Consider the following 144,179-nt stretch of genomic DNA (forward strand, 5'->3'; position numbering starts at 1 on the left):
CCTAGAGATAGATCTGTTCTCAAAGTCGGGCAAAAGATCAGGACCCCCAGCCAAGACGACCTGGTACAATGCTACTTGCAGGGAATCTAAGACCAAACTGCTACTTGCCATCAAGAGTGGCACCAATAGGGAGGAAATCCAAGCCAGGAGAAGATCTTACTGGAAGCTCTTGGTAGATGCAAGGGCCGAATGGGACCAGGAATACTGGGAAAATCTCTCGAGGTCACTAACCACTCGAGACTCGCGTAAATTCTGGGGCCTGGTCTCAAACGGCACAGAGGATTTACCCTCAGCTATCGAGCCTAACATCGCCCCCAGCTTATGGCAGAGCCATTTCAAGGCACTGTACTCAGCAGAAGAAAGGTCTCCCAGCATCGCAAACAGTACGCCAGGCCTAGGCACATGTAGCGACCGTTTTACAGAAAAAGAGGTGAGGGCGGCCATAGCTGGGCTTTCCGCTGGAAAAGCCCCCGGTCTTGATGGGGTACCTGGGGACTTATTCAAGCAAGAACCAGGGATATGGGCCCCATACCTCACATTGATATTCAACGCCATCCTGGCGGGTATGGAGGTTCCGGATACTTGGCTGGGCGCAGAGGTAGTCCCAATTTACAAAAAGGGATCCCCTCTGCTCCCAGCCAACTACCGGCCAATTAGTCTTATTGACATATCCCAGAAGCTCTTTGGGAGACTGGTTCTGAATTGACTACAGGACTGGGTAGACGAGATGGGCATTCTGACTCCCTATCAGGCTGGATTCAGACAGGGAGTGTCCACAACAGACCAAATTTTTAGGTTGAACCTGCTATACTGGAGGACAGCTATAATTGAGGGCGGCACCCTATATACAGTCTTCGTAGACTTGCGTGCCGCCTTTGATTTGGTACCAAGACTGAAGTTGTGGAAGGTCTTGGAGGAGTTGAATGTCCCTGGAGATATTTTGGGTATCCTGATGAGATTGCACCACAACAACTATGCCCGCGTTAGGTGTGGCAGAGGAGGCAACCTAACCGAAAGGTTTCCCGTTCGCAGAGGGGTACGACAGGGTTGCGTGCTCGCACCGACCCTGTTTTGCCTCTTTGTGAACGGGATAGTGGACCAGCTATCCAGGATTCCCAACACCGATGCCCCAAAGCTGACTGGCAGCAGGGTGCCTGCAATCATGTTTGCAGATGACACCCTGCTGCTGTCCAAATCCCCTATGGGCATTCAACGTGTCTTGGACGGGTTCCTACAGTTCTGTTTAGATCGAGGACTTGAAATCAACCCTCAAAAGACTAAATACATGATCCTTAATCCGAAGCCGCATAATCGCTCCCCACCAAGGTTGGGAGAAGTCCAACTGGAACGGGTGTACACTATCGAATACTTGGGGATCACTCTTAATGAAAACCTAACGTGGTCATCCCACCAGTCGAAAGTGAACATCAAACTGGCACCGTTGGCGGGAGGCACTATGAGACTGGTGAACAAATCCCCCTTCCGTCCACTTAGCCCCATAATTCACATCTATAAAGTACAAGCCCGGGGTGGTGTCACGTATGGGGGTGAGCTGTGGGGGCACATTCCATCGTCCAAATTATTAACAACTGAAAACAAATTCTTGAGACAGATTGTTGCTCTCCCACAGAGTACACCATTACTCCCGCTCAGACTGGACTTGGACATTCGTCCCATAACGGAGGAGCTGGGCCTAAAGCCCCTGACATTCTGGCGGCGTCTATGGAGTAGTCCAGACCTCTTAAATTACAGAGCTGAGCTGCAGGAATTTCTAGAGCTACCCAATGCCAAAACAATGCCATGGCTGATTTACATCAGGAGAACGCTGGAGGCAATTGGACTCTATGAACTATGGACAGACCCACTAAATATGTGCTCAAGGACCCCAAAAAAGGCACTGACGAGAGCTTATTACGATCATATGCTCCTTAGAGCCATGGACGGTGCACGGGAGGGGTCGCTGTCCAACAAGTTCATTCAAGCTAAAGATTCCTACCATCTCGAAAGTGTCCTAGATGCCATTTCTCCACAACTAACCAGGAAACTATTTCTCCAATGGAGATATGGAACCCTTCCCCTAGCATCGTTCACAGCATCCTGGTCTACGCGTTCCTCTTCAGAAATTTGCCCGGCTTGTGGACATTCAAAGGAGAATGACGTTCATGTTGTCTTTTTTTGCAGGGGGTATGAAAGGAGTAGGAAATATTGGCTAGTCCCCTTGCTCAGGAACTTGGGATTCAGAATTTTTCTACCCGCATATAGAGTCCTAAAGACAGACCTATCCCCCACTTTAGTATTTGCTCTATCTAAATTTTTAACCTCCATGTGGTATGCTCGTTGTCGCCGTGTAAAAATGATGTGTTAGAAAACCTGAAGTCTTGAGACAGTCCCAAAATTGTGCTACATTTTTTAAACTCCAGTTTTTATCTTGATCACTAATGTTGTTTAATATGCTTTTTAAATTTTGTATAAGATTGAATGTATATCTTTTATGATCTTGTGATCGAAATAAAGATTAATTAAGTAAGAATATCACTTATAAGATATAATAAGGTAACCCCAATGTTAACCTATGGGAGCGATAGGGCTTGCAGTCGTAAGTAACAAACAAAGTTTTTCACTATCAGGACATGTAAAACTGCACCCTGCCCTTAGTCTGTCCCAGGCCTATCTAAGGGGTGATTTATATGCTTTCAAATGTAAGGTTTGGGCCTGGGATGAGGATAAACTTGTCAGGTTGCCATGGCAGTTAAAAACTGCACACACAGGCTCTCAGTGGCAGGCCTGAAACATGTTTAAAGGACTACTAAAGTGGGTGGCACAGCCAGTACTGGTAGCATTTAATGTACAGCCCCTGGAGAAATGTAGTGCACTGTACTGGGGACTTAGTAAATGTAATATGCCAATTGGGAATGAGCAAGTGAGTAGGGGAGAGAGCACAAGACTTTAGCACTAGTTAGCAGTAGTAAAGTGTCCAACGTCCTAAAGCCACTAAAAATGAAGACAGCAAAACAGGTCAGAGGACAATCAAGTCGGGGGAAATCACGCCCAGGATGCGAGGTCTGACAGTCTCTAAAATAGACAATTGTATTGTGTTGCTATATGAACCTTATATTTAATATGGCACTTCAGTAATGTCAGTTATTGTAATATCATCATGGTTATTGTCATGAGACATCACTTCCTAGGAAGATGTCGACATATAATGACACTATCAGTGATTTAATTGCAGTCAATTGGGTGTGCGATATCACTTTTACCTCCCCGGGCATTTTGTTGAATTGACATCTATTAATCCAGCTTTGAGTAATATGCTTTCATTGTCCCAGGGAGAAAAAACATAAAATAAATAATTTGAATGTTTAAAAAGTGTGTTAACAAATATTTTTTTTAAGAAGTGTTGCTTGAAAAAAATATGCTTTCTGATTTCACTCCCTCTGTTGTGTAAGCAACTATTAATAAATGTAAGCTTTAAAATTCACTCACTTTGCAATTACTCATTTGTAAACACATGGCTGGGTAGCAATTTGTAATAAAATCCGAGTTTTCTTGACTTAATTACATTCACATTCTTAAAGCAGACACCAAACAGCTCCAGGAGAAAAGAAATAAATAGTCCGGTAATTCCTCATCTTGCCTCATTCTCTCTCAAAATCTATTTTTTTTAGGTTATGACATGTTGTCACGCGCGGAGCTGAGCCCAGCACTTCTGCTTTTCAAGCTCGCTCTGAGGGTCTGTGAAGCCCCGGTCACGAGGTGAGCGAGACACACACGCATTGGACAGCTGCAGTGCTGACCCCGTGAGTCTGACTGGCTTGGAACAGCTTGTTTACTGCATTCCTGAGGCAGTCAGCGGGGACAGAGAGAGAGAGTGCCTTTCGTTGCTGAAGAGGGAAGCTGTTAATTCTCGCGAGTGGACAAACATGGCTGCTTCGTGGATGATACCGGCGTTGGTCTTCGCTGCTGTTTGCTCTGCCGTACTGGCGGACGCCGAACGAAAACCGAAGCTACTTGGGGGTCCCGAGTCTGTGAGCGTCGATGAGAGCGGTGTGCAGAAGGCGCTGAGCTTCGCCATGAAAGAGTACAACAAAGCCAGCAATGACAAGTTCGCCTTCAAAGTCTCCGAAGTGGTCGAGGTCAAGAGGCAGGTCAGTGGGTCCAACAATTCGGGCAGAGAATGTAGCCTTAGGGCTAGAGCTGCCGACTTTGATGTTGGGGAACCGGGCTCGTACCTCGGCTCAGCATCCTGTGATTCTTTAATCTCCCTGTGCTTACCAAAGATTAATGTGTCCTTGTGTAACTTAACTGGTGCCCATGTAAAGCCCTCCACTTCGGGTCTAGTTCGCGCTATATAAATCTGCCCAAAAAAATCGATTTAGGAGGAGCAGGGGGTGTTCTTAGCTCATAGCTCTTTGACTTCACAGCCCGTGAGAGCATTGTGAAAATGCAAATCGTAAGTTTTTTAAAAAGTTACAGAGAAGGATAGACCGCTGAATTAAAAAAAAATTGTATGATAGATATGTAAACAAATTGTTTTCGAGTGCTTAAAAGGTATATTTTTAGTAAAGGAATTTTGACTGTACCAGCGCTTACCTTTTTTCGAAAAAAATAGATCCTAATTTAAAGGGCGCATTGCAGAACTCGCAACACTTACAATACCTCTCGAAAAGTAACTTTCTCGCTATGAAGTTACAAATGACTTTATCAATTAAAGCCTACACTGGCCCCCAAGCTAGATGACCAAATGCACACATTGCGACTTTTCTCTAAAGTAGTAAGGTACCCTGGAGAGTAGGCTGTTTCTTTAGCTGTCTCTCCCTCTTCTCTCCTCCCTGTACGGCGACCCCCTCCTTTCTTTTCATCGTGAGGAAAATTAAGACAGCAGTAACCGTTTAGGACCAGTTGCTTTTTAGCTACAAGCAATGACATAGTGAACAAGACTTACCTTTTGGACCAATTGTTTTTGGCTTTGCTCAGTGCTGTGCAACATTGTCAAAATGCGTTTTTGTCAATGTTATGCAGCATGTGCTAAACAAGCATTTGCAAAGCAATAGGTCTTCGCATTAGGAAAGTGTGAGCTATTGGTATTGTAAATAACATTTTTTTTTGCTATGTGTTGGCTTTGAAAATATATAAATTAATAGCATTGTTATGATGTGGTGGTGTCCCCGATTGATGTGGTGGTGTCCCCGATTGATGTGGTGGTGTCCCCGAGTGATGTGGTGGTGCCCCCGAGTGCTGTGGTGGTGTTCCCGAGTGATGTGGTGGTGTCCCCGAGTGATGTGGTGGTGTCCCCGAGTGATGTGGTGGTGTCCCCGAGTGATGTGGTGGTGTCCCCGAGTGATGTGGTGGTGTCCCCGAGTGATGTGGTGGTGTCCCCGAGTGATGTGGTGGTGTCCCCGAGTGATGTGGTGGTACCCTAGAGTGGTGCCCCTGAGTGATGTGGAGGTGTCCTAGAGTGATGTGGCGGTGTCCTAGAGTGATGTGGCGGTGTCCTAGAGTGATGTGGCGGTGTCCTAGAGTGATGTGGCGGTGTCCTAGAGTGATGTGGCGGTGTCCTAGAGTGATATGGTGGTGTTGTGTGGCGTGCAGCAGTGTGTGGCGTGCGGCAGTGTGCAGCAGTGTGAGGCGTGCAGCGTGCAGCAGTGTGAGGCGTGCAGCAGTGTGTGGCGTGCAGCAGTGTGTGGCGTGCAGCAGTGTGTGGCGTGCAGCAGTGTGTGGCGTGCAGCAGTGTGTGGCATGCAGCAGTGTGCGGCATGCAGCAGTGTGCAGCATGCAGCCGTGTGAGTAATGCCAGCCGCTGCCGGTAGTGGGAGTACCATCCGGGCTGTGACGTGGGGAGGGGCATGGTGGGGGGTTGTAATGTATGGATTACGGACTTTAAAAGGTAAGTAAACATTAAAATTATAAAACGAATTTCGTTGCACACACTGCATCACCAAATGCGATGAAGTGTGTGTAACAAAATTAGTTTTATTTATTTTTATGTTTACTTACCGTTTAAAGTCCGTAATCCATACATTACTACCCCCCACCCTGCCCCTCCCCCCTCCCCACGTCACCCCCTGGCCGGTACTCCCACTACTGGCCGCGGCTGAGTAATGCAGCAGTGTGCAGCAGTGTGAGGCGTGCAGCAGTGTGAGGCGTGCAGCAGTGTGAGGCGTGCAGCAGTGTGAGGCGTGCAGCAGTGTGAGGCGTGCAGCAGTGGGTTGTGCAGCAGTGTGCAGCATGCAGCAGTGTGAGGGGTGCAGCAGTGTGAGGGGTGCAGCAGTGTGAGGCGTGCAGCAGTGTGAGGCGTGCAGCAGTGTGAGGCGTGCAGCAGTGTGAGGCGTGCAGCAGTGTGAGGCGTGCAGCAGTGTGAGGCGTGCAGCAGTGTGAGGCGTGCAGCAGTGTGAGGCGTGCAGCAGTGTGAGGCGTGCAGCAGTGTGAGGCGTGCAGCAGTGTACGGCGTGCAGCAGTATGAGTAATGCAGCATTGTGAGGCGTGCAGCAGTGTGTGGCGTGTAGCAGTATGTGGCATGCAGCAGTGTGTGGCGTGCAGCAGTGTGCGGCGTGCAGCAGTGTGCGGCGTGCAGCAGTGTGCGGCGTGCAGCAGTGTGAGGCGTGCAGCAGCATGTGGCGTGCAGCAGTGTGAGTAATGCAGCAGTGTGAGTAATGCAGCAGTGTGAGGTGTGCTGCATGCATCAGTGTGAGGCGTGCAGCAGTGTGCAGCCTGCAGCAGTGTGCAGCCTGCAGCAGTGTGCAGCCTGCAGCAGTGTGAGGCGTTTAGCAGTGTGAGGCGTTTAGCAGTGTGAGGCGTTTAGCAGTGTGAGGCGTTTAGCAGTGTGAGGCGTTTAGCAGTGTGAGTCGTGCAGCAGTGTGAGTCGTGCAGCAGTGTGAGTCGTGCAGCAGTGTGAGTCGTGCAGCAGTGTGAGTCGTGCAGCAGTGTGAGTCGTGCAGCAGTGTGAGTCGTGCAGCAGTGTGAGTCGTGCAGCAGTGTGAGTCGTGCAGCAGTGTGAGTCGTGCGGCAGTGTGCAGCATGCAGCAGTGTGCGGCATGCAGCAGTGTGCGGCGTGCAGCAGTGTGCGGCGTGCAGCAGTGTGAAGCAATACAGCAGTGTAAGGCGTGCAGCAGTGTGAGGCGTGCAGCAGTGTGAGGCGTGCAGCAGTGTGAGGGGTGCAGCAGTGTGAGGGGTGCAGCAGTGTGAGGCATGCAGCAGTGTGAGGCGTGCAGCAGTGTAGCAATGTGAGGCATGCAGTAGTGTGCGGCATGCAGTAGTGTGCGGCGTGCAGCAGTGTGCGGCGTGCAGCAGTGTGCGGCGTGCAGCAGTTTGCGGCGTGCAGCAGTTTGCGGCGTGCAGCAGTGTGCGGCTTGCAGCAGTGTGAGGCATGCAGCAGTGTGTGGAGTGCAGCAGGCAGTGTGTGGCGTGTGGCGTGCAGCAGGCAGTGTGTGGCGTGCAGCAGGCAGTGTGTGGCGTGCGGCAGTGTGTGGCGTGCGGCAGTGTGTGGCGTGCAGCAGTGTGTGGCGTGCAGCAGTGTGTGGCGTGCAGCAGTGTATTGCGTGCAGCAGTGTGTGCCGTGCAGCAGCCTGTGGCGTGCAGCAGCGTGAGGCTTGCACCACACACAGTATGAATGAATGAATGATGAAAACAGGAAGAAGGGTTTCTTCCTGTTTTCATCATTCATTCATCGGAAATTGTGAGCGAGTGTACCAACGCAATGGTTTGTAAACAACAAGAAAAGCGGACATCAAAGGAAAGGTGGGAGGGAACAAGCATATGGGGTGTGAGCGATAACGAAAGTTAATTGCTGTAAGAGGGGGAGCAGGAAGTGAGGCCGAGCGTGGCTGGCGAAAGCAGTCTGCTGCTTTCAAGTCCGATGCCAGCTTCGGGCTTGAATGCCTCACATGCACTGGCCATAAACCGCATTCCAAAGGTCTTTGGGAGCATTTTCTGGTGCCCCTTCTAAATCTCTCGCATAGCAATTGCTTACACAATAGCTAGGCGAGACCTAAAACAAACTCTATGATGCGGCTGCGTCATTTCCCGCGCGTCACCATACACACCTGCACCCATGAAATGAAACTCATTTAAAAAAATGTATTTGCCGATGCAAGACGGGGAGTAGATGAGGTGTGAAGGTTAAAGCAGCACAGCTGGAAGGGGTCAAATCTTGGGCGGGGGATGCATAGCACATGACAGAGAGAGCAACATGGAAAGAGTAGGATAACACATGCAGTCTCATGGGATGCTTAAATGATTAGAAAAATTAGTTCCCTAAACTTGAGTTGATGAAGGATACAAATCAGCCAGTCACAAGTATGGCAAAGAGGCTCTGCTCCACTGACTAAGAAGTAACCAAATCAGAATGGCAATAAAGGCAACCAATGGGAAGAAATGGATGGGCATAATAAGCGCAATATAATATTGGGTGAACCCACAAAAGAAAGGCCTTTCATAACAATGCTGCTTGCTCTGTCTGATAGACAAGACCTAAAATGCAGGGGTAGTATTTTGTAAAAAAATAAATAAATAAATGGGAACGTTATTCTTCATGGATCCTGCCTGCTTCGACCTATGATTATTAGACCGATTGATAACCAAACTGAGGCAAGCGATCTTTGTAAAATAAAGGTTCGTTCACACATTAAGGGTTCTTAGCTGGGCGCCTGGCTTAAAGTTAAGTTAAGTTAAAATTAAGCTAATAGTACTTTATTGGAATTTTAGTTGAGAACCCGACTGCCTGTATAGTAATCTTAGAGATGTCAAGTTATGTACACTACTAATTTTGTGTGTGCATTATGTAAATTGTAGATTTCTTTTACAGTATAAATGAAGGACTACAAATTCCAGACCGCTTCCTGAGATACCCATACTCTTGACAAAGGGAAACCCTCAGGCTTTGCCCCGTTTGATTCTCGGTGGCTGTATAGCGTTTGTAGGGGAACATAAATGCTCCCTTTCTGTAGGTGAAGAAAAGTAGGCTACGATTTTTCCCACAAACTGTTGATATTACCTGTCACTTGATTTCCTTCTTTCCCTACACATTTTACCTTTATCATAAAATCTCTGCCTCTTTTGGTACAAGAAGCTGACAGGTACAGAGTAGCTGTAGAAGGCCTTACCGGGTAAGATAAAGTTAACCTCTTGGGATTAGTATATGAGTTTTTGTTTGTTAAGCTTAGGAGCTTAGCACCATGAGCGAAAAACTACTGGAGTTCAGCTTTCAAGAAATGGACATTTCACCAGAACATGTTTGTATCCATTTCATATCTTACCTTCCTCAAACAAGTGCTTCCATTGCTCTCTAAGAAATTCACTGAAACTTCCATCTCAATGTTTTGAGATGTGTAGATCTGCTTTGTGCAAGTACTGCTTGCGGTCTTTGAAGGATGATCTCCACACAAGTATTCGGTGGACTGCTACCAACTCCAACAAGCATTGAAAATGCAATAGGTCTCGCCTTTGATTAAGTTAAAGCCATTTGCTTTGCTAATGGTATTGTATAGCAAAGCAAATGGCTTTAACTTAATGAAAGGTGAGACCTAATACAGTAATAAGCAACAGAAAAAGGACTATTCAACTTTTGCAAAGAGCCTTGTACTGCGCTGCAACTAATTGTTGCTGCATTTTTAGCAACTTTGATTCGTTTGAGCTAGAAACTATTTTTTTGATCAAACCTGCAGATTATACAGTAGAGATGATGGATTGTGTTGAAAATTAAAAACCCCATAGCCACACAATTGCAATATTCCTGTGGCATGGTCTTGATCATTAACAAACATGGCAGGCTTGCTTCAAAATCTTTGACTAATGCAGAGCCCTGAAACAGCATGGGACCTGAAAAATAATGTCCACTCTGACCCCATCCAACCACCCCGTTCCCTCTTCTGTCAGCCTTGAAGATATTTAAAAGGTCGAAAGACTCAGGGCATCGCTGAATAATGCTCAACCCTCTGGATCCAGTAAACCCTTGTGACTGAAGAGAGGAAGTGTGAATGTGTAAGTAAGGTCTTTACAATTTCAGAGGGCTCAGCGATGTCAGAGCTCATCGTGGGGGCCAGTGGCTCAGTGGATCATCCTGATCGATGGCTCAGAGGTGACACAGAGCCAGCAGTCTGCAGTGTGCCCCTCTCTTCTCTGCTGATTCCTTCCCAGGGTTTGCTGTGGGTGATCTGTATCCAATTTCCTCTATTTCCGTAATGGGGAAACTGTAGTTACTCTTTTATCTGAGCCACAACTGATTTATTCGCTACTAGTAAAGTAGCTGGTAATTACATGCTTTGGAGGTCTGCATTAAAGTAGTAAGTAACTGGGGTGTTAGGGTGACCAGATTTTAAAAACCAAAAACCGTCACATGTAGCAAACATAGAAAAAGGACTGACATTTTACGTCTGCCAGTGACTCAGAATGACTTAAATGACAACGCTCATCAACTTGAAAATACAGAGGGACAAACGGACTCAATGAAATGCAGCCTTAAAACCTAGTATCATGCCTGTTAATTACATTTTTAAATGCTTTCTGATAAATACTGCTAACTGAATCCCTTTGTTTTTAGTCGATCCTCACTTAAAACCCGTAAATCCAGGACGCCTGGTCCCCTAGCGAGTGTTCGAAGTCCGGTGGGCTGACAAAGCCCTTCATCCTTCCTAGAACAATGCAAGGCACCCCTGGGAGCTTGCAGGCAGAGTAATCTCTTTGAAAGCACGCTTGGTTGTTCTAGTCAAACACATCTGGCCAGCAATCAAAATTGAAGCTTTTATTTCCCCCTTTATATTCAGGTATACAAATACTATAAGCACATATGCGAAAATGACTTATAGTATTTAATTAAGTTTCAACGCCTCGTCAGGTGTAGCGCTTTATAAATGCCATTTAAGTTACGAGTCACAGAGTCCTCTTCCGGTCCAGTTTTGTGCCATTCAGTCCCCCTCTTTAACTCGTTCATGCAAGACCGGCTCACTCCTCTCTAGGACACGCACACCAGCCCCTCCCCCATTCCCTGGAGATCACGTCCACATATACATATCCGGTCACCCCCTATCGTGCAGGAGCAGTTTAAGGCTGTGAGTATAGATATCAGATGGACCTGTTTGTGGGTAGGGGATACTGCCTGCATTGGGCAAGTGATTGGAGAAAGGTACTTCTTACTTGCCTGTATCGGGCTCAGCCCGGGGGTAAAGTGGCAGGGCGCTGCATGCCTGTTACCTGGCTCAGCAATGGGACAGGAGGTTTCTGTCTGTGTCTACAGTCAAGTGAGAGTGCGGGGGAAAGACCTGTATGCATGCATCTTCGCCTGTGCTGGTCGGTGAGGGGTGGGACTTTGACTTCTTCAGCTGTTAGGGTCGGGGAGGGACTGTATGCTTGTTATTGTTTTGCCCAAAGGATTTACAGCACTTCATGTGAGTACCAGGATATGCTAAAAAAGGCCAGATGTTTTAGCCGGGGGAAGATTAGGTGATTCCCCTAGAATCACAGGATGTTGAGCGCAAGACTGAAATGGAACGTGGAGGATCCCCAGTCCAAGCTTCGGTCATTAGGCCACACCCTCTCTCGGCCTCTGGGCGCAGCACCATCAGACTGATTGCCGAGCTATCTCCACTCACAAGACGTCTGCGGCCAACTCCATGCACCTGGGCTTTCACTGGGTACCGAAGAGGGGGTAACACTGGGTACAGAAGAGGGGGTAGTGGCAGTTATCTGCCCACATCCCTGCCCAGTACTGGGAGAGGAGGGCGTGACATAAAATGATGAGCCGCCCCCTACCAACACTGCAAATGCGAAGAGGGGCCCGGAGCCTCACGTATCTCATAGATATTCACTAGCCTGGGGTTGAAGTGGGCCCATGAAGTATTGCATTTCCCCCCCCCCCCCCAAATCCCCCGAAGAGGCTGCAAGGGCCTGCGCTACTTCCCTGTGTGGTAGTGTTACACTATGTGCCTGTGGCTACATACAGGGAGGTTGCTTCCTACATCTGTGAACCTCAGTGCGGCGGGTGAGATGCCCTGCCCCTGCCTGCACTCAGCACTGCCTGTACCTGTACTCGCCCCTGCCTGTACCTGTAGTCACGCCTGCCTGTACCTGTAGTCCTCCCTGCCTGTACCTGTACTCACGCCTGCCTGTACCTGTACTCACACCTGCCTGGTCCTACGCCTGCCTGTACCTGTACTCACACCTGCCTGTACCTACACTCGGCACTGCCTGTAAGCGGATTTGGCTCTCTGGGCGTGGGCTGCGGGCGATAGTCTAGCTGCCAAAAACGTTTCCTTGTCGATAAGGTTAGTTTCTGCCTTTTAACATTGCCGACACTTGTGCCCCTACCGTTACAATTAGAACAATTGAATAATGTGCCTGGTGTGCCTCGTGTTATGGAATCCATTGGAAGCACTAGATGTGCTATCCACCTGTACATCTACTCAGCGCTGCAGGGTGGTGTGTGTGTTTGTGTGTGTGTGGGGGGGGGGCAGTGTGTGTCGTTATCCATGATGCGACTGGGGCTGGGACGAGGAGAGCACACAACCTGCACCTGAGCTCAGAGCGCCGGGGCGAGGAAGGGTGAAGCACTTCCAGGGAGGGAAGTGGTTAGAGGCTCTGGGGAATGGGTGAGGGCAGAGGCTCACATCTGCATCTGCAACTTCACCGAATGAGGGGTGGTAGGGGACGCAAACAAGCTTATGGAGTCCAAAAATAGCCCTCCCGCAGAGCCAGACAAAAACCTAATAAATGAAAGATAAAAGCATTGACTCTTGAAATGATGAGTCTGCGGGGCTGCTGCTCGGGTCTCCCAGGTCATGTCACCGCAATAATCCAGTATACATACCTTTTACCATAAGACCCGCCGCTGCCCTGCTTCTATATATAAAGCACTCTCGTCCATGAAGAAATGGAGCGCTAGACACATCCACCACATCTGTCATGTCAATAAACAATTTACTGTACAGATAAGCACATAGCAACCTAAAAGACAAGCGCTTGTCATGACTTGGTCATTTTCTCTTTTTCTGCCGTCCCACTTGGACGGACTGCCCTGACTTCCTGCTCGCGTAAAAGGTTTATTATCTTCTTTATGGGGCCATCTGTTTCTCCCCATAAAGATAACCAACCTTTTACACCAGCAGTAAGTTAGGGCAGTCGGTCACCAAGTGCTCTTTCCCAATGGCTGGCCACCATTTAGCATAAACGGAGACGCCAGCAAATGGGAAAGAGGGGCAGGTCTTAAAACATCCCCATGATCATTAAATCTCGCCAGCGAGACTGCGCATGTACCCAGTCTTACGCTAGGCTTGACCTAAAAAGGAATGGCAACAGGCCGCTCTGAGCGCGGTACTAATAGGAGGCAGCGGATTGGCAAGGTTATCTCCTGGGACCCCATGGAAATCCGTTTATTGTGCACCATTGAACGGTTCCTCAGGATGTATTGCTAGACCCCAAGTGGGAATCTTGATGAAAGCAGACTTTGGAAACCTAGAAAGACGTGGTTGTGCATCCCAGAGTCTCATGCACAAATGCTCTTCCTTTCGACTGCCTTTCCCCTTGCCCTCTTTTACCACCCCAGTCCCTCCCTCGTGTCTTATGATATTCTCCACACCCCCCACACACACACTGTTGCAGGCAGAATAGATACTTCAAGCAACACATTCGGGGAATTGCTAACCGGCTTCCAAAGTGCAGCTGCAAGATCAGACAGCAAAACAGTGAGGTCACCGCTCAAAACTCCACAACTATCTCTCCATTCTGACTCATATAAAAAATAACACTTTGAACACCACCTATAATGAACATCGAGAATACGAAAACCCTGAACTTGGCCCTCCCTAGAAGAGTTCCATTCATCCCTCCTTCCAGCCATGTATCGTCTTTCCATAAATCCTCCAATATATTCACCCTTAAATTCGCCCTTTCTTGCCTCATCCATTCAAGCACCCATCCTTTCGCCCATTGGTTCTTTAACCATTTTGTCCATCCTGTTTTCCTCCTATCTATTCTGTTACCCTTTCTTGCACTCTTCGGTCTGCCCATTCATTCCCCTTCATCTGTCCTTCCATTCGTCCTTTTCTGCCCTTCCTTCATTTCATCTTCTTTCCATCCACGTTTCTTCCTTTTCTCTTTTTCTTTATCTTTCAGTGTAATGTTCACTCTATTTGTCTTTTTTTTAAAAAACTTTCCATCATCTGTTTCCTTCACTGCACTTAGCTCATTTGGCAGGATTTTTTTGACGCCCCTTGTTCAGTTCAGCTACTTATGTGCTATTATCTGCAGACAGAAGAGGGCCATACATTACTAACCGATGTTTCATTGGCCCGTTTACAAACTGCACTGCAGCTGCTAAAGTGGAGAGGAGTGTCTTGAGGCCACTGATCACCTTTGGAGTCACCCAATCTTTGCTTCCAGTCTCCTGAGTGTTATGGCATTTCCCGCTCCACTCTTTTTCCCACCACTCGCTGTTTAAATTGTATTCTCTGCCCTCTGAGTCATCTATTTTTGATTGTTTTAATGTTGAAAACAACATGTGAGGAAAATTCGAAGTGGAAAGTAAAGCATGGGGTAAACGGGTAATGAAGAGGAGGGCGTGTAGTCGTTCCTGTACGTCTCAGTAGGCCAGGGGATCTTCTTTTTGGTGTCTGTTGGTGCGGCTGGAGTCACTTTGAGTCAATTGTTATGTATCTTTGTTTTTCTTCCTTTTTTAAAATAAATCCTATTAGTTTTTTTAGGCAAAAAACATAACATATTACACACTTATGAAGAATAAAAGACAATATTTTATAATACAACATAATAAAATGTATTTTAAATTCATAAAATGTGAGCTAATTCTGCCATTGCAGCCAGAAATTCAGTTTTAACCCCTTCCATGCTCATGACGGAACGGTTCCGTCATGAGCGTCGGTTGAGCTGTGCTCATGACGGAACCGTTCCGTCATGAGCCTATCGGCTCATTAGAACCTTCAGCACAGCGCGAAAATTTGCGCCGCGCTGAAGGGGTTAACTAATAATTCTATGGCTGCTAGACAGTTTAATATGCTTTAATTAAAAAATAAATGCCATAGATAGTTGGACCTGTTGCCAAAAAGGTTGGGCAATCTCGCAGTGAATGGTAGGGAATTTCACATTCATTTGGCAAATACATCTTCTTTCATTACCTTTTTAGTTTTTTTCTTGGAGGTCGTTCTGTGCTATCTGGGTGTTTATCTTCTGTAAACTTTTGAAAATTGGTGCCTGTAATTTGAAATCTGACATCCTCATTACATTGCAAACACAAGATGATGATGGACGGAGCCATGATGGATGGGTTGAATCCATCATCGCTCTTTAGCTCACTTGTCCACCTCAGTTCACACCCAGCTATATACCATATCAGTCTTGACCCTGTGCCTCATGGCAACAGTCCAGCCCGAACTGCCAAGCTATTTCTTCCCTGGACTGGAAACAAGCATCCTGGGACCGGTTTTGGACTAACAGCCCGGCTAGCTTGAATCCAGTGGCAAAGTGAGCAAGGGACCCACGTCTGGGCATACCCTGCCAACTTTGGGCGAACAAAGGAAACACAAGGAGATGATGGACGGAGCGTTGAAACAGGGGCGGCTCTAGGCTCATGGTGGCCCTGGGCAGGGAGAGTAGGAAGGGGGCCCCGGAAGAGGGGGTCCGGGCGGGGCGGAGCGCGGAGGCCAGTGAAGAGGGGGGGGAGTGGGGGGGGGCAGGGTGTTTGGAAGTGGAAAGAGCTGGAGACCACCAAATCGATGCCGGGGCCCACCACGCAAATATGTATCCATCCTCAGAGGATTATTATATTAAGGATATATATTGGCATGGTGGCCCCTGGGGTTTGGTGGCCCTGTGCAGGTGCACAGCTTGCACATGCCTAAGGCCGCCCCTGGTTGAAACTTTTTAGACACTCACCCCAGACACAGATCTGGGTTGAATCCATCATCGTTCTTTAGCTCACTTTGCTACCCCAGTTCAGACACAGCTATATGCAAAACAATCTTGACCCTGTGCCTGATGGGAACAGTCCAGTGCTGAAACTTTTCAGACCATGAGTTCGGACTGGACTGTTCCCATCTCCACTCTAGCCCCGCCACTGTCTTTACTTGCACCCAGCACTCCATTTCAGTGCATGTGTGTGATTGCAGGCTGCCTTACTTACAGCCCCCACCCCTGCATGTTATTGCACCCGGACCCCCGTCATCGTTGCTTTCTCACGTTCTCCTTGCACAGCTCCCTTGTGGTTCTACTTTAGTGTGTGTATTTTTACAGGCCGTCTCTCCCTCCCTCCCCCTAAACCCTCTGTTGTTCCATGCTCTTGGCCCCCTCTCCGATCATTGCTTCCGCCTTGTATGTGCACACCTCCTCCTTGTCCTACAGTGTGGTGATGTTTTTGTACATAAAGTCTACTAATGGATGCCTGGCATGAAATCCTATACTTATATTTCAAGTTTATTCAATGAAAGAAACTCCAATCACCGCCATCAACTGCTACACATAACATACCTTCAAAGTTCCCTTAACAACAAGAACAGTACCATTCTAAATTAGAAATCTTCTCCCATGTAGGAAAGGTTTGTCATGGAGACTGGGATACCATGGATCCACATATTCCAGTCCATATGAGACACGCATATAAAAATATACATTACCACATACCTTCCCTCTTAGCAAAATAAACATCAGCGGAATCATTTCTTCTCAACTACAATATGATTATATGCGTCCATCCTCCAACTTGGCTGCCCCTTCAAACACTTTTGTTCCCTTGTAGGTCCTACTAAAATGAGATGAATCGCTGATTCTTTCAGACAGCTTCACCTTGACAAGATTCCCCACATTTCTGAGCATTGGCTTAGCTGCCTTGTGACTATCGTACTTCACTTTTCTTTCATTCTATTTTTGCACTTCCCTCTCTTTGCTTTTCTCCATCATCTCCCGATTCCTCACCTCATCTGTAGTGTAAATTCTCACCCAAGGAGGGTCCACCACGATATAAGGTCTTCTGTTCTTGAGCATCACAAATGGATTTACTCCTGTGGTAGAATGAGGCGTAAATCTGTACTCTTCCACACTTTTTTACCACCTGAACCCAAAATATGCTATTATTTGTAGCGATTTGAACAGCTTCTATCAATGTTCCATTGCATTTTACAATCATCCCATTTATTTCTAGATGATATACGGCACACCTTCAATGTGATATACCCCTTTCACCCAGAAACAACTCCATGTCTTTTGAAATCAGTTGCAGCTCGTTATCAGTAAGAATTGTCCTAGGATTCCCTTCCCTTGCAACACCTCAGTTAAAAATATAATGACTGCAGAGGAATTACTCTCATTGGTCACCCCCACCTCCAGCCATCCAGACTGCATGTTCATAATCACAAATATTTGGAGACACACCCACAATAATGATACCAACAATGTCCTATGCAACGTTTTACCAAGCATCATTGGGAATGTCAGGACAACCCATGGGAGAACATCCAACCTTCACATTCTTGCCACTCAACCTGCATTCGCCACACTCTCTCACAATTCTCTCCACTACAATTTCAATGCCAGGCCACTAATACACACACCTAAGAATCTCTTTCATCCTACTGATTCTCTGGTGCACTTGATGAGCAAGCTGTCTCAGATGTTCTCTAACTCGTGGAGGGCAAACTAATTTATACCCTCTCATAAGAATATCGTCACTCACCCACAGTTCATCAAAAACCTTCACAAACCCGAAAAATCTTAATTTTTTTCCAAGTGTGATCTCTAGCCAGTACAAACTGCTTTACATTTTTGACAACTTCGTCTTTCTCTATTTGTTGCTCCCACTCCTTCTCTGTTACACATCTCATTGTCACACTGCATACTTTGACCTCATCGTCTTTCCACCAATTTTCCTCCTCATTACCATCTACCCTGGAGCCCACAGCCAGCCTCGACAAACCAACCACAACGTTGTTGTGAAAGCCTGGCAAATATGAAACCCCAAATTGGAACTCTTGAAGGGCCACCAGCCACTTACATATTCTGGATGAAATGCAGTCCAAACTTTTTTTTCTCAAACACCTCCTGTAACGGCTTGTGATCCATCCACACTTGAAAGTTTGTGCTAATCCATTGCGCTTTGTAATCATGGATATGTATCTTTCCTCGTCGCCAGTGTGAAATGTTATACTCAGGAAGGCAGGATACAGACGCTCCATGTAAAAGTGAGATTAAAACTTCAAGTTTATTCCATGAAAGAAACTCCAGCCACCACCATCAACTGCCACACATAACTGATCCTCACAGTTCCCTTAACAAAATTACCATTCTAAATCAGAACTCTTCTCCCATGGAGGGAGAGTTTGTCATGGAGACGGGGATACATTGAATACACAAACCCCAGTCCATATAAGACACACACATAAATATACACATTGCCACACCTGACTTAGAATCCAGACATAAATCAATCATAGCAAAAGCCAATAGTTCTCCCCCACAAGATGAGATCTGTTGGCTTTGTCAATGAGTGGGCATGTTGTACAGCAGCGCATATGCTGTGTAGCAACATGACTGAAAGTAATTTAAAAAAAAGCGTGCCATAACCGCTTTTCATTTTATTTTTAAACTTTCTGCCTTGCTGCTATACAACATGGCTAAAACACTTTGACAAAGCCAATAGATCTCATATAGGCTCTTGGTGTCCCTTATTTCCCCTTGTTGTCAGTTTCTCCTCATTGTTGCTTGGTCTTGTTCCCTGTAATGTGGCAGGCCATTCACGGGTGTTCGCCTTCGCACCCCAACCTGTAGTGAGCTGTTTGGTTGCGCCTGTAGTTATGTGACCGTGGGCATAAATAAATAGGCGGGTCTGCACGGAGGCAGCACCTGAACCACATTAGAGTGAGTGTGAGTGTCACTTTGCTGTCGCTGCGCCCAGCACAAAGCAAAAGGTTGCAAATGTTCCGCACGCTGCAAAATGAACCACTACGCTAAAGTCTGCTGATCAATGCCAGCAGCAAAATTCTCCAAGACGACGGAAAACCAGATAGACACAGATTCAGGGCTTGGGGAAGATGAAGAGTCAGAAGGCACAATCCATGTCATCCACATAGTAGATCTGAGCCCTGGCCGGATCCGTCATGCTCCCAAGTGCCAAATACAGCTCGACAGACAACCATTGGTGGCATTCATGGACACCGGAGACTGAATCAACATTTTACCACTGTTGCTTTATAAACGGATGGTATCACCACCAGTATTACGCCTCACCACCACCAGGGTATACACCTATGGCACCTCCATGTGCCTCCCACTTGTGGGTGTCTTCGCCACTACCGTCAGCCACCAAGGGCAAGCCACCAAAATAAAGGTCAATGTCACAGAAGGAGGGGTGGGAATGTTGCTGAGGTACCACATGTCAGACTGGCTCAAATTGGTCCAGTTCGCATTTGAGTACATATCAACACCATTGACTGTCTCCTGGACGAGTTTGAGCAGCTGTTCCACTGCATTGGTTGCCTCAAAGCCCGCCTAGTTCACCTCCACATCAACCATTTGGTGCAACCTGTAGTCCTGCGACGCAGGCAAGTGGCATTCCACATTCGACGCAAAGTGAAAGCCAATGATGTGGTGTCTGTCACTCCACTAGTCAGTCTAGTAATTTACGTATGTAGTCACAAAATACACCTTTCCCAGGCATTTCATGAGAAAACGTAGCTTTCCGGGCCTCACAAGTCTGTCAATGGTAAGAAAATATACAGTGTAATAGGCAATGGCATCGGATGAGAGGTGACGTTCCCACCAAGCCATTCCACCATGAACTTCGAAAGAAAGTTGTTTGTATGTTTATGGAAACATACACAGAACAAATAAAGCAACATTTGCAAAAATGTCAGTGAATTATTATGCTTGTAAAGAGAAAAATGCATGTCAAGTAAAAACACGTTTAAAGATTAAAATACATACATCAGGCTCTACATTAATTGAACTTAATTGGAATCAAATATAATGTATCAAATCATTATTTCATAATAAAACCATATTAATAAATCTTTCACCAATGTATTGTTACACAAAGTTGACTAGCTTTAGCTACGGTCTACTGCCTCAAATGTTTCATTATTTCATTATCCATACACATAAATTATTCTAAAAAACGTTTTACCAAAATCGTTTTTACATTTTTAATACCATGAATCATTAAGGTCTCTACTATCACCTCTGTAAGTTTCTACTTCCTACCTAATTTTATCACATAATTGAACGACAATCTAATTACAATGCATTTGCAATGAAAGGAAATGGAACTGTTAGGCCTCATCTTTAGATTCATTAGTTTTCAACCATACGTGAATAATAAAACATCATTTTATAAGGAATCTTGTTATGAAAATGTATTAATAAGTGCTATAACTATTTAGCAATCTAATTTCTCTTTTTCAAAGTCTCCCAAGCACAATTTTACAGTGCTGTTACTTCACTTGTCTCTATTATTGTATTACTTTGTGTATTTTGTTCAATGTGCACATCCAGGTTTTCGTGTCTAAATCTGTAAAGTGTCATGTTATGTGTTTTTGAAATATTTGCTCTATCGCAATCGTTATGGAGCTAAACGACGCCGTACCAAGTCAAAGCAGAAAAGTGATGTTCTATAGCTTAGTATGGATGAAATGTTGAGGGTGTACTTGAGGCGCAAAGACAACTTGAAATGTAGCTGGGCACAAGTGAAAGAGGAAGGGTAGTGGTTGTTAGTTGCGTGTGCAAGAGGCACCAAGACAACATGGGAGTACTTTGGGACAAGGGAAAGAGAGTGATTGGTGGTAGTTACTGAGAATTTCCCCATTAAAAAAAATAAGTGGAGTGAAACCAATATGGCCGTGTCAACCCATTGAAGTCTAGGCTGGAGCACTGAACATGTGGAGAGCTGTTTTGCTGGATTAGGAACATGGGACAAGTGGGCTCATAGAGCCACATTTGGACCATGATGTGGTCAAAGCCACGGCTAGTCAGTTACTGATGTCTGTGTGGTGGGCATATACTGCAGTGGGAATAAAAGGAATCATGAAACCGATGGGGATGATATTTTGGCAGGCCTGCGCTTTGAGTCACTTCATGATCTAGAGGCAAGAATAAAGCTTCAGACTCAGTATATTGGCAGGTGGCATACGTACCAGTGGGATATATTGGTTCTGTGATAGTCTGTACTATGTCCCAGAAAGAAAACCGGAACAATACAGGTTAGAACGTAGTTTTTGAAGCTGCGCTAACAGGTTACCAAGGAGACAATAAAGAATATAAACTCTGGGGAACATGCAAAAGAGCATGAATATTCTAAAGGTAAACGACTGTTGACGCACTCTATAAATGTGGTGCAAACAGATCTTCTTTCTAAAACTAGTGAAGTCACCGATGCATTAAGGCAAAGAAATCCAAGATGGAGGCAAAGTGCTGTAAGTAAAGCACCCTAGAGTGCCACTTCACCACATTGGAGTACTCTAGTCAAGGAATTAGTGACTTCAAAGACTGCCCCGTATGCAAGCTGATTAGTATGTAATGGCACATTGAGGCCCCATGAAAGTGCAGCACTTTCAACAGCATGTAGATGGTGCTAGTGGCATGGTGTCTACTCTACCGAATAACTCGTTGGAAGGGCATGTAAATGCCAGTACAAATCCTCACTATGCCTTCCTCACGGGACGGTGCAGTAATTGGGCACGAGGTTCCCATTAATACAATTCCACCTCCTCCAGGGTAAAGAACAGGGCACTCACAGGCTGCTCCTGCACATAGTTATTCATTGTGATCAGAAACATGAGTAATAAAATCAATCAAGTTTGTCATAATAAGTTGTCCCGAATTGCATATGCACGCCTTAAATTACAGCACAAAGGCAAGACACATGTTTGCCCAAGATAACCCTGCCCTGCCTTCTTGGATGGAATCGGAAAGTCTGTGATTTGACTGGTTCTGTCCTGTCTGTTTGTTCTTTCTTCTGGTTTGACGCCCTGCCCAAGGAGCTGCTAGGACTTGCTCAGACCTGAATTGTCAAACTCACTGGGGTTTAATTTGCTTGTTTATAATGCTGAATAATGTATTTAAAGTGCTATATTTACTTGACCATATTTTTTGTACTCCGCTTTCCTCTGAGTTTTGTTCCTTGTAAAGTTTACCAATATTTCGGTTAGAGTATTAAAATATAGGTAATGTAGCTGAATTCTATTATTAAAGTACATTTGTAAAGTGGGTAGCATATCTTGATGATCTTCATGGATGAGAGGCGTTTTCATCGGGATTGCTTTGTACTGATTTACCTTATTGTGGGATTGGTCTTTAATTGCTTGAAGATTTGAAATGAAATACAAATGAGGAATGTATATATGTAGATGGTCTTTTTAAACTTGTGAATATAAATTTGCATGTAAATATTTAAGTCTATAAATAGATATGAACACATTTACAAAGCCGGGTATAAACCTTTAAGCATGAAACACTGCTTTGCAGTGAAAGACGTTTGAGCAAAATAATTTGTGTGCCAAGGGCAGTGTCTGTTTATTTTTTTCCGTCGCCTCCTGGTAAATATTTATGTATAACCTTTAAAATGATTTAGTCCGTTTCTTACTATTTCAATCGTTCAATTCAGTCTGTATCAATATATCTGTTATTGAGTTTTGACCTTTAATCCTGATGCTTAGAACGCATTTTGATTTAAAACCTGAACGACCATGATCATGTAGGAAAGTGCAGAGTCTGGCTTGTTTTATTAGTTCATCCGCGTTTGAGATCAGCATGGGCGTGGCAACCAATGAAGATCTGCCAAACCCTTCTTGACTGGGCATGCGACTGAGTTTTGTTAGGGCTCTATCCTTTGTTTCCACTACTCTGTGCACTATTCAGGGTGTGATCGGTGTCTCAGGCCGATAGCTGGCTTCCCTTCGAGGCTAGAGCTATCTACAAGACCGCTTGTATCACCCACAAAGCCTTGCACTCCTCCTCTCCTCGCTACCTGGCGAATAAACTGAAACTCTCTGGAGGCTCTAGACCTTCACGCAATGCGGAGAATCTACTACTTGAACCTCCCACTTTCAAGAAGGAGAGAACAATGGCCCAATCCTTTTCAGGCAACGCAATGAGAATCTGGAACTCCCTTCCGCCTCAGCTCCGGACCTCCGCCTCCTCCCAGGCCTTCAAAAGGGACCTCAAAGTTCTCCTCTAGAGACACCTCCAAAAGTACTTCACGTCCTCTTGTTATTTGGAGGAAGACTTCCCACTACTGATAATTTCCACGACCATGGAAGTGCCTCCCAGTGTATTCCTGGGGTTGGAGTGTCTGCCTCTTTGGAGTATTTTCCATGTACTTGTGTTTGGTGCCCTTGTGTAACATGCACACACCACTTTGCCCTTGTAACACACAGTTTGCTACCTTTCACATGTTTTTACCTTTGATACTGGCACAAGTGCCACCTTTGCCTACATAACGCTTGTTCTTGTGCCTGAGTGTCTAGCACCTTTTGCAGTATTATACTTCAAATGATACTTTGTTTTCTCTTGTAACTGCACACTTGTCACTTTTTCCTTCTGTGCACTTTTTACTACCTCATGTATTTTTGGCTGCTCACAATTTTTACTACCTCCATGTATTTTGTTTGCTCACAATTGTCACTATTACCTTTACTACCTCATGTATTTTTGGTTGCTCACAATTTTTACTACCTCATGTATTTTGTTTGCTCACAAATGTCACTATTACCTTATGTAACGTAACGTTTGCTTTTGTAATCTGTTCTTTTGTAATGTTTCTCATTATATTTCATTTCTGTTCCTTTTGTGAAGCGCTCTGACACCTTCGGGTAAAGTCCGCGCTATATAAAAATGCATAAATAAATAAATAAATAAAAAATAAAAGATCGGAAGAAGGATGTCTGTGAATCTAGTGAGAAACACTTAAGTAGCAGACGTTGGTGGGTGGCGGCATGGAGACGACACTGTGCCCGTGTAGGGAAGGAGCTGCTGTGCTGTGCCAAACACAAACCTGTTTGTGTGTGCCATGTATAGGGCCATTTAGGAGTCTGACGGTGACGAGATGTCACAGTTACTGAAAAGCAAGGAGTGACTATTGAGGGCTTCTTTTAAGAGGCAGGTGGTGCACCTTGGTCCAGCACAACTGAAGGATTAAAAGGTTGCGAGTGATGGAAAGTGGAAAACACCTGTGAAAGTGAAAACATTATAGAAAAGTTGGTCACTATATTTGAGTGAGGCAGCATGGTAAAGAACAATATAATGCTGTCACTTGCGTCACGATTGCACATTGGGAAACTACTTCTCCGGCCTGGAGAAAGAACCCTAAATGAGGAAGCAAATAGAACTGTTCTTCTGGCCAGGGATGTTGTGCTCTCGTTTCATTCTCCCATCCTATGGTATCGCTCCAGGCTAGCTATTGCTATTCTGAAAATGCTTCAGAAAATTAAACAAGCATTGTCATAGCCAATAGGTCCCGCCTTTAGGACCTTATAAGTGTTTAGCCATGCAACAGTTGATGTTGTTGCAGGAAGGATATTGTGCTGCTTAACTAAATACTTATAAGGCCCCAAAGGCGAGAACTATTGGCTATGCCAATGCTTGTTTTTTTGTCTTCTGAGGCCACAGGCGTTGTCTGCCAGCAGTGGAAAGCCATCTCTGCCTGCTTGGCGCCGAAAGCAGCAATGGCGCAGTAGAGAGTTTATTTTCATGGTATTTGGAAAAGCATCTGGAGACGGGGTTTCAACTCACCTGGCTGCAAAGAAAATTAACAGTGTGTTATAACCTGGCAGAATGAATGGAATCATTTATTAGGAAGTGAGCAGCCTGGTTGCTCACTTGTTCATGTTGGAAAGTCTTTTCAACAAACCCAGTTTTGAGATGCAGTGGAACTTATAGTTCATTGTTGATTGTAGAATAATGGAAGCCAAAGGGATCAGTCATGGTCGCAGTGAAGGCACCTCGTTGAGTTTGGAAGGGAAGGAGGCGCTTTCTCCCCATAGGACTGCATGCAGTACCCTGAGCGCAGAAAGTGGTGCCTATTTTGGTAACTCTCGGGAGGTGTTTTGCAAGTTTCTACTTGTCAAAGTGTGAAGGAGTGGATCCCTGGAGGGCAGCGGAGCCCAAGAATGGGCGTCGTAAGCCATAGCCCCACTGGGGTGTCCGAAAAGACGCCCCCGCGGTGAACAATGGAGTGTGCCGGTTGCCCAGCTCCAGCATCCTCATCGCCACCTTGCTCTTTTGTGGGGAGTTCGTTGCCTCTTGTGTGCTGGTCGCCGACTACAGCCACTCCGAGGACTCCTTCTGGATGGGGCTGACTCTGCTCTTCATGATGGTGCCGTCGGTCATGGTCCAGCTGACGCTCTCCTTTATTCACCGAGACCTGGGGCGGGACTGGCCGCTGGTGCTGCTGCTCATGCTACTCATGCACCTCCTGCAACTGGGGCCGCTCATCAGGTAAGGTGAGAGAAGCTTGCACTCACTGATGCGCCCTCCGGACGCAGGTGCCAATAGCTCACGCAGATCTGAGTTTCTTTGCATTCTGGTAGCTGTGGTTAAGCTTTGTTATTTTTAATGCAACGCTGCAAGAACGATTTATCGGAGCATACATACTCAAGATTGCATAATTTGGCATGTATACAAACCAGACGACGTGGAGTCATTCATTCATAATTTATATTTAACTATATTCTGGCAGAACTGCATATTCATGGTGACAGTTACAACAAGTAGTTCAGTAATAGTTTCAAATACTGCTCCAGAACAGCGCAGAATACTTTTACAGCAGGTCATACTATATTATGGCAGAACTGCATATTCATGGTGGCCGTTACAACAAGAAGTTCAGTAGTAGTTTCAAATACTGCTCCAGAACAGCGCTGAATACTTTACTAAAAGTAAAAAAAATAATAATAATAAATATCGGCAGAAGTGAAAGCATTTACTTTGCGGGAGCGAGCAGCGCCAGGAGCGATAATTGCTAACACATGGCGACAAAGCTCCCTCCCGCTTGGGAATCGCCAAACGTGCATGAGTTGCCATTGAAAGCAATGCAACGCGTGCACGTTTTTAGGGCTAAAAGCGAACCGATCCCAAAAGGTCTTTTTCCTATACAGCGTATGCGCGCTGTGCAGGCAAGACCTAAAAATGATATTAAGGACCAATATGAGGACAAGGTAAATGGAGCAATGCTAAACTAAAGCTTGGATGAATTTAACCAAGCACATGGACATTGACCTATCCTATAACAGCACACAAAATGCGTGATGTTGTTAAGGAAATTTAAGGTATCTGTTCAGAATCATTTGGGGAAAATTAAGTCTTTATTGCTTGGGCATTAAAGTAGGAAGATCAACATAGAACAAGAGGGTTGCTATTGTGCATGCTTTTGACAAGGTTCCCCCAGTTGCGTGTTGTTGGAGCTTACTGCGTTTAAAACAAACCTTTGTAATGCAATAGGTCTCACACTTACGTGAGTTATGCCATTGGCATTGTAAATCACACAAGATGATGGACGGAATGTTGCACAATGGCAAAACATTCACTCCCAGTCACAGATCTGGGTTTAATCCATCGTTATTTTGCTCACCAAGCCACCCCAGTTCAGACATTGCCATATGCAAATCAGTCTTGGCCCTGTGCCTCATGGGAACAGTCCAGCCCGAACTGCCAAGCCATGTCTTTCCTGGACCGGAATCAAGCATCCTAGGACCGGTTTATGGCTATCAGCCGTTTTCAGCCAGGATAGCTTGACTCCAGTGGCTTAGTGAGCAAGGGACCCATGCCTGGGCATACCCTTCCCACATAGGGTGAACAGCAAAACACACAAGATGATGGACGGAATGTTGCACAATGGCAATACATTCACCCCCAGTCACAGATCTGGTTTTAATCCATCGTTATTTTGCTCACAAAGCCAACCCAGTTCAGACATGGCCATATGCAAATCAGACTTAACCCTGTGCCTCATGGGTTTTAAAAACCAAAACATAAATAAAAGGCATTGTCATTTACCAGGCGAGGAGCGGAGGTGCGCTGACCTAGGCATAGAGGAGGAGACCACGTTGAGTGACACATTGGACCTAAGGCATCTCCTGCCCTCTTCCTCCTATAGGGCCATTCTGACCTCATTTAGAGATTTAGAATTCAACCATTTCACAGTGGAGTGTGATCCTCATCACCCCACTGATTGGAAATACTCTCCCCATAGTGTGGTTAGAGTGAAGCTCGTTCTTCTTTTTTGTTGTAACGGTCCTGATGAATGCCGCGGACCCGACTAGGCCTACAGGCAGATACATGTTGACCTCATTGACAGCGATGGGGGGACAATAATATCCCCATTACACCGATCACCTTATTTTAAACTAACATATAGATGCCAGCACTATTAAATTTAAGCTGACACCTTTAATGGCCTTTTAACTCACTATTTTCTCCCATGGTCCCCCACTTAGTTTAGAAGTGCATCCCTGTCGTCTGGTGTATGCCCGCCCTCTATCAAACCAATGCCAATAGCTCAAACTCTTGTTAATGCGAGACCTCTCGCATGGCAAATGCTTGTGTACGACTGATGACAGGGAGGAGCTGCCTCAGGGGCTGGGCTGTGAAGGAGTCTGTTTTGTGACTGGGCTAGTGCAAATATTAACCAAGGATTACAGCCTTTCTCTCTCCCAGTCATACAGGTGTATAGATGATTTCTCCTAAAATGCGCAGCTCTAGCCTCTTGAAATACAACCTATTATGTCAATAAACCGCTCCAATTTGTATGCGCTAAAATCTATCTTGCTTACTTTTATTTCATGCTCGATTTCAATGCTTGTTTTTGTTTGCTGTATGTTTGTATAGCGCACACCGCATTGCTTCTAGGCACTTGTGAAATCCATATTTTGTTATAGAGGAACAACCATCTCGGAGCACATCTTAAATGCTTTTTTGCTTCCATAGTTGGGGGCAGCACCAAAATTCCTTTATGTCAAGAGATCTTTGAAATTTAAATTAATTCAGCATGCAATACAAGAAGGACACATCGCAAGCTTGCTACACATAGCACAAGTAACACGCTACTAAGCTGCAGAGCGCGCCACTGTTGAATATTTTTATTTATTTATTTATTTATTTAGTGTATTTTGATATCGCGCACAGATACCCCAACGGGGTGTCCCGGCGCTCCTGTGTGATCTCATGCTGGCTAAGATGTTATTAAGAAGACAAACAGGTGAGTTTTTAGGGCTCTCCGGAAAGGTTGTTCGTCCTGAATCAACCGAATGGCATTTGGTAGCCTGTTCCAGAGGGCCGAGGTCAACACTTGGAAAGTTTTCCCGCGTGAGCGAGTTTTCCTAAATCTGGGAACAGTGAGGAGATTTTTTGAGGAGGAACGAAGAGTCCTAATGTTGTTATAAGGAATCAAACCGGTGGAAAGATAGGCAGAGCCCTTGCCTCTCAATGCACGGTGAGCCAGTACCAGAGCCTTGAATTCTGCCCTTTTATGTATCGGCAGCCAATGAAGTCTACGACGGTGGGGCGAAATGTGCTCCCGTAAGGGGATACCACCAACCAGTCGGACTGCAGCATTCTGGACTGTCTAGAGGCGATGACAGAGACCCACAGACAGGCCAGTATACAGGCCGTTGGCGTAGTCCAGGTGCGAAGTAATCAACGCCTGGACTACAATCTTTCTGGTGTTGCTGGGCAAGAAGTGGATAAACTATTTTACCATTCTGATCTTGGCGAAGCATGCAGTGGAGACTGTGTGGGCTTGATGGTGGAGTGTGAGGTTGGAGTCCCATCTAACCCCTAAATTTTTCACAGAGTCTTAAGGCAGAGGGGGAGCACTCAAATCAATAGGCCACCAGATGTTGGGGTCAAGTGGAGACGGCTGGTGGAAGAAGAGTACCTCTGTTTTTCCTGCGTTTAGCCTTAAAAAATTGTTGTCCATCCACTGAGCGATTGTGCGGAGGCAGTTTTTTAGGGGATCAAAGGTTGTGGGGGTAATGCTATTGAATGAAAACAAAAGTTGAATATCATCGGCGTAAGAGGTGGCCTTTATTCCAGTTTGGGCGATATCGAAAAGGGGTGAAAAATAAACATTAAATAGAAGGCGGCTCAGCGAGGAGCCTTGAGGGACTCCCCACCGAAGCGGGCGGCTATCTGAGGTGAATGGGGGAGTTAACACTTCCTGCGTACGGTTGGACAAAAAAGATGAGATCCATTTTAAGGCCGTGCCCTGGATACCCTTAGATTGGAGGCGGTCTAGGAGGAGGGGGTGGGAGACGGTGTCGAATGCTGCTGACCGGTCCAGCAGCACCAACACCGCTCTTGATCCCTCGTCCAACCTCCATCGTACTGCATCTGCCATTTCGATTAGTGCAGACTCAGTGCTGTATCCTGGCCTAAAACCGTGCTGAGAGTCATGGTAGGCACCTGATGTTTCTAAAAAACCCTCTAATTGTTGCTGAGCGAGTCTTTCGAGCACTTTAGCGGGGGCTGGTAAAAGAGAAATTGGCCTGTAGTTGGAGGGTTCGCTCGGGTCGGCGTTGGCTTTCTTGATTATGGGGACTAGTCGCGCATGCTTCCAGGAATCTGGGAATAATACCATCTGTAGCGAGTCATTCCAGATCCCATTCAAGGTGTGATTAAGAATGGGTGCTAAGGACTTGTATTGCTTAGCAGGCCAAGGGTCAAGAGGAGAGCCGGATTTGCTTTTTAGAAGTTCCATAAGAGATTGTTCCAGAGTAATTTCTGAAAAGTTGGAGAAGGTACATCCAGGACCAGAGATAGGAGAGTTAATGGAACTTTTGTTTACCTGGGTGTTACTGGGAAAGGAATCGTAAATGGTGACTACTTTATTCTAAAAAAAATCAGAAAGGCTATCGCAAAGAGTCTGCGACACCACTGGAGGGAGTTTTAAAGCCAAGGGATCCGTAAAAGATCTGACTGTATCAAATATTTCCCTAGATGAGCCTTGTGAACGGTTGATTTTTTCTTCAAGAAAAATTATTTTATGTTCAATGATCTTTTTCCTATAATTTTTCAAGGCAGACTTATAGAGAGATTTGCGATTAGGTGAATAGGTTATTCTCCAACGTCTCTCGAGGCGTTTACCTTCTGATTTGAGTTTTCGGAGGTCATTGGAGTACCATGGGGCAGATGGAGCGGAGCGGTAGGTTTTAATGGGCCTGGTTGGGGCAAGAAGGTCGATTTACGGAGGAGATCCGACCGTTAAAGTTGGTCAAGCGAGTATCTAGATCAGAACTCGTATCTAAGAGGTCAGTAGGTTGGAGATGAGACGCAAGGCTGTCAGGGGAGATCTTGCTCCAATTTCTGCCCTGTAGTTTGACCGATGCCAAGAAAACGAAAAAGGGACAAGAAGGTGATCCGACCAGATCACTGGAACAGGATCACAAATGGCCAGACCGTCCAAGTTGGTGCAGATCAGATCGAGGGTGTGGCCCGCTTTATGTGTAGGGCAACTAATAAGTTGGTTTAGTCCTCCATCTGAAAAGGTGGACAGAAAATTAAGGGAGGTAGAATCCAAGGTATTGTCAACGTGGAGATTAAAGTCCCCAAGGAGAGTGAAACTGGCGTATCGCAGTGTGGCTTGTAGAACATAGTCTAGGAATGCAGGGAGATGAGATATTTTAGAATTGGGGGGACGGTAAACCAAAAGACCAGAGAAGGTAAAGTTAGGCGCTGTTTTGATACAAAAAGGGAGTGCTTCAATGCGTTCCAATTGATTGTAGGGGAAAGAGGAAATGGTCCAGTGGGATCTGTTTATGATGGCAACACCGCCCCCAGGATGTGAGCACTGTCTATTAGCACACAATATACTATAGCAGGAGGGGATGGCTAAGTGTAACGCAGGATTAGTATCATCTCCTAACCAAGTCTTGGTAAGAAACAACAGATCCCATTTGTCCTCTTCCAAAGTGTGGGCAATATCATGGGAATGTTTTACTAGGGAACGGCAATTTAACAAACCAGCTTTTAATCGTGCCAAGTTCGGGGTTGTTTGCAGGAAAAGGCAGTTATGCTTTAGGTCGTCAGGGTGTTCTGAGGAACATTTTATAAGAGGTAAAAGGGGGCTAACATCCGTGGGTGTGATCGAAGGTAGAATACAATGTCGGGGCTTCAGGGACTTGAGCGTGGCACTGTCATAGGCGGGGGGGGGATTACTGAGAGTAAGAATACCTGCGTCTGTGGTCGCAGTCTGGTCGCTGACGGGCGCAGACGGGCAGGACTCTGGCACGACTCCAGCACAGTTCCGGCGCGTCCGCTGATCGTGTCCGCTGCGCGGAGGCATAGCCTTCCGTTTTTATACTGGCCAATTGGGTGTCTTCGAAGGCTACCCCAATCAAAGATGGCCGCAGGAGTAATTCCGCCCACCCAAGACAGCGCTAACTCAGCGTTAGGATCGGCTAAGGTAGGTGAGAGTCTTGGGGACGGAGGAAACAATTTTCAAACAAGCGAGCAGCAAGGGGGGCGAGGGGAGGATATAACCACCGCTTTTTAGTCAAGCGGAGGAAATCACATTAAATGCAGAATCAGAACAGTGGATGAGCTTCGTATTCAAGCAAAAACATGTGAGATTAAAAAGCTGGATGAACAGCTAATAAAAGCGTGCAAAGTAAAGTAAATCAGAACACAAAATACAGCAACCTCCCGGCTCACGCCTCAGGAGGGGATGTCAATCACAAAAGGTTAGAGAACCAATCCAGTAATGTCCTTTTATACTGGCCAATCGGGTGCCTTCGAAGGCTACCCCAATCAAAGATGGTCGCGGGAGTAATTCCGGCCACCCAAGACAGCGCTAACTCAGCGTTAAGATCGGCTGAGGTAGGTGAGAGTCTTGGGGACGGAGGAAACGATTTTCAAACAAGCGAGCAGCAAGGGGGGCGAAGGGAGGATATAACCACCGCTTTTCAGTCAAGCCGAGGAAATCACATTAAATGTAGAATCAGAACAGTGGATGAGCTTCGTATTCAAGCTAAAACAAGTGAGATTAAAAAGCCGGATGAACAGCTAATAAAAGCATGCAAAGTAAAGTAAATCAGAACACAAAATACAGCAACTTCCCGGCTCACGCCTCAGGAGGAGATGTCAATCACAACAGGTCCACAAACTATGGTAGCAAACATCTTCGTAGTAGAAATAGAGTAGGAATATACATCTATGAGTGTGTCTTATCAATTTGTTTTTGCCATCAGCACTAAGCATGCTGGGATTCATAGGCCCGTAATTATAATAGAGTAACTGTAAAGGCAAATGCCAGCATTTTTAATTCTTTCACTGAAAAGTCAGCACTGACTTTTTACTGCCATCCAATTGACACCAGTCCATTGCATGGCTACGAAGTGGCCCGAATTATGCGAGGCACCTGCATTCTGGGATATTTGTTTTTATTTTAAAATTAGATCGTTTTAAAATCCCATCATGCACATTGTTGATTTAAAAAAAAAAACTGGACTAGCTAAAGGTGCTTGTTCATTTACTGATCCCATAGCCGCACTCATGCTTTAAATGTAAACATCGTAAGCTAAAGCGCGGGTGCGGCAATGGCTTAAAAAGTCAAGAAATGGAGAAAGATATATTTTTTCTTTCTTTAGTGTTTAAGCAACCGCAGCACCCGCGCTTTAGCTTACAATGTTTACAGCAAAGCTCGAGTGCGGCTACGGGACCAGTAAATAAACAACAAGCGCGGCGTTGTGTGCATAAAATGTATGCGCGTGGCCCATGAACTGTGCGCCAGGTTAAACCAGTGGCGTGCACGCACTAAAAGTAAATAATACAATCAATAAAGTTAACATTTGTTAAGAACCAGCCATGGCTCTTCGCCGAGCAGCAGGCCATCCCCATGACGGAGGGAAATATATCCCGGGGCATGTGGGGAAGAGGTCCCGACTAACCTCATAACAACTTGGCTCTATTACGGACCCGACGACCGAGACGATGACAGCAGAACCTGAACCAACAGTAAAACGCATGACAAAAGACCGCGTGTTCACAGGTTGAACAGCACAACGTTTGAACAACCTAACAAGACTGCGAGCCGGGTCAAGTATGGTGGAGAAGAGTACGTACGGACCAGTTAAAGGAGACCGTATCACGCCGCACGTAAAAGATCCAGTCCGGGTGGGCGGGCCAAAAGTGGACAGGGCGGTAACCAGGAGGGACTAAGAAGCCTCCTTTACAATGAGAAGCCTGCGCTTACAATGCACTATGACGCAAGCCAATAGGAATCAAGGGCGGGGCTTCAAGTCCCCTTCTAAAATTGTATTGATCACCCTTTTAAAACTGTATAAGCCTAAGGTTAACATATGTGCAGGTTATATTGGTAGACAGAGCCCATCTTTCCTGATTAGCTAATACAGTGAAGGCCCCAACACATCAATGGAAGGGAGCCTGAAGTAATCAGACTGAGGAAAGAGTAAACCTCAATTGTGGGTAATTTTAAAAAAACATTGTGGTGAATCCTATAACAATTGAGGTGCCGTGTTTTGGGAAGTTCTAGTCTAAATTTGACTGTTAATTTATATTAGATTTTTTCAACCCAACTGTTTCTGGTGCATTTCAGTACATATAACTTTACATTGATGCATATGCTTTGCCTTCAACACTTGGCTCATCAAGCTAACCTGAAATGCCAACCATCCAAACTAAAATACCTAGGCATATGCTTTGCCTTCAACACTTGGCTCATCAAGCTAACCTGAAATGCCAACCATCCAAACTAAAATACCTAGGTATTGAATTCATGAATTTTATTAAGGAAAACTCATATTAAAAGTAGTACCCTACTGTCTTAAAGAAAAAGTAGTAGACTTGTGGGCACTCATTGTGGAGGGTATCAAGATGGTTAAAATGATGATTGCTCCTCAAATTAATTTAATTTTGAGTATGTTCTCTGTGAAGCTCACAGACTGTTTCCACAAATCCATTAACGTTTTAGTTTCTGAATTTATATGGAAAGGCAAACATGCTAGAATATCTTTATGGAAACTACGGGATTCATACATATAAAGGAGGTTTTGGTTTGCCAAACTTTACCTACTACCAAATTACTTGAATCTGTGGAAAATAAGCCCCATCCTACTTCTATAATAATATAAACCCAACAGCCCAAACAAAGAAATTGTTCAAAATAAATGGGTGGAATCTTGCTCTTTCCATTCTATCAGTTCTACCCTCGGCTTCTACTTGGGATTAAATCTGGTACTTTCTAATTCACTCAAAAATTCAACCCATACTTTACCAATGTAAATACTGGACCGTCAATAGAGCTTTTTGGTCTCCTGCTGAGACTTGGACTAAAAGACTCCTATTCCTGCTGGCACTGCGATCAATCCCCTAGTAATTTAGACTGTTGGACTTGGCCCTTTTTGGGTAAAGTTCCTTAAAAAATTTGCCTTCCTCCTAGACCTTTTTCTGACATTATGTTGCCGATTTAGATGCTTTGAGCTCTTTGCCACTACTGACAATTGTCAAAGTGCAAGTGCTCCCTGTATAAAGTGTTATGGTAATTGGTTTTCCATAATTGGTATGTTTGCCTTACTAGTAATGTGCTCTATGTGTGCCAGGGCTGGTAATGCAAATGCTACTAGTGGGCCTGCAGTACTAATTGTGCCACCCACACTAGTAGCCCTAAGAAGAGATCTCAGGCCTGACATTGCAGTGCCTGCGCACAGTTTATTAACTGCCTTGTTGTCCTGGCAAGTGTACCCAATTGCCAGACCTTGCCTTCCCTTTTCATGCCCATCAGACATCCCTATAGTGTATATGTGTGTTTAGTAACCACGCTTTTGGAAGTGGCTGGTTTCTTGTCTTAAACCATCCTCTGTACCGCTGCCTGGTTGTGTATTGCCTGTCTGGGTTTGGATATGACAGGGTCTGGGAAGTGTCATGACCCCAGGGAGGAGTAGGTGAGACCGCAACAGGCTGGCCTGCGTTTGATGTGGATGTGAAGAGGGCTGTGTTGCTGCCCCGGAGGATGGCTCCACCTCCTGCTGAGCGTCCGGGCCCCTGACCCTGAATATCAAAGGAAGAGGGGGTGCACTGGCAGGAAGACGCCCACCCCTGGTTTGGACCGGGGTCAGAGCCCCCTGAACACAAAAACCTCAGAGACATTTAGGGGTATAAATGTAAGAGCTAAAACCCCTGAACTCAAGACTGAAATCCATACTGAAAAAAAAGAAACTACTTTGTGATCAAGAGAAACCTCTGCCAAAGAAAAACAGCTGAAGAGACTGAAGAGAAGGACTGCCCTTGCTGTGTGTTCTGGGGCGGTCCTGCAGTTTGCTGATTTGACTGAGGAGAGGACAAGGGACTTTGCTGTGTGCTGTGTCCCCCTGCTTGAGATGACTGTGCTGTGTGCTGTTTCCTGAAGTAACTTGTCTCCAAGGGCCTGACCAGAGCTTGTCCCCTGTTGTGGAAACTCAGGAACATAAAAGTTTTCTAGTGTGTCTCAGCTGCGCTGTGTGCATGGGCTTTTTGCATGCCTGAGACTGCTGTGCGGTCTGTAGTGCTGTTTACGAGGTGCCCCGGGACCATATTGCCCCGCAGCGTGAAACAACGTCCATGCTGCTGCATTGCTGTTTGTGGCCCGAGCCGTCATCATAACTGAGGCTGTGAGTAGAGATCGCAGCTGCCGACCCGAGCCGCAACATGCTAAAGGCTTACTTGAAACTAAATACTTTGTCTCAGCCACGCTGTGTGCGTGTGCTTTTTGCACGCCTGAGACTGCTGTGTGGTCAGTGGTGCTGCTTACGAAGTATCCTGTGACTATATTGCCCCGCAGCGTGAAACGTTGTCCACGCTGCTGCATTACTGTTTGGCGCCCGAGCCTTCATCATAACTGAGGCTGCGAGTAAAGATCGTCGCCGCCGGCCTGAGCTGCAACGTGCTAAAGGATTTCTTGATGCTACGGAAGCTACAAGGTGAAAGGGATCATGATCGATGTTCGTCGAAAGGATTCTGCCCAAGAAAGTCAACGAAGGAGAAGGCAGTGCTGTAATCCGTCTGGCTACAGCCTCGCCTAGCAACAGAGCTGCAAAGTGATCAGGATCGCCCAGCAGGACGTCCGCCGAGCAGAAAGAGAGAGCTAGGAAGCGCCGCCCCCCCCCCCCCCCCCAGGTAAGGCTTTGACTGCAGTCGGAAGCCGCAAGCGTGTGTGGCCTGGGGAGGAGTGTAGGAGGAGTACAGGGGTGCTCCGATCTCTCTTCCGCTGCAGCGCGTTAGACACGCCAAGTTCCCGAGTGGCCCGTACCTGCCCAGCAGTTCCGGGCCACCCCTTTAAGATTACGACAGTTTTCTCTGCTGTTGGGGCCTAGTGGTGCCCGAGTTGACCGCGCAGATTGGCTTACCACGTTATTCTTGCATTACGAACCCCCTGATTCCTGCATTGTGAACCCCCTGATTCCTGCATTGTGAACCCCCTGATTCCTGCATTGCGAACCCCCTGATTCCTGCATTGCGAACCCCCTGATTCCTGCATTGCGAACCCCCTGATTCCTGCATTGCGAACTGCCTGATTCTTGCATTAAGGACGTTTTTATTACTACATTACGAACTGCATTGCTTTGCATTAGGACGGCATTAGAGATCTTGGATTGCTCATTAATACTTCAAGAACCTACAAGTGATTGTTTGCCTAATTACCGGCAAAGCAAAATATTACAAATACGCATATGTTGGATTTCTATCATTTGGTGTCATCGTATTCCTTTTTATAAAAATACCGTTAGTTTTATGAAACCAGTGTGGTGTCCATTTGTGGTGATATAACTGTGTTACTGTAAGTGTGGTTGCAAATACTTTACACATTGCCTTGGAGATATGCCTGGCTGCTCATGCCAAGCTACCAGGGGGTGTGCAGGGGTTATTTTGGACTAAGGTACCTACCTCAGCCAAATAGAGACCCCCAGTTCTAACATAGACCATCTACTCTTCTGCTGCGAACATATTAAGCCTGGCTGGAAGAAACTTGAAGAGACCATACATTACATTTATACCTCTTGCTTTGAACCATATAATAATCTCCCTAGTGTAGTAACCTGCTGGTCACTGTTCTAGTTGTTCTGTCGCCAGCCACTCCCTGTGGGATGGCTCACGCCCAACCCCTCACCCATCCAGCACAGGCGTCACAGGACATATGCCCCTGATAATAAAAGGGCTGGGCACACGGAGCCCTGTTCTACTAAGTAACCAACTGTGTCTGTGTGGTCACTCGATATGCATGGGCTCCATGACATTACACCTAGGTCCATTGACAATTACACTTAATCGCAATCTTGACATTTGGGACCTTTGTCCCCTAGATTCGTTACTCACTATCTGCATTAAAACCATCCTTACAAATTGGAAAAACCACAACATCTCATATCATTCCCGGTGGGCCTGCATATGTTTAACCAAAAGTGCGGACAACATTACACACAACAGTAAATTCAGTACCAAATCGTCCCGTCTATTTTAGTCAAAATTAGAGTTTTACCTAAATAAAAATCAACCCTCAGTAAAAATTATCCCACACCAGTAACAGGCCCTGCTTCTTTTTGAGTGTGATTTATTCCTTCCTTCCTTGTTCCCTCCCCTTATCCGGTTTTCTTTCTCGGGTTTTGCTTTCTTTTCTCGTCCCATTATTTTGTATTATCTGTATAAACTCACCTTCATTATTGTCACAGGTGCTACTCTAATTGCCTTACTACATTGTGTGATACTTTTTTCTCAGAACCTCTGTATTATAAATTGTGACTACTTCTGTTTTGATAGGTATTGACATCTATTGACGTGTATTGCCAGGAATTGAAATATATAGATTTTCTGTTGTCTCTCCAATAAAAAACAACTTTAGCATTTAAAAATCAACTTTACATTGATGGAAAGTCCTCAGTTAATTGCAATTGTATGTTTAATATGTGTGAGCCCTTGCCAGTTAAATTCGGCTATTCATTCTTGCAGTTCTTATGCACCTTGAAATCTTAAAACGCTTTCTTCGCTTTAACATCTTCAAAAGCCTCAACGTGTACAATCCACAGGAAACAATCTCACTTCTCTGTGTGGTCTGAGATACGATTTATACTGCTGCTTTCTTCTTCTTTTAATTAAACAAGTATGTTGAATATTTGTGTAACGTATTTTCATGTGAGTAGCAATGCAGTTGCATACATGTCATTAGCCCTGCTGGATAGATGAACATTTCTAACCGTTTTTGTGCCATTAAATGTATACATATCGGCTTCTCTCCTCAGCGAGACAGTCTTCGTGATTATTTTTTTTCTTCTTTTTAAGATTGTGGGTGGGCTCAAATACTTCATCACAGTTAAGATGGCCCGGACTACTTGCAAAAACGCCTTTGTAGTGGTTGAAAATTGTGCGCTTCACAATGCACCGGAGATGTTAAAGGTACTGTGCATACTTCTATTTTGATACCTTGGTTATGCATTAAAGAAACCCGCTGTTCTCAGAAGCTAAGAATGACCTTCTGATGAAACCGTAGCCTATTTTTTGAAAGCCATAATTGTTATTCTCTGCCATCTTGCCTGCTGTCATTTACAACTTGCATTAGATCTTTAGGATCACTAAAATGAGTACTATTTAGAATCGTGTAATTTCTGATTATGCCTATTAAACAGACAAATGCAAAGGTGGAAGGTGATCCTTTTATAAATAAGTCGTGCGCTCAGTGTCAAGTATTTTTTTGTACTGAAATACAGCCTTTTGAAGCCATTATTTTATATACGTGCTGGATACATAGGAAATGTGGTCTGAAGTTCTTCACAAACAAAATTCGGCTATTTTCCGCTTTTATGTTACACAAATATATTATTGGAATACAAAGATCAAACTTCAGCTCTATATCCCATAATGCACTTTAATGAACAATTCTTGTATTAAGTGGAATATTTAATTTAGCACGTATTGGAAGGCACCTGAAAAGAATCTAGTTGTGTGTGTGTGTATGTAGGCTATCAATGAAGTCATGTGACCTTGATAAAGCCCATGTATTTACCAGAAACAGTTGCATGTGAGTGGTTTCCACTGGCTCCTTTAAATCTACTTCTGAACACTTTGCTCCTTTTTAGGTCTTGCCTGAGCCAGCGCGCATGCGCCGCTCTGCGACGCTTCTAGTAAGGACTTCCATCTCGCACATCTTTTCCTCATGTTTTTATTTTTCGGCCACACATTTGATTGGACATTTGCGTAAGGCTTCCACAAAAGAAAGCTCGCAAATGACCAAAGGCTCGGCTATGTCCTGCCTTATCTTTAAATGTTCCCTCCCATAGCCTATGTGTCTCAGGGGTGAGCAGCGGCGCCATCTGTTTTCAATTATCGTGCCCGCGTCTCTCTGTCGTGGTAATTGGAAACAGATGGTGGTTGCACTGGCCCTGGTGCACTTTTCCTCCAAACGCAGCGCTTTCACTTTCACTCAGGACACACCGTGGACGGGCTACATGTGAGACACACAAAAATAACGAATAGGAACCCAAAAAATCAAAGTCTGGGGCTGGGAAACTGCTGAATATTTGATAACGGTTAAACAGTACACGCTATGGCGACTCGTTATACGGAAGGGGCAGGTGTGCTTACCTTGAACATGTATGGACTCCACGCGCTGTGTTTGGACACTTCATGCATAATTAATGAATACACACTACACAGTAAAATGAGGCACACCAGGGGTTTATTGAAACCTGCGTACAAAATGAAGGCCAAAAGTTGGAGGGCTGGAGGGTACAACTCAGCCATTCATCCTTCATTCGACAGCCTATCGCCTGGGGAGTGACAGACCTCTTTCGTGGAGATGACAAAATGCGTGTGTTTTTACACTTTGAATGAACACCGCTTATCGCCAGATGTAGATAATTAAGTGGCATTTACTGGGGGTGGAGGGAAAACAACAAACATCGCTGGGTGCAATTACTGCCCAGTAATGGTCCGCCAGCCGTCACCTCTGTGTGTTCCTTGGACGGCCCGCGCTGCTTTTATTGCCCATTTCCTCTCGACTGCACCTTCTGGACGCTCTGGATACCGAGCACCAGCAGCCTGCTACCAGCAGTGAACTAATACAACATGCAATATACATGTATGTACAGGTGCGCAACGCCCATTGGGCTCAAAAGGCTTCAGCCCCTCCCCCTGTGAAAAGCGCCAGAACCCCGAGAATACATTACTGGGCCATAATACGCAAGCGTATGTAATGTTAATTTCACAGCTGGGCCCGTGCAAGCCCTCCACCCTAGATACAGTCAACAGAGCCTCTAGGATAAGCTTCCTTATCCCCCTCCAGTATGGATGTGCCCCCCTGCCTGAAGCTTTAAGTGTTAACAAATAGTGAGGATTCTTCGAAATGTTCTGTGGCGCCGCCCAAGGGAGGGGTGAAGGGGTAGTTACTGCCATAAGGGTGCCACGATGCACATAGAAGGCAGAGTTAGCAGTGTTTCGGGGAGAGGGAGGGGAGTATCCTTCAGCATCGTTTCACTATAGCGCTTTATATGTTTTCTTGTAGCACTTTAAATCACAGTGCAGACTTCTAAGTGCTGTGGACTGTAGCGGCCATTACATATGCGCCTGGCGAAGGGCCAAGTGGTGCCCAGTTCTCTGTGCTTCCAGCACACAGATGGCAGGGGTGGGGTATGGTGCTATCCAGTGGAGTCAACAGACAACTGTACCCCCACAGGGTTCCCTTTGACGCATGTGTGTCCCCCAGCGGGGGCTCAGGAGGCGGAAAAATAACACTTCAGAAGGCACATGATGTTTGTCCTTCTCACCCCTCAAGACCCTCAGCCTCCCAGTTCAACCATTAGTCCCATAAAAGGGGGCCACCCGGAGGGACTGGCTGCCCCTCTCTCCTTGTGAAGACCAGCATTGACATAGCCAATAGGTCTCGCCTTTGGGACCTTATAAGTGTTTAGCCATGCAAGAGTTGATTTTGTTGCACCGAGGATATTGTGCTGGATAACTAAACACTTATAAGGTCCCAAAGGCGAAACCTATTGACTATGCCAATGCTTGTTTTCTTTGGAGCAATATAAAAGACATATGAAAGAAATGGAATAGCATTTTTAATACCTTGGACGCTGAGGGGCATAGCAAGATGTGAGCAGTAACCATGAGTTTTGAGCACTCTGCAGCTTTGTTTGTCTGTTGTTAAATTAAGCCCTTAAGTCAGGCAACGTGACATTTACATCCTCTACAATACCTATGTATGACGGAGAACATTACATCTTCACACTAAGGGCAGGAAACCCCCCTGGTACTTGCACCAGATGGATTCCCATTTGGGCTGCAAAGAGCAGCCCGAGATATAAAGCACAACATGCAGTGGGAGCTGAAAATTCAAAGAAAAGCAGCAGGACCTTAAAGCCTCCGGCTGCTTTCAGTTTGATTGGCACTCTGGGTTACAGTTCAGCTCCCTGAGCACCGATATGCTCATGGGAGGCACAGTTGGAAAGGGAGAGTGTCCCCTTTCCAGTAGTACCTCTCTCTAGAGCAGAGGTCTTCACTTTTTTTGATGCCGAGACCCTCTTATCAAACTTTTTAGGCATAAGGACTCCTTCTGACAACATTTTCTAGAAACTGGTTCTCCTCACTATCGACAACCATAAATGCCTCCGTTAGACCTGGAGTCTTTTGGCATGTTTCCCTGTTTTTTTCCTTTCTTACCTCCTAGTTTTGACCCTGTTTTACTGGTTTAGTGTCTCTGCGCACTTTCTCACTGCTGTTCAGTGTTAAAGTGGAAGTGCTCCTATTGTAAATTGTATTATGGATTGGTGTTTCCATGATTGGCATGTTTGATTTACTAGTAAGTAAAGTGCACTGGGGGTGCCAGGGCCTATAAATCAAATGCTGCTGGTGGGCCTGCAGTACTGATTGTGCCACTCACCCAAGCTGCCCTAAAAAGGGTTTCAGATCTGCCACTGCGGTGTCTGCATGCAGTTTGTAACTGCCATGTCGACCTGGCAAGTGCACCAACTTCCCAGGCCCTAATCTTTACTTCTCTTACATGCAAGTCACCCCTAAGGTAAGCCCAAGGTACCCCTGTGGGCAGGGTACCGTGTATATTAAAGGTAGGACATGTACTGGTGTGTGTGACATGTCCTGCTAGTGAATTACAGTGTGTTTAATTTTCCACTATGGAAAGGCTATCTGTCCCATAGGATAGCATGGGAGTTTACTTATAAGCAATACCTCCCATTAGGACAAGATGCTTAGAATGCTCGGATGACCAAATGTCAGCAGATACAATGGGAAAAGCAACTACCAAGAACCTAAGCAATGGGCATAGTGGAGAATGCACAGGAAACAAAGCTAGGTCAAATTGGGATTCACGGCTCACAGAGGGGAAACAGGCCGCATCGCCCATAGACCGCTCCAGTTGGAGGAAGACAGCCAAGGAGGTACAGAACTGCGTGTAAGTCACAAAACAGGCACCTTCTGGGCCAATAACAGCCAACGCAAACCCATGGAATACAACGCTAAGAGTAACAAGCAAACAAGCGGAAACCCATCCAAAAGAAGCAATTAGCCTCACATACCCATCTGAAACAATGGCCATACCTATTGATCATCCGCCGGTATTGCAACAACCAAGAAACACGCACAAGGAACACAGGCCATGCTTTTCCACCCCTTGTACACTTCTAAAGGTCATCAGGACACTCTAAATAGAAGTAACATCATAAGGCAATCCCAATCCTTGCTTGACTGAGTTCAACTGACTACTCTCCATAGAGTTCATCCACACTGCAAACACTTTAAGGCATGAGGCCACAAAGGCAACATGGAAATCAACGAAAATCGCGGAGAAAATTCTAGCAAAGTAGGGCACTTTCCAAGCCTGGGGCATTGACATCGCTCTATACCAAATACCAGGGTACCCATTACCCCTCTTATCACGCAACCCAAATCCTGCACCAACAATACAACACACATGCACAAACTCCGTGCTCAGAGGGGCCCTGGGAAGCTCTCCACACAGAAGGCCAAAGGATCAGTGGACCCACAAGAAAGATTCTGGATAGCACCAGCTTCTCAAAGTCAACCATCGTATAAGGAGCCAATTACCCGAACTATAACTACATGCTTAGAGGGGTACTTACACTATTCACACGTCGAAGGTGGCAGAAGAGCAAAGGAGACCCCCCACAGTCTATGCTCATGGAACATTAACAGTTTAGCCACAAAAATTGAGGACCCAGACTTCCTGCGATATGTCAATGCCTTCGATATAATCATGCTGCAGGAAACTTGGCTCACTGACCCACATCACATCCAGGGTGTCATGTGCTTTGCCACATCTGCCATAAGGGGTGGCATGGATCTGGGGGGCTCGCTGCTTACGTACCTACGATGAGTATACCATCAGCAGCGTTCGTGGGCCCGACTTCAGCAGCTACTATAGCAGTCAAAATCACCATCTCCCTCCAGGGCGAAGAAATAGAGGTGGGTTTAATTAACACATACATTCACACAAAATAAAAAGCGAAAGACTCAAAAAAGCTAATCGACCAAGTAACAAAGTACGCAATAGAAATGGAAATCTCAAAGTTTATCTTGTCTGGGGACCTAAATCAATACCTTTTAGTCACATCCGGGGAGAGGAGGTTTGCATACAAACTGTAATTTATAATATCCCAATCCAATGCACCTCAACATATGGAAGTAGGAACCACAAGAAAAGCCGCCTCCTGGAAGTTTTAGAACACCTAAACTTCCGAGCGCTATTGGCTGATTCCCCGATGACTCACCTCCTGTTCAATCATACTACTATTCAACAACAAGCTCCATATTGGACTATACTTTGCAAGCCTTTCACTGTTCCAACATATCCTGGGGTTCAAAATGGGGGACAAGGGGGAGAGCGACCACTGTCCACAAGAACTGCAGCTAACAGCCACTGCACCTAGCTTTACTAAGTAAGATCTAACCCTAGGGCCCATCTACACCTCCAACCTAAGGAGGATCAAATGCTCAGTAATCAACGCAGAACCTTAGGCAGAAGCTGCAATCGAACTCTTTAAATCACAAGCAATAAGCTCAAAAGATCAAATAGCCCAATGGGAACGGTTCACAGCTACAGTTTTAGAACACCAGACTGCCACCTCAATCAAAAAAGACCACTCCCAGGCCTCACGTCTGAGAAACAAAATCCCGAAAGGACAAAGAGACTGCCTTAAGCTCCTCAAAAAATCTATAAACAGCACACTGAGCATGCTGAGAAGACACCCAGGGGAGGCAAGCACACGCTCACTTCTGAGGGACCAAAGGACAGCACTCAAAAAACTGAAATGGGACATCAACAAAGACCAAGATAATGCAATATGGGCAGAACTTCTACATGACCTAAATTATAATGATAGTACCTGGTTCTGGAAAACCGTTAATGACATAATCCACCCTCATCATGATGGAATTTCGTCACATATTTCGGAGGAACTCTGGGTGGAATTCTTAACCGAGCACTTTAACAACCAAACGGGACGTGTCGGAAAACAAGATACTAATAGTTGGCCAATAGAAGAACACTTAGGAGCGAGCCATAATGAGACGTTGGAGTCGAACATGCCAGACATAGAAGTTATACTATCCTGCGAAGCCAGTAGCTCACTACCACTTCTAATAAAAAAGCAGATCGCAAAAGGGAGGAAAGAAGGGGCACCGGGACAAAACGGTATTCCGCCTGCACTGTTCAAAGCCAAGTCAGGTGATTGGACAGACATCCTGCAACCTCATTTTCCTGGAGATTAGGCTTTTAAACAGACTACCAGAATCATGGAAGGGCTCGCCAATTGTGCCGATCTACAAAAAAGGCGATAAGGCCGCGCCAAGTAACTATCGGCTGGTAGCACTGACTGACAAGGAAGCAAAATACTTTGTGGGTACTGTCCTAGAGGTTCTCAACACCTGGGCAGAGGAAAATTAGATCATACCGTTAAAGCAGACAGGCTTCTGAAAAATGGCTGGCACATCTACAAACATTCTTCCAATTTCCTTATTGATTGATGCAGCAAAAACAACTAACCTTCCAGTACACCTATGCTTAATCGACTTCATCGCTGCATTTGATAACATGGAGAGGGGACTGTGGGGAAAACTGGCGCGCTGGGGAATCCCACAGTCCATCTTAAGCATCTTGTCACTTCATCATACAGATACCTGGGTGCAGGTGAAACTGGGCGGTGGAACTTCCCTTCTCCTCAAAAGTCCCCACAACCAAACGATTGAAGCAGAGTTGTGTGCTTGCACCCACACTGTTCAACCTATTTATGGCTGATGTTCCAAAGGCACTCGACATCTGCAACTCACATGCACCTAAGCTAGGAGGCAAAACATTGACCAATCATATGTACGCGGATGAAGTAGTTCTTCTCAGCTACACTTATGTGGGTCTCTAACATCTAATGCAAAACTACGCCACAGAAAACAACTTAAAAAATTAACCTTAGCAAGACCTGGTCAATGACGATAAACAACAACAGAAATCAGCAGAGGAAATGGTACGTGGGAGGCACACAACTTGAACCATCACATGAATACAGGTAGCTATGAGTTATAATTGACAAGGAAGGGACATTCACTTGTCAAAAAGACCAAATAAAAAGGAGAGGGTTTTTAATAGCACTCACTATCAATGAAAAATCTCACAAACAAGCTGACAGGGCCAACACGGAGACTGCTCCTGAAGGTAGCAAAAGCCAAACTACTCCCCACAATCACTTATGGCAGTTAAGCAATGCGGGGAGAGATGCCAATGTACTAGATAGCACGCTGGTCAAAGCTTATAGACCATTTTTTGCCTCCTGCGCTACATTCCATCAGCTCAATTAAGGCTGGAGTTCAGCCTTTTTCATTAATCCCTGGCCAGGCACAGATCTTAAATTATCTGTTGGCACAAGATCACAAGTGCCACCTCAAACACCTTAAATCAACTGCTATGGCATGAACTCCAGCACAGGGAAACCTCCAAAGCAAGAAGCCACCTACAGACATCTATGGAAACTACCAGGCTCCCGGAACTTTGGAATACACAACTTGGTCATTTAACTTTCAATAAATGGTTTGGAAATGCATGAAACAACTAAGGCAACCTTCTCAGTCAGATGTCATGCCTGGATGACCCTAAATTCCTACAAAACACTTGCACCTCAAAAGTTCTTTAATCAGAGCTATCCCAAATCAATAAAAATAACATTTCTAAGGCACAGACTGGGCATTCTCCCATGCACTCAGCACCTCCCACCTTAGCTGAGGGCAACAACCCCAAGACTTGCAGGCTGTACGACACCAATCAAGGAGACTTTCTACACTTATTCTGCACATGCAAGGAACGGCCGCAAGAACGGTCACAGTTGTTAAAAGCCCCCTTTAAGCAGAAAGGCATCCTCACCAGGAGGCAAGCGGTGCTGGCATGCTTCAATCCGGGGGACACACAACTGAACTGCAGAATGGTAACATTTCTTATTGTGGCCGAACAAAAAAATGCCAAAATAACAACCTAACTTCAGCCACACAAGCAATAAGTTGCCTATGGAGCAATCGGCCCGCAAACTGGAAAGAGCCCCTTTTTTTTTGTATAAACTCTGAGCAGGCTCTAACAACCGAACAATATGCACTATACTGCACCTCACCACGCACACGTCTGGCATTAGTAACGTTTTAACAACCGCACTGCACTTTATTTTGTGAACCAATGATTCTTGCTAACGCTCGCACTGACAATTTTAACCACTGTACAGAATTTATTAGCACGTGTTTCATTGATTTTAATGGTGTACAATACTTCTTGAAACCATTGGGACAAGATAGAGAAATGGGGTTTAGTGTGCCTGAACTCAGAGTGTAAAAATGCATCTTTTAGTAAAGATGATTTTTATGTTCGGTGTTTGAAATACCACTTTTAGAAAGAAGGTATTTTCTTGCTTAGCCATCCCGTGTGCCTCTGCTGGGCTGGTAGATTGACTGTCTGGCTTTGAGGTGACAGGGGCTGGGGATGTGCGTTCTCATCAGACAGCCCCTGGGGGTGTCAAAGTGAGTCCTGCTTTTCCTGGATGAGTCAGAGCTGGGCTGAATAGACCTGCACTGTATTTATAGTAGTGGGATGAGATGGCCTGACCTCCTGCCCAGCGCCAAAGAGGATGGAACAGGTTTGGGCTAGGTACAGACACTCTCTGCCCAATAGCACAAAGATAAACCAAGCTAAATATTTGTGCCCAGACCCCAGAAATTTAGAACTCGCTGGAATCAAGGAACCTGCCAAGAAGAAGAGCTGGAAGAACTGCCAAGAGGAGTACTGCTCCTTTGCTGTTTTGTTGCTTTGTTGGGTTGGCCTGCAATTCCTGCTTCGGCCTTGGGCAGTGAAAATACTGGATCGAACGTTCTTTACTTGTTGCTGAGTATCTCCATGGGCTTGAAGTAGAGCTTGCCTCCTGTTCTGAAGTCTCATAAACCTCAAAGACTTCACCGACCTCTGAGTACCGCCTCTGGAACTGTAGTCTTAGTTGCCACAGAGAGGGAAAAGCAATCGACTCAGTCACAGACTCCGTCGCTGGCACCACCGCATCTCGCACCGCGACCCTGTCCTCACTGATGACGACCGCTGCCGCTGAGCTGCTGCTTACCCCGTGGGCACCACACTCTGCACCGCCTTGCTTCACTTCGCCACCCTGGTCTCACCCACGCATTAACTGACTTCAACAACCAGACCGTGGCTTGGGGCCACTGCTCGCAAGTCTTGTAACACCCTGCCCCGTCCGAGACCGCAGTCCGGGCCGACCGACGCCAGCCCCCCGCAACCAGCACTGTCACCTGGACAGTGATCTATCCACACCTCAACGAGCACCGCCATCACTTCGTACCGCAGACCTGGTCTCACCGAGGCCGCTGGATAACAGTCACTGAGCCGCTGCCTGCCCTGCGACTTGAGGGCGCCACACCACTCCACTCAATCCGCAACTGCGACCATGGCCACAACCGGCCAGCACCAATGTCATCGGCAGCAATGAAAGGTACTGTTTGGGTCTGCGGACTCCCCGACCGACACGGTCAGATGGAACTGTTGGATTCTATTGTTCTCAGCACCACAGTATCACCGGACGGAGCTACCAACTTCAAGGAACTGCATTTTTAAGGTTATTCTTGTAAAGTGCATATTTTTAAGTACTGTATGTTGGATTTGTATCATTTTGGTTTTGTTTTGAATATATAAAGTATTGGATATTTTTCTAAACTGGTGTGGTGTTCTTTTGTAGTGTTTTAACTGTATTACTGTTGGTTATGTGCAACTCCTTTACACATTGCCTCTGAAATAAGCCTAACTGCTCATGCCAAGCTACCAAGGGGGTGAGAAGGGGTTATTTCAGTAGTGTATCCCTCTTACCCTGACTAGAAGGAGGGGTCCTTACTTGGACAAAGGTGCAAACCATTAACAACTAGAGACCCCCATTTCTAACGTCCCCCAATTACCACAGCAAATCATTTTTACAGTGGGGGAAATTATATTAAACGGTGTTTAGCAAACCAAATGTCATTGAACATAGTGGTATAGCCAAAGGTGTAGCTCAAAACAAAGGGCCTCATTTATGAGGAATTGGCTTAGGGCTTAGCTGCAAGCCTTCTTGTGGCGCTGCCCTATGCCAATTTGAAAGGGCAGGAATGCACCGATTTATGAAATCCAGTGCATTACAGTCCTTTCCCCTTGATTTGGCACACAAAGTACTGCCTAGCCCCAATATAGGCAGGATTGTTTTTGTACGGGAAGAGGCACCTTCCTTCACCAAAATAACCCAGAGGGGCGTTTTCCTATTTCTATGTGTGCTGCAGGCTGCAGCACACATGAAAAGAGGACAAAATTAGGAGAAATTAAAACATTTCTCCTCGTTACGCCTCCACTGGGAGGGCATCCGTTTTTGGAGCTGCCCCAGGTTTGCGTGATTTTAATATGGGGCAGTATCAAAATCCATGAGCTTTGTATTTGAATCCCACGCAAAGCCCATGGAACACCTCCTTGACGCAGAGTATGGCTGCGCACTGACTTGCGCTGCTATGACTTACTCCATATCTATGAGGCCATGCAGGGTGACTTTGCACTGCCACATAGGTATGGTTGAGATGCTTGCGCCACCTGAGCATTAAAAAAAAAGTGATGCTCTGACAATGCAAGCTTCTCATAAATAAGCCCAAAATATTCTGTACATATTTTAGGTCTTTCACCATCAGGTATCTACATATAAAATATTGGGCAGCGTAAATGAAAAATAAATAAAATACGTTATTGCTCATTGGGAAATGCACTGTAGGCACATTTGCCTTTCATTCAGTCAAGCAGATGATAACTATCTAAATTAGCTCTCCCATGATGTCTGTCTTTTTGCAGGGACAAGTGAAGCTGGAGAATCTGCAACCCTCCCTTTCCCAGGACTCCACGACCCCCCTGGCGGTTGCACCCCATAGATTGAAGACCTCTGCTCTATAGGCTATGTGGATTTTGGCACCCATTAGTTATGCCGATGAACATTTCTCTCCTGCACTGAATTGCATAAACCACACAGCAATTGTAGGTGGCAAAATGCCTGTGGGCAGGGTAGTGGAGGCAAGCGGTGGGGCACCACCCTATAAAGCAACAAAAAGACATATGGCAATCACCATGAGGCAAACATCGGTGTCAAGTGTGTGTCAGTGTTTATCCCGTGGAGAAATGAAGTGGCTGCTCCTCCTCTAAGGCGGAGGAGTGTTGCGCCACTGCGACACAGCAGTAAAATAAAGGAAACCTAAAATGATAATAACTCCACTGTTCATGGTCAGAACACTATTAGTGAGTTGGCCAAGAATGTTTGCTTATGCTTTTCCTCTGCTACCTCTCATAAAATATGCAGGGAGGAAATTCCGGCAAACATCCCTTTCATCCTCAGTGCTCCAAAGTGGGAAAAGCAGCCATGGTATACGATGCTACTGGGAAGGTCTGTTCAGCCACATGATAAACTTCCCATCAGATCACATCTCCTCTCTTAGCATCAGGTAAAGATCAGACACCCTGACCTCTGGGAGATGCTTCCAGCAATTTGGCAGCAGAGGTCTTAGAGTCTTGATATCTCAAATTTCCTGAGCAGTGTATGCAAATCCTGCAATAGGCCTTTAAGACAACCATACTTATGTGCTACACAGCAAAATGGAAGGTATGCGTCCATCATTGTATAAGCAAGTAAATGTAACCAAATGCAACCTCTTAAAGCATCAGTGCAGGTTATTATGTGTGATATAGCTTTATTTCATACCCATTTCCAATTTATTAGATTTTACCTTATAAATGTATACATTGTCACTGCACGGTCAAATATCTTTATAAGCTTCAGCTCAGTTGATGGCTTGGGGTAATGTGTATGCTTGTGCAACCAACAAACACCGTCTATCTCTGTGCCCAGGATGGTATAACAGACAATACTGTATAGTACTTTTGTAGGTCAGCCATTGGGGCAAAAAAATTACATTAAAAAATCATTATCACCTATTTCTACTTTTGCCTACTTTAGTGCGAACTGCCTCCACAATTAAAATAAAATAAAAGGGCTTACATTAGGATGGAGGAGGAAGAGCTTTACCATTTAAAGGGTTAACCAATCTGATTGTGTAGGGCCACAAAGCCACAAAATACATGTTGGTATGTACGCCATGTTTGTAAAGTGTATTTACACCCTTGAGGGTTTCATGGTACTTTAAACCCAGAACAGGGCAGGTAGTCCTGTCTTTGAACTGAACACATAAATAGCCATTTCACTAAGGTTTTCCCGACCGTTAGAAGACTTTGCTCACCACTTAGAGAGAGTGGAATGTCAACCCAGAGGCTTACAGCCTGGATACGATTGAGTCGAGGATGAACCCCAGGTTGCGTGCATGGTCGGTGGGTGTCGGTGCTGCACCTAGTGCGATCGGCCATAGGGAGTCGTCCCAGGCTGAGGGGGTGGAGCCGAGGATGAGGACCTCCGTCTTGTCCGAGTTCAGCTTCAGTTCTTCATCCACTCGGCAACGGCCTTCATTCCTTCGTGAAAGTTGGTTTTGACAGAGAGAGGGTCCATGGTGAGGGAAGAGGATCAGATGGGTGTATTCGGTGTAAGAATGATGTTGAGGTTGTGCAGTCGGGCGACATGGGTGAGCGGTGCCATGTAGACGTTGAACAATGTCAGGCTGAGGGATGATCCTTGGGGTACGCCATAGATTATCTCTGAGGCTATGGACCGTAAAAGGGGGAGGCGGACGCTCTGGGTTCTGCCAGAGAGGAAGGAGGTGGTCCATTCCAGAGCCTTGTCTCGGATCCGTGCGTTGTGGAGGCGTGCGCATAGGGTGCGGTGACAGACATTGTCGAAAGGGGCTGATAGTTCCAGGAGGATGACGGCCGCAGTTTCGCCGTTGTCCAGCAGGGCCCTGATGTCATTGGTGGTGGCGATGAGAGCAGTTTCCGTAATGTGGTTGCTGCTGCAGAATCCGGACTGGGACGTGTCCAGGATGTTGTTCTCCTCGAGGTAGCAGGTCAGTTGTCTGTTGACGGTCTTCTTGATGACCTTCGCCAGGGACGGGAGCAGGGAGATGGGCCGGAAGTTCTTGAGGTCCTTCGGATCCGCCTTGGGTTTCTTGAGTAAGGCGTTGATCTTGGCGTGCTTCCGGCTCCCTGGGAAAGTCGCGGTCTCGAAGGAGATGTTGATGGGCTTGCGGAGATGGGGTGCAATGGTGGCGCTAGCTTTGTTGAAGATATGGTGTGGGCATGGGTCTGATGGAGAGCGGGAGTGGATGGTGTTCATGATTTTGATGGTGTTGTTGTCATTTATGTTGGTCCAGGTGAACAGGGGATCGCTGTGGGTGGCTGACATTCTGGGCTCGGGTACAGGCTTTCCAGGCAGGCAGTGCTTTATTTGATGAGATTCTGGTGATTTTGAAGGTATTTTGGAGGTTGCCTGACTTCAAAATGGCCGCCGGTTAACTGCCAATGTATTCTATGTATGGCGCCTGACTTCAAGATGGCCGCCAAAAGGGACATGATTCTCTGTCTTTACAGTGACTCCAGTTCCTTATTAGCCTATTTCTTCGAGGGTAGTCAATACTTTAGACTTGGACTCACTCTCGGGCAGCTCCAGTCTTCCTGGGATGGCGCTCACACAGCGCTCGCCTCTCGTGATTTCAATCGCGTTTTCGCGCTCTTTTTCGTTTCGGCGCTCTGAGGAGGTTATTCTCTGGCTGCACGATCACAGCAGGGGGGGGCAGCAGCAGTGGGTGGACAGGACCCCACTCTCGTCGCCAGTGTACAGGCCCCGTTAACCCCCAGTGAAGACTCGGACTCCGAAGCTGCTTTCTTGTGCTTCTTTTATTCTATCTCTCCACAACTCTACTGCTCTTTTCTTATTTCCCCTTGTCCCCGCCTCTTCCGCCTCCGCCTGCCCTGTCTAAACATCAGGGTCAGGCAAGGCGATAGGAGAAAGATCTATAAATTAATATATGTGGCTCCACTCAGCCGCCATTTAGCCCATGTACTAAATGGTTCATGTACTTTAATGATAAGGATATAACTCAGCAATCGGGAGACACTTGGGGAAGAATCGGATCTTCCCTGCTTCAAGGCAAACTTTTTCCCTTGCTGCTACAAACGATATTCTTTCTCATGCCCTTGCTGTATTGAACACCTAGTAAACTTTTTAAACAAATTGAAGGATAGTGATATTTGCTTGTCCTGTGGAACACAATGTGGGGACATGGAACACATGTTCTTTTCATGCCCTAATCTTACTCCTTATTGGAAGGATATAGCGGTCTGATTAAGTAAAAAATTCAAAATTACTATCTCGTTTAATCTATTCAACGAATCGCACTTGGTCTTCATGCGGCATGGAAATCCCTCATACTTACAGACATAAACCTAATTCTCTTTGACTTGTTGGCCACTGTTGCTCTTAAAGTTATTCTACTTGATTGGAAAGATTTCAAACATGTCTGTTACCACACCTGGTGGGTGTGGGTCACATATCTTAAAAGCTCACACTCTGCCCAATTCTATTACACTAGGAACCCAGTTCTGCTTATGCGTGTTTGGGGAACCTTAGATTCTTTTATAAAAAAAACTAGAGTACAGCTCCGATTCCCCTGGTAAGATGTTGGCCTGTGTGTGGCCCTAGCTACTTACTGTTCGGCTTTCTTTCCCCTTTCCTTTGCCTCTTCTGTATCTCCCTCCCTGATTCTCTTTTATTCTATCTTCCTCTGTTTATATTTCACACCCTCCGAACCCAGATGCATATTTTTCTTCTTCTCTCCAAGTACAGTTTAGCTTTTTCTTCTCTCCAAGTACAGTTTAGTGTTTAGAAACACTCACCAAGATCTTGATCCCTAGAAGAAGAATAAAAGATGCATGTATTCCCTCATCTCCACTCAACCAAATCATATAGGGTGAATTTACAATTTATTGCAAGATATGTGTACCCAGATCTCACTATCTCAGTGCCTCTAGATAACAATGTGATTGCTCTCGTAATTTTGCTCCTGAACACTGATCAGCAAACTGTCTTCTTGTAATTTGTTTGGAGAGATCTTTCATTTTTGTATTGCGCTAAAAATCAATAAAACTTTTGGAACCCCCAAAAATATGATTCTCGTATCACAATGGCTCATCTGCCCTATTTCAGAATTTGTAACATTCAATAGTTAATTTGAAACCTGACATGGCTTATCACAGCTGTTTACTTCTACTGCCACCCACTTCTGGTGTTATACACTCATTCTAACAGATGTTACAATACTAAGGTATGTATACTTTAAGGGACTTACGACCAGCTCTCTTCATTCACTTGTCTCTTATATAACTCACATCACATTTTTCTTACGTCCACTACAGCATGCAACATGGAGCAGGGAGTCGGCCTACTTCTGCCACTGGCTAGCTTCACTGTGAGTGACCGTATTCTGCTCTGTCACAAGGAGCACAGCCATAGACAAAGTAATTCCTTTCAGTTCCAGGAACTATAGTCGCAGAGTGTGCTATTGAGACAAAAAAATGTTTGCTATTGACAGTCATTTTAATTATTTATTTTTATATTGGTAAGTCCTGGCAGTTTCTCCAGAAATGAAAGTTTACAAAAACCGCGAAAAAACAAACCTTGACAAAGCCAACACCACACAGACAATGCCAAGCCTATTGACTTTGTCACTGTTTGTTTAATTTCCTATTGGAGTATGTGCTGTTATCGAATGAACGTGGAATATAATTCAACTTGTTATAGTGTTTATTTTCTAGTAAACAGAGTACTAAACTGCATATTCTAACCATGTTTCTTGTTTTCTTCACCAGACCGTAGAGTGTAAATTTGAAATTTTCACTGTCCCTTGGCGAAGAACGACTGAACTGATGAAACGGGATTGCAAGCAGTAGACGCCTTCTTTCGGGAGTCGGACTGCAATAAACAAGCTCCTAGAGCTCAATAACATTTAAAAAATAGCAATACTTTTTTTCATAACCTTTTACAAAATTACTTGTTTCTCTGCAAATAACTCATAAAGGAGCCTCCTTTGTTTTAAGCATAATAAAAAATTTAAACAAAATAGGTTTGTTTCTGCAGTCAGTGTAATGTACCTCGTGAAAAACCCTTCAAGACTCACTAGTTTGTTTTTTCTTGTCATTTTCAGTTGTTTGTGATAAATGTAATGATTCTTTAAGAACATAGTATTCAGGGGCGGCCGGCACGGCTCGCGGGTGGGGGCAGGTGCGCAAGGAGGGTGCAGGCTGCTTTTTATTTTAATAAAACTTACCTTTCCGCCCCCAGGTCCAGCGTCTTCTCTCCTACTTGCCTGTGTCCGACTCCAGGTCAGAACAGGAAGCAGGCAGCCAGGTTGACCCCGCTAAGCCAATCACAACCCTCTAATGTAGCATTGTGATTGGCCTGAGCGCTGTGACACAGTCCTCAGCCAGGAGGCGAGGGGTGGGCATGCTGTCCATGCAGGCTGTAATGCAACCTGCATGAAGAACAGGGAAGTGTGCATGACTGGTTTGGGCGGCCCAAGAGGGCTGACCAAACAGTCATTGCGCACAGGAGTGTTCCACCACTCCTCTGCTGCTCCCGAACTAATGAAACCTGATGGGGACACCTGCAAAGTAAATGGAGGCCCCCCTCTCCCACACCACCCACAACTTTGTCCCATTGTCACAAAATCTTGTATATTTTGAAATCTCCAAAAATGAATAAAATGCCTGAAGATTTTCTGTTCTTGTCCATTAAATAAACAAGAAAATATATTAAGTTTCAACACAAAGATGAGAAGTACATTTAATATATAAACTATTTCACTTGTAACCTTCTTGTCAAGAGGTGATTTTTAAACTAAAGCAGCAATCGGATCAATTCCAAAAAGTGTGTTTGTGGGCTCAGGAACTTACTATCACTGATGAACAACTAAAGAAATTAAGGGTCTGAACTAGAACTGGGATTGATGGAAAGTAAACTGAGTGCATAAATTCTACATAAAACCAACAGCGCTCATGCCACTGAGTCCCACTGAAACTCAAAGGAATCAAAAATCTCTGTGCTGCACCAGCGTAACATGTAAGTACTGCATAGGTGCTACTGGACTAGCTAGTCTTCTAAAAGGACAACTGAATACAGTCATATGATTTTGAAGTGTGTTCTTGGACTGCTTTACAGGTTGTGCTTTAGTGCTGATTCTTTAATTTTTTTGACACATTTAAATTAAATTACAGCCAGTGGTGTAAGATTCAATTAACGTGGCCCATTAGTAAAATGATTAATATGCTTTCAACCCACCTGAACTGAAATTTACATCATCTTCAGCTGTATGCGTACTGAACTTTTCTTAGGCTGACTCAAATTTAAATGGGTTTTCATGTTGACTGAAGTACTGAAAATTATTTACCACCTCCCAATTATAGGTATATTCACAACCAATCCCTTTCCCATTACCAATAATCAGTCGGTTGGCAGTGTAGAAGGTCCAAGCATTTATTATGACAAACAAAACTCTGCCAGAGGAGCTCCTTGAGACCTAACCCCACGAGGTTCGCCAAGAAAACTGCTGGCACACTGTCAGGACATCACATATATACAGTTGCATTTGCAGAAACATGGCCCAAGATGGAAAAATACAAGCTGGTACAGTTTGGTACAGAAAGGAAAGGCCATATATGGCACACAAAGGACTCTTGGTTTAGCTCATCCTAGATTAGCAAGGTCGAACGGGTGACTCCCTTCTGCCAGCTCTGAGACAGCCCGCCCCGCACCCCTTCTGGAATGTGCTTATCCGGCCTTCTCCTGCTACCTACAACCTTGACAGGCCTAACGAGCTGAAACCGCAGTTCTGCAACAGTTGGACTATTTCTCAGGAGAACAACTTTGGTGCAAGGAAAGAATGGGGCCTGCTAATGTACGACTTGGGCTAGGCCACAAAATGGCGTCGGTCGAGTCAAGCGAGAGAAAAATGCAGAAAGTGGTACAAGCTAGAAATATAGAATACTGCAATACGGATTTATGCTAATGTGTGCGTGCATATGCTAAATCGTTTAGATACATCAAGCTAATCTTAAGGTATCGATTATATGTGTTATATAACCGAAAATAGATTCCGGTTCCTCATGGTGTAGAGAGGACTAGTGGCATAAAATGCATGCCAAGGTCTAATCGCTTTACCACCAACCAGATATGACTGTACCTGAGGTCACACGTATGTATATTATTCTACTTAAAGCTCACTTGACTGAAAAAGGCTATGCTTTCTCTTATTGATGTAAACAACTCAAACGGCATAACATGATTTTTATAAGACTATTCTTATAGCACAAACCAGTGTGAAGGTTCATTTGTTCTAAACTTTACATTATGTAATCCATTTGAAGCTCTTGTGAATTGGTGTGTGTTCTTGAACTGCCCTTGTTTGTTTAAACAGTGCAAATGATCCATATCGATCTGATCAATCTTGGGTACGCACATCAAGATTCACTTGAAATCAATACATTATCCTGTGTCCATGTCTGTGTGAACATCAATACTGTCATCAATGTCCTCTCCTGCTGTACTGCTGCAGTAATCTGTTAAATTGTACCTGAATTGACTAGAATATGTTTAATTACATATGTTTGGGTCACAAGATCCACCTGAGTGCTGGATAATCTGCATTGTTCCTGGGTGTGCCAAACTACCCTTTTAAGCTTCCAGGTCGTGGGTAGAGGCAGTAAATCCATATCATCCTTAAAACCCTCATGTGCAACCCAAGGCTAATCCTGACAATGAATAGCATTGCTAGATGTGTAATGTCCATTACTACAGATCAGTCTATGCTGCATCACCCAGAATGAATCCTCAAACTATATAATTTTGCCAAGATGTACGCACTAGAGACGCTTTAGAGCAACTGTAATAATGTGTCATAAACCCGTTGTTCATTGGCTTGAACTGTGTCTCACACATGGTAGGTACACACATCCCTTCCTGCCTCTCATGTCACTCTTTTTCCAGCTTTTATGCATAGTTACAGCTAATGATTGTGGCAACATGGACAGAGGAGTCTCTGCCAAACACGCCCGACAGCTAAAAGCTTCTCTTATAGGCTACAATGTACTTGCATAGTTCCATCCATCTCTAAACATGCAGTCTAAAACACACATTTTAAGACCACAGCTCTGGTTCCTGCACTCAATATTATACACTAACCTTTTAGCTGACGTGACATAAACAGATTTTTCCATCCATAGTAGTCCAGTGGAGCTGCATGACACCCATAGTGAAATATGCGTTGGCGCATCATCAGCAATATGCATTGATATGTAAATACTATTATAATGCAGTATAATATATAGAGCTACATAACGCGCTTAAATTAATGACAAATGCCTCCTGCCAGAGATCATAATGACAACAGACACACCTTTGGATGTCTAAATCCAAAGGCCATATAAAATCTGAAATATCGTCCCATCATTTATTAACAAGGTTTGAGTAACACTGTGAATGTGCGAAAAACATTGGTGTGTGAGAATAAGTTGTTGCCCCAGCGTAATTTAGGCACCAATTAGTATGAATGTGAATATCATTGGGTGTGAGTAAACTTGGGGGTGATATTTATCCAGAAGTGTTTTCTTCTGTGTCCTCTTTACCACAAATGCATATTATAATTGTCAAATACACTTGTGGTGCCTCATTTGTACCAGGTCTTTTGTTTATTGAAAAACAAGTTCGAATGAGATTTAATATGCTGGTCAAGTCAAAGCGGTACAAAAGGGGGTGGTGATCTGAACCAATCAAACACTCACACCCAGTCAACAGATCTGGGTTTAATCCATCACCGTTCTTTAGCCCACTCTGCCACCCCAGTTCAGACATGGCCATATACAAATCAGTCTGACCCTGTGCCTCATGGGAACAGTCCATCCCGAACTGCCAAGCCATGCCTTCCCTGGACAGGAAACAAGCTTCCTAGGACCGGTTTCTGGCATTACAGCCGTCTTCAGCCAGGCTTGCTTGAATCCAGTGGCAAAGTGAGCTAGGGACTCATGTCTGAGCATACCCTGCCAACTTTTGATTAACAAAGCGGTACAAAAGGGGGTGGTGATGGACAGAGCATCTGAACCAATCAAACACTCACACCCAGTCAACAGATCTGGGTTTAATCCATCACTGTTCTTTAGCTCACTCTGCCACCCCAGTTCAGACATGGCCATATGCAAATCAGTCTGACCCTGTGCCTCATAGGAACAGTCCACCCCGAACTGCCAAGCCATGCCTTCCCTGGAACGGAAACAAGCTTCCTAGGACCGGTTTCTGGCATTACAGCAGTCTTCAAGTCAAATCAAAAGCCTCAAAGGAAAACAATGTATTGAAGGTCTGGCTAGAGAGGCTGCAGGTGGTGTAATATTGCTCTTACACCGACATCTGCAGACTGATCATAGTGGGATAATGCAGGCAGGGTTTTTATATGGGACGAACGTGTGAAGGTACTGGAGCACTTTACATGAACGCCAGTTACATTACACAAGGCCATATTCTTTATTAGAGTCACAGAGAGATTAAGTGACTTGCCTAGAATCACACGATGCTTAACCTACGCCAAGACTTGAAGGGAGTGAATCCCGTTCCCCCAGTTCTTAAGTAGACCGTGCTACCCTAACGCCAGATCCTCCCACCAGGGAGAAGCAGCCTGCGCTTTAATCACCAGTAGATGTTAGACTGATGAAGTATATTGAGGGAGGATGGTGTAGAAGGAAAGGCTGAAAGTTCTAGGAGCAGTGCATCAATTGGGCGGACATTTTGTTCTCTTGAAGGCGAAGGTCGGATGTGAAAGCAGCAAGAGGAGCCTGCCAGTGGTGGAGGAGCAGATAAATGGCATGTGGAGAGTTGTGCTGGAATTACAATTTCTTTTCTATGATATGCTGCGTTGTGGACATCATGAAGGTGTTCATTTTACATTTATTGTTTTCGATTTTAAGTGTCTTCGAGCTCTGCGGTGGAGACTGCAATGTTGACCTTTATGCTCAAAGCTAATAGTCCCTTCAGTGGTCTAGAAATAAGACAGGTGAAGTGCTCTGCAAGGCGCGTGCCTCCTGGAGCTGTGCAATGTGCGCGTGAAAGGAATGCAGATTTGAATCTGCATACTTCTGACGCTGCTTTATGTTCTGCAGTGCTAGTTTAAATGGCAGCGTTCCAGTACTTTAAACCCAGTGAATCAAACAATCGGCACATGTCCAAATAGCCAGGCACCATATTTGCGCAGCTCCATAAAGAACAAGTTGATCAACCATTTAAATGCAAATCAAATAAAGTAAGGCAGATGGAGTGAAACCACGATTCCTTGTAAACAAGTAACCCTTTGCTCATTAGGTGTAAACATGAAATGCATTTAATGGTAGTCTGCAAAATTGTCAAACTGCACTCTTGTGTGATGCTGCCCGATGGACTCTCACTGGCAGTGCGAGTGACGGCCAAAGAACAGAGGGGGAAGAGCCAACACGAGTGCCCCCACCCATAGGCACTACAGAAAAAAAGGCAATGTGAAATTTTGTGGACAGAGATTGGCAGGCGTGCTGCATAGATAGCATGGTCTGTCGATTGTCTGAATCCGTCTACATCTGCATCCACCACACAGTGGAAAACATTTTTTAAAAGGTCCTCCTTTGAACTTCAATTTATGTACTACGTTGAAGCGATTCTCCGTGTCCTGTTTAAAAAAGTAATAACCTTTTTAGGCCGATCCTGGGCAGCACATGCACTGCTCTACGAGGCATACTGTATTTGAGTATGGACTTGAAGCTCCACCCATTCTCCGCCCATATTTTTCATTGGCTTGTCATTGTTCTTTGTAAATGCTGGATCTGATTTGTTAATAGTTAGTCCCTCCTTAGTACCGCCTTGTCTTCATTTTTAACCTCCCATGAGGACTGGCCCTTTTATTTCTGTTGTGACACAGTACGTCTTATTTAGTCTGTAAGCACTATTTTCTTTAATGAGTTTCACCCACTGCACGCACGACATGCTCTCCTGCAACATTCAGCGCACCATGTACGCTTTCACTTTCCAAGCAGCCCACGACAACGGGGGCCACATCTATGAAATTAAATAGGTCTCACATTTACAAGAGTTAGAGCTATTGGAATTGGAGTTGACAATTCCTTTTATTTATGCGCAAATTATCAAACTAGATAAATAAAAGTCATTGTCATTTACAATGCCAGTAGCTTAAACTCTCACAAATGCGAAACTTATTGCATTGCAAATGCTTGTTTGAATTTTGCCGCCCGCTGTGGTCACTAAAGGAGACACGGCCCAAGTGGGAAAAAAGGAACAGCTAACTTGAGGGCGCGGGGCCCTAAACTGTTAACCCAGAGGGCGCAGCATGCAGTATCCACAAAATGGTCTTAAAAATTCATATGTACTAATTTGTTGCAATTCCACATGTAAAGTTAAAACCCTTCACTGCCCAGCCGCCCCCCTCCTCCCCGACAAGCCTTTTTTGGGCTATTTGGGGTTCTTCGTTCTTAGACCCCCATAAGGTTATGTCCATATAAGGTATCAACGCCAGATGTGACCTTTCCCCCTTCCCCCACCCCTCCCCCCCTTCCCCCCTCCCCCCTTTCTCCCCCCTTCCCAAGGAATCTAAAGATACCCAGGGTTTGTGGATTGCTGGAGGGACAAAGAAATCAGCTACGTTTTGAGGTTGGGAAAAATGGGAAAAAAAAGTCTGCAGAAAAAAACGTCTGTTATTTTTCCCCTGCAAATGTTATCAGCGAAGGGTTTTCAGTGCTAAAATCATCCTCTTCCCAGCTTTTGAGAAAAGGCAGACATTTGTCAGAAAACCAAATTTTTAGGTTGAGCTTGGCCAGTGCATGCTCTGCGATATATAACATGTAAGATGTCCAGATAGAACATTCATGACACATAAACGCAACCTTAGACGACCTTTCCAAAGTCTGTGTGATTTATTTCACTTTTCTTTAGATTTTTTAAAAACAAGATTATGCCATTATTTTCATGTCATATGTCGGGCACCACTTTGTTTCAATAGAAATTTTCGTATAGTGTTCACTTACACTGAAATCATACATACGCCAATTGTGATACAACACATTGAAAAACAATAAGACTACATAATAAACGGGAAACATATTCCCATTGTGATATATAATGCAATACAGCAACAAGTCCTTTCTTCAAGTTGCACTAGGCGGACAATGAAAACGTTCATTAACAAAGGCTTCTGCCTGCTGTCCTGCCTGTGTCAAACACTAAGGGATTACAAATGTTGAAGGGTGTTGTCTATACAGGGAAAGAAGCATGTATAATATTCCCTTGTGGAACACCCTGTGTATCTTAACCCATTAGCTGGCGTCAACGTGTTTCGAACCCCATCTTGCTGGGGGGTTCTCCTCAGGATTAGGACTTGGTCTTGAAAACTAAAAAAAGTATAATAAATGTTTTTTAATTACAGAGACCCTGTTCTTCAACTTCAGTTCTCTCAAATGTTATTTCAGTAATTCATTACCTGCTACTTTGCTGGGGTATCAAATTCTTTCTTTCAAGGGCGAATGCTTATTTTTGGGAGATGTAGCTGCGAGTGGCAACAAAAATATATATGTATTTTAATACTTGCAGGACACCCTTCTACAAAACATTCAAGAGGTGAGGAAAAAACCGTACCTTAATTCAAACAGAGGTACCAGCAGTGTATTTGAAAGAACAAGATTCTGTGCTTTATTCACTTCTTTTTTTCTCGTTTCTTCTTTAGTCTAAGATGAAAGACAGATGGCCTTTAGTTGCAACACTGTCAGTTTGGGAGCTGGCTGTATTGAAGGGGCACTCGCTATTTTGGTTAAGCTTTAGTTATTTTATCAGTCCCCACTGTCTGTCTCTAAAGTGCTTTCTGCTTTGTTAAAAAAAAGGAACGTTTTATTTATCTTTAAAAGACACTTGCCTTCTGCTTGAAGAAATCAAACACGATGGTGTTCACAGGTGTCTGTTCAGATTCGTCTGTTACTTCCTGCTTGGATTACAGAGTTCAAAAAGGGTTGTTTGCAGAACCCGAAGTGGATTTTTGGATTGTGAAATCTGTTGCATTCTGGCTGTAGTGGAGACGAGTGTCCATGTCATTTTTAGGTCTCGGCTAAGCGCGCGGAAGCGCGTTCTCGCCGAGAACCTATTGTAGCCGTGTCTGCTTCCCAGGAGACAATCATGGCCGCGCGCAAGACGATTCCAAACTGGCATGCGCACAAGTATGAGCGCTGCGCGAAGCTCTCACACAACACACGCATACACATAAACACACACAAGCGCGCACGCACATCCGCCCATGCACGCACGCACATACAGACACCCCCTCCACACATACACACGCGCGCGCACACACGAGTGCTCCCCCTCCCCCCGTCGCACACAGACACAGACATTAAAAAAAATATCAAAGAATGAACACCAAATAACATACTAGAAACGGAAGAAGGGCGGGTATCTCGTGAAAACATGCATTAGACGGTGTGAGTTAAACCCGGGAATAAAGGCGATGGTAAGCGAGGCGTGTCTCAGAGAGGGGGTGGGCTGAAATACGTGTCTGAAGAGAGATGGAGTCCTTGGTCTTACCCCATAGAAAATTAAATAAAATGAATGAAAGAGTTGCCGGGTATGGTTGCTCTACGTATAATAAGAGGGGTAGTGGGCGATGTATGGACTGGATAGCGTGGTGGGGTGCGATGTCCAACTACGAAGCCTTTAAATAATAATAAGTCCGCCTGCTGTAGCAGCTACAGCGGTTAGTAGTTTGGAACGAGGCACTCAGGTGCAGTGATGTGCCTTTATGGACGTCTGTGCTGCTCGACTGGGTGCCACAGCATGGCACTGTGCTAGGATGGCGTGGAAACTGTACCTCTCAGACTCACCTCCACTATCTTCTCGCACTGTGTGCCTTTGCCGGCACCGTGGCCGCCGAGGACGAACACCACCAAAGGCTTCATGACTGAGCTTAGGACACAGCGAAGACTGGGAGGAATGCGGGGTCAGCGAGCCAAGGATTCTGTACAACATGCAGAGGCTGGTGAAAGGCGGCGCAGGACACAACTGAGGCAGGGGCGGTACACCCGGCCTCCGAGGAGCCAGCAAACCAGAACAGAAACCGACAGGGAGGGAGGAAGGAAGACTGCTAACATAGAAGAGAGACTATCACGGATATCCTGCTTCGAGCCTAACACCTGGAAGAAACTATGCAAAGTTAAAATAGTAAATCTGATGCGAATATGTTAAATTTCCACCTCTTGTTACTATGTGTCACCACATATTTGTAACAATTAAATGTAATTCATTACATTCAGAATTAAATCAGTCACTTGAAGATGGCTGCCGCCTTTGAAGTGTTCCTTAAAGAACATTTCACGGCCTCCTTTGAGTCAGCCATGTTGAGAAGTCATTCCAATAGAGCAATACGTTGCAAGGGAATACTAGCATTTAGTCATAGCGAAGAGAACAATAATTTTACTTTAGAAATCGAACTGGGTTTCGTAATCATTATTAGAAAATACATATGAGATTTCCAGCTGTTTTTAATGTGGGCGATTGCTATGAAACGCTCTTAAGCTTGAGATAGAGCTCGATTTTACATCTTTAGTCAAATGATAATTGGAAAGGGACTCTTTCCCCAATGGATTTCGCTTTGCTAAATATAAAACAAATCAAATATATTGTTTTCATCTTTGACGCAGTCATAGCACCATCGGCCTGAGCCACGTGGAGAGACTAAGACGTCACCATCTTAAGCTGCGAAGTTCTAAATAAATAATAAGAAAATCAGACCGCTAACTTTCTATTGTGAATGTGACGGCCGGGGCTTCAGTTTAGGATCAGATGTCTCTCCAAAGTAGGGTGACCAGATTCTAAAAACAAACGAGCATTTTTTAATAAATGCTTAGTGTAGCTACTGTTACCCAGAAATGTGGCAGGTGCCGAAGTGCACTCCAGAAGTGTGCACAGAGCACGCTGTACTGCTGGAGAACCAACATTTTACCTGAGGCAGCCCATGCTGCTGTACCACGTTAAGTGCGGTCACACAGCCACCCACACACACAGCCGCCACACACACAGCCGCCACACACACACACAGCCGCCACACACACAGCCACACACACACACACACACAGCCACACACACACACAGCCACACACACACAGCCACACACACACACACAGCCACACACACAGACACACACACAGCCACGCATGCACACACAGCCACACACGCACACACACACACACACAGCCACACACACAGCCACACACACACACACACAGCCACACACACACATACACACACATACACACACACAAACACACAGCCACATACACACAGCCACACACACACACACAGCCACACACACACACAACCACACACACAACCACACACACACACAACCACACACACACACACACACAGACAACAACACACACACACACACACACACACACACCACCACACACACCACCACACACACAGCCACACTGTCAGTGCACACTTTCACCAGGCACAGGCACCATCAGTCGTCAGTGCTCGCTTTCACTGGGCACAAACACCACCAGCCGTCAGTGCACGGTTTTACTAGGCCCAAACACCACCAGCTGTCAGTGCACGCTTTCATCAGACACACACCACCAGCCGTCAGTGCACACTTTAAGCAGGTATACACACCACCAACTATCAGTAAGAGCTTTCACCAGGCACACACACCAGCAGCCGGCAGTGCACACTTCCACCAGGCACACACACCACCAGCCATCAGTGCACACATCAATTGTTAACGCATCCACAAATAACTATTGTAGCAATCGCAGTATGGTGCACTTTACTTTCAAACATATTCATCTAAAGCGCAGCATGCCACCACTGCTACAAAAATAAATACACATTTTTTTGGCCTACAATTTATAGACTTTTGGTGCAATTGGTGTTGCAATATTAAGCAATGCCAATAGCTCAAACTTAATTAACCCGAGACCTATTGCATTGTAAATGCTTGTTTTTCTCGGAGGTGACTTCCAGTTTGGCAATTTCAGACATCTCCTTAAGTCCCCGCAGTGCTGTGTCAAATTTCATGATGGGGGAATGCTTCTTTTTGAGATAGGAGGACTTCAGGGTCTCCACCTCTCGGATTATATTTGATAGCAAATAGGACTGTCCAATTGAATTCATTTTCAGAATTTTTCAATGCAACAAAGGGATTAACCATAGGCACAGTTAAGACTTTGTTCTTCAGTCAAGAACAGGGTTGAACAATCCTTTGTCTCACTTCTTGGCTAGTTTTACCTATGTACGTTTTTTTATACAGGCATATGATGGCATACACCACGTTTCTGGTCTTGCAATTTGTGAATTCATTATGACGCCAATGTCTTTGACCATCTTTGTTGGTTCCTTCTATGTTGGAATTGCAAACCGAACAGCTACCACATTTGTGATGCTCTTGAAGAGTGTCTGTTTTTTCTTTTGGCAGTGCAGATGTACGTATGACTTGCTGTCCAATATTGCGAATAACGGGGGGGGGCAATGTTTGGTATGGATCATTCAGATGCCAATTACTCCGGACAATCTTCTTCAAAGGTTGAGTGTGTGGTCCAAATGTTGTAACGCAAACAATACGTTCAGTTGTCGGTTTGCTTTTTTTTGGTCAGCAGATGTTCCCTAGGCGTGAACCAGGTTCTCTTCAGTGAGTGTTTGAGAAGCTTGTGGGGATAACCTCTCTCCTTTAGTTTTTGACTCAATGTCTCGGTATGTAATTCAAAGCCTTCACGTCTGGTACAGTTGCGTCTTATGCGTAAAAATTGTCCATGCGGCAAATTGGTCTTCAAATTTCTGGGATGATAACTTCTAAAGTGCAGAGCATTGTTTTTGTCTGTTGGTTTTGTGTGTAATGTCATGATCAGCACATTTGATGATGATTTCACCTCCACATCCAAGAAGGGGGGAGTTCATTTTGCTATGTGCCAAGCTTAGTTTGATATCCAGACTGCAATTGTTCAGCCATACATGGAACTCCTTCAAATATGTTTCTGAGCCTTTCTATATACCCCACACGTCATCGATGTATCTGTGTCATTGATATATATGGTCAATGTACGGATTGTTATTGTAGATAAATTGATGTTCATACCTGGCCATGTACAGTACGGCCATTTCTGGAGCAAAGGGACAACCCAAAGCTGCCCCTTTGACTTGTAGAAAGAAATCCTCGTCGAATTTGAAAAAGTTTTGAGAAGCCAAATTGAGAATGAACTCCGTTGGTACTTGGTGTGGTCTTGGTATTAGTTCTAGATAGAATTCCATTGTGTCTAATGCGTCCTGCTGAGGGATTTCCGTATAAAGTGATGAAACATCCATGGTTACTAGGATGTGTATGTTCGGATCATAGGCAAATCCTTTGACTTTGTTTATAAAGTCCATGGTGCCACGTAGGTAAGAGGGAACATCCAACATAAATGGCTTCAAAAAGACATCCACATACTTGGACAACGGCTCTAAAATAGTCACAATTGGTCTGCTGGGGGGATTGGTAGCATCTTTGTCAACCTTTGGCAGGAAATATAGTATGGGGGTCCTTGGATATTTCTTGGTGAGATACTCAGCTTCCTTTGGTCCCAATATGCCCTGTTCAGTGCCTTCTATGACTATCCTCAATATTTCTTGTGCGATCTCTTTAGGTTGGGTCCTGCGGGATGCGCCGGTACTATACCGGGTTTTGTACATGGATTCTTCCTTCTGTTAGATAGGCCTCTTTAGACCAGAAGACCACTGCACTGCCTTTATCTGTCGGCCTGATGACTGCTACTTGTTGGTCCTTCAAAAAGTGATGGCCTTTTTGTGACTTTTAGGCGAACTTTCCGAAATAATTCCATAGCTTCAAACTTTACTTTGGTAAAGTCCGATTTGACCCCAGGGACAAAAGAAAGTCCTAGTTCCAGAACTGCTGTCTGATCTTTGGTTAAAATCATATTGGACAGATTGATGTTGGATGATTTCTTTGTTTTGTAGTACTGTTGTTGTGTTCTCATTTCCCATGGTTGTGGTTTGTAATTGTGAGGCATGCTGTATTTAACTATGGACTTGAAGCTCTGTCCACTCTCCACCCATATTTTTCATTGGCTTTTGTCATTGTCCTTTGTAAATTGTGGCTTTTCATTGGTCAATAGGCTTAGTAGTCCCTCCTTAGTACCTATTTGTCTCATTTTAAAACTTTCCATCAGGACACCACCTGTTACATATGTTGTTGCTCGGTAGGCTTTAATTAGTCTCAGAGCGCTATTTGATTACATGGTTTCACGCTCCTGCCCCCAACGCTCTATTTTTTTTCTCCTAGCATGCCTCGCTGATACAGTGGTGGCTGTGCATTTAGTATTTTGTTTGCGGCTCGAATGCGGCCGCATGTTTTTTTCCTTACTATTCAGTTTTTGATTTAAAAGCACCCCGTACGGCGCTTTCACTTAATGTCGGCCATGCCCCCTTCTTTAGATGGGGTTAGTCTAAAGAAAGGTGCTCAGCCGCTATTAATGTAAAACCGCAGCTTGGGGCACTTTCACAAAAAAAAAAAAAAACATTGCCTTGATGACAAGTGCTCGTCCACACGTACCACCAGCCAAGCACCAGTCCGCACAAACTGCCAGCCAATGACCAGTCCGCATAAACTGCCAGCCATGCACCGGTGCACACAAACTGCCAGCCAAGCACTAGTCCACACACACTGCCAGCCAAGCAACAGTATACACACCACCAAATGCCAGTATATGCAGACCATCAGCCAAACTCCACTTAACACGCACAAACTTTCCCAAGGGTCTAGTGGTTTTCTGGCCTGCTTGAGGACAGATGGCTCGAAAAATATATGGCTGTGCCCCAAGGGGAGAGGGGGAGCAATGAACAGCCAGAATATTGTTTCCATATTGGGGATAGATGCTTTGCCAAGGGACTACTCCCCAACAAATCAATAAGTAAAATCCTAGGAGTCTAGAAAATATATAACTCCTTCCCTACCACTCCATGTCTCAATCCTCAGCCACTGGGCCTACTTACAAACTTACTAATATTCCAGAGCTGAGCCAAGAGGATTTCCTCAAACTTTGTGAAAAAATCAAATTAGGTCCGCCTGCGGACCCTCTAAAACCTGTGCAATTTAGAGCAGCAGACACGCTAATACTCAACCCCCTACGAGACATTATAAATTCCTCATACTCTACTGCCATAATACCCACCAGATGGAAGCAGGCACTGGTATCTCCCATTATAAAAAAAACAACGCTCGACCCCACTCTGCCCGAGAATTTTAGACCTATCTCACTACTCCCCTGGCCAGCCAAGGTGGCCGAGTCCCACGTCAATACCATCTTGACGAAATTCCTTAGGTCAAACGCCACTCTAGACCTATCCCAGCATGGCTTTCGTGAGGGCTACAGCACCGAAACAGCACTCCGAAGTGTTACGGAACATCTCCGGTCCATCTTGGATTCAGGCCAGACGGCAGCACTGATATTATTAGATCTCGGTGCTTCCTTCGATATGGTCTCACACGAGGTACTGCTATATCGGTTAGAGGAGGCAGGAATTATGGGGCAGGCCCTGGAATGGTTCAAGGCATTCCTTACGGGAAGATCCTTCCGGGTCTCCACTCCAGCGTTTCTCTCTAAAGAATGTCCTATCGAACAGGGAGTGCCGCAAGGGTCTGCGCTCAGTCCGACGCTATTTAACATATACGTCCAACCACTGACTGAGGTCGCCAAAAGATGGGGACTATCGATAGTATCATACGCGGACGACACTCAGTTAGTGGTAACTTTGAGGGACAAAGCAGGACTGAGCGCACAGAACTTTAAACAGGGCCTAACAGCAATAACCAACTGGATGACAGCATATTACCTACAGCTCAACGCGGGTAAGACCGAGGTATTGCTAGTAGGTAAGGAAGCTGGGGCATGGGGAGATACATGGTGGCCCGAAATTCTTGGCAATCCACCTGTGCCGAAAAGTGAGGTAAAAAACCTCAGAGTCTTGATCGACTCCTCTCTCAACTTCACCCATCAGATTAAAAAGGTGGCAGCTACGTGCTTTGGGATCCTCCGGAACCTCAAGCCGATCTTAAAGTTCTTTGATCCCCACACGCGTCAGCTAGTGGTACAGTCTGCCATTCTTTCACGACTGGACTACGTGAGCTCTCTACTCCTAGGGGTCAATCAGGCAGAGAGAGTAAGGTTGCAACGAGTGCAAAATGCAGCAGCCAGAGCCTTGACGGGCCTCCCCCGCCATCACGCGGTTGCTTGCACTCTGGTCAAACTCCACTGGCTCCCGGTAGAGAAAAGGATTCAATTCAAGACCTTATGCCTTGCATTCAAAATCTTGAAAACTGCCTCACCAACCATGTTATGTCCCCTCTTGACACAATACACGCCCCGGCGAACTCTTCGTTCGGAAGGCCAGAATCTGGCAATGGTCCTCTGTGTCAAGCTAGCACGGATGGGAGGACGCTCCTTCCGGTACCTTTCAGCAAAGCTCTGGAACGCCCTCCCTCTCTATATTCGTGGACTAAAAGCTCTTCTGGCATTTAGAAAGGCCATTAAAACCTGTCTTTTCTGTTAGACTGCTCTGCTATATGATTACCACTTTTCCATCTGTTGTGGCTGGCTCCAGTCCTCTCAGGTAAGCGCCGGGACGCCCCTTTGCTGGGGCAGCTGTGCGCTATAGAAAACCATATAACATAACATAACATAGTGGGTTTCTGCCTCCCTTTGGGGCACATTGGGCTACAAATGATCCCCATCTGCCCACAAAGGGGGGCAGAAACGGCCAAAATGCACCAAAAAATAGGGGGATTGCACTTTAGCCAAAGGGGCTGCTCTCCCACATGCCAAACTACATTGCCCCTGTGCCCAGTGGGTTTCTGCCCACCTAGGGGGCAGATCGCCCTACAGATATGGTCAGTCTGCTCCCAAGGGGAGCAGAAACAGCCAAAGTTTGCCAAATGTTACAAGTGAGGATCCCTTGCCCAACGGGCCGCTCCCAATGGCCAAAATAATTCCTGGTGACCTAGTGGATGCTGCCCTCCTGCTATTGCGCAGCAGTAATGCACTGCAAAGACACCGTGGGAAAGGAAGAGCTCTTTCCCATTGACCAAATCCTATTTACAGGATCCTTAAACCAGTGCTTGATTCCTGTACACATGCATTTAAATATTGTTCTTATCTTGTCACATTTTCTGCGCATTCAGATGCCAGGCTCTGTCTTCTGCTAGAGAGCTTGGTGTTCACCTTTCTTTCTCTGACTTAAAAGTGAGAGGGTTTTAGCTACAGTCATGCTGGGGAGAGGATGTGTCTGTCTGTAATGCAACTGGTGCTCATGTAAAGTGCTCCGATACCTGATATATTTGGGTCTAGTTTGCGCTATATAAAACTCTAAAGTTGTTTTTTAAATGCCGGTCACCGGAGATGTACAGGACAGAAGATTGCAAAATGTTATATTTCTCTAGCATGCAACACAATTGAAATGTCAGTAAATGAACTGCAGAGAATTCATAATAGATCAGAAATGGGGAAACATCAATGAAGCAAATTTTTCGGCAATTGTGAAGTGTGTGGAAGCAAATACTTTAATACAATCAAAATAATCAATACAATGGATGACATTTCCACACATTGCTTGTGTGCTATAATTTTTCATCAGTAAAACTGCAAATCTCTGCAAATGCAATGGTCATTTCAATTGAAGAGTTGTTATCTGTAATGACAGTGTGCTACCACGCTATGCATACTCCACTTTACACCAGTCCACTCTTCTCTGTACCAATCCAAGCCACTCCACTGTACTCTGCACCACTCCACTCTTTGCCACTCCACTCTGAAACACTGCCCTCCCTGCCACTGCACTCTACTTTGTACCACCCTGCGTCAGTGCATTCCATACAAATTCACTCTGCAGTCAATCCCACAGCACTGTACGCCACCGCATTCTACCCTGCACCGCTCCACTCTACCCTACACCACTTCCTCCCACTCCACACTTTGCAATCTATACTGCACCACACCACTCTGTACCTCTCTACTTTACGCCACTCAACTCTGTGCCACTACACTCTTCTCTGCACCACTCAGCCCCACTCTACTGCCCTCTTTGCCAATGCACTATATATTATTATTATTGTATATTTAAAGAGTGCGTAGCCACGCAACAGGGTCTTCCGGCGCTGGACAGGGCTGCAGTCAAGCCACAGGCTGCAAAATGACAACCCTGGATAAAGAATTTGACTTGGTGGCTATAAAGGAAGGTCCTTAGATTCTTATGAAAGGCTAGCAGCGAGATGCACTTCCTGAGTTCAATTGGAAGAGAGTTCCAAAGTTTAAAACCTAAGTAAGAAAATGGGTGCCCTCTCATGCGAGCAAGACAGATACTAGGCACAGAAAACAGTGTGAGGTTGGTTGATCTCTGCTGTAGGGCAGGCACATAGGGTTTCACCAGGCTTTGTATATAAGAATGAGCCAAGCTATGTTTGGCCCAGAACATGTAGCCTAGAACCTTGAATTCAGTGGGCTTGTTCACCTTAAGCTAGTGGAGTTTATGAAGCAAAGGTGAAGCAGAGGCATGTCTAGACAGCCAAAAAAGGTGAGCAGCTGCATTAAGTATGATCTGCAGACGGTGGACTGAGGCTTTATCTGCGCCCAGATACAAAACATTGCCGTAATCTAGTCTGATTGTCACAAAGGCCTGCACTACAGTTCTCTAGGCTGTCAGTGGAAGTAACCAAAGGGTTTCTTTAAGCCATTTGAGAACAGCGAAGCAAGTAGTGGTGACCCTCGACTCCTGAGATTTGTGAGAAAGATTGTTATCAATAGTAAAATCAGTATCCGGACAATAGTTAGTTCCCCAAAGTCGGGGTTGTTACCCAGAACAAGAACGTCTTTTTTAGTGCTGTTCAGCTTCATGGTATTCCTGGTCATCCACAAGGAGGTATTACTCAGACCAAGATGGAGCAGGGAGGGACCTTGATGATGAGCAGCTGAGAGAGAGAAGATTATCAGGGTATCTTCAGCATATGAAAAAAAAGGTCAGTCCTGAATTCTCAGCAATGTCTGCCAGAGGACGAACATAGAGGATAAAGTGCAGAGGACTTAGAATCGATCCCTGAGGCACTCCAGAAGATCATGCTAGGAGTTTCGATCTGGTGGTATTCCAAAAGACTTGAAAGGTGAAATCTTTTAAAAAAGAGATCAGCCACCTCAAGGCTAAGCCCTCAATACCTGAGGCTTCAAGACGGTCAGCCAAGATGGAGCGTGACACCATATCAAATGCCACAATTAAATCCAATAGAATGAGAGCGGCAGTACCTCAGCAATCGAGCTGTTGCGTGAGATTTTCCGTGAACCCAAGCAAAGCCGATTCAGAGCTATAGCTAACTCTGAAGCCAGACTGTGATGGATGGAACAAATTGTGGATTGGAACAAAAGAGGAATGTTGGGCATTGGCATGCCTTTCCGGGACCTTAGAGAAACTTCAAAGAAGGGATATCTGGCGGATATTTGACCAACAGAGAGGATCAAGGCCGTACTTTTTTAGTAAAGGAAGAACAAGAGCCTATATTCAGCTCTGAGGTACATGTCCTGAGCTTAAAGAGGTATTGAGAAAGTTGAGAATCACAGTGAGAGCAGCTTTGTCCAAGAGTCTGATTTGGGGAAGGGGATGAAGTGGGCAGCCGGACTTGATGGATCCCAGTCATGAATGAAGTGTAGCCTAGTCCAGCGGGAGCCAAGCCCTGATTTGACGAGGTTCATCAGAATAAAAGGCCTGGGAGAATGTATCAGAATGACCAAAAGTTAAAGTAACAAAATGAATTAATTAATTTTTTCTTTTGCATAATTACTTAAAATCATTGCAAAGTTGCAGTACATTATTATCAAAATTGCACTAAAATGTGTATCGCACACCATTATAATACATATATTGAAATGTGTATACAAAATTAGAAATGTTATTTGGTCAGTAGTGACAAACCATTTCTAAAATGTAGTCTTGTTCTAAACTTCATTGGATTTAAAATTACATATATAACCAGCATTTACAATGCAATGGTTTTGCCTTTGTTAAAGTTAGAGCTAATGGCATTGCTCTTGACATTATTTTTATTTATGTTTTTTTAACATAAATAAATGGCATTGTCATTTACAATGCCACTAGCTTCATCTCTCGCAAATGACACACACAAACACACAGAGCCCCCCCCCCACACACAGAGTCCCCCACACACACAGCCACACAGAGCCCCCCACACACACAGCCACACAAAGCCCCCCCCACACACAGCCACACAAAGCTTCCTACACACACAGCCACACAAAGCTTCCCCCACACACAGCCACACAAAGCTTCCCACACACACAGCCACACAGAGCCCTCCACACACACCCACACAGCACAAGCAGGCAACAGGGGCACACGGAGGCACAAGCAGGCAACAGGGGCACACGGAGGCACAAGCAGGCAACAGGGGCACACGGAGGCACAAGTCTGGCCCTGAACTCCTTCCCACCCATTGAGAACCATAGGGGGTCATTCGCCTAACCCCCTGACTGTTCTTTCTTTCCCAGTGCCATCTTGCTACTCCCACCCACCCCAAGTGTGACCATAACAAATCGATCCACTGCACGCATCCTACCTGGTCTCAAGGTCTGCGCCCTCACCAAAGTCTGCCACCTCACCAGTGTTCTTCTGTCCCTCGAACCGCCGCGATCTGCACTCACAGACGTCCCCACTTCTCCAACCTGCAAGACGCAATCTGGTCGCACATTGTTTCCCCCTTTTCCTGTCACCTGCCTATCACATTTATTTCTGCACTCTACCTCTTGATCCACTATCTCCCCTTCCTTCAACTCATCATCCACGTAGTCCAAAGTCACCTCGTTACTCACACCACTTTTCCGCCATGGTCCACTCATGGCAAACATGTCAACACAGAGGACACTGTCCTCATCCCACCAACGTGGGGTTACTGTTCCTCTTTTGCCGGGGAGACCAGGCTCAACCTTCCCTATCCTCTTGCTGAGGAGCCTGTCCAAGCCTTCCCCAAACTGCTGTGCTGCGGTCCAACGCCGAACTCAGGTTGCCCATGTGCTACCCAAAACCATTGCCTGCCTGCTATGTCAGACCCTTCCATCCTCTCATTCCCAGTGACCTCCACGACCTTGGCCTATAGCCATATCAACCCAGCATGTCCAAATGCACCCTGAGCAGCCCCCTCCACAACCACTACCCTCTTTCTTTGTCTGATAGACCTTGAGGCGCTTGCCTTGTTGCGCCTGTCTGCCTTTTATCCCTCCCATTCGCTCAACTGGTTGTCCCCTAACCTGGTGATCATCTACCCATTCCCATCGCTCTACTCTAGTGAAGCCCGCCCTATCGCTGAAGATGAATTACCTGCGGGAACGGGGCCGGGGAGACACGGAGAGCGAGGCAGCGGTAGGGGGGCGGGAATGGGAGCCGAGGCAGCGGTAGGGGGGCGGGAACGGGGCCGGGGAGACACAGAGAGCGAGACAGCGGTAGGTGGGTGGGAACTGGGAGCCGAGGCAGCGGTAGGGGGGCGGGAACGGGAACGGGGCCGGGGAGACACGGAGAGCGAGGCAGCGGTAGGGGGGCAGGAACGGGAGCCTTTAAAATGATGTCACCTGGTCATTTCTTTCTGCGGCTATCATCAGCACAATTCCAGGGCATTTATCAGACAATGCCGTCAATGGCGGACCAGATTCGGGGGCGTTCTCGGCTTTTGGCTGACGTAGCGTGACATCGCCAAAAGCCAAAAATTCTCGGGAACGCCCCCAAATCTGGTCCGGGATTTACGGAATGAGCCCTCTCCCAATGGCTAGCCTCCATTTATGGAGCTAGCCAATGGGAGACTGGGGCGGATACCCGACTGCACACACAACTCATAAGGTTTTTTGGCGCATGCGCACTACGTGCGCATCGCCAATCAAAACCTAAAAAGGTCCCTGTTCCCTGTATGCTCATGGGAAATTGATACTTAGTTAATTGAAGGACTTGTGTGTGCCATGCAGTTCTTTCCTGGACGGGTCTCTTAACCGTTCAGCTCCTGTTGCTACCGCGGACTTGGCAGTTACAACCGCACACTTTTCCTCCGTGCTGTTTTTGATTAGGACCCTTCGTGTCGTATTCATAAAGTAACAGGGACAGTTAAGTTACCCTGGTGGGAAGCATCCATGTCAAGTTGGCAGTGAATGGACTCAACTTTTTTTTTTAAAAAGCATCGCTAGTTTATTACACTGGTGGTGAGAAAGTGAGGGGGGAGGCAGAAAAATACTGGCTGCCGAAAGTTCATTCACGACTTTAAACAACGTTTTCTGTCGGTGCAAAGAGAGTGGTATTTTTTCAATGCTGCCAAATATACTGACTTGGCCTCAGTGCATAGTGCTTCCTCCGTTGTCTTTTTAAGGCTTTACAATGTTTTCTGTCCTGTTTGAGGGAGTTGGTGAACCAAGGGTCAGGGGGTGCATTCTGTGTTGAGTTTTAACTAAAAGTGGAAGGGTCAAGTCAGTAGCCTCCAAGAGATATTGATGCACAGAAATTTGGTCTGGGTCCGGTTGGGATATAGGGGTAGGGATTTCTTTTAAGAGCCGTTTATTAAGTGCCGACATATCAAGTTTGGACACATTCCTATATTTAGGCAGTGAGGATAGCCAAGTAAAAGGGCTCAAGGAAATTTGATAGTAAAAGTACTGCCAAGTGATCTGTCCAGCAGAGTTGAATATGAGGTGCAACAGCTAAGGTAGAAAGATTGGAGAATATGGGGTTCATAAGGTGCCCCACTAAGTGAGCAGGTGAGGAATTAAGAAGCAGAAGATTAATAGTGTTCAGATCCTCTAAGTGCTAATGCTGGTTTATTGTTTGGATCCTCAAGATGAAGGTTGAGGTCACCAAGCACAGACAAATTTCTTACCCGTAAAATATGGGGAGCCAGAGAGTCAGAAAATAAATGCAGAGCGCCAATTGTGAGAAGGCTAAGGGGGGGCAAAAAATGAGTGCACCCAAGAAGGTGAATTTAGGAGAGAGAGGAATAGAGAAGAGCAAAGCTTCACAATTTGGAATCTGGGGGTCCACAATTTTACAATATACACCTACACCACTCAATTCTGCATCACTCCACTCACTCTAACCTACTCTGCACCACTGCACTCTATGCCACTCAGCCACCTCTGCATTCTAAACTGCACCACTTCACTCTACTTTGCACCACTTCACTCTCCCTACTTCACTCTACTCTAAAAATAAGTCTACTCTGCGTCACTCTCCACTCTGCACTTCACTCTTTACTCTGCCCTTCACTCTACCAATCTGCGCTCCATTCTCTACCAATCTGCGCTCCACTCTGCACCACTCTGCGCCACTCTCCACTCTGCGCCACTCTCCACCACTCTCCACCACTCTCTACTCTGCGCTACACTCCATTCTACATCCCTGCACTCTACTCTAAATCCCTGCACTCTACTCTAAATCCCTGCACTCTACTCTAAATCCCTGCACTCTACTCCAAATCCCTGCACTCTACTCCAAATCCCTGCACTCTACTCCACATCCCTGAAATCAGTACAACTTTACTCAAAACCATGCACTCCATGCCACTGCACTCTACGCCACTCAACTATATTTTACACCACTTAACTCTAGACCACTCTACGCCATTCCACAATACTCCACTCTATGATGGTCTACTCCATTAAACTCTACTCCTCTCTAGGACACAGTACTGCACTCTATGCCAGTCCATAGCATTACTCTACTCTATGCCACTCTGACACTACTCCACTCTACAACGCTTCACTCCACTCCCTTTACGTCCCTCAATGCCACTCTGTTCTATGATGCATTACTCCACTACATGCCACACTCTACTCCACTCTGTCACTTCACAACAGTCTACTCCTCTCTATGCCACTCTACACCACTGAACTCCACTCAACACCTTCTAAGCCAATCCACTGTGCTTTATGCCACTCTACAACACTCCACAACACTCTATGCCCCTCCACTCTACAACACTCTACAACGCTCAATGCTGCCCTTCTACTCTACAACACTGCTCCCTCCATGATGCTCCACAACACTACTCCACCCCATACCACTCAACTCTACCCTATGCCACGCTGCGGCACTCCATCTACTGCACAGCACTCCACTTGATAACACGCTACTCCATGCCACACTCCTTTATGCCAGTAACCTTTAGCCATGCTAAACAGTAGCCACGCTGGCGCACAACATGGCAAAGCCAATATCTCTTACCTAGGCAAGACCTATTGACTTTGCCACTGCTTGTTGAATTTCGACACATGGTCTGGTCAGCAGTACGGCCCAAGTTCAAAACAAGATAAGCCAAAAACCAATGCAAGGGCCCATTATTGTCAACCTGGCTGCAGTCTTCAAAATTCTAAAAAAGGATATTTCTTTATGTAAATGTTACACACAAAATTACTTCAGCTCATGTACTAAGCTGAAGCGATTCAATGTGTCATGTTTAAAGAAAGGAATACACTTTTTGAATTCTGATGCCCGCTCCAGACATGGCAGGGCCGAGAACTTAGAAAGAGCTGAGTTTGACGAGCCCATCTGGAAACCCCTGCACATTTAGAAAGCATGAGAGTGGAGACTAGAGAGGAAATTAAATGGAATCTAATCACACTTAATTGGCCAATTGTTCTCAAAGTACAGCCCACAGCCCACCTTCTCTTGCAGCCTGCAGTTTTTCCTCCAGCCCCCCTGGTAAGCAGAGAGTTGCAGCAGAGAAAGCTGCTGCTTGTGTGCTACAACACCATTTTATAATTCTGGGCTTGATTTCTTTAGTTAAGCTTGTTTTTTGAGCAGGGCTGACCTGCTCATAAAAGAAGCTGAATGACTGTAGAAACAAAGCCAGGAAACAAAAACAGAAGTTGTAAGGGTATGTTTTGTGCTATTTTGATAATACAGTAAACAGATGACGGACAGAATGCTGACGATGCAAACATTCTCCCCCAGTCAAAAGATCTGGGTTAAATCCATTGTTCTTTTGCCCACTACACCACCCCAGTTTGGACCCAGCCAAATGCAAATCAGTCTTGACCCTGTGCCCCCTTTGGGAACAGTCCAGACCGAACTGCCAGGCGAGGTCCTCCCTGGACAGGAAACGAGCATCCTGGGACCGGTTTCCGGGTATGTCACCCTTCTTCAGCCAGGCTAGCTTGAATCCAGTGGCACAGTGAGCAAGAGACCCACGTCTGGGCATACCCATCCCACTTAGGGCAAAAAGTGTTACAGCAACAAATTACAGGCGGAATGCTGACAATGCAAACATTCTCCCCCAGTCAAAAGATCTGGGTTAAATCCATCATTCTTTTGCCCACTACACCACCCCAGTTTGGACCCAGCCACATGCAAATCAGTCTTGACCCTGTGCCCCATGGGAACAGTCCAGACCGAACTGCCAGGCCAGGTCCTCCCTGGACCAGAAACAAGCATCCTGGGACCGGGGGCGTAAGGGATATTGATGAAGAGTTAGAGCAGTTTGGGTAAGACCACCATTTTTATAAGGGAGATGCGGCCAGCCAGGGAGAGGGGTAGGGCAATCCAATGCCCATAATTGGCAGTCATCAAATCATTCCTGGTACGAGTGATGACGATGCCAAGGTAAGTAAGTGTGTCATCGCACCATGTAAGGGGATAGTCGGGTTCGAAGCGGGCAGTGGCATCAGTGAGGGGAGAAATCTGGGACTTCCCCCCCAATTAATATTGATCCCAGAGAGGTGACCAAACAGAATTAGCAGCCTGAGAATGGGGTTAAGGCTTTCATCTGGGTTACAAAGGTAGAGGGTGAGGTCATCTGTGTATAAGGAGATTAGTATTTGCCTCTCTGGGTAGATGAGAGCATGGTCTCGGAAGTGCTGTCGAACTTTGGCAGCCAGAAGTTCAATAGCCAGGGCGAAGAGGAGGGGTGAAAAAGGGCACCCCTGGCGGGTGCCCCTAGCTATTGTGAAGGGGGAGAATCGGGCGGCATTGACCATGACGGTGGCACGTAGACCAGTGTATAGCAGGCTGATCCAGGCTAAAAAAGGGGAGGGAACCCTATGCGTTGCAGGACAAAGGCAGGGTAATCCCATTCCTGGAAATAAAACGCCTTAGTGGCGTCGAGAAAGACGGCCGCAACGTTTGTGTCGGGGTCAATATCTTGGAGGACAGCGAATAGAGTGCGCAGGTTGTGTGATGTGCTTCCACTTGGTACAAATCCCGATTGGTCTGGTAGGACCAGGATGGGCATTAGGGGGCTGATGCGATTAGCGATCAGTTTTGCTAGGATCTTAGCATCTACGTTGAGGGAGAGGAGTCTGTATGAGTCGCACTGCGAAGCTGGCTTGCCTGGTTTTGACAGGGAGATTGAGGGCTTCTCGCACTGCCTGGGGTAGGATGCCTGTTTCGTGGGCCTCCTCGAAGACATGTCGGAGTATGGGGAGGAGTGGATGGCGGTATGTTTCGTAGAATTCGGACTGTAGGCAGTCAGGCCCCGGGGCCTTACCAGACTGTAATTGCATTATGGCGGATATGATCTCCTCATCCTTGTGATGTGCAAGGAGAAATTCTCTTTGGTATATCCCAGCGAGGCGATTGCGGTTTCCTCAAAGAACGGGGTGATGTCTGCATGTGTCATGTATAAGGTTTTGTAAGAACATCGACAGCTACAATATCTGGGGTGTTTCGATGTAGTAGGCCTTTCTCATCAGCTCTTTCTAGTACAGTGTGGAGAATCTAGGGGGGCGGATCAGGGATGCAAGCGCTTTGCCTGGTCTGTCCCCCTCACCATAGCGGTGCGCTTGGTGGTATTTCCCCCTAAACCTACACTCCCTATCGGCTGTCTCCTGATTGTCATTGAGCAGTTCTCTCAGACGCGCCTTCAACTCAGGTGTGGGTGTAGCCTGTATATGCAGTTCTGTTTGCCTGAGCTCCTGTTCTAATTTACAAAGTGTAGCGCGGATATCTCTCAAGACTCCACTGCTTTTGGCGATACAAATTCTGTGTATGATGACTTTATAGGCTTCCCCATAATGTGTTACAGAGGTTTCGTTGCAGGGAAAGAAATCTGTTATCTTCTGCTCCAGCTCCGTCTTGAATACTGGGTCTAACAGGGCCTGAGAGGCCAGGCGCCAGGACAGGTAGGGTGATTCTTCGTGAGGAGGTATAAGAGCGATAAGTACTGGTGAATGATCGGCGTATGTGCGAGAGAGGGGAGAAGCATGTGATAGCCATGGGGTTAGTCCCTTAGTGAGAAGCCATCCATGTATGCGGGCCCAGGAGGAGTGGGCAGTGGAGAAGCAGGAAGGGTGAAGGGTATGCCAGGCGTCAATCTAATCATGATCTTCAATAATGCGGTTAAGGATGTAGTGTGCGTTGGGGGAGTGATGGGGTTGTGAATGCGACCGGTCTAGTGTCGGGTCCAGGGTAACTTTAAAATCTCCCCACATCAGGTGTGTAGAGCCAATGTCGAGTATTTTACCCCAGAGGACCCGAAAAAATTCGGGATCATCCGTGTTCGGTCCGTAGCATGAGACAAAAGTCATTGATTGAGCGGCTAGTCTACCCCATAGGATACTGTAGCGACCTTGCGGGTCACTGGAAGGCCCAATGGGGTGAAGGGGATCGGGCGTTTCACCAGTATAACAGTGTCCTGGGCGTAGGAGGAATATGATGAGAAGCATCTACTGTTCGCCCAGCGGGACGCGAACAAGTGGGGTGCAGTGGGTGCGAGTGTGTTTCCTGAAGCATAGCGCAGTGGACGTTGTGGCGTTCTAGGTAAGCGAGGATGTGTCTGCGTTTGCGGGGATCTCCTAGGCCACGTACATTCCATATTAGGAAATCATAGTAAGGGGGCCTGGGTTGGGACTCTATGAGGGTAGTGCAGGGTAATAGTGGCGGATAGTGAATGCTGCCTGAGCTGGTCAGCTAGGCCGGGCATACATGTGCTAGTCAGTGGAGTGAAAAGTGTCATGAAACAATCCTCCTCCGCTCCTGCCTCCCACAAAAGCAGCCCAAATGTGCTGTGTTGTGTCCCTCCCCCACCTCCAAAGATTCCATGTTCCAAGCTCCCAACAGAGGAGAATGGACTCAACGTGTCAAACATTCAAATCAGAAACAAAGTAGGGTTTTCCTGTGCGGGTGATAGAAAGAGGGTGACTAAATACACCTCACCTCGGGGAGGGTGCTTGGGGGGTATTAGTGAAAGTTTTCTCCAGTCCATCGTAGTTGCAAGAGCAATTGGCGAATGAAGGGGGCAGCCTCACCATCTGTCGGGTTGGCCCAGTAGGAGTTTTATCACAGTCGATCGCGTGGTGTGCAGGCTTCCAGGCCACGAAAGGAGAGCAGGGGTGGTACCTGTAGACCAATCCAGTGGAGAGCGGCACTGAATTCTCTGGTGAGGGCAGGGTCGTCACTCTATATCCGAAGTGTCTCCATCTTCATTAAGACTGGTGGAGGGAGAAGCGCGGTCCAACGACCTCTTAGGTATTGTATTTAGAAAGTCATAGACATGCTGAGGGTTGGTGAAGAAGTGTTGCTTTCCCTGGTGAGTAATCTTGATGCAGCTGGGAATAACATGGCATATTCAATGTTCAACTGTTGGAGTTTTTTCTTAACTGGAAGGAATTTTCTGCACTCCTCCAGGACAGCCACGGTAAAATCCGGGTATAGGGTGACCTCTGTTCCTTCAAAAATTACCTTCTTGTGTTCCCTGGCGAGTCGCAGGGCAGTGTCCCGATCCCTATAGTTAAGGAGTCTCGCAATGATGAGGCGAGGAAGGTTGCCAGGCACGGGGCGGGGGGCCAGCGAGCGATGCGCTCTCTATGATGAACACTGGTTAGAACGCCTCTCTGCCAAAGGCGGTGACAAGCATGCGCTTCACGTACTCTTCCATCCTGCCCTTGGCGGTGGATTCCGGTACCCCTAGGATTTGTAGATTATTGCGCTGAGAGCGCGATTCCAAGTCATCATTATTTGCGGCTATGTGCTTCAGAACCTTCTCCATGTCTAAAGTTTTGTTTATGATTGTGGTGGAGGTGTCATCTAGGTCAGAGATGCGTCGCTCTGTTTCTTTTAGGCGCTCTTCATGTTGTGCGCTTTTATGCACTAGGATGTCTATACGGGCATTCATGGTGCCCATTTTGGTTTCTATAGAGGACAGACTGGATTATATGGCGAGAAGGAGGGCCTTCAGGTTATCTGTGGACATAGGTGGGTCAGAGTTGCCAGTCTGTTCTCCCTTCATTTCAGCCTGTGTGCAAGTGGATTTCCTGGCCTTGAAATTAAGTTTGGATTGCTTCCCATCTGTTCTGCCCATGTTGGAGTGGTAAGACAGCAGTAAACGGGCAGCACCCGGGCTGGCAGGAGAATGATGCGGTGCTGCATGGGGATAGTTGTGAGTCCGCCAAAGTAGCGGACCGCGTGTCGTGTCCGTGCGCGAGGAAAAAGGTCCAGAATTCCCCACTCCCCTTAGGTCTCTGGTGTGGCGCGGAAGACACTGCATGGGGGTGCCACAGGGTCAGGAGTAAGCCACCACTCACTCTGCGTTAAACTTCCGATGGCCTCCTGCAGACGCATAGAAAAATGAGGCCTCCTCCCGGGCAGGTGGGGAAGTGTGCCTGGTGGGGTATAGTTGGAGTCTTAGTGGCGGCAGGCCCCCTGAATGGCGAGGAATGAGGCCTGCAACAGGGCCCACACTCAGATGTCAGGGTGGTTTCTGTCATTAGGGAGCAGGGGTGCCCAGATCCTCATAGGCTGCAACTCCGCAAGGCCATCGGCAGGCAATGGGGCGTGGTGACAACGGTGGGAAGGCCAATGGGAGGCGATGAACAGGCTGGTCAGGGGCTAATTTCCTCTCAGCATGCAGTACAAGCAGGCTATGTCATCTAGTCCCTGCAGGCCCCAAGGGTACACTTGCACAGTTCTACTGATGGTGAATGGGCAGTGTAAGGCCCATGGAATAGTTGTAGGCTGGCAGTGGCAGCACGGGTCCCCACCTCATTTGGAGGCCCCACCAGCACCAAAAGGATGTCCAGTATGTGCTCCCTAAGCAGTCTTGGTGGCAGCTAAAGGCATGTGGATTATTGTAGGCGCGGATGGGAGAGCTGTCCCCTACCACTAGGTAATCCACTGTGGGTCCCAGAGCGTGGCCCGTGGTAAGGCAGGCAGGGCACCGCTGGCGGGAGGAGCAGGGTGGCGTGGTGCAGGGAGGCGGACGGGAGGTTGGGAGCAGCAAAGTACCTCAGGCAGACTCACCAAGCTCAGCGGTGGCAGGATGTAGCTATCTCTGACACGGGCAGGCCCTCCAGCAGCTGGATGCAGACTCGGTGGCCCTAGCCTGTCATAGGGCCCAGCCAGGGACTCGCCGGAACGGGAAGAAGGTGCCCACCCCAGGCCGCGATGTCAGTGTCGGCAAGTACCGCGTTTCCTCAGCCAGCAGATGTATGACTTTACAACGCATACATTCACAAAGCATACCATTCTAACAAAACTTTTACAACACAGGATCCCTTATAACGCATGCCATTACAACCCATGCCATTACAACGCAGCTGATATTACAGCGCATGCCATTACAACGTAAGTATGGGTACGTATTTTCTTTTAATTAATGGGAATAAAATTACTATTCTAACTCCGGGGGGGTGTAATAGTAGGGTAAGTGTTGGATAGTGTAGGGGTAAAATTACTATTCTAACTCCAGGGGGGCGTAATAGTAGGGTAAGTGGTGGATTGTGTAGGGGTTAAAATTTAATTAAATACTTACCCATACTTACGTTGTAATGGCATGCGTTGTAATTGCAGCTGCGTTGTAATGGCATGCATTGTAATGGCATGCGTTGTAATGGATCCTGCATTGTAAAAGTTTTGTTGTATTGGTAGTGCATTGTTTTAGTTGCGTTGTAATGGCTGTTTCCAACGCCAGCGGTCCCCAGCTCAGAAGCACAAGAGCAGGATGGCACTGAGGCGGGGGTGCGAGCGGCAAGCGGCAAGCGTTCCTTCAGCTGTCCTGGGCCAGAGCTTACCAGTCTTCAGGGGGGATTCAGCTATATGGCTGGTCGGGGAGGCAGCAGCGGGATATCAGGGAAGCAGTGGTAGGCGGGAGGGCTCTGTTCCCCAGGCAGGTGAGGTTCCGGCGGCAGAGTCCACCACCGGCCCCGTACCCTCACAGGATCACGCCATGGCAGGATAGTCAAATGGCCTCGGCCTCCATTTCGGGTCCGCGGGGCAGAAAGAATAGAGGGACAGCTACCGCAGTTGTAGTTCGCTTTGCGGCGATACTTCTACGAGGGCGGATAGCTGATGGCGCCTGCTATCCCTCCATTGAAGTTTCAGGCGTGCAGGGCTGGATTAGAGGAGGATGACAGACAGATTGTGTCCCAAGCAGTAGGAGCCTCTGGGGATTGCGGCCATCTTGCTTGGCACCCTCTAGCTCCCTACTCGAATGTTTTCTGAAAGTTATGCAGGAACAAGCATGCCACATTCGATAATGTTAATGTTTCGAAGGCAGCGTCATGCAAAAATGTCTTTTTCGCTGTCTAAGCATTCTTACTTGCTTGTACTTTCAAAGCATATACAAACCATTTGAAAGAGACGGTCTTCTTAGGGCACATGAACTCAGAAGGGTATGTAGGCTTTTGCTTTCATGGACGTTCAGTTGCATGCACTGCATCCAAATATCCCTTGTTTTGGTCAGTTCGACCATACCACATATAAGAGTTTGGCGGCAGTGGGGCCTAGTAGAGCAGACTTGTAATAGATAGTTGCCTCCCGTACATTTGGCATTTCTCAAAGGTTACTGGATACAGTTAAGAGATACAATTTAGAAAATGTAGTAATTCAGTGACAAAATCCAAAGCTTAGAGGGATTTTCAAGTTAGGAAATAGAATTTTAAATAAACTTTGAAATTCATTGAAAAAACAAAAGGTTACAAGGATGTTACAGTTAGGCTCAGATTTCACTCGTGGCTAACCAGTGAAATTCAGCAGTTGTAGTTACCTGACCCAACTATAACTTACGGCCCGAGATCCACTGCTTATGAACTTACATATTACATCACTCATGACATAATCAATGTCATAATTTTGACATCTCAAATGAGATCACTGATGGCATCATCCAGCGAGTGTAGCTATAGCTTTAGAATTTGTAATGTTTGTGTGGTTTGATATTCATTTTTATTGAACTATAACAAATGTTTAACCCTTGATTGTTTTCAGTGAATTGTATATGATATATATTCACTGAAAAAAGGCAAAGGCTACAGAGACATTATAGTTAGAAAATAGATTTTTTTTAAAACTTAAACCTAACCCTCCCGGCACACCTCATCCCGAAGGCTCAGAAAATGCTCCATCGGGTTCTGCGGTGGTGGCTTTGGTGCTGATGGGCCCCAATGGATCCAGTGGCAGATCTGGAGAAGGGGTGGCACCTACGCTGAGGCTCCCTGTGCTGCCAGCATCCCTTGGCAGTTCCATCCTTATCTCAGATGACCTGGAGCTGATTCAGTGGCTTTTGATGCCTGTTCCGGTGCCAACAGCACCCTCTTTTGCCCTAATTTTGTTCCTCAGCTTTATTATGAGGGGCTAGGATTGGAGGAGTTTTGGGAGGGGTCACTGGAACCTTTACAAGACTAGCCTGAGCAAAAATGGACTGGTATGAGGAACTGGGTGAGACCAGTGGCCTGGATATCTCCCTGGACTCTGGCCTGCTTTTTTGTCCCCCTACTGTGGCTACGGAGCTTCATATCCTGTGGTGGTGAGAAGGGCAGCTGAAGTCATGGACCTTCAGCTTCAAAAAGGGAGTTCTCATTCTGCTTTAACTGCACTAAAAAGTTCTGAGTGGACGACCAACCCTTTATGGGGTACTTTGGATCAAAGAAAGGTGATGTAGTGCAGAAGAGGACGATCTCAGGATGGGTCATTCTCTGCATCAAAAATTGCTATGCTCTGCCAAAGAAACAGCCTTGTGAAGGCTTAAGAGCTCCTTTCACTACAGCTAAGGCTGTGACCAAAGCATTGCAACGTGGTGTTCCAGTCCTTATTATTTGTCAGGCAGCAATGTGGGCATCACTGCACATGTTCACTAAGCACTACTGCCTTGGTTGTCAAGTCTTCAGGGGTGGCCTTTTTGGCCACCCTGTCCTGCAGGACATCTGATCTAAACTTGTCTGCAGTCCCTCCTCTGGGAATGGTAATGTTGGCGTATCTATTTTTATTATTATTAAATTATTAAATTAAATTTATAAGGCACTCAGCTACCCGGAGGTTTCCCGGCGCCATAGGACCACACACAACAGAGAGAATCTATTCTAAGGTAAGGACTCTGCGGCTAGATTGCTCTATCAGATGGACAAGTTACTTACCTCCAGTAACGCCTTATCTAGTAGAGGTATAATCTAGCTGCAGGTTCCTTACCAACTCACCCATCCTTCCTTTTCAGAGCCCTATCGTCAGTGCACTTCATGACATAATCACGCCGAGGTGGCACCTACATAGGTGATTCAGATATCTTTTTTGGCGTGGACGACACTGATGACATCACGCAAGCCAACCAATGCCACCTAGTGACGCAAAAGGGTATTGTTCAAGCAAATGTTTCTGATCCAGCTCGACGCCCGGGATATTCTAAAGTAAGGAATCTGCTGCTAGATTGTGTCTCTACTAGATAAGGCGTCCGTGGGACCACAACCTGCTCTTAAAATATATTTTTATTTACATTCTCAAAGGGGAATGGGTTACTTAATAGGTGAACTATGTGGTAAAATATGAATGTTTTGCAACAGCATTTTGGTCTTAAAATATTGTTACATACCACTGAGATTTGGTATTGGGAGTGGAATCCCTAATTTTGTCCCAACCTCCTACCGAATCGGTATGTATTTGCAATTCCAAACTGCGATTCTGTAACATGTTACTGAATCGCATTTTAGGATTGATATATACCAAAATGCATTTTTCCATTAGCAAATGGTGTGATCATGTGAATCGGGCCAAATTAGCGAATGGAATAATGCTTCATACAGCTAGCCCTAAGCACCCGAGTCCTGTAATGGTTGCCGGTAATATTTTGATGTTGCTAGTAGCCAGTCAGAGCACTCCCTCCTACAGGAGTCTGACTTCCATGGTAGCAGGATGACCCAAGGGAAAGAAAGCTCCCTCAGCCAATCAGAATGCCCTATTTTTAAATTGTCACTCTCGCAAGAGTTTCAAAAGACTTTTGTGGACCCAACCATCCAGATACACAATTTGTTTTTAACCTTAATTTCTCAAAACTACTGAACAGATTTTCACCAAATCACAACAATCATTTGTCATGCAATAGTTATCACATTTCGGAGAGTTGGAGGTATTGGAGTCATAAATGACAGTGTCCTTTACTTGTGTTTTGGCTTGCAGCGTAGTGGATGTATGTGATGAAATGAAATTAAATGAAATGAAATGAAAAAGGGTTTTATTAAGCGCTTCAGCTGCCCTGAGGTGTCCAGGCACTAAGACTAAAAAGGTGCTTTCAAAAGGAAAAAAATAAGGATCTAGTTAGTCAAAAAGAAAGGTCTTGAGCTGTTTACGAAAGCTCAGCAGATTGGGATTAGTTCTCAGATGCATGGGGAGAGTATTCCACAACTTAGAAGCATTATAAGAGAAGGATCGACCTCCCGCTCTAGCTCTCTGAATTCTGGGAACCTTGGCCGGGACGCAGATGATGAGCGGAGAGTTTTGTTGGGTAGATAGAGTGAGATCAGGGAATGGCTAATTTTTGGACCAGATTTCCAAAAGGCCTGGTGAGTGATGCACAAAGATTTAAACTTAACTCTCTCCCTAATAGGGAGCCAGTGCAGAGCTCTTAACCTAGGCTTTATTGGGGTTCTTCGTGAAATTCCAAGCAGTGCTTGAGCTGCACAATTTTGAGTTTGTTGAAGTTTTTGCAAACTATACTCTGGCACCCCAAGGTACAAGGCATTATTGAAATCAAAACTGTAGAACAGTGAAGGCATTGGATCCTACATCTGACCAGCCCGGATCTCAACAAGTGGGAAAACAGAACAGGTTGGCTGGACAGGATAATTGGCAAAAAATTCTGAAATCACGCAGCCAATATGTACTACGTGACCACTGGAATTGTATTCCAAGAAAATTTATTTTCTTTTTAACTTGGATTTCAAAAGTTTCGAAAAACAACAGACACAAACAAGAAACTGTCAGTACAGTTGGGTCAACAACCTGCAATCATGTGTACAATATCTACAAATATACAAATTTACAAATGTACAAACACTTACAGCAAAGAATCAAACAAAACAATTATTGTCACACCAAAAACAATAAAGCAAATAATAGTACAAATAAATTGCTAAAAGCGTAGGGCTCAATGAAGAACCCTGTGGCACTCCGCAACCCAGAGGCCTGCTTGACGAGACAGATATACCATCAAAGACCTGGAAGGTTCGATCAGTTAGAAAAGACTTGAACCAGACCAGGCTTCTCCCGATATACCCAGGTCGGTGAGACGGTTCATGAGGATTTTATGATTTACTGTGTGTAACAACCGGATTTTCAGACCAGATATCACCAGCTCACCAAGACACCACCAATCCAGCCGAAACGTAACCATCTCCCTCCCCAGAGCCTACTTACCACAGTACCTAGGTACCTTCCTGGGGATGGGGAATTAGCAATATACAAGCTCATATCATCAAAAACACCACTAAATCTATAGGGATTACTAGAAATACTCACTGATTACTAAGGAATTCCATATTCTACACCACACTCATACCTTATAGTCTTGCGGTAACTTAGGCCCAGACTATGCTACCCCCCTACTCATAGTGAAGGGGGCAGTTCTGATGACTTACCATTACACACTGACCACAATCAGTGCTCACACAAGCCACAATCCTGTGGGTATATACATTGACCACAATCAATGCTCTCATTAATGCCACTCTCTCTAGCAGCAGTCTCACTACGCACCGTATCCTCCCGGTGCTCTCACTTCCGTCTCACAAGCCGCAATCCAGTGGGTATACACATTGATCACAATCAATGCTCTCACTAATGCCACTCAATCTCTGTCCTATGAATACCTTAAGCTCTCTCTCTCTGTTGGGAAGTTTCTCTATATATATCTAATATCTACTGGGAATGTAATATTATATTTTATGTGGTAGATAGACAGTTCAATCCTCTCACACAAGAATGGCCAAATCACAATATGCAAAGGTTATTCTCTGATATAAGTGCTCCCTGCTCCCTTGCTCAGTTACCACTTACCCGGACGGGAAACGCATCCGTCCACATAACAGCATCTGACTAGAAGAAAGGTTAACTTTGCCAAACAAATAACAGTTACACAATGGTTCATAAAGAACTGGGGCCCCTTTATTACACAATAGCAAATTATAACATCACAATAACTAGCAATCTAGACATAGCCTGAAAAGTAAAGGGAAATAGGTACATCTAAGGAATACACAGATCTGCGGGGTCTCTTTATTAAAATGAAAACAAGAAAGCTTTATTACTAACACATCCACATATAGCTGACAGGAACTGTAGATAGCTAAAAAGGGAAATAATGGATTATAACATGACTGCACACCACTGAAAGAAAAGGGATTAATCAGTGCAACAATACAATAGGGAATATAGCCTAGGAGATAAAGGAAAAGATTAATGTATGTATATATATATATATATATATATATATATATATATATATATATATATATATATATATATATATATATATGGGCACTAATATAACAGGACAGATATCACCTGATTATTATGAAGTCTTGTTCTAGCTGTCATCTGGGTTCCTCTCTCGTCTGTGCCTTGGCTCATCTCAGATTCTCCCCTGCACTCTTAGACACACATCTGTGCCGATCACTCTGCACTGGATTCCTCTCTCCCACGAACTGTCTTCACCTTCCAACTTCAGTCTAATGATATAGTTTCTGCCGCTCTGATAACCCTCTGATCCACTAGCTTCTTCACCCTGTTTGATTGTTCCAGCTCCAATGTCCAACTCACTCCAGCTGCTCCCACAGACTAATCCACGATATAACTTTAGTCTCTTCCAAAAGGTATCACTCCAAACTCCAGCTGTTAACTGCCTGCTCCAACTGATCTCTTATGATGTAACTTCATTCTGTCTCCAAAGCATCTTACTCCAACTGCAAAGCAACTTATTCTGACCAGCTCCTTCTGATCACAACTCCTTCTGACAAGTAACTGCTTCTGACTGCAACTGCTTCTGACTGCTTTCTTCAGCTCCAAAAACCATCTGAACGCTCTCATTCCAAGATTCATCTGACTGCTCCAGGATCCATCTGACCGCTCTCTTCAACTCCAAAAATCACCTGACCACTCTGCCTCTCTGCACTTCGCTAATACGGAATGTTCTCCCCTAGTGGAAAGTTCCAGTCAGCAGCCTACCGCCCATCAGATCCCTGCACCACTTTGCACCAAGGAAACATACCTAGCCGGGCGGCCTTTCGTGGTGTCTTTGACACAAAGAAAAATACAGTCTACTGATAAGGGCCGGCCCAGGCCGGTTCTCTCCAAGTGAACAACACCTCATAACTAAAACATCACACTTGACCTACATGCATCTCAGTCTGCAGAGGCAGAAAGCAAAATGGAGTCTCTCTGGTTCTGGGCCTTGTAGGCCCGAAAAGGATGAAATAGACACTTAGCTCTATACACAAACCCTACCAATAGGTAATATAAAGTCAGAACTACAGGATCCACCCTCTATTATAGGTAGAATGATGAAAGGACACATAATTATGTCAAAGCCAATAGGCAACAGATGGATTAGAGTCAGGAATAAGGGATCTATCATCATATAAAGCGGCTATCCTCTAGTTTATGCTTCTAGGTCTGAAAAGAGGCCTGAAAAGGACCAAAACAAGCTAAGAATAGGGATCTAGGATGGTAGCAAGCTGAAGTCACCATCACTCAGAAATAGAGCCAAAAACCTGGTCACTACACCGTGTCAAAAGCGGCACTCAGATCGAGGAGGATCGAGGATCGAGGAGGATCACTGCCACAGATCCTCCGCGATCCAGGATCCGCCTCGCCTCCTCTGTCACAGCCAGCAGGGCAGTCTCCGTCCCATGTTTGGGGCGGAAACCTGCCTGGGAGACATCAAGCAGATGGTTATCCTCGAGAAACTGAGTTAGAGCGATGTCAATGTGTTTCTCGAGGATCTTGGTTACCCAAGGGAGCAAGGAGATCGGGCGATAGATGGTCAAGAGCAGGTTTCTTCAGCAGTGCCCGTACCATGGCATGCTTCCAGGCTGAAGGTACTGTTCCACTCAAGATGGAAGAGTTCAACAACTCCATAAGTGTGGGCAGGATGGCTTTGGACACGATTGCAGTCATTGCAATCATTGAATATAAACCGCTTTATGTAGTCTTGGCAGTAAATTTGCCCACTTGGGTTGAATGTGTGTAAAATAATTGTGAGAGTACCTTTAATTATAACTAAGATCTGAACAAATGAGCGCGAATCTTTAGCGCATTTTTGTTAAATATACACCGTTACGACTACTGATTTCGAGGTTCTTTTTCTGACATTTGGTTAAATTTTATGTACCAATTAACCCCGTAATGAAATTTATGTTTAAACACACTTTACGGAAACACGAATCATGGAAACCAATGTGAATCTTTCTTTCAGTTCTATGATTTCAGTTGTCACGTGATGCATCACGTGACACTAGTGCACTTTAAATGTTTGTATGTGTTTGTTAAACTTTATCGTGACCAAGCCTGCTGGGTCAGGCGAAACGCGTTGACAGCGACTGAAGAATAAAAGAAGGTTTTCCACCGCGTTGTGTCGTCTTCTCTTCGAAAAGTTTGTCGAGGTTTTGAGCTTATAATGTGATTCCTGCCTTTGCTCATGAGGCCGGAAAGACGACGCGCCCTCTGGCCTGGTGACAGCAGCAGTTCGTGAGCAATTGGAGGAGTTTTGTTTGCTGCCGTCCCCCTCACGCAGAACAAGCAGGAGAAGCCAGAAAAGACCTCCGCTGTGCCCCGAGTCCACTCGCCGTGCAAACACCGCATCAGAACTTTGGTGAGTGCATAAATAGCAAGCACCGTTGTTATTTGTTTGACGGTAAATGGGCGTTTTGGACTGTCCGAGGCATTAGTATCTGCGGCATTGAGGAAGAGGGAAAGCTAAGTGTGGGAGGGTCTGAGATTAAGTCAGCCCCACGCTAGCGGTTGGTGAAAAACGCAGAGATTAGAAGTTACTGAAATGTCGCTTGAAGAGGAAATGAACGAACGCGAGCGAGAAGCACTACTGATATTTGATGAAACAACCACTGGTGTAGCGGCAAAACAACAGCCTTCAAGAGCTCGCAATGAGAAGATGCCTGATGTTTTGGTGCGATTGAAGCGCCTTGAAAAATTATCCCGGGTCGAACTTTCAAAATGGTGGGAATCGAGATCCCTACAGCGCTACCTAGAAGTAGGGAGAATTCCAAGGGGGCTGAGAATTCTTGTGGCTCCGACCTACGAAGACCCCGATCCCCTAATGTTACAAGAGTGGGCGGTTAATAACCAGGAATCATCCTGTCGCATGCTAAGAATCTTAATTAAGTATGCAGAGAAAGACCGTGCAAAAATGATAGAGGAAATAAGTCAAATCAATGATATGTTGGCTAAAGAGGATAATCAAGAACCAATTACCCTCTACAAAAAGGAGATGGGAGAACGACTGAAAATGTTGGGCACTTCTATCAAAGAACGAAAAGCGGAAAAGTTTATAAGGGACAAAAAAGACTACGAACGTGGGCAGATTTACACGTTTGCCAAGAAATTTGAAAACGTAAGGAGAATGAAAATGAGCGGCGCAGCCCAAAAACAACAGGTAGCTCAATCTGGTGTAAGCAGCGTACCAAGCTCTGATGTGGTTACCTCAGCGGAGGAAGGTCCCAGTGGGGAAATGGAAGAACAAATCCCTACAGTCATTGATGAATTTGTTTTTTTTCAAGAGGACCGGCGATTCAATCTCCGCCCAAGAACAAAGGTAAACTACGCCAAGCCGCCAAGAGGAAAAGGCAAAGGCGCAAAAGGCGCCAAGGTGCAAAACAAAGAGCAATAAATGATGCACAAATGTCTCCTGTCAATGTCCCAAATCTGACGCAACAACAACCATCAATAATTAATTTGACAGATATGGAACTTTCTATTGAGGAAGAACAGACTCTCAATTTAGGACTGTCATTTTGCACAGGTGCAGAGTTTAATTACGTCCAAACTCGGATAGACATCTTCAAATTTGCAAGACTCTTGAAACTTAAAAAACATTTCTCTTTGAACCCTGGTTCTAGGAGTGGAGTTTTAAACCCTGGTGACAGCGAGGCCTCATTGGGTGAACTCAATGTACAAGACATGGATCTCATGTTGGATTTTCAACCTTCCGGTAGAATATATGGGAACGACGAGAATGGAGAGAGCTCTGGGAGACAGACAACAGATGAATCGTCAGAACTTATGAGTCAAGCAGATGAGGTAGCAAGATCTGAAGGACTGGTCATCAATGCTAGTGATCCAACTGGTTTTCGTCCCAGATCCCGTTATATCCCCTACACTGCACGAGACAACATTGACATTTTCAATGATTTGGTGGTAAATGATTTAAAAAACCTCGAAAAATGTACTAGTGTGTGTAATAAAAAATTCAGCAAGCAAGAAAAAGCTCAGACAGCCCTTATTAATAAAATCAAGCAGGAGGACAATTGTATAGTACGTAATGCTGATAAGGGCGGGAATGTGGTCCTCTGGGACAGGCAGATATATCTATCTGAAGCTTATAAACAGTTAAACAACAGAACTTGCTATGTAAGAGTTAAACCAGAGATTATGTTTAACAGTCATGCGCAGTACAATTCAGAACTAGAAAACTGGTTTGGTCAGTCTTTGATTACTCATGATGAGTACAAATATCTAAAGATAACCAATCCGGTCACTGCAGTTTTTTATTTGCTCCCGAAGGTGCATAAGGTTACACGTAACCCCCCTGGCAGGCCGATTATTTCAGCCATAGGTAGTGGGTTAGAAAATACCTCCAAATTTATTGACTCATTTCTGAATCCCTTAGCTGCACAATTCCCGTCATATATTCTAGATACAGGGGATTTTCTGAAATCTATCTATGACATTCCCTGGGAAGATGACTTAATTTTGGTAACTATTGATGTTACCACCTTGTACACAAGCATTAAGCACAGTGATGGACTGAACGCCATAAGACACTTCTTGGAGACAAGACCAATTAAATTGTGGGCTCATACACAAATGCTGTTATCAATGGTTTCAACCTGCCTAAAGAACAACTTTTTCATCTTCACTGATGAATTGTTCCATCAAACCTGTGGCACTGCAATGGGCACCTGCTTTGCCCCCAGCTATGCTAACTTGCATATGGGCTGGTGGGAGGAGCAGGTGATCCGGAAGCAGTGCCAAACTGAATGGGAGAACAACATCCTCCATTGGAGTCGCTTTATTGACGACCTGTTTGTTGTCTGGAGAGGCTTATTATCAGATCTAAATCTCTTTCTGGCTAAAATACAAAAAAACTGTTTGAATTTGAAATGCACTAGTACCGTTAGTACAGCATCTGTTAATTTTTTAGACCTTACAGTTTACATCAAGGATAATAAATTACAAACTAAAATATACAGAAAAGAGACCTCTGGAAATACTGTGCTACATGCCAGTAGTTTCCACCCTACTTGTTTAGTAAACAGTATCCCTTATGGGGAAGGTCTAAGGGTCCTAAGAAATTGCAGTGACCCGAGGGACAGGGAGTGTGCATTATCTGAGCTCCAGCTACGTTTCAAACAGAGGGGGTACAGTGATAACTGTCTTAACACATCTTTCAGCAAAGTCAAACAAAAAACTAGAGAGGAAGTCCTCTTCAAAGACACAAGGATGATGAAAAAGCAAGCAGATAATGAATGTAGGTTGATCACTAATTACAACAAATTGCATGGATCAGTGAGGAAAATTTTGACCAGACATTGGCATGTCATTAAAAATGACCCAATTTTAGGTCCTTCACTTACCAACAGACCTCTTATAACCTTTCGAAAGGCAAGATCCTTTAAACAAATGCTAGTGAAAACCACATTGACTAAGGCGAAGAAAAAGGTAAAAAACAAAAAGAGTAATTGGTTGTCCAGAAAGGATGGGTTCCTAAAATGTAGCAAATGTAAGGCTTGTGAACATGGGAAAAATGCGAGTACATACCGGCCAGGCCTTTCAAACAGAACAAAAAAGATCAAAGGACAATTTGACTGCAAGACAGACTTTGCGATTTATGTTTTATGTTGTGGATGTAACCTACAGTATGTAGGTAGTACAATTAAACCCGTTATTCAACGGGTGCTGCAGCATTTAAGGGCGATTAAGAATGCGGATAGATCCTACCCAGTCGCCCGACATTTCGAAAAGTTCCATGATAAGAATCTGAGCAGTCTGTCCTATTTTGTGATTGATTCCGTACCCTTGAATGAAAGAGGGGGGGATAGGGTTAAAAAGCTACGCAAACTGGAGTCATGGTACATAGTTGAACTGAATACAAAAAGCCCGTACGGATTGAATATCGAAGAGGACCTGTACACACACCTATGAATTTTGACTTAACTATAGTATGGATATTATTCTGTGGTATATTTAGCTTCTTGTATAGCAAGAGTCATTTCTTCGGGTTTAGAGTTTATAAAATTTGTGTTATTGGTTTTAGAATTTTTTGTTTTCACATATGAGTAATAGAACTGATGAAATTTGCCCACTTGGGCATTATTTGGAAAAACCCTTTGGTTTTGTTTCCTAAGTGTGTCCGTGAAAATATTTGGGGATTATTGGACACGATTGCAATCATTGAATATAAACCGCTTTTTGTAGTCTTGGCAGTATATTTGCCCACTTGGGTTGAATGTGTGTAAAATAATTGTGAAAGTACCTTTAATTATAACTAAGATCTGAACAAATGAGCGCGAATCTTTAGCGCATTTTTGTTAAATATACACCGTTACGACTACTGATTTCGAGGTTCTTTTTCTGACATTTGGTTAAATTTTATGTACCAATTAACCCCGTAATGAAATTTATGTTTATACACACTTTACGGAAACACGAATCATGGAAACCAATGTGAATCTTTCTTTCAGTTCTATGATTTCAGTTGTCACGTGATGCATCACGTGACACTAGTGCACTTTAAATGTTTGTATGTGTTTGTTAAACTTTATCGTGACCAAGCCTGCTGGGTCAGGCGAAACGCGTTGACAGCGACTGAAGAATAAAAGAAGGTTTTCCACCACGTTGTGTCGTCTTCTCTTCGAAAAGTTTGTCGAGGTTTTGAGCTTATAATGTGATTCCTGCCTTTGCTCATGAGGCCGGAAAGACGACGCGCCCTCTGGCCTGGTGACAGCAGCAGTTCGTGAGCAATTGGAGGAGTTTTGTTTGCTGCCGTCCCCCTCACGCAGAACAAGCAGGAGAAGCCAGAAAAGACCTCCGCTGTGCCCCGAGTCCACTCGCCGTGCAAACCCCGCATCAGAACTTTGGTGAGTGCATAAATAGCAAGCACTGTTGTTATTTGTTTGACGGTAAATGGGCGTTTTGGACTGTCCGAGGCATTAGTATCTGCGGCATTGAGGAAGAGGGAAAGCTAAGTGTGGGAGGGTCTGAGATTAAGTCAGCCCCACGCTAGCGGTTGGTGAAAAACGCAGAGATTAGAAGTTACTGCAATGTCGCTTGATGAGGAAATGAACGAACGCGAGCGAGAAGCACTACTGATATTTGATGAAACAACCACTGGTGTAGCGGCAAAACAACAGCCTTCAAGAGCTCGCAATGAGAAGATGCCTGATGTTTTGGTGCGATTGAAGCGCCTTGAAAAATTATCCCGGGGCGAACTTTCAAAATGGTGGGAATCGAGATCCCTACAGCGCTACCTAGAAGTAGGGAGAATTCCAAGGGGGCTGAGAATTCTTGTGGCTCCGACCTACGAAGACCCCGATCCCCTAATGTTACAAGATTGGGCGGATAATAACCAGGAATCATCCTGTCGCATGCTAAGAATCTTAATTAAGTATGCAGAGAAAGACCGTGCAAAAATGATAGAGGAAATAAGTCAAATCAATGATATGTTGGCTAAAGAGGATAATCAAGAACCAATTACCCTCTACAAAAAGGAGATGGGAGAACGACTGAAAATGTTGGGCACTTCTATCAAAGAACGAAAAGCGGAAAAGTTTATAAGGGACAAAAAAGACTATGAACGTGGGCAGATTTACACGTTTGCCAAGAAATTTGAAAACGTAAGGAGAATGAAAATGAGCGGCGCAGCCCAAAAACAACAGGTAGCTCAATCTGGTGTAAGCAGCGTACCAAGCTCTGATGTGGTTACCTCAGCGGAGGAAGGTCCCAGTGGGGAAATGGAAGAACAAATCCCTACAGTCATTGATGAATTTGGTTTTTTTCAAGAGGACCGGCGATTCAATCTCCGCCCAAGAACAAAGGTCAATTACGCCAAGCCGCCAAGAGGAAAAGGCAAAGGCGCAAAAGGCGCCAAGGTGCAAAACAAAAAACAATAAATAATGCACAAATGTCTCCTGTCAATGTCCCAAATCTGACGCAACAACAACCATCAATAATTAATTTGACAGATATGGAACTTTCTATTGAGGAAGAACAGACTCTCAATTTAGGACTGTCATTTTGCCCAGGTGCCGAGTTTAATTACGTCCAAACTCGGATAGACATCTTCAAATTTGCAAGACTCTTGAAACTTAAAAAACATTTCTCTTTGAACCGTGGTTCTAGGAGTGGAGTTTGAAACCCTGGTGACAGCGAGGCCTCATTGGGTGAACTCAATGTACAAGACATGGATCTCATGTTGGATTTTCAACCTTCCGGTAGAATATATGGGAACGACGACAAGCAGATGAGGTAGCAAGATCTGAAGGACTGGTCATCAATGCTAGTGATCCAACTGGTTTTCGTTCCAGATCCCGTTTTATCCCCTACACTGCACGAGACAACATTGACATTTTCAATGATTTGGTGGTAAATGATTTAAAAAACCTCGAAAAATGTACTAGTGTGTGTAATAAAAAATTCAGCAAGCAAGAAAAAGCTCAGACAGCCCTTATTAATAAAATCAAGCAGGAGGACAATTGTATAGTACGTAATGCTGATAAGGGCGGGAATGTGGTCCTCTGGGACAGGCAGATATATCTATCTGAAGCTTATAAACAGTTAAACAACAGAACTTGCTATGTAAGAGTTAAACCAGAGATTATGTTTAACAGTCATGCGCAGTACAATTCAGAACTAGAAAACTGGTTTGGTCAGTCTTTGATTACTCATGATGAGTACAAATATCTTAAGATAACCAATCCGGTCACTGCAGTTTTTTATTTGCTCCCGAAGGTGCATAAGGATACACGTAACCCCCCTGGCAGGCCGATTATTCCAGCCATAGGTAGTGGGTTAGAAAATACCTCCAAATTTATTGACTCATTTCTGAATCCCTTAGCTGCACAATTCCCGTCATATATTCTAGATACAGGGGATTTTCTGAAATCTATCTATGACATTCCCTGGGAAGATGACTTAATTTTGGTAACTATTGATGTTACCACCTTGTACACAAGCATTAAGCACAGTGATGGACTGAACGCCATAAGACACTTCCTGGGGACAAGACCAATTAAATTGTGGGCTCATACACAAATGCTGTTATCAATGGTTTCAACCGGCCTAAAGAACAACTTTTTCATCTTCAATGATGAATTGTTCCATCAAACCTGTGGCACTGCGATGGGCACCTGCTTTGCCCCCAGCTATGCTAACTTGCATATGGGCTTGTGGGAGGAGCAGGTGATCCGGAAGCAGTGCCAAACTGAATGGGAGAACAACATCCTCCATTGGAGTTGCTTTATTGACGACCTGTTTGTTGTCTGGAGAGGCTTATTATCAGATCTAAATCTCTTTCTGGCTAAAATACAAAAAAACTGTTTGAATTTGAAATGCACTAGTACCGTTAGTACAGAATCTGTTAATTTTTCAGACCTTACAGTTTACATCAAGGATAATAAATTACAAACTAAAATATACAGAAAAGAGACCTCTGGAAATACTGTGCTACATGCCAGTAGTTTCCACCCTACTTGTTTAGTAAACAGTATCCCTTATGGGGAAGGTCTAAGGGTCCTAAGAAATTGCAGTGACCCGAGAGACAGGGAGTGTGCATTATCTGAGCTCCAGCTACGTTTCAAACAGAGGGGGTACAGTGATAACTGTCTTAACACATCTTTCAGCAAAGTCAAACAAAAAACCAGAGAGGAAGTCCTCTTCAAAGACACAAGAATGATGAAAAAGCAAGCAGATAATGAATGTAGGTTGATCACTAATTACAACAAATTGCATGGATCAGTGGGGAAAATTTTGACCCGACATTGGCATGTCATTAAAAATGACCCAATTTTAGGTCCTTCACTTACCAACAGACCTCTTATAACCTTTCGAAAGGCAAGATCCTTTAAACAAATGCCAGTGAAAACCACATTGACTAAGGCGAAGAAAAAGGTAAAAAACAAAAAGAGTAATTGGTTGTCCAGAAAGGATGGGTTCCTAAAATGTAGCAAATGTAAGGCTTGTGAACATGGGAAAAATGCGAGTACATACCGACCAGGCCTTTCAAACAGAACAAAAAAGATCAAAGGACAATTTGACTGCAAGACAGACTTTGCGATTTATGTTTTATGTTGTGGATGTAACCTACAGTATGTAGGTAGTACAATTAAACCCGTTCATCAGCGGGTGCTGCAGCATTTAAGGGCGATTAAGAATGCGGATAGATCCTACCCAGTCGCCCGACATTTCGAAAAGTTCCATGATAAGAATCCGAGCAATCTGTCCTATTTTGTGATTGATTCCGTACCCTTGAATGAAAGAGGGGGGGATAGGGTTAAAAAGCTACGCAAACTGGAGTCATGGTACATAGTTGAACTGAATACAAAAAGCCCGTACGGATTGAATATCGAAGAGGACCTGTACACACACCTATGAATTTTGACTTAACTATAGTATGGATATTATTCTGTGGTATATTTAGCTTCTTGTATAGCAAGAGTCATTTCTTCGGGTTTAGAGTTTATAAAATTTGTGTTATTGGTTTTAGAATTTTTTGTTTTCACATATGAGTAATAGAACTGATGAAATTTGCCCACTTGGGCATTATTTGGAAAAACCCTTTGGTTTTGTTTCCTAAGTGTGTCCGTGAAAATATTTGGGGATTATTGGACACGATTGCAATCATTGAATATAAACCGCTTTATGTAGTCTTGGCAGTAAATTTGCCCACTTGGGTTGAATGTGTGTAAAATAATTGTGAAAGTACCTTTAATTATAACTAAGATCTGAACAAATGAGCGCGAATCTTTAGCGCATTTTTGTTAAATATACACCGTTACGACTACTGATTTCGAGGTTCTTTTTCTGACATTTGGTTAAATTTTATGTACCAATTAACCCCGTAATGAAATTTATGTTTATACACACTTTACGGAAACACGAATCATGGAAACCAATGTGAATCTTTCTTTCAGTTCTATGATTTCAGTTGTCACGTGATGCATCACGTGACACTAGTGCACTTTAAATGTTTGTATGTGTTTGTTAAACTTTATCGTGACCAAGCCTGCTGGGTCAGGCGAAACGCGTTGACAGCGACTGAAGAATAAAAGAAGGTTTTCCACCACGTTGTGTCGTCTTCTCTTCGAAAAATTTGTCGAGGTTTTGAGCTTATAATATATAGATATATATATATATATATATATATGGGCACTAATATAACAGGACAGATATCACCTGATTATTATGAAGTCTTGTTCTAGCTGTCATCTGGGTTCCTCTCTCGTCTGTGCCTTGGCTCATCTCAGATTCTCCCCTGCACTCTTAGACACACATCTGCGCTGATCACTCTGCACTGGATTCCTCTCTCCCACGAACTGTCTTCACCTTCCAACTTCAGTCTAATGATATAGTTTCTGCCGCTCTGATAACCCTCTGATCCACTAGCTTCTTCACCCTGTTTGATTGTTCCAGCTCCAATGTCCAACTCACTCCAGCTGCTCCCACAGACTAATCCACGATATAACTTCAGTCTCTTCCAAAAGGTATCACTCCAAATTCCAGCTGTTAACTGCCTGCTCCAACTGATCTCTTATGATGTAACTTCATTCTGTCTCCAAAGCATCTTACTCCAACTGCAAAGCAACTTATTCTGACCAGCTCCTTCTGATCACAACTCCTTCTCACAAGTAACTGCTTCTGACTGCAACTGCTTCTGACTGCTTTCTTCAGCTCCAAAAACCATCTGAACGCTCTGCCTCTCTGCACTTCGCTAATATGGAATGTTCTCCCCTAGTGGAAAGTTCCAGTCAGCAGCCTACCGCCCATCAGATCCCTGCACCACTTTGCACCTAGGAAACATACCCAGCCGGGCGGCCTTTCGTGGTGTCTTTGACACAAAGAAAAATACAGTCTACTGATAAGGGCCGGCCCAGGCCGGTTCTCTCCAAGTGAACAACACCTCATAACTAAAACATCACACTTGACCTACATGCATCTCAGTCTGCAGAGGCAGAAAGCAAAATGGAGTCTCTCTGGTTCTGGGCCTTGTAGGCCCGAAAAGGATGAAATAGACACTTAGCTCTATACACAAACCCTACCAATAGGTAATATAAAGTCAGAACTACAGGATCCACCCTCTATTATAGGTACAATGATGAAAGGACACATAATTATGTCAAAGCCAATAGGCAATAGATGGATTATAGTCAGGAATAAGGGATCTATCATCATATAAAGCAGCTATCCTCTAGTTTATGCTTCTAGGTCTGAAAAGAGGCCTGAAAAGGACCAAAACAAGCTAAGAATAGGGATCTAGGATGGTAGCAAGCTAAAGTCACCATCACTCAGAAATAGAGCCAAAAACCCGGTCACTACACCGTGTCAAAAGCGGCACTCAGATCGAGGAGGATCGAGGATCGAGGAGGATCACTGCCACAGATCCTCCCCGATCCAGGATCCGCCTCGCCTCCTCTGTCACAGCCAGCAGGGCAGTCTCCGCCCCATGTTTGGGGCGGAAACCTGCCTGGGAGACATCAAGCAGATGGTTATCCTTGAGAAACTGAGTTAGAGCGATGTCAATGTGTTTCTCGAGGATCTTGGTTACCCAAGGGAGCAAGGAGATCGGGCGATAGTTGCTAGGATTGCCCAGGCCAAGAGCAGGTTTCTTCAGCAGTGCCCGTACCATAGCATGCTTCCAGGCTAATGTACCGTGCCACTCAAGATGGAAGAGTTCAACAACTCCATAAGTGTCCGGAGGATGGCTTTGCTGGCCAATACCAACGTGCCTGGGGGAGCAGGGTCACACGGGGAACCAGATTTTATTTGATGTACTAAAGTCTCAAATGTTTCCAGGTTCAGCAAAGGGAAATGGTCTAATTTGTTTTGAAGGGGAACTTCTATATCTGAGGCCAAATAAGGACTTTGGGTGGATAATTCCACAACTGGGTCCGAAAAGGAGAGATAGATAGTATTAACTTTATGGAAAAAAAATCGGGAGTGGAATTATGTGGTTTGTTTTTTAATTCTTAGGAGTGGAATTGTGTGGTGTGGCGTGGAGCGTATTTGTGTAGTGGAATTATATGGCATAGTATAAGGGGTGAAAGCTGCACAGAATAGATAGAAAGGAAGATGGAGAGGGATAGGTAGTGTGCGCAGGAAGTGGTGAATGAATTCCAGACAGAGGAGCAGAAAGATTGTGAGAAAGAAGGGGAGAGCAGGATACAAACGCATAAAGAGATACACCTGTATAGGCAGAAGACACCCTAAGAAGAGAAGGAAAGTGTGGGTTTGAGAGATGGAAACCTTAAAAAGGCACAGGAAAGAAACTGTACTTAGTATGTGTGAGCAGCCAGATGGGAAAGTTTGGAGCTAAGTTCCAGGAGGCCAGACTCAAAAGTATTGTATTTAGATTTTTGCAAGTGAAATTAAGAAATATGAATGCAAACAAATTCAAAAGATTTCCCGATTTTCCCAACATTTTTACTGACCTAGACAGAGGTTTCCTCAAATTTGACCAAACATATGCAGATTCGGCAGCCTGGGAACAAGGGCATCTTGCTAGAGGGCTTTGCTGAGACAACCCCTTCCACCACATAGGTTGTGATGATGAATCTACACCTAGATTTGTATTCCCAAAAATAGGACAGTGACAACCTCATATTGAAAGACTCTTGCAATCCACTCTTACAAAACCAAAGTGAGCACACATTAACAGACTAGTAAGGACTACGCAGGGCACATAGGAATATAGAAGCATTTAACTTGGCATACCTCATGTAAATGTTCACCCTACTAAAAGAGCGGACTAGACTCATTTCTGCATATGCCCACCGTTTTGGCTTTCCTCCCCAAGAATGAGATGCAAGCATGACATAGCCATGGCATCATCTCAAGGGCAGATGTACTCTTTGCCTCTGGCAGCCTCTGTCTACTGGGGCTGAAGACTCAGCTTCTTTTAACTCAATGGCACACTTCAAAATTGCAACAATGGCTTTTTTCATCACTAATGGTGTCACCTCAGGACACACCCAGCTGGCCCTCCAATCAGCAGAAGTGGTTCACTTCATTCCATTTTATCAGGCACTGCTGGTGATCAAAGGTTTAAGTAGTATATTTAAAGGCAATAAAAGTCCACTGTCTTGTGTGGTGAAGGCAAATTAATTTGATGTATTTGTATTGCACAAAAAAACTATTGTGCACTTTATCGAGCACTTTGTGAAGACAAATCAACAAGTACGCAAGTTTAGTAACACTACTGGGAAGGTGACAAATAATGCAGCTGGAAAGGGTGGTGTGAGGTGGGGAGTGGGAGGCTGAAGAGCTCATTGATGGGAAAGGGAGGGTAAATGGTATTGGGAATATTGCATCTCATAGCAGTGAGAACACAGGTGGGTTTTCAGAATTGATACACAGAACAGGGACAAGGTACATGTCTGTGGAAAGAATGTTATATGTTCTGGGGCAACAATGAAAAGCTTGTAAAGAGCAGAAGGACTTTTTATAGTCTTAATCTGCCCTCAGACAAGAAATTAAGGGCAACATCGGTGGTGTTTGGTCAGACCACCGGTGTACTGTTTCTGCTGCGTTTGTTCTCTGAGTGTGGGAGAGGGTTGATAACGCAACAGCAGAAAGCAAATAATAAAAACAGAGATGGGTGGAAAGCAATTAATAAAACAACAGTAGTGAGCGGAAACCAACTAATTAAAACAGCGACAGGGTTAGCAAAGAAGTTGTGAGGAATGGGAGGGGGTGTAAGAAATGGTACCTGCATCAAAGCGGACGGCCACTAATTAAGGGGACTTTATAAGTAGTTGAGCGCTGCTCCTGAGTTACAAAGGGAAGTGATGTATTGGGTATGTGAACCAATCAGGAGGCAGTAAAGAAGAGTGGCGCTGGAGTCTACCTATGGCAAGCAGCAGGCAGGATCAAAACCCTTTTAGTGATTATAACAGATCTTGCAGACAGTGCATCTGTGCTGCCCAGGCTCGACCTAAAAAGCACAATCTGTGGGCGAAGATCTAGCTTCCTGCTAATGATGGTGTAATTTTGTTCTGCAGTTTTTGCGGTAGCCTGTCCTAAAAAAGTCTATGTAAAATGTATGGGGATTTTGAGCTTTGGGATCCCCCCTTTTTTTTCGGCCACGTGTGACGGATCAACCTGAAATTTCACTGCATTAACTAGTCAAAATGTAGAACCTTCTCGGAAAGCTTTGTGGAGACTCGTAAAACGGGGTCACAGTTATTAGCAACACAAAAAATGCTTTTACTATGGAACAGCTGACCTAACTATAACGACCTAGTGATGACCACCACTATATGTGTGTGTATATGCATATGTATATATATATATATATATATATATATATATATATATATATATATATATATATATATATATATATATATATATATATATATATTCACTGAAAAAACCATAGGTTTCACACACGTTATAGTTAGGAAAATTAGCATTTAAAAAACCTTGCAAAATAATTGAAAAAAGCATAGGTTTCACAGATGTTATAGTTAGCTGGACATTTCACTCACACAAAACCTTTGAAATTCCCCCGTTATAGTTAGTTCAGCTAACTATAACTCGCGCACCCGCAATGCACTGCTGATGACGTCACATACTAAATCACTCATGACATGGTCAGTGACATCACTCATGACATCACTGATGGCATCTCAAATGACATCACTGATGACATCACTGATGACATCATCCTTATGAAAGTGTCAGACCTTGTCTCACCGTAATATAACCTTTCAAAAAAACACTTTGAAAAATAGAAACTAAAATTTTCAAAACAATGGAGATACCAATACCAGTTACAACAACCTATTCAATAATTCCAAAATCTACATACACATCCACTCATTCACCAACAGTTCTATATAGTTACTCATACATGTACTCACTCATCATATGTACTCATACACCTATACATCCTGTTACACACCTACACTCATACATAGTTACTCACACACATACTCACACATGCAAATAAACTTTTAAACATCCATTTGCTTGCATATATAGCTATACACACACCACTACACTTATTTCTATAGAAACGTACACATACTTACTCTCTTAAACAATCACTTATAAAAACACATACTTATTTATACAGGAACTCTTCCAATCTCTCACTTTCATATATACACACTTATATACATCAATACTCACATATACTAGTTTAAAACATATGTACTTACTCATAAAGACACTATGGAGACAGTCATTCACTCACTAACACAAAAACAAACTAATAACCTATATAGACACTCATGTAGCTACTCACCAACCCATGCAGCCACTTATTAAAAAAGTGTGTGAGACTGATACAGGTATTTACATATTTAAACATTACTCACTAACCCATATATTCACTAAGATACAATTAATAAGTCAGTTATACAATCAATTTTACAAAAAAATCATCCATTTAGGCACTTCTATACCCATTTATTCTTCCATCGACCTTGACATATACATATATAAAACATATTTAAATTTCAGAAAAACTCACATTCACTGGATGATGTCATCAGTGATGTAATGAGTGATGTCACTAACCATGTCATGAGGGATGTAGTATGTGACGTCATCAGCAGTGCACTGCGGGCGCGCGAGTTATAGTTAGCTGATCTAACCATAACGGGGGAATTTCAAAGGTTTTTTATGAGTGGAATGTCCAGCTAACTATAACATGTGTGAAACCTATGTTTTTTTCAAATATTTTGCAAGGTTTTTTAAATGTTAATTCCTAACTATAACGTGTGTGAAACCTATATTTTTTTCAGTGAATTTCAAAGGACAGAAGAAGGTGAATGCGCCGAAAGTAACTTGCAAGATCTGTAAGGTTACTCTTTCCAGGGGTGATCCCACTAAAAAGTACTCTTTTGGTACAGCCAGCTTGGTTTGCCATGTCAAAAATCTGCATCCAAATAACTATGCAAAGATGGCAACACAAAGGTTGCAAGAGAATCCTCAACCTGCAGTTCCTAGTACCTCAACTGCACCACCACCTCCTCTGAGCAGTCCACATCCTATTATTGTGCCACAGTTTGCGGATCTGAAATTTCTTTGTAAATATTGCAACAAATTACTTTGTTACAGTGAGCAGTCTATTGATTTCATTGTGAAGAAGAAAGAAGAGCGACATTGTCCAAAACATTGTTTTTTTTAAAAACTTTTTTGTTCCTATTCCACAATTTTTTTTGTTTCCAGTTCCATTTTTTTGTTTTTTTTATAAAAAACTTGTTGAAAAAATACAAATAAATAGAAAACTAAAAAGACAAAAAAAAGTGTCTCAAAACATTATTATAACAATGCCTTTTTTGCTGTTCTCAGAATATATTGAATTTCACTGGAAATAGTGAATTCAATAGTACTCATCACATAACAGCGGGCAAAAAATAGACAATCAATAAGATTATCTTAAAAAAAAACAATCAACATTCTCAATAACAATAGAAAAAATTAAAATAAAACATATGTTAAATGGTTTTTTTCAAACATCAATTTCTTAAGTAACTATGAAATATCTCAAAGAATCTTCAAATACCAAAACACTATCATTAATTTTCAAACACTGTAAAGAAAGTTACTTTTAAATATATGCTGATAAAATAGACATCAAATAGTCCTTAATTGTTTTATACACTTTTCCTCATGGTCAAATAGTGTATCTCAAATTCTTAGTAAAAAACTTCCTCAATAGTAATTCTCACAATCCGTCTCCCACCTTTCTGATGCAAAACCTCCGACATCATTTGCAACATCCCCCTGGGATCATTCTTCAACTTATCGCTATTCAACATCTACATGGCACCCTTACACAAATGGCCCACCATCACAACCTCAAAATTATCTGCTAAGGCAACGACACCCAACTCCTGTTCTCCCTCACCAAGGAGCCACACACCACTGAAAGATGTAACCAATTGCATAAGGATCAACTCTCTAAATCTCAACTCGAACAAACACCTACAACGAGTTCAACGAATCTAAAACACCTCCGCCCGACTGATCATCAAAGTCCCCTGCTGCAAGCACATCCCCCACCACCTGAGAAACCTACACTGGCTGCACATCAACAAGAGCATCACGTTCAAGCTGCTCACACTCACTTACAAAGTACTCTACAACACCAGTGCAACCAATCTTAACAGCAGCAATCCTGAAAGGCCAAATTTTGTTCTTAAAATTTTGGTTTTAAAAATATTAGGTAAGAATTTGGTATCTCTTTGGGCAAATGTGGTTTAAAAATCCATTTGGCTATCATTACAATGTATCCAACCTTTCAGACATTTCAAATAAACAGTGTAATGTCCACATGTTGTAGAAGGTTCATCCTGAAAAATATTTGCAACAGTACAAAAGTTCTTCCTGATATTGATAGTTGACCAGCTATAACATTTTTAATTTAAGTTTCCAATTTTCTTCCATCAGCTTTACAACGTTGCAGCATTAAAGTAACATACTATAAGAAAGGCTAAAAAGATTTTCAATATATATACCTCCATCTTCCAACACAACATGCATAAATTAGAAATTCTTGACAATCTTTCTGAATATTCTGCGTAAATTGAGTAGAACCAGAACATATGTCCAAAACATTTCGAATATCAGAAACACTTTCTATTTTCCTTTTATCACTACTACATTTCTCATAAAAAGAATACAACAAACAGAATCTTTCCGATTTTCAACAATTTGTTGTTGCAAACTTTCAAGAAAAAAAAACCAGTAACTACATTAGTATAGCAGTTGACGCCAGAACTATTTTCAAACTGATAATCAACGTTCTCTTCAACACTGTCCTTTTTCTTTTTGCCTCCAATCAGAACTTCATCTTGTTTTTTTTCTTTCTCTACAGCTTCACTATAGATAATCTCAAATCTTCTTTTTCTACCTACCACACGCTTTTCAAATATTGGATATTGACCTAGATTGGGTGCATATTCTCCTCTTAACCTATTATACTCTTTCACACAACTTGCATCTGCACTAATCTTTGTCTCATCAAAATCAATCCAGATAAAGTTCTCACTCGAGACAAAGCAACATATGCCATACCCTCTTTAAACACAGCACTTCTAATATTCACTAAAGCACTATCTACAATTAAACCTTGAGATTTATGAATGGTCAATACATACGCAAAATTAATAGGAAATTGTTTCTGTGATCATGCAAATCTTTTACAAGCAAAAACCGAGTTGAACAACGACTAAATTGTTGTACTTCTTAAATTTCATCAAATTTGATTTTCAAAAATTCTATACCATTTCTATTTACATAATTAACAAAATCAACAATTTTACCCATTTTTCCATTTACTAAACCTATTTCCACATGCAAATTACGTCGTAAAATTACCCTACAGTTTACACATGCATATAAATTCTTTTCTAAACCAGCAGTTTAACTTATCGATTTCTCTAAAGAATCCAATTTCCTCTTCAACTTTTCAGTCAAATAATAGTGACTCCTTCTTGTTCTATTTTATCAATAGCTTCCAATTTTATAATTTCTTAATTTTCTAACTATCACATTTCTTTATTTAATAGAGAACATTCACACAGTGTTGGCATTACACAGATTACAGATTTCTTTTCTGCAATTCACATATATATTTTCTCTGGGACAACACTTTAATTTGGAAACAAATAAGAAAGCAATCTTCTCTGTAAAGCTTCTTTGCCATGTGTAGCCACTTTCCCAATTCTTATATCTTGCAGAATAGTTCCATAATCAACATAATTTGCCAGTCGCATATTTGTAATAAGTTCCTTATATTCAAAATATGACCACATTTTTACATTTCCAATGCTCCCCAAAGACTTTCTGGCACCTTCATGCGTCAGTGTTTTAAACACTGGTTGTCCTTTTACAGGAGTAAGTTGTAGTAGATCTCCAAAAACTATGACGTGTTTTCCTCCAAATAATACGTCATACTCTGTTTTAAGAATTTGCTGCATTCTTAAATGCACAAAGGCAAGCATTAAGTTTGATACCATGCTAACCTCGTCAATAATGAGAAGTTTCATTTTCCTCAAGACTCTTGAAACTTCACAACAAGCTTCTCCAGATAGCTTGGGGTATTCTAATTTGTTTTCATGCTCTACTGGTAGCATTAATAAACGATGTAAAGTAATTCCTTTAATATTGTGGGCTGCTAATCCAGTTGGAGCAGTGACAACACAAGTAAGCATGGGCGGAAAATCCGTTACGCTCGCGGATTTTGCGGATTTTCGGTAAATTCGCAATCCGCGAGATTCGCGAATTTCCCGCAAAATCCGCAAATTCGCACGCAGCGGATTTTTTTTCTTTGCGGTGTAAGTTCGCAATTGCGAACATGTAGGTGTGGCGGGCAGCAACAATCTCGCACTCGCGAAATTACAAAAATTGCAATTCCGCACAAGAAATCTACTAGCAAGCCGCATAGACCTTCTGAAAATGATTATTTTTATCAGAATAACTCCTCAGGTTGACATTTGCCTGCACTTTTTTAGATTTGAGGCCTTTTGATTTTCTTTGGATAACTTTTGGATTAGAAATCAACTTTGTCATATAAGCTTGGTGGGGCATTAAAGTTGCTGTAATGCTGCTCTGCAGAAAAACGAGTTTTGCAAAAGTGAAAGCAGGATCAAAAGTTCAAACTCATCATTAGTAACCGTTCCCTGTAGTGCTTCCTGACAAGGGCCCCTCCAAAGTTCAGTTGCTAGTTGCAACAATTGTTCAGTTGCTAGTTGCAACAATTGTATGACCCTGCTCTGACCCTCACAGCAGGCTCATAGAATAGCTACAAGTAGGCCACAAAGGTCCTGGAAAAAAAAATTGCACTGCAACAGAAAGCAAATTACAGATAAGGATGCAGGTGCCAGACTGGAATTTTAAAACAGTGACACATTATTAAATCAACCCCAAATTAATTCATGTCAGTTGAAGCAGGCAGGTGTGCTTGCTTTTCCCCCCCATAATCTACAGTGATGATGAACCAGAGGGTGGCATAAGGCATTGATGTACCAGAGGGTTGCATGGGTAAAACAGAGGGTGGCAGGGGTGAAGCAGAGGGTGCTGGGAACCTATGATGATGAACCAGACGTAGAAACAACATAATCGTGACCGTTGCGAGCCGACATGTAAGTTCGCGATTGCGAACTGTTACAAAACCCTCGTGAACTGTCAGAAATCCTTGCGAACTGGCAGAAATCCTTGCAAACACAAAAAAAAAATCCGAGAATTCGCGGATTTTGCAGATTGCGAGTTCTCAAATTCGCAAAATTTGCGAACGCCAGATTTGCAAAATTCGCCCATGCTTAAACACAAGACAAATACGACTCTGTTGTTTTCTATAGAAAAGTTGTGATTACTTTGATTAAAAAACTTTCCCCTGTTCCAGCTTGTCCACTCACGTACATTCGGATAGGTTCAAATGATGAGCAAGAGCACTCTTCCTTCTCATGAAGTAATCCATGGTGAATCTGTTCTCTCACTTGCTCATATATTTGTTTCTGCTAAACATTTAGTTGTTCTTCCAAGTTTCCTAAGTTTGTTACATCTCCTTGAACTTGATACATTGCTGGTTCCACCTCTTCTACAGCAGTTGCTGCTTCATTTTGAACAATTGGTCCTCCTAGTGGGTCCTGACTCAACGGAGCAGAAGTTTGACTGTCTTGAGAACTGTCTCCAGCAATCTCAGCTGCAATTGTAGCTTCTTGCTCAATTTCGTCATTCAACATTTTCACATAATTAGCAAAAACAGGACATTCTATAGTATCTTTACTTGTGTTGAAGGAATCTTCATAGCTCTCAAAATCTCCAAGTAATTCCAATTCCGAACGCCACGGTTTGAAAAGTTGCAAAAGAGCTAAGCACTAAAATTCCCTTTTGTCAGGAGTTTCACAACTCAGTGTACGGTGATTAATCAAATGTCCTTTTCTTTGTTTCACCAAACTTCCTTCAGAACAAACCACAGCATATATATCATTATTGATGTTTTCTGTAACAAGCCGTTTAAAAATATAGTTTTGAAGCACTTCATAGAGACACATGTTCTCAAGATGATGACTTTTATTTGGATAATATGTATCCAACATATTTGTTTTCACATTATCTGTACTTTCTGGCTCTTTTTCAGCTAAATATTCAATTTCTTGTACAGATTTAACCCCTTCCTGGCTCATGACGAGCTGGGCTCGTCATGGTGTAGCCTCCTCGCACGCTGATGACGAGCCCAGCTCGTCATGTAACATGGGCTTTTTTAAATCTCAGCATAGGTGCAGAATTCCACTAGCGCGCATGTGGTTAAGTACTTGATTTCGTGTTGCAGCAAGACCTAGACTCACCCAAATGATTCTTCTAGATTTGGAGTAAAGACTTGCAGATGAGAAGCGATCTGAACATTCATACGCTCCTATTTCACGATGAGATAACATCTTCAAACTATAACTATATAATTTCTTCCTTAGACTCTTCTCGTGGGAAATCTCTTCCCACATCTCCTTCAATTCTGTGTTTTCTGATTTTGTTATATAGGACGTTACATATCGAGCAACAGCAATTGAATTGTCTGCAACATATTAAATATATCCATGTTAGCATTCCACATGGACAAAATGACTGGGTAGTAGTCATTTATGTATTTTGACTCTTCATTTCTTCTTAAGTTGTAGGTATTATTGGTAGACTTTCTTGTGTTAGTATATCGCAAAGATGACATAAAACTGTTCACTCTTCTTTTCAGTATTACAGGATGTGGAAATCCAAGACGACATTTGGTGTAGAACTTGTCTTTCGATTTGTACTTTCAATGACAATATTTCCCACAACGATGGCTTTGGAATCATTAGACTTGTTGTCTTAAGTCCTTATCTTGTGTACTTTTGGGTATATTACATGTAGCATATTGTTCAATAAAAGACAACATAGTATCATCTGAGTCTGTTCCAAATTTGGGAGCATCTTTGATCCATATTAGCATATGTATGTGAGGAGCACCTCTCGCTTGATACTCCTTTCTCTAAACGAAATCCAGAACCTCTCCAAGAGGAGGATTTCTTTTATTGGTGACAAAAGACATCATAGCTTCGAATCTATGATTGAAATACCTGCATACATTAACTGGATCCAAAGAGCACAATTCTCCAGGTGTCTTGTATTTAATATTTAGTATATTTGGATTTGCCTCTCGAAGAAATTGAGGTAAATCATCCCAAGCGTACTCAGCACAGCTTAGAGTAAGGAACCATGTAGGAGTTCCTAAGTTCCTTAGCATACATTTCAGTTCTCCATGGAGACAGTACCAGTACTCATTAGTACCACGCTGACATGCCATGAGATTAATCAGCTGAGATTCCAAAACATTATCTTTCTGCAGTACTTTATCCATTAATTCTTTTGCCGAAACATTTTGCAGATGTACACCTGTTTTCAATATATGGTTTACTGCATAAGAAAGTCCAGACAAATCACTCTCAAACAAAAGATGAAACAAATATGGAATACATTGTCGAAATCTTGGATAATCATGATGTCCGGTATTCAGATGCAGGAATTTGCACAAGTCGGTCATCATATCGTCTTCCTTTTCCTGTGGGAAACAACGAGCTTCCAAGATTTTTTCCAATACACTAATCGGACTTCCTTTTGCTTCTTTCATTTGGAATAACTCTATAGTATTCCCTATCACTTGTTTAGAATGAAGCGGATGAACAATGTAATGTTCGTAGATTTCTTCAGTTCTGGACACCTCCACTTTTTCAATTTGTCCAGATGGCGACTCACTATCTTCTTCTACAGTTATTTCTTCTTCTCTCACATACACATTTTTATAATATTGATTATTTTTTACCAGATACAACGCTGCCTTTTTCACTTTCCTAACATCCACTACTTCTTGCCAGATTGTTTTACTCTTTGTAGGAACGCAATTAACAAGAATAACTAGAAGTTCATCTTCTACATTTTCTACACCAATTGTTTCAATATTTTTCTTTAAATCTTTATGCAAATATACAACTCTTCCCTTTAATCCTCTTTTTAAATCTGAGGGAAGCAATTTCTCTGTCTTAGGCTCCATACGAACTATAGCCTGAAATGGATGCACACATTGAATAAGAATAGACTCACAGGTATTTAAATCCATCAGTTCAGAAGGAATACTTACCAACTCAAGATTATCATGCACAGCTCTAGCAGGCATTTTGTTCTCGTCTAATTTGTTATAACAATACTTACAAATACGCTGATCAGAACCTATATCAAAACAATTCTCTACCAACAAATAAGTTGAAAAATCCTTCCACTCATTATTATTTTCCTTTTCAATTTTTAAATACAGATCAACAGTCCTGGCCTGATTTTTATAATGAGTTCGTCAACAACAAATACAAGAGTAATTTGGCCTTTCACCTGAAATCACCCTAAACTTTGTAATTTCTTGCTCAAAATTTTCTACAGTACACCATTTTACATTCTCTTCCACATTTTCTTCTATTACTATCTCAGTTTCTGCACTGTCTTCCTGAGGACCAAAGTAACTAAGCTGAATTTCATCACAAACATTCGTTACATCTGATACAGATCCACGCAAAAGAGCACTGTTCAACTTTTTTAACATTAATGCTGGACTTTTTGCGTAATACAATGTTCCGACTAATTTCCTCATTTGAGTATGATGAACTGCTAACATCCTGAAATGGTGAAAAACACTTCAACATACTTTTTCAGAAAGACAAGCCAGAGAATGACCTTGCAAACCAGTATTTTCTCTCACTCTGCAAGGGTCTAGTCCTTGCAACATCTTAATCTTTTGTTTAACACTTTTCTTACTATAGTTACGTAATAAATTGCGTAAAAAATCAATAGATTCTTGCCGTACACTACAAATACTACTACAATTCCAAGTGAACACTGGAGCTTTAGGACTTCTCCCTAAAACTTCATCAGCTAACACCTCTTCTGCATTTTTAGGAACAATTTTCTCTTTCTCAATAGCACAACCATTTCTAACCTCGAGTACGACCACTAGTGTCAACGGCATGCAACAAATCATTACTTTGAAGATAACTCTCTTCATTAAAAAAGGCTCAGAACTTGAACTATGTTTCCATTCACCCAAAAAACCTCTGATAAATTACTTCTGTTAATTACTCTTCTCCACTTACATTTGGCCTTCCTTAAATGGATTGACTTATCTAGTGATCAAGTTCTATTGATTACTAAAATAAATTTTAAAAAATTCAATACGAAAGCTTTCTCAACTACATTTTCCATGTTTTGTTTTCTTATAAAAAACAGGTTTTTTACATTTCTTGACTACTTTCAACAAGTTCGACAAAACTCTATTATAAAAATTCTTTTTCTAATTTCCTGAAATTGATTTTCCTCCTTTTACTATACACTTCTTTTCTCCAAGGTGAATTTCCATTGCTGTTCTCTTTCTTCTTGCTTTTCTTTTCATTTGCAGATACACAATTTATGTTTTTCACACTGCACACACTAGTCTTAGTGTTTGATAATATCCTGAGAAAAGTCTTCCTTCTCTTACCAGGACTTTTTTTCTTATTCTTAACACATTGTTCTTCATGTAAATTTTGTGGATGACTTTAAATAAACACCTTTCTTTCATCGTTTCCTCTTTTGAGCTTTTGTAGGCATGATTAATTTTTTTCAGTGTTGGTAAATAGAATCTATTATAAAAAATATATATAACATTAGAAAAATAAATATATGAAATATACTACTATATTACTTATAAGAAGAGAAGGAGGATTATAAAGACAACGGTGGGACTATGAAAATAGAAGGACTTATAACAAAAGAAGAAGGAGTATGACACAAGGGAAAATATGAGGAGAAGGGGGAGTATAAGCAGACACTGCAATATAAAGAGATAAAGGGAGTATGAACATACTGGAAAGTATGAAGAGGTACAAGGGAGTATGATGAGAAAGGTAGAAGTATAAGAAGAGAAGTAAGAGTATAAGAAGAAAGAAAAAGAGTGTGAGCAGAGAGGGGGCAGTATAAAAAGAGAGAGAAGTACTATAAAGAGAAAAGAAGTAATATCAAGAGTGAAAAGTGTATAGAAAGTTGCAGGAATATGACAAGAGAAACAAATATATAGAGAGAGGTCAGTATGAAAAGACGGAAAGTATGAGGAAAGTGCTGCAGAGCGTATGCAGGGAGTCAAGGAGGAGTAAGACAAGAGAGCAATCACTATCAACAGAAAGAAGAAGTATAAACAGAGAGAACAGAAAATAAAAATATAAAAAGAATATAAAGAGAAACAGGAAAATATGAACACAGAGAGAAGAAGTATTGGACAAAAGGGAATGAAACAAAAAGGCAGTAGTATGAGGAGACATGGAGAAATAAGAGAAGAGAATATGAAAACAGGAGGGAGTATAAGGACAGGGGGGACAATGAAGAGAGGAATGTCACAATAAGAAAAGAGGGCAATATCAGTAGAGAGTGGGAAGTATAAGAAAAGAGAGAAAAAGTGTGAGCAGAGAGAGGGGAGTATGAGAAGAAAAAGAACAGTATGAGAAAAGAATAGGGAGTATGTACAAAGAAAGCGAGAATAAAAGGAAAAAGAGCATATAAGAAGAGACGAGTATATATGAAGAAAGAGGAAAGAATATAAAGAGAGAGAGAGACAAAAATGTAGAGAAAAGACAAATATAAGAGAAGACTTAATGTATAAGGAGAGAGGGAGTACTATGAGGAGACAGTAAGAACTATGAGGACAGGGGTGAATATAAAGACAAGAAAGAATATAAAGAGAAAGGGAAGAACATGAGAAGACAGAAGGAATATGAGCAGAGACAGGGAAATATAAACACAAACAAGGGCAGTATGAGAACAGAGGAGAATATGAGAAAAAGAGGGTACTACCAAGAGAGGAAGAAGTAAGAGGAGAGAGGGTAGTAAATATGTAAAAAGGATCAAATATAATTCCTTAATGTACACAGACGCACAGTGTGATATTAAACAAAAAATATAACACCATGCATTATACCAAAACATATTTACGAATGAAAAACGTTTAAGAAAGTATACACATTCCATGTATATAACTACTACATTTCAGTGAACTACTCTGACTCATTTTGCAAATACATATGCAATTTACTACATTACTTTTGCCAACATTACATCAAAAAAAGTGACACAATAAAACAACAAACACGCATAGGGGGCTTGTAAATCTGCCCCAGAATGTATGAAGGGAGAAAGGCAACAGTAAGAAGACAGATCAAGAAGTATGAAGAGAAAAATGAAATATGAAGAGACAGGGAAGAAAATAAGGAGACAGAAATAATATGAGGAGACACAGGGAAATATAAAACCACAAAGAAGGGCAGTATGAAGACAGAGGAGAGCATAACAAAAAGAGGGTAGTGCCATGATAAAGGAAGGAGTAAAAGGAGAGAAGGGGGAGTATCACAAGAGAGGGTAGAAAATATGGAAAAAGGGGCAAATATAAATCCTTAATGTACACAAACGCACAGAGTGATATTACAGACAAAAAATTGGACCATGCATTTTATCAAAACACATTCACATTATGCAGATTATGAAGAATAGGATCATTTGTATCAACTAAGGGCATTGCCAAGTTTGCTGCCACACCTCCTAAATAAGAAATTATAAAAGCCACCTTAGCAGTATCTGAAATAAAGATTTGTGGTTTGCAAATAAAATGTAATTGGCACTGACTCATGAAGGTAGTGTACCTGCTAGTGTCCCACGTAAACGTCTCAGGATTTGCTAAAGTAATAGGACTAGGAGTAACTACTGTGACCTGTACAGGCTGTTCTGTGGACTGACTTACATGTGACTGAGACTGAAAAGCAGTGGTACCAAACTTGGGAGGGGTTAATATGGGCTTTCCTTCCTCTGTTGATTCTCTCCAAGAAGTAAACCCTAATCTGGGTTTGTCTAACTCCTGTCGAAGAGACTGATTTTCTAGACGCAAATCCTGCATTTCCTCATTTAATTTTTGCACAAGTTGAGTTAGTTGAGTGACATCCATCTTAACTCAAATAAGGACATACAAAATCAAGAGGAAACAAGGGTGGCTTCGCTTTTTGTTGCGCTATCACACGAGGCGTTCCGGTTGTTTCCTTCTTGATGTTGTATTGTCCCAACCCCCTCGTGAACCAGCCAACTTCAGCAAGGAAATGAACACTTGATGAGCTAGCTCGTCCCCAAGGGAAAGGGGAAGTGGAGAGAGAAACAAGACAAAACACTGGGCCTTCGTCTCGAGGGATCCAGGTGCAGTTTCTCTTTTGAAGTGCTCTGGGCCTTGATTGCAAAATTGCTGCCAGCCGGCACTTAGCTTCTTCTATTAACAATAATACCAAAAGACATTTAACAAGAATCCTTCTTGAGTGACCTTCACTATCAGTAAACCTTAAAAGTTTTACACACCATTGATCAGTAGGACCATGCCATCACTTCTAAGGGTCTTGGGTTTTGTCTGACCCTTGATTCGGACCTTTGCACCCTTTGAAATAATACAACAAGTTATCTTGTGTTCACAGTCCTGATGATCATGCCATAAGAACATTAGATTAATGAGGTTAGTGATGGATAGTAAACATAGCAAACATATCAAGCAAGAAACATACCTGAAGACCTGGGGAGGAAGTCTTTGCTGGGGTTCTACTCTGCAAAGAGATTACAAAGAAAACAATTCCAAAGAAAAAACCTACAAACCCTTGGACTGTAGGTAATCTAAGATTCTAATGACTTAAGAGCCACAATAATGCACTATGATAATAAGGTATAACACACTAAACTTAAAGTGTTTACAGACACATTGATGGACTGAATAATAACAGTTCAAAATTGCATTGACCTGTGCCTTTTTCCTATTCTAAATTACATTGCCCGGTGCTTGTTAACACTTTTTAATTGTATGAGTCAAAGCTTATTTACAATTTACACAAGCTTATTTTCAATTTACACAATGAATGTTCCAGAAGTATTCCGAGTTGCATTGCCTTATGCTTGTTGTCTGGGTTTGAATTTGAATTGTCCAAGGCTTGTTTGCAACCTTCTGAAAGTCTTCCTTCCTAGCGCACTAGAACAGGATTATTTGCTAAACACAAAAATGTCATTTACAATGCTTTCCTGAACGAGGCAGTTGCCAAGCAACCAAAATGCTTACTTTCCTTTGTTTTTGATCGTCATAGATGCTGGCCGAGTTTCCGATGACGAGGGGCCGGTTCCGGTGAAGTTCCGAGGCTTCCTTCGTTCTAGTACGAAATCCAGGAGAGCTGCAGGATCAGGTAAGGAGGGAAAGAGGAGGGGCAGGGAAGGAGCGGAAGGAAGGTTTGTGCTGGGGATCTGGAGGTCTGGATGCAGGGCGGAGTTCAATCTGGGGAGAGCTGGGGTCCGGAGCGCTCGTGGTGACGCGATGCAATGAAGCAAAGCACCGTCACGTTCTTGAGCGCTCCCTTTATAGTTTTCCGCTTGCGGCAGTTGTTAATTAACATACGCTTCACGTGGATTCCATTCAACCGTTCGACATGTGGAATTTCACGTGGGGCACAAATCCAGCACGTGAACTAAGGGAACAAGCATTGCTACATGTAAACAATATACCACTATTAACAAACCGAATATTCACTGCGCACATGATCTAACAGGATGTCTGATATCACTAGACATGCAGTTTGTGAAGATTGTGAAAGAGTTTAACCAACAGCAGCATGAGTTCCCTTAACAATTCCTCATCAACATGACAGTCCAATGTAGTACGTGATGGTGATTTGAGGAGGGGGGCGTTAATAATTCTCCAAAAATCCTTATCATTTTTTGCAATAGCCGCTTGGTGGAGTTGTTTCCCATGATTCCTCCTTCAAGATTTTAATTATTTTTTTCCTGGCCTCATTGTATTGGAAGCGGAGTTGCTTCACTAGGGTTTTATCTCTGGGAGTTACCCACAGGGCCTGGTGCAAAGCTATTAGTTATTCAGTGCACACACGATCAAACCATCTAGGTCCGGCTGTTATGGTAGTCGCTTTTTTCCTAGATAGATGGTGTCTAACCTCAGTTAATATGGCCTCAAATCACTCACTCATACAGCCACTCTCAGAGCTACACACTAACCTATACAGCCACTCACACACTGACTCACTCACCCATTCAGCCTTGCAACACAGCCACTAGCTCAACCATACAAGCATTCACGAACTCACACACCCACACAACCACTCACATACTCATTCACACATCCATACAAGCACTCCCATATTCACTCACTCACCCTTGCAGCCATTCACATAGAGACACACACACCAACTCACTTAACCAATACCCACTCAAACAGCTACTCACCATATACCCACTGACACACCCATTCACTCATACAGTAATTCAGACACCCATTCACCCATAGAGTCACTAACACACCGACTATCTGATCCATACAGCCACTTACCCATACAGCAACTGACACACCTACTCACAGACCCATACATCCACTCACACAACCATTAACACACCTATACATCCACTCACTCACCCACACAGCTACTCACTCACCCACACAGCTACTCACACCCACATATACAGCCAGCCACACACCCACCCACACACCCATACAGCCACCCACACAGCCACAAACCACTACTCAGACACCCACTCACACACCTATACAACCACTCACACATGCACAGAGCTAGTTTGAATCCCATTCACCCATACAGCCACTCAGACACCCACTGACATACTGATAGTCACACAGCCACTCAGATCTCATATGTTAGAAATACTATCACTCAGTAGTACAATTAGTATACTAATCTAACTTTTCTAGTAGGTTAGTATTTGTGTTTAATACAAGACTTAGAAAACACTTACACTCACTTGATGATGTCATCAGTGATGTCATTTGAGATGTCATCAGTGATGTTGCTGAGCATGTCATGAGTGATGTAATATGTAAGGTTATAATCAGTGAATTCCAGGAGCATAAGTTATAGTTGGCTAAGTTACCTGAGAGAGCGCAGAACTGTGTTAGAAATTGTAGGGGCGCATCATATTCACAAGTAATCCGCACCCGCATATATAGAGGCTTATAATCATGTTTAGGTGTGACACAAAGCTATGAGCGCATGTACCAGAATTTCCCATAGCTGCAACATAACGTGTTTCTTGAAATACTAATGCCATGTAACCTAGAAATGTATTTGTGAAAGTAATGCTAGTTCAGTTAAAGTGTGTTTAAAGAAACATCATGTATTTCAATGTATGCTTAGTAAATTCATTATTGTATTCATGTAAACGACATAGAAGTGTTTAGTTGGGAAATGTATTCTTTTCTTTTTCTATAATGATGCAGGCCTAATGAGTAAAACTGTTCGCCAAAGTTAGGGGGTGACATCTCGAAACGTGCAGAGGCCCAGGTGGGGATAACAGTTTGTGTAGGCCGAGTTAGGAATGTGCCAGCTAACTTTAAATCATGGAACTGCCTTTTTCCTAGAATGTTGCCTCAAAGAATTAATTGCAAGTAGCATGATGTTGCGAACCGATTTATGTGCGTTCCTTTGCAGGTGCAAGGTTAAGCCGAAGATAGTAAAGAAGGGCCCATTGTATTTGAAAGTTAGAAAGATAGTTGTAGACCCGGAGGAGTGGTTGTGGAATTTTAGGGAAGCAACTTCAAGCGGAGACAACTGTGGGACCCAAGGCCGTTTTTCAACGAACAAGGATGAAGACATCAAGATGAAGACCCTTTGAAACCTAACTCTCCGAGGTGGGCGTCTCTTGGGGCGTGTCAACCGAATTGTGGGTTTCGTATTAGGGACAGCACCCCAGGAGGAGAGCAGAGTAGAAGCGCACAAGGGCGAAGAAAGATGCTGGGTAGGCAGAGAGCGGCTGTGAGAGATGAACTCAAGAGGCTAAGTCCGAACTAAGTGAGTGTACTTCTTTGGAAGTCACCACGGCTGACACCTTTTGTTAGGAGGGAAACCCGGCTGTAGGGATGACACTTAGTATAGTGTAGGGATAGACTTATCCTGATGTATTTCTTCTTTTCTTCTATGCCTACCAGGACCCAAATCATAGCAATTCTTGCGAGCTTAATGGTCTTGGAAATCATATTAGTGCTGTTTCTCAGTCGTTTTAGATTTTTCCGTAGGATTATGTTTGTATTAGTACCTGTGTATTTGCTGAACCTTTTACTGAGGTGTTTATATACACAATTGCTTTTGGCTTTATAATAAATTTTCAAACTTGACCTTTTGTCAGGGGTTCTTTGGGGAAGGAGATGGAAGTGATCCGAATTGATTGTTGAAAAAGATTGCCTTCTACACTCTATGACAGGTACAAAGGTCTAATCGACCTGTGACGGGATTCTAGATATCTATTTCAAATTCTAGATCAAGTTTCCCGCCTTTCCAGTTGGTAGCAGAGTAGGATGGTTTATCTTCTGGAGTGAACCTAATCCACATAGGTTAAGATTTCCCCAAGGCCCATAGAGACCCAAAGATGTACGTCCATAGAGCAGCGGACGAAGAATGGCGATCCACGGAAGATGACGGAGAGTGACGGTGCGGCAGAAAGCAGCAGGTCGTAAGAGTGTGAGTATAAAAAGGGTCATGCGTGTTAGATTGCGGTGTGTATTGTGTTGTTGTATTGTATTGTCTAGCGGAGATTGAGTGCCTGCAGTGTGAAAGGAGATCAGGTTGCGAGCGCGCGCAACCGGTGAAAATCTTAAGCTCAAGGAGAGTTTAAGTGGTTTGGGTGTATCGAACATCCACAGTAATTGTCAACCATTGAAAGGGGATCATGAGGTACCATTGATTGCCCGCAGGACCGAGATAGGGGGAACGAGTGTGTGAGTGTGTGGGTAACAGACGCTGGTCGGAAGTTACCGTGTGTATGAAATCAGAGAGGCGATTGTTGTCCTTTAATTGGACAGACATTTGCCAGTCGGTGACAATTTCAGTCAGACTGTGGACGTACAGTCAGAGAAGTGATTACTTGGTCGGAAGTGATCATTTCAAAATGTATGATTGGGACGCATGCTTGACCGAGAGACGAGCGGAGAAAGGAGGGGAACTGCTGCAAACGGAGGAGAGTGACGTCAGGAAGTGCCGCGCTAGGATAGGACGGTTAGCGTGAAGCCGCGCTGAGATAGGGCGGTTAGCGGGAAGTGAGTGACGTCAGCGAAGAGCCGCGCTAGGATAGGACGGCCGGAGTAAAGCCGCGCTGGGATTGGTGGATCGCCATTGGGAAACGAACTAAAGTAGTTAACAAGAAATTGTTGTGGGAATCATCATGAAATGTTCAAAAGGATTGCAAAGTTGTTTTTCTGGAGACAAGAGGCTAGAATCTCGGGGTGGGGAAGAGGCTCCACCCGAGGATACGCCAGCTCATTACATGGCCATGAACGTTGGGTTACATACTATATTGTGGCTTGAGAACTGGTGTAAGATGACTGAGGGGAATGAGGAACTAACGTTTCCCAAATACAGGACGTTCAGATTAGAGGTGTTGTAGCAGCTCAAAGCGATTATGTCTTCTTTGCGACCTTTGCCTCGGCCGACACAGTTTGAAGCATTGAATGCATGGATCAGGGCGGCCCACGAAAAAAACAGGGACAGAAGGCAAGAAAGAGTGAACAGATCAGTTAGAGCAGTGCAGGGCGCGAGGTGGGACGCACTAGCCAAGAGATGGAGCGTACAGACCATAGAAGGGGATAGGTTGTACCCATTGTTGGTTAGTGAAAAGAAAGCACAGAAAAGGAATACAGAAGACGATGACAGTGAAACGGAAGATAGTCTGATAGAGAGGCTATTGTCGGACAGACCACCACCATATAATCCAGAAGTAGAAGGGACCTCACTACCACCAACAGAAAGGGGAACATTGGCAGTGGACGGTAGTATCCTAAGAGAGAGTGACTTAGGTCCGGTAGGGAACAGGACCGTTTCAGCGGAAAGTGAGGTTCCTCAACCGACCCCGGAAACAAGAGTAGTGGGAAGATTCACGGTACAGAGGGTACACTGCGAAGAGGGGGTCAATGCTCAGAGGTTACCAGATGCCCTGACGGTACCTGTTACCATAGGTCCGATAGTGTCAGTATACAATCCAGAACAAGGCCAAACCAAGAGTCTGCCACAAATGGACAGGGAAAGAAATACCAGCGAAGGTAGGAGCAATGTGGCGGACGAGTGGAATCAGTGGTCCAGACCGATAGAAAGGAGCACCCCTTTGGCAGCATCGGCAGATTCCTCAAGAGAACAGGGAGGCTTGAGAGGACCAATGGATCTGAGGGGACCACGACCCCGGCCTATTAGAGAATTGAGACCAGATTTAAGGACCTGGGAGACAGTTGCGGATAACCAGAGTGACCGGTCAAGAGACGATTGCAGACAGTGGGGTTCGGAGAACAGGGAAGTATCCCATTGCAGGTCTAATGAAAGAAGACAAGATGGGTATCGGGGGAGTGAGGGAAATGATACTTTCACCCCTAGAACTGCAGAAAGACGACGAGAATGGGACTGTGAAAGATGGGAGAGAAGGAGTGTTCCCCATAACACCCCTGAGGAAGACAGAAGGGTGAGTCAGGAATGTAAAGGGAAAGATCCAAGCGAAACCTCTAGCCAAGGTACATTGAGAGCAGTGATAAAGGCAAGGAGAATAGATGTACTAAGACTGAAGTCAGAAGTAGAAGAGATAGTGGAAGGCACAATCCCTCTAGAAAGAATAGAACTTTACGAACCAGATGAACTGTTGTTTGTAGCGAAGGATGTTCCTCGTCGAGCTAGGACAGCTCACGAGAAACTAACAGAATTAGCGAACAAATATTCAGTGGATTTGACCAGGACAAGGGCCTTGCAGGGTGGCCATAGGCTACAGTACTCAGATCAAGAACTAGACGAGAAGAGGGCGATCAGATTAAAAACCCACATTAGAGAACTAGTAGTGGGTATCCGAACATGGATACAATTGGATAAGTGGGAGGGAAGGTGGTCCAAAAAGAAGAGTGTTAGGCGGAGCACTATAGAAACGCCTCCAGGGATGGGGTTAATGCATGCAGAAGCATACCCCTTGAGAGAAGTAGCCCATGAAGGATATGTGCACGTACCCTGGAGTAGGGGAGATTTGGCTGCCTTTACGAACACATTTCCGAAATTGAGAGAAAACCCGGTAGAATGGTACAAGCAGGTAGAGAGGTTTATCAAAATCTCAAAGGTACTGTGGGTAGATCTGAACACACTGTTCGACATTGTGGTGCCGGGAGATCCGTGGGTAGCGTGCAAGGTCAGTGTCGAGTGGCCCACAGAGGAGCCAGAACGGGATGCACACACGAATGGACCTTCCCCAAGAGTGATGGTAAAATATGAGCAAGTGATCACGTGGTTGAAAACCAAGGTGCCAGCACAAGACATAGATTGGATGAAAATAGATCGAACTAGACAAGAACCAAAGGAGACAGTTCATGAGTATTATGAGAGACTGTTACAGATATTCAAACAGTGCAGTGGTCTGGATGTGATGGATCCAAAGGATATGGGACAGTTTGTGTCCAAGTTTGTTTTGGGCTTGAGACCCGAGATCTGTCTAATGATACAGCAACATTTGATTTGTTGGCAAAACAAGCCTCTAGACGAGATCCTGAGATACGCGAGACACTGCAGTGATGAGATAGACTCTAAGACTAAGAAGCTTAAAGATAAACTGATGCTATTCCAGATGCAATCGGGAGGACAGGGTCAGCCAGGAAATGGAACGCTGGGGAGAAGATCGAACAGCCAGAAAAGAGACAGTGAGGATGGCTCACGGCCTAGGGTGGATCTGGCGACATTGAAAAAGACAACAAGGTGCCATCAGTGTCACGAGATCGGGCACTGGAGGCGTGAGTGTCCCCATAACCCAGAAAATCAAGTACAGGAGGAGGAAGAAGAGAGTCAGACTCCCCAAATTCCGAGGTCAACAGTAGTCAAGCTCAAAGTGGCAAAAGGGGGGACTTCCGCCCCTAGAGCCCCCGTTCCCCAGCCACCGAAGATCGGAGCAGGAAATAGGATATACCAGCAGATGCCCCTCCTGATAGATGGAGGTGAATACTATGTTTTCAACCCAGTAACAGGAAGGTGTCTGGACGGGGAGGAAGAATGCACCTTAGGAGCAGCATTAGAGATAGACCAGAGAGGACCCTTTGTAGACGCGGAGGTAGCTGGACACCCCACTACCTTTCTGGTGGACACGGGTGCAACTCGTTCTACTGTGCGGTCCGCAGTGGTCCCTAACCTGCCTTTGTCGGGACAGACCATTCAAGTTGTGGGTGTAGCGAATAGGAAAATGACGAATCCACTGACCGAGCCAGTTCCAGTGAAAATAGGAAACTTCAGGGACAACCATCAATTTGTGGTATGTGATTCTAGTCCTGTGTGTCTTCTAGGAAGGGACCTGTTGTGCAAACTCAACTGCACCATCTATTGTACACCAAAGGGAGTAGAGTTGGAGACAAATGACGATGATGCCGCCTTTAAGGTTGCAAACACACGTCTGTGCATAGAATTGTATCCTGCACTCACAGTGGAGGAACTCCCCTGGGACTTAAGGGAAACCGTCAGACAAGAGGTTTGGGACTTTACAGGAGAAGAGATTGGTCTAATCAAAGGCGTAGAGCCAGTCAAAATGCAAGTAAGGAGAGATGCAGAATTTCTAAGAACACCCCAGTACAAGCTGACCCCGGAAACAATTGCGGGAATAAAACCGGTGATTGAGTCTATGATAAAACAGGGAATCTTAAAGGAAATAATGGGCAGTCCGTGTAACTCTCCGATTATGGGCTTGCAAAAGCCAAGCGGGAAGTTCTGGATTGTGCAGGACTTACGAAAAGTAAACAACATTGTTGTCCCATGCTGTCCAGTGGTACCGAATCCATCAGTGATACTGTTTCAGATTCCAGCACAGGCTGAGTGGTTCACCGTGATTGATTTGTGTCAGGCCTTTTTCTCTATACCGTTACATGAGGAGAGCCAATTTCTTTTCGCTTTTAAGCTGGAAAACCGTGTATTAACATGGTGTCGTATCCCACAGGGGTATACAGAAAGTCCATCGATCTTTAATCAATTATTGAAGAAGAATCTTGAAAGTCTAGTACTGCCCCAGAACTCGGTTCTTGTACAGTATATAGACGACCTTCTTGTTGCGTCAGAGACAGAAGATGCCTGTAGAATAGACACCATTGCCTTGTTAAACCATTTGGCAGAGAATGGTCACAAGGTATCTCCCAGCAAGTTACAATATTGTCTTCCTGAAGTACAGTATTTGGGACACAGAATAGAGAAGGGAATAAGAAAAGAGTCCCCAGACAGAATAGAGGCAATAATGAAAATGATGGTGCCTACCACACAAAGAGAGGTTAGAATGTTCCTGGGAATGGTTGGCTACTGTCGCCAGTGGATTGCAAATTTCTCAATAAAAGCGAAGCCTTTACAGAAACTGACGCTCAAGGACGTAAGTGATCCGGTACCATGGGACACAGACTGCATGATGGCTTTCCTAATTTTGAGAGAAGACTTATGGTAGGCTCCGGCCCTGGGAATGCCTGATTACACTAAATTGTTTTCATTGTTTTGCTGCGAGCGAGAGGGCTGCGCGTTAGCAGTTTTGACCCAAGATCACGGAGGTGCCCGTAGGCCATTTGCATATTTCTCGGCTACCTTAGATCCAGTAGCCGCAGCGTTGCCCGGATGTCTCAAATCCGTTGCTGCAACAGGTGTCAGCATTGAGCGTTGTGAGAGCATCGTCATGGGGCATCCCTTGGTGGTACAGGTTCCACATTCAGTAGAATTGTTAATGACAAGGACCAAAACGCAGCACCTGACTAACAACAGGCTCACACGTTACAAGCAGGTTATACTTGCTGCAGAGAATGTGACCCTAAAGAGGTGCTCCGTTTTGAATCCTGCTACTTTGATGCCACTGCCAAATGTTTTAAATGATGATTGTGAAGACCATGACTGCCTTGAAGTGACTGAACTATGCACCAAACCGAGACCAGACATTGTCGATGAGCCCTTGGAAGACCCTGACGAAATTCTCTTTGTAGATGGCTCATGTATAAGGGACAATGCTGGGCAGTTAAGGGCGGCTTTTGCCGTTTGCACGATTCATGGAATAATCGAAGCTGCTTGTTTAGAAGGAGTACACTCCGCTCAGGTAGCTGAGATAGTTGCGTTGACGCGTGCCTGTCTGGCAGCCAACAAGATTCGAGTCACCATATACACCGACAGCAGATATGGGTTTGGCGTGGTTCATGACTTCGGTCAGTTATGGTCTCTCAAAGGGGTTATATGACATCATCAGGTTCCCCTATCAGGAATGGAGAATTTGTCAGGTTACTGTTGGAAGCTCTGCAGGGACCAGCAGAAATTGCAGTGGTAAAATGCACAGCACATAGTAAGGGGGCTGATTTTGTGTCCCTGGGTAACAGATATGCAGATGAGGTAGCACGCTACTGTGCCGAACAAGCCTACTCCTTTACGGACCAGGTTGTTGAAGGAATACACAGAGGGACCGAGCTAAACATGGTACTTGAAGTAGCTGACACTTGGGATGAATTGAGGAAGATGCAAGACCAAGCGTCAGACTTTGAGAAGAGAGTGTGGGTGACTTCTGGCTGTACAAAAGGGATCTGGATTTGTGGATTTCGGCAGACGGGAGAGCGGTGTTGCCAAATGAACTGGTGAGCCCGATGGCTCGCCAGATACATGGTTCTGTACACTTGGAAAGAGATGCTATGATACGAGTGTTTAGACAGACTTGGTATAACCCAAAGTTTCGAACAGCTGCAGAAGCGGTGTGTCAGAGGTGTGTTACGTGTCAACAGATGAATGTTGGGAAGAGGACACCGGTTACGTTTAGCCATGTGGGAAGGTCTGCAGGGCCTTTCAACAGAATGCAATTGGATTTTATTGAGATGCCTAAATGTAACAGCCTCAGTTATGTCTTGGTAATTGTATGTGTGTTCTCCAGGTGGGTCGAGGCCTACCCCACGCGCAGGTGCGATACACTCACCGTGGCTAAGTTGTTGTTGAGGGAGTTAGTACCTAGGTTCGGGGTCCCGACCTCTTTGGAATCGGACAGAGGAACACATTTCAACAGTGAAGTTGTGAAGATGCTCTGTTCTGCATTGAACATCGATCAGAGATTGCATTGTAGCTATCGGCCGGAGGCTTCTGGCATAGTGGAGCAAATAAATGGCACGCTCAAGGCACGAATGGCGAAAGTGTGCTCTTCCACATCTCTGAAATGGCCAGATGCTTTACCTTTGGTGTTAATGAGCATGCGTAGTACACCAGACAGGAGAACAGGACTTTCACCCCATGAGGTGCTGATGGGGAGAGCTATGAGACTACCCTCCGTCCCCTCTGCGGCCTTGCTGAATATCACAGATGATCTGATTCTTGATTACTGCAAAGGACTATCTGACGTCATCCATTCTGTGTCCCTTCAGGTGCAGACGGCAGAAATCCCAAAGTCTAGAGACCTCTGCCATGACCTGTGTCCCGGAGACTGGGTGCTAGTACGGAAGCACGTGAGGAAGAGCTGCTTGGACGTCCGCTGGCGAGGGCCGTTCCAAGCCATCTTGGTAACGAACACTGCTGTGAAGTGCGGTGGATTGCCAAATTGGATCCATGCTTCTCATACCCGGAAGGTCCCAGCGCCCCTGGAAGAAACAGCTCCTCTCGTTGAAGAAAATCCAGCTGTGGAGGAAGATCCACAAGAGGGGACAAGTCAAGCTGTGAGGGTGTCTGAAGAAGCTGGTAACTCATCCGACAGAGCTGAGGGAGATCACAGCGATAGCGACACTGAAACCGCCACTGAGTAGGAAAGCTGCTGTGAGGGTGATCCCAACTCCGGAGAAGCTGAAGGTCGAGATGAGCAGGTTGTGCCGACAAGGATCAGAGGAGTAAAGGGCACCGAGGCAAGTTGGCCTGAAAGGCGGAAGAGGTTGAATGTGAGGTTGACCTCTGAAAAAGATCTTGCGCCTGTATCCGAAGAATCAGACCCGGAAACAGGAGACCAAGAGTCAGAGGAGAAGGGTCCAAGGAGATCAAGGAGGGTGAGAGTACCTTGCAGAAGATACGCCACTCCGGAGTGGACCTACCCTTTGACAAATGCCAGGTGTACTGAGATCCGGGAGGGTGAGGTCAGTGCTGGTGACCGATACGGCCCGAACTATAAATTGGAAGTGATACTGTTGGTGCCTGGACTTGAAATTGAAGGCTTACTGACAATCACTGTTCCCAATCCCCCTTTCCTAAGCAAGATAAGTGATTTGATTCTGAACAGATTGACTTTTCCTACATTTGAACCTGAAATACCTGCCTTTGATGCCATAGTCCTTCATATTTAAACAACAGGGGGTGGTGATGGACAGAGTTTCTGAATTAAGCAGAATACTCTCACCCAGTCAAGAAATTAGGGCTTAATCCAACACCGTTTTTTAGCTCACTGCACCATCCCAGCTCAGAACCTGGCTATATGCAAATTAGTCTGTCCCTGGCCCAGTGTATCATGGGAACAGGGCAAACCAAACTACCAAGCCAATTCTTTCACTGGGAAGGAAACAAGCTACCGGGGACCGGTTTCTGGCATTTCAGCCGTCTTCGGCCCGGCTTGCTTGAATCCTGATGGTGCAATGAGCAAGGGACTCACGTCTGAGTATACCCTTCCACGCTTATGGTGGACAAAATAAGTAAACAACAGGGGGTGGTGATGGACAGAGTTTCTGAATTAAGCAGAATACTCTCACCCAGTCAAGAGATCAGGGCTTAATCCAACACCGTTTTTTAGCTCACTGCACCATCCCAGCTCAGAACCTGGCTATATGCAAATTAGTCTGTCCCTGCCCCAGTGTATCATGGGAACAGGGCAAACCAAACTACCAAGCCAATTCTTTCACTGGGAAGGAAACAAGCTACCGGGGACCGGTTTCTGGCATTTCAGCCGTCTTAGGCCCGGCTTGCTTGAATCCTGATGGTGCAATGAGCAAGGGACTCACGTCTGAGTATACCCTTCCACGCTTATGGTGGACAAAATAATTAAACAACAGGGGGTGGTGATGGACAGAGTTTCTGAATTAAGCAGAATACTCTCACCCAGTCAAGAGATCAGGGCTTAATCCAACACCGTTTTTTAGCTCACTGCACCATCCCAGCTCAGAACCTGGCTATATGCAAATTAGTCTGTCCCTGGCCCAGTGTATCATGGGAACAGGGCAAACCAAACTACCAAGCCAATTCTTTCACTGGGAAGGAAACAAGCTACCGGGGACCGGTTTCTGACATTTCAGCCGTCTTCGGCCCGGCTTGCTTGAATCCTGATGGTGCAATGAGCAAGGGACTCCTTCATATGGAACTCTTAGATTACGTACTCTGTGCACTTGGAGAGAACCTGATCATTGATGCGCAGTAAAGACTTTGTAAATAGCTGCTGAAAATACTTAGAGCCGAGTGGAAGAAGAAGAAATTTAGGGACATCCCTTAGAGGACGGAGAAGGTTAGGGTCGTCTGAAAATAAAATGGACAATGAAAATCTGAAAGGGGATCTCTGCTTCTAGGTGTGGTTCGAGGAAATTCATAAAGCCAAGCAAGAGACTTTGTATTGCCAAAACTTTGTGTTGCTGCTATAATCGAATCACACTGTCCGAGACCATGGAGGCTGGGAACCCGACTCGTAGGGCAAAATGTATTATAGGTACACTACTAGGGTTAGTGATTTTCTTTATATTTGTTGTAGTTTTAGTCTCTTATTTAGCACCACAGGAGCAGGAAGCGGAGGTCAAGGGAACACCTACACCTACCACTCCTAGCCACAAAGAGGTAAACATAGGAGTTGAGAAAGCTTTGCTAGCTGAAGAGAGCCGTAGATTACATGCTGATTTGTCCAAAGGAAACTTTGGGAAAAATGCTTACGCTAAATTGTTGTATGAGTACATTGATGCGATGGATGCGAAAGATTGTTACGTGTATATGCAATTGCCAGCTTCAGTAGACGAGGGTATTAGATACCATCACCTGCCATTAACGTATGGAATTTCATGTAGTTTGCTGCTTAGCATATTTTATGGGAGATCACATTTTGAATATTTATTTTCGAATTATGATGCTGTGTTACCAGAAGTCCCAAACTATAAGCATTTAAACAAGTGGGATTTTTATAAGTCTGAGGATAGACTTAGATATTTTTTCATTCCAACGAAAACCATAGATACCTCAAATGCACATCGACACAACCTGACCTGCTCATTGACAGAGGTAGAAAAGAAGTTCTTAGAGCAGGTTGAGGATAGATACCAAAAACAGAAGCAGTTACAAACGTCAGGTCAGGGAAAAGTAGATTGGACGGATGAAGAGCTTGGACACAAGTCAAGGGGAAGTTATGGTCCGATAGCCTTGGACGTTGTACAAAAAGGAAAGATATGCCTACATAGACCAAAGACATACTACGAGAATGTGTATGTGGGTGAGACAACTTGTGAACACACTTTCAAATTAGAGTATTATACCAAAGACTTTCTGAAGAGTGTGGCGCAAGTGATTCCTACGGTGTATTTCGTTTGTGGAAGAAATGCATACGTGAGATTGCCGGATAAATGGTATGGGACATGTTACCTGGCGATTATCTTTCCCAAGATATATCACACTGAGGATTTTGCTCAAGTTGAGGGTGGCAAGTTGACAAGGGTGAAGAGAGGAGAAAGTGCTGCTGCAATAGTAGGAGATGTGTTTGGAGCTGCCATACCAATGCTGGGAGTGATTCTAAATGATGTAAAGATACGAAGGTTAGCAACAGTGGTGGATGAATTGTCGATGAGTATGGCAAAATCACTGGTATTGATTCATGGTGAGATGTTATCGATACGGGCGATGGTTTTACAAAACCGCCTTGCCTTAGACGTCCTTTTAGCAAAAGAGGGCGGAGTCTGTAAACTTTTGAAGGTCCAGGAATGTTGCACGTATATTCCGGACAATTCTAAAGATCTGAAGAAATATATACGCAACATTACTGCTATCCACTATGAGATTAATGATTTGACACAAGAAAACACATGGGAAAAGGTTGGCAAGGGTCTTGGAGGTGTTGAAAGTTGGTTTGCAAATCTGGGTAGGAGTTTTCTTGAATACATTTTGGAGCCTCTCCTCATCATAATAGCCTGTGTGGTTGAAATATGGGGTTTGTTGAGATTGTACAAATGCTATAGGTCCAATAGGTTGGATAGAGCAGTGAGGGGACAGGCACAGAGAATGGAGGAGTTGCAGGACAATCAATACCAAAGCTTAAGGGCTTTGGAAATGCTCAGGCGAGGAAATGTTGCAACAAGTGCTGTTTAAAAATTTCGGTCCCAACCCTAAGGAATGTGGGATGGTGGTGATGACATAGGTCATCAAAGGGGAGACTGAGAGAGCGCAGAACTGTGTTAGAAATTGTAGGGGTGCATCATATTCACAAGTAATCCGCACCCGCATATATAGAGGCTTATAATCATGTTTAGGTGTGACACAAAGCTATGAACGCATGTACCAGAATTTCCCATAGCTGCAACATAACGTGTTTCTTGAAATACTAATGCCATGTAACCTAGAAATGTATTTGTGAAAGTAATGCTAGTTCAGTTAAAGTGTGTTTAAAGAAACATCATGTATTCCAATGTATGCTTAGTAAATTCATTATTGTATTCATGTAAACGACATAGAAGTGTTTAGTTGGGAAATGTATTCTTTTCTTTTTCTATAATGATGCAGGCCTAATGAGTAAAACTGTTCGCCAAAGTTAGGGGGTGACATCTCGAAACGTGCAGAGGCCCAGGTGGGGATAACAGTTTGTGTATGCCGAGTTAGGAATGTGCCAGCTAACTTTAAATCATGGAACTGCCTTTTTCCTAGAATGTTGCCTCAAAGAATTAATTGCAAGTAGCATGATGTCGCGAACCGATTTATGTGCGTTCCTTTGCAGGTGCAAGGTTAAGCCGAAGATAGTAAAGAAGGGCCCATTGTATATGAAAGTTAGAAAGATAGTTGTAGACCCAGAGGAGTGGTTGTGGAATTTTAGGGAAGCAACTTCAAGCGGAGACAACTGTGGGACCCAAGGCCGTTTTTCAACGAACAAGGATGAAGACATCAAGATGAAGACCCTTTGAAACCTAACTCTCCGAGGGGGGCGTCTCTTGGGGCGTGTCAACCGAATTGTGGGTTTCATATTAGAGACAGCACCCCGGGAGGAGAGCAGAGTAGAAGCGCACAAGGGCGAAGAAAGATTCTGGGTAGGCAGAGAGCGGCTGTGAGAGATGAACTCAAGAGGCTAAGTCCGAACTAAGTGAGTGTACTTCTTTGGAAGTCACCACGGCTGACACCTTTTGTTAGGAGGGAAACCCGGCTGTAGGGATGACACTTAGTATAGTGTAGGGATAGACTTATCCTGATGTATTTCTTCTTTTCTTCCATGCCTACCAGGACCCAAATCATAGCAATTCTTGCGAGCTTAGTGGTCTTGGAAATCATATTAGTGCTGTTTCTCAGTCGTTTGAGATTTTTCCGTAGGATTATGTTTGTATTAGTACCTGTGTATTTGCTGAACCTTTTACTGAGCTGTTTATATACACAATTGCTTTTGGCTTTATAATAAATTTTCAAACTTGACCTTTTGTCAGTGGTTCTTTTGGGAAGGAGATGGAAGTGATCCGAATTGATTGTTGAAAAAGATTGCCTTCTACACTCTATGACAGGTACAAAGGTCTAATTGACCTGTGACGGGATTCTAGATATCTATTTCAAATTCTAGATCAAGTTTCCTGCCTTTCCATACCTATAACTGCTGAATTTCAATGGTTTTGTTTGAATGAAATCTGAGCCCCTCACAACTTCAGCCAGCACTTGGTGAAAGCCTAACATTAAATCCTAGTACTTCATTTGTAATGGAATTGTTGAGTCCCTACTAAGTCCCGAAAAGGTTGGTAGCTCAAGTACTGCCTTGCTAGTTGCAGCATCGGTATGTCGACAGGTGTGGTGCAGACTTTACACTAGCTGTGCAAGAGGACTACGGAAGTTGGTATTAAAGCTCTACTCCACAAGCAGAGACTGAAATATGGCATGCTTTACCTCAACAGACTGCTTGTGGTTGTCAGTGGGAAGGCCCAGTGTTTTGACCCCCAACTAAGGTGATGACTTTCTGCAAACAACATGGTACCGCCAAGTCCAACTCTTCTCATGCCACTCTGGAGGTCACCCCCCAGATCTACATTCCTTGGTGAGCATGATCTCTTTCCTCCCGACCGAGCTGCTATAGCAGTTGTCTGCCTCTGTATTATATTATGGTTTTTGGGGAGTGTCTTCTTTCTTATGTCTCCTGATTTGATTTTGCTGGGACAATATTTCTGTAACTTGTATACTAATATTATCCATCACGTATCACTTAACATAAGGGCTCCATTTGGTGTAGTATTGCTCGCCTCCAAAGGTGTATACCAACACAGCAATTGTTGATGTTTCTGTTTTGTTTCTTGGGCTGTATTGGGATTTGCTGCTGGGTAGTTTGGCGTCTGGTGTGGGTGGGAGTGGTGAAAGGGTTTTTAATAGGGTACTGTTTCTTCTTTTTCATTCTACTACTTGTTTGAAAGGGACACTGTTATTTGCATATGTACAATCTCATACCCACAAGTCTGTCTATGACCATGACTTCAATGGGATGGGACCAACTGGCTGAACTTACATTTATGGAGTGGAACATGTTTGGCCTCAACAACCCTTATCATATCTCACTAGGCATGGCAAATTGTATTCTTCCAAGAGACTCATCTCCCGCCTCAAGTTACATTCACATTTGCATCCCCCTGGAGTTCACATACATACTTCTCTTGTTAAAGCACATACTCCTGTGTTGTTTGCACAGTGATTCACAAAAGTCTCCACTTTCGCCATCACACCAGTTTTATTGACAAAGACGGTTGATTCATTATTATTGCAGGCACACTAGCAGCACAGCCTTTCCTCCTGTATGTAGGTGAACCTGCCTTTATTCAGGAACTCGAGTTCTTCAAGACATGCATGGTGCCTCACACACTCCAACACAACTGGGTACACATTCGGCTCGGCATCACATGTGGTATGGACATGCACTGACTATTTGATATCTGCGTGGGCATCATTGTGCCTTGATGATGTACAGCACCTCCCACGCACACTGTCAGACCATTCTCTAACAAGGATGGAGCTGAGGATACTAAATGGGGTGACTAGAGAGGCGATGGCACTTTCCCAGCCCTGTTATCCTAAATACCGTATATTCCGCTCTGAAATCCATAACTTCATACTTGAATATTTTGAGCTTAACCCTGGCTCCGTCACATGCCAGGATATCCTATGAGATTCCTTCAAGGCATATGTACAATGAGTCTATATCTCTAAACATGCTGGTGTCCGCAGTGACTTGGCATGCATAGAGACTGAACTGAGTAACATTGACAGGGCTGACTGAAGACGATCCGGTGTGGCTCAGCTGCACCGCCACTACATCATCCTGGTTGAATTCCGATCCCTAGCCAAAAGAGAGACTGCATATCTGAGGACATATTCCAGAGCTTGCCGGTATGGTGAGGGTGAACACTGGGCCTAATTCGAGCCCACCTGCTGTGTACAAACAGAGGCCGGGAATATATTTCCAAACTGCACCTGGAATGGGGTTGCGAGGGCACTGCTAATGATGATATCATCTGTGAACTGCTTGCATATTGTAAGCATTTATATTCCTCTATACTTAGCAGGGACGCTACCGCCAAAGTGGAATACCTAGCAGAAATTGCAATGGTGTGGATAACTAATGCACAACAAAAATGCCTGAGCAAACCTATCTCCAGCGAGGAGATAATCCAGGCAGTTAACTCTTTGAATAGCTTCAAGGCTCGAGGCCTAGACGGCCTCACAGCCATTTTTTGCAAGGCATATAAACATCTCCTTGCTCCGCATTCTTGGACATGTACTCTAAAGCCCTTGATGCTGGATACTTGCCATCATCGCTACGAGAAACAGTTATTACCTTATTGCTGAAGACTGGTAAGGGCCCTCATCTCTGTACTTCTTACAGGAACCTTTCATAGCTTAACAAGATCTTGGCTAAAGTGATCACCAACCGGTTGTCCCTGACCAGATTATTTTGCTTATACAAACTGGGTGAGTCCCTCATTGATCTACATTCTTCCACCTCCGTGACATGTTTGCGGTGATTGAGTTTCACTGGATGTACTGGCTGCCGTTGCTGTGTTAGAGGCAGAAAAGGCCTTCAGCTCTTTGGAATGGCCCTTCCTACATGCGGCGTTGCAAAAGCTGGGGCTGCCCAGTGGGTTCACTCACCTGGTCATACTTTTGTACTCCAATTCTGTTGCCTGGTTATGGGTGTACTAGGCAGGGCTGCCCCTTATCACCACTTCTTTTTATAATTACTATGGACCCGCTAGTTCATGATCTACACAAAATCCATATGCACTGAGGCCTTAGATTAGGCCTGGGTACCTTACTCTTATCAATATACATGACCAATATTTTATAATTTTTCCACCACCCCTCACCTCTATTGTGTGTAAGATCATCAGGTTTGATGGCTTCTCAGACCTTAATATAAATTGGGCAAAGCCAGAGCTGTTCTCCCTCATGGATATCACCTCACCTATGCCCTATGAGTACCCACTCACATGATGCTAGGACTCCACTAACAACTTGGGTGTTATTTTACACTGGGACAAAGAGCACATAATCTGCCTGAATCGTGGCTCTGCCATTGACAAGTTAACAGTCCAAATTGAAAGGTAGTTGCGTCCCACTCACTCTATAGCGGGCCGTATCGCCATCATCAATATGGTTGTCCTCTCCCGTTTTTTATATCTATTTTTAGACATACCTATACCCTGACAAAGTCCTTTTTCACGCAAGCGCAAAATCTTCAATCAAGGAGACCGGTTCTGGTTGCCACGCAACCGTGACGCCAAGGATAAGGAGCTGGTGAAGGAAGCGTGCACAATGGCAGCTGTCCGTGGAGGAGCCCGACCCAACAATCGGTCCACAGTGCCCGGTCCCACGGCAGCCACCCGATCAGATAAGACGGACAACGCTAAAGTGGAACAGGGGAAGTAGAAACCTGGCATTAAACCCTGTAAGACTATGAAAGAACCCGGGCGGTAAAATCACTAAACCCCCTCAGGTTAAAGATACATTAATGGCAGGAGATAAGAGGCAACTGATCATAGCCAAAATATTTTCTAAAAAGCATAATGTGGACCGGGGGACAGATTCCTCACCAGAACCCTTGACAAAGACTGGTACCGCAGCGGGCTTGGAGGTTAATGATTTAAATGACTTAAATGAGCTGAAACTTAAAAAACTGAGACATAAAGACAACGTGTCAAACAGTGAGGCACGGGTTTCCTGGGGATCAAGTGGCGAAACAACAGTCCTGCAGACAAATGATTGGGGGGGGGGGCACAACACTGGAAAAGGATGAGGTGGAACCAGAGAACAATATGGTCAATAATATTGATAACATACCTGAACCAGTGTTAGAGAGAAAGGATAATTGTACATCTACGAGAGAGGAATCACGACTAAGGCAGCAACTTAAAGAGGTGCAGGCGGCCCTTCTCGATGTCACGGAGCAAGGATATCACTCTCCGACCCCCACTGAAAACTTTTTCTCATTAAATGACGAGTCGTTCGGCTCTGAGTCCTTGGGACCACATAACTGCAGTAGCGATTCTGAGAAGTTGATACCTCTGCAAGCAGTCAACATGAAGGCAAAAAAATCCAAAGGAAACAAAGAAGGTCATCTGATAGAAAGAAGTCAGTTCAGAAGACGGATACCGAGGATGATACAGATCTCCGATGGGACTACTCCGACGCACAATTACTGCCAATAGAGGGACATGGAGCTTTGAGCGCACAAGAAGGGGCGGACCAACAGAAGGAGTCTACTCAAGTACCCGAGCCAACGCTAACTACAAACTTACAGTCTTTGAGCACCTTCCACAATGAGGTTAAGTCTGAGAACCGGGTCGCCCGTGCGGCAGCAAAGAAGCTACAAGGGTCCATGCGTAAAATCGGTAAAACGTGTACTGAGATTGCCAAATGAATGACTATGGTGGAGACCCGAACAGAAATAGTGGAAACCACAGTGGGCTCTCAGAAAACCCAGGCTACGTCCCAAGAAAAAGCGGTTACCGACATCATGTGGAAGCTCGAAGAGGCAGAAAATCGCCAACGCCAGAATATCCTCCGTATACTTGGGGGACCAGGAAATAGTGAAGGAAGCGATATCCGGGCATTTACTATTAAGCTGTTTAAAAACGCCTTCCCAGAGCTAACACAATGGGATTGGGACAAGGAGATACAACGAGTCCACAGATTCCCTCTCTCACTTCCCAAACAGCCTCGCAAGGAACAAGCCTTCCCTAGAGTCATCTTGATATTTTTTGGCAATTTTTTGTTGCGACAGGCAGTCTATGATCTGGCCCAGCCAAATAAAAAAAGGAACTGGGCGGGGTACTCCTTCTTCGCAAAGCCAGACTTTGCACATGCCACTGTGGAAAGACGATGGAGGCTACAGCCGCGGATTACTCCCTTTCAGAATACTGGGTCTCTTGCCTTCCTACAAAACCCGGCCAAATTGAAAGTAGTGTCACAGGGCCGTACAATGTTTTTCTCTTCAGAGATACAGGCTGAACAGGCACTGAAAGATATCATTTCGGGGGGCACGGGTGATACTGCGAAGAAATAATCCATCTATCTCTTAGCACCTGCTTTGCTTCTTTTTCTTTTTTTTATTTCCCTTTTCTTCTATGGTCTTTTTCTTTGATTTGTGAAACTAACCAAACCTGCGGGACTAAGAGGACACCCCAATTGACTCAATTTAATAACTGGACTTGCTCATTGTCATGTTATGCTCTCCATATAACTATGCTATAGTCTTCTATAATGTATTTTCTACTCATGAAGCAATGTAGGGCATGATTTGTATACATGTAAGGACAGGAGGGAAGGAGGGGCGTAGGGTGTGGGTGAGGTTGGTCAGACTATATCACACAGGCTCCGGATTGAGCTTGGTGGCTTAATAAGTGGTGGAGGGTGGGGGGATAGGGGGGCTGGGGGGAGAGGGGGAAGACCAAGGGAGGATAAATACAAGATGGGCAGAAGTAGGGGTTGGAGTGGGGCAAAAGAGTCACAATAATAAAAAGATGGTAGGAAAGAAGATTAGGCGTCAAGAATATGTCTATAGTAATTGTATGAAGAAGGATCAGGAAATAGGATGGCAAGGCTAAGAATTGTATCAATGAATATATGTGGTCTTAATGACATAAAGAAAAGACAGAAGGTAGCTATGGGATTGCAAGCAAAGGAGGCTAATATAGTTTGCTTACAGGAGACACACATAGAGCGGGGGCAACAGTTTTTTCTAAAAACATTAGGGTATCAACTCATAGTCGCCTCTACTCAAGGCACACAAACTAGAGGGGTGGCTATTCTAGCGAAAGGGGGGGGGGTTCAATTTACAGGATCAATATCTGACAAATTTGGAAGATGGGCCATCACGGAATGCCAATATGATAACGGGGAAAACAAGATGAATTTATGCACTATCTATGGCAATGTGAGTGACGATCCAGACATCCTGTTGAGTGTTGCTAATTAACTGGTACATTGGCCTTTACCCCTAATTGTCTGCAGGGACCTTAATCTACACCTACCAGGGGATTGGTCAATGGGCCCAGAATTTAAATATCAAGGGAGGAAACCTAAGCTATCAAACCACCCTGGAGATCATGGTTTTACATACTTCTCCCACCTACATTCACATCATGTGCGACTCGATTATATGTTCATTTCCAACTCTTTGAAGGATATGTGCACTGTAGGAAAGCTTCTGAGGGTATTATCAGATCATAACCCATTAAAACTTAATATAGTATGCAATAGAAGTAACCCCATAATAAGGACCTGAACGTTCTTCAGTCCAGTTGTTGTAGTATAAGGTGTTTAATGAAGAGCATAGCAAGATATGGACACAACGTCTGCTGACCAGTAAACCAACTGACCCAGCAGAACACAAGTCCCACAATCACGCATAACAATTCTAGAACACAAGTGAACCATAGAGAGAAGAGAAAATCATAGAAAAGAGATAAGAAAAGTAACACGATAAGTTTACAACACATCTCCCTTCTTTACAAAACATAAGAAAAACATTAGTTGCAAATATAATCATTTAAATAAACATGTGGTTTACGATACCTTTGAATCTTAGGAGTGGGAAGGGAGGAAGAGGAATCAATGATGGTGCTTCAAAGACTAGGAAAACCAGAATCCGAAACATCACCACCACCATCACAAAGCCTGTCAGAGGAGAAGAAAATGAAGAACATTCTTCTTGAGAAGAAGTTAACATATAACTACTATCCCTGTCTTCATGAAAATCACCAAAATGACCAATGGAACCATTTTGAACAATGCGAGAGGACAAAGTACCATTCTTCTGAAATAAAGCAATCCTTCTCAAGTTCCATTTTCAAGTATAACATAATTTGGAAATACATCCTTGACAAGAAAAGGGCCCCTAAATTTTGTCAAACCCTTAGAAACTCCTCCCGGTTTGACTTTCACCAAGTCCCCTTTTGAAATATAGTTGTTGCCACTCACACTCGCAGACTGTGTTTCCCCAAAGTGAGTCTTAAAAAACACATTTTTAATCCAAGAGGGTACTAGTTTTGTCCCAGGGACCCTGCCTTGCATAAGCTCAAATGGAGACTTGGTCATGCCCCCATGAACAGTAGTTCGATAAGCACAAAGCATTTCATGCACAAGTTCACAAAGGCCATTGCCATGCGGATTATATAGAGAGGTTCTATGATGAGACACACCACAGTGAGACAAAAAAAACCGCATATTGTGCGTAGTCAATTGTGTTCCATTATCGGTGACAATAGCATTTGGAAAACCTTCTCCCTGAAAAAGAGACTTCATAAACTTAATTGTGGTCTCTGTGGTGATATCCTTAACAAAATCAACCACCACCCTTTTACTGTAAACATCAACACAAACAATAGCAAAACATAGATACACATTGAGTTCTGTCATTGGTCCAATAAAATCTAGACAGATAGTATGCCACGGTACATTTGATGAAGCAATTTGTCCCATGGTTGAACCAACAGCAACTCTCAACCTTTTTTCACCATCTCTACAAGTAAAACACCGCTCAACCCACAATGAAACCTGGGCATCTATCCCAGGCCACCAAAAGTTGGCTTTAAGCCACTGTTGATTCATGGTCTGACTGAGGTGTCCCTCATGTGCAATAGACAAGAGTTTACTCCTAAGTTCAAAAGGAGGAATAAATGTATCATTCTGCATCAAGATGTCATCCCCGCAAGTAGATAATTCGTCCAGCACTTTAACATAAGGACGAACGGGACCATATTTAATCATGTGTATAACCTCCTTTAAGACACAGTCCTTTTTGATAGCAGTAAGCCAATCATCTTGTGAAAATGACCCCTCACCAAATGAAACTACATCCTAGACCCATGCAACAATCTCGTCCAACAAATCCTCTTTTAAGTCTCCCAGATCCGCTACACCTGGTAACCTTGAAAAACAATCTGCCTGAAGACTCCTCCAACCCTGTACATGCTGTATGTCAAAGTGAAAATCTATTCATTTTTCTGCCAGCCTTGCCAATCTAGGCGAACCTCTGACGGCACCACCAGGAGCTAGAATTCAAATCCGAGGCTTGTGATCTGTTTTGAGAACAAAATTAATCCCCCGCAGATATGTGCGAAAGTAGTGTGCACCCCAAACAGCCGCCAAAGCTTCCTTTTCAATTACACTATAATTTACCTCCGAAACAGACAAGGTCCTAGAGGCAAAAGCAATGGGACGTTCACCGCCTGCATGTTTTTGAAGGAGAACAGCACCTAACCCAGATGCACTAGCGTCAACCATAAGGATGGGAACACGTTTTGTGTCAAAAGGTGCCAAAATACCAGCACCTAACCCAGATGCACTAGCGTCAACCATAAGGATGGGAACACGTTTTGTGTCAAAAGGTGCCAAAATACCAGCACCACAAATATCATTTTTAACTTGGCAAAAATCTGACTCCTGTTCAGGTCCCCACACAAACTGGCAACCCTTCTTAAGTAAGGACCTCAGAGAGATGGTCTTCTGCGAAAAAATTTAAACAAATTTAGAGTAATACTCTATGAGTCTCATAAATGACCTGAGTTTATCCTTATCTCTGGGATGCGGAGCTGATTTTATTGCTAACAACAAATCTTTCTTAGGTTTAATCCCAGAGACAGAAATCTCATGGCCCAAATACTCAATTTGTTCTACAAGAAAAACACACTTATCTTTTCGCAAAGTAAGACCAGCATTATAAATCCTGTGTAGCACCTTCCTGAGTATCTGATTATGCTCAAAAACTGAACTGCCAAAAACTAAAATATCGTCTTGGAAGTACACTACTTTTTCTATGCCCTTGAAAATTTCAGCCACCATTCTTTGAAAAAGGCTAGCAGCTGAAATAAGCCTAAATGGTAGTCTGGTAAACTGGAAAACTCCCTCAGTGGTGATAAAGGCAGTGAGATGTTTGCAACTGTCATGTAATTTTATCTGGTGGTAAGCACTCTTGAGGTCTAGTTTGGAAAAATACCCTGCACCATCAAGAAGGGATACCAGCTCCCCGATATTGGGTAAAGGGAATGTATCAGTAATCACACACTTATTCTAAGACTTGAGGTCTACACAGAATCTCAAATTTCCATCTGATTTTTTTAGAAATCACATCCGGAGAGACTCATTGTGAACCCTCTACCAGTTCGATCACCCCGCTCTGCAACATTTCTTCCAGTAAAGCCTCTACCTCACTCCTAATGGCTATAGGAATCCTCCTCAATTTATGTTG

General features: G+C 44.3%; 1 protein-coding gene across 1 annotated transcript; it reads left to right on the forward strand.

Annotated features, from left to right (window-relative positions):
- Positions 1 to 3,688: 3,688 nt before the first annotated feature.
- LOC147707790 (cystatin-like) lies at positions 3,689 to 54,525 on the forward strand. Its single transcript, XM_086926638.1, has 3 exons — positions 3,689 to 4,148; positions 38,245 to 38,358; positions 54,275 to 54,525. Exons 1-3 carry the CDS (start codon positions 3,924 to 3,926, stop codon positions 54,353 to 54,355), a joined length of 420 nt encoding a protein of 139 aa, XP_086782764.1. The 5' UTR covers positions 3,689 to 3,923; the 3' UTR covers positions 54,356 to 54,525.
- The last annotated feature ends 89,654 nt before the right edge of the window (positions 54,526 to 144,179 follow it).

The sequence above is a fragment of the Lissotriton vulgaris genome, chromosome 6 (assembly GCF_964263255.1).
Source record: "Lissotriton vulgaris chromosome 6, aLisVul1.2, whole genome shotgun sequence".
NCBI lineage: Eukaryota > Metazoa > Chordata > Amphibia > Caudata > Salamandridae > Lissotriton > Lissotriton vulgaris.

Bases quoted from the DNA above. Each gene is read 5' to 3' on its own strand.
- LOC147707790 (XM_086926638.1), top strand. From the start codon at position 3,924: ATGGCTGCTTCGTGGATGATACCGGCGTTGGTCTTCGCTGCTGTTTGC. The intron at 4,149-38,244 runs GTCAGTGGGTCC...CTTCTTTTTAAG, and splicing joins TGGTCGAGGTCAAGAGGCAG to ATTGTGGGTGGGCTCAAATA. The intron at 38,359-54,274 runs GTACTGTGCATA...TTTCTTCACCAG, and splicing joins ATGCACCGGAGATGTTAAAG to ACCGTAGAGTGTAAATTTGA.